This window comes from Colias philodice, chromosome 26 (assembly GCF_061535455.1).
Source record: "Colias philodice isolate Cphi_HAF_F1 chromosome 26, ilColPhil1 Martin Lab GWU primary, whole genome shotgun sequence".
NCBI classification, from domain to species: domain Eukaryota; kingdom Metazoa; phylum Arthropoda; class Insecta; order Lepidoptera; family Pieridae; genus Colias; species Colias philodice.
In genome coordinates, this window is record NC_143111.1 from 4,708,379 (window position 1) to 4,816,619 (window position 108,241).

Consider the following 108,241-nt stretch of genomic DNA (forward strand, 5'->3'; position numbering starts at 1 on the left):
TTATTCATTATAAATTATTATACATAAATATGTTTTCAGGAAGACTCCATACGCTTATTGCTTTTATACATAGGCAAGGAATTAGAGTATCTTATATCTAAACATCCATTCTAACTTACATACATCTGATGAGTCACAGTTCGACTGGTTTAATATCATTTGTTAAAATAATAAAATTTCTTCACATTTGGCATCTATAATGTACACATAATATTGCACGCCTCATAAGCGAAGCGTTGAGGTGGGTACTACTGTCACTTCGCGCAAAACATCTGATTTTTCAAACTTAAAATGTCTTTATGTATCATACATTGCACTTGTAAGATAATACATACACACACATATTAAGAGCGAGCGCCCACGAGCAACTTAGTTGCCCGGCAACTATTTTGTCTCTGTCGCTGTCTCCTCGCAAAGTTTTGAACGATGCGCTCACGAAAGCGACAGCAACGCAACTTTTTCTTTAAAATTTTCTTCATTTATCAACATGGTTTTCGAAGAGACGGTTGTGGTCTGTGCTCTTGTCCCGCATAGTTCCCATTCCCGTGAGATTTCCGGGATAAAACCTATCCTATGTGTTAATCCAAGTTACTCTCTATATGTGTGCTAAATTTCATTGTAATCGGTTCAGTAGTTTATGCGTGAAAACTGAAAACCATACATACCTACAAACCTTTCCTCTTTATAATATTAGTATAGATATGTAATCGTAATTGTAAAAAGTAAATTAGTTTTTATTTAATACTTTTTAGTGTATTTTTCAACACGAATCAAACGAGCCCAAACTCGATAAAGTTGAGTCAATATATTACTAAGTTCCTATGACCACCTTCCGACTCCATCATCAAATCAGCTCTATGTCATAATAATGTTTCATCGTTATCCAATTTACATGCGTATACAAAATTTCAGCTCAATCGGTTACCTGGAAATGAATCAAAGTTACTTGCTACATTTCAATTAAGTCATCGAGACCAGACAAAAATGCTCATAAAATAAAAACTACTGGGCTTATCCGAATAAAATTTATGGGACCAATTCCACACCATTCCGCATCAAAAAAAAAAGAGTCACGTAAACCGGTTCAGAAACCTCGGAGTAATCGGTGTCCATACATAAAAAAATATACCGGCCGAATTGATAACCTCCTCCTTTTTTTTAAGTCGGTTAAAACTACAGTGTACGAGAATAAATACGTTGACATAAATAGGTATTATCGCTACGCCGGTTACGCGGCAACTGGCCGGCGGCCGTCGCCTGGCAACATTTTTGTCGCCGTGCGCGCACTTGCATTGAAACCAATAGACAGGGCGACAGTTGCGTCGCGGGCTTGTCTCCGAACCCGCGGACATAAGAGCGAGCGCCCACGAGCAACTTTGTCTCCGCAACAATTTTGTCTCCGCAACTATTTTGTCTCTCCAGCCATGGGCTAGTATGAAAGTGCGCGCACGTAGCGACGCAACTCCCGGGAGACTTTTTTGTCCGCGGGTTCGGAGACAAGCCCGCGACGCAACTGTCGCCCTATCTATTGGTTTCAATGCAAGTGCGCGCACGGCGACAAAAATGTTGCCAGGCGACGGCCGCCGGCCAGTTGCCGCGTAACCGGCGTAGCGATAATACCTATTTATGTCAACGTATTTATTCTCGTACACTGTAGTTTTAACCGACTTAAAAAAAAGGAGGAGGTTATCAATTCGGCCGGTATATTTTTTTATGTATGGACACCGATTACTCCGAGGTTTCTGAACCGGTTTACGTGATTCTTTTTTTTTTTGATGCGGAATGGTGTGGAATTGGTCCCATAAATTTTATTCGGATAAGCCCAGTAGTTTTTATTTTATGAGCATTTTCGTCTGGTCTCGATGACTTAATTGAAATGTAGCAAGTAACTTTGATTCATTTCCAGGTAACCGATTGAGCTGAAATTTTGTATACGTATGTAAATTTGATAGCGATGAAACATTATTATGACATAGCGCTGATTTGATGATGGAAGCGGAAGGTGGCCATAGGAACTTAGTAATATATTGACTCAACTTTATCGAGTTTGGGCTCGTTTGATTCGTGTTGAAAAATAAACTAAAAAGTATTAAATAAAAATAACTTCGTTAAAAACAACCTACTTCAAAAACGGAAAAGTAAAAAATAAAAAAGGTTTGATATTATTCATTACTACATATTATTTAGATGTGTTATTTACTATTTAGAAGTGTTATTTGATGTCGGTGCACGGGCTTAATACTAAGTGCTTAGTGCTTGGCACCAACTTCAAACCTATTTAATAAATAGCACATCTAAATAATATTGTTTTTAATGAAGTTATTTTTATTATTAGTAGTTTTTCTGTCTATAGTAGAGCCATTTTAATAGGCATCATAGACAGTTCAACAAAATTCAGCAACATAATCTAGTAACGACGCCATAGAAAAATATGTTATTTCGTTTTACTTAACTTTTTTCAATTACGATTACATATCTATACTAATATTATATAAAGAGGAAATGTATGTATGGTTTTCAGTTTTCACGCATAAACTACTGAACCGATTACAATGAAATTTAGCATACATATAGAGGGTAACTTGGATTAACACATAGGATAGGTTTTATCCCGGAAATCCCACGGGAATGGGAACTATGTGGGACAAGAGCACAGACCACAACCGTCTCTTCGAAATCCATGTTGATAAATGCAGAAAATTTTAAAGAAAAAGTTGCGTCGCTGTCGCTTTCGTGTGCGCATCGTTCAAAACTTTGCGAGGAGACAGCGACAGAGACAAAATAGTTGCCGGGCAACTAAGTTTCTCGTGGGCGCTCGCTCTAAGAAAAAACACTATTTTTAACATTCATGATATTTTTGATGTCATTTTTGTTATTTAAACTAGTTAAAAAACAGTTTAAAAAAGTTCTGTCTTGGACGTCCGTGTGTCTGTATGTGCGGATCCTTTTTCTTGTTAACACGATAGCGACCGAAATACTTTAATAATCGAGTCTTTTTTTTTCTCTTACGCTTGAGTATGCTCAGGAATAGAACCCTTTCATTTTTCAGGGTCTGATTCGATGTGGTTTAATTGTTATTAAATAAACAAAAATAATAATTAATAAATAATTATTAAAAAAAAATTATGAGGCGTGCACTTTTGGATTTTCCAAATTATTATTTAATATCGTGGCATCTCTAATTTAAAAGTAATGTTATCCTGCGAGTAGGTATTATTATTGAAAATGATAATCTTTGGTAACAGAAAATGCGTATTATGATGTATATATTCCATTTTTTAATATCCAATTATATAAATAAAAAAATAAAAAATTATCCCGTGAAAATATTGTGCTATATAAAATATTACATTAAAATGTAATGTAAAGCATTTCTATACTTTTTTTTATATAGTTGTAATGATTACAACTTCCTGAAAGCGTTTGTAATTAGGCTTCTAAATAAATAAATCAGTCAGTTATCATCCTGACTTCTACATATATGTTGCTGACTTGCTAAATGCGATTACACTTTTCTAGATTTAGTGTAGTGTAATAAGCGCTTAAAATTTTTTGCACATGGATTACAACGAAAACGATTTTTTTAAATAAACAGCAAGAATGTTTATTTACCTTTTTTCAATAGATTTTTGTATCATGTTATAATATGATCTAGATCAAGATAACAAAAACCAAAAACATATTGCCTAAATTTCAAAACGTTTGTAAATGACCTCTAAATGACAAAAATGACATTAACAAGTGTCAACGCAATGTTGACCGTCACTTCATGTCATTAACGAGCAGCGATACTGGGGTTGGTTTTTAAATATCTTGATTTTTAAACAAAATTTAACGAAAGTGATCCTTTACTGGATCACTTAATAAATCTGGGCTTCATAGAAACCATAATAGAAAAAATGAGTAAGCTAATTCCCTCCGCTGCAAAGCTTATAACTGGCTCTACGGTAACGGTAGGTTAAAAAATTGCCCAAAAATTTGTTTGGTTCCATATGTTTGTTAAATTTGTAAAATCATATTACTTTTAACTTTTTAGAAAACAGCCGCCCCAGCTTTTGTTGCTTCAAAACAAAATTATAGTACGAAATCGGAATCTACATTCGAAATCAAGGTACCGGATTTATTTCGTTAATATTTTAGGTTTATATTAGTGCAAAGGGATGATTGTGTGGAAGTTTTTGTTATAAAAATCCAAATGCAACTGTATGCTTTAATATTTAATTGAATTGGTTGCTATATTAAATTATGTAACATAACCTTCAAAATGTCAAGTTTGTCATGTTTTCCTTTAAACTTGTTTTGATAAAATTCTTAGCCTACAAGATTTTCAATATGTTGTTAAGGTATGTATTTCAAATACTTAGTTGTATTAGAAAATTATCCAGAGATATATATATCTCTCTCTAATACTATAGGAATCATTACTTGAATCTTGCTTTTGACTCGGGATAGTATATTTTAGCTCATGATGATGATATGTATTGTATGTATTTATTTTACTTATGGTATGTATATATAATTATAGGTATATACGTATGTATATATATGATATCTATTATTATATCTATGTATTATTTATAGTATATTTATTAGTATTTTTTTTCTATTAGTATTATATTACATAATTATTGCGTATTCTTTTTACCTACCTCCTTTTTTCTATTATGTTATCCCATCTTCAGTTGGTTGCCTGGAAGAAATCACTTATAAGTGATAAGGCCGCCATCTGTGCTGTGTCTTCTTTTAGTATAAGTTTTCTTTTTGTAATTTCTTTTTGTTGGCAGTACAATAAAGTATTTAAATAAAATAAATAAATATAGTATTGATTGTGGAATTATAAGCTTTTTTATGCCATTTTTCCAGCCTTATAAACTCCATAAATTGGATAAAGGCCCTGCAACATCAGCCACACTCACAGCGGAAGATGCACTTAAATTGTATGAGAAATTGGCCGTCCTCCGCAGGATCGAAACTGCTTCCGGCAATCTGTACAAGGAGAAGATCATCCGTGGATTCTGTCACTTATACTCAGGTATTTTATAATTTGTTTTCCCTTTTAATTAACTTTTTATATTACTTCATTTATTTAACTTATTATTATTGGATGCACTTGATTAGTGATATTAAATAATATATCAAATTGATCTATTTCTAATTATGAATACAGAAGCATAAACAAAGTGAAAGATAATAATAATCCTTTAAATTAAATTTCTCAAAGTAATGAATTACTTAATAAAAAAACTTTTTGTTAATCATCTACAATTTTTTAGCCTTTTTTTACATACTTTGATTTACCTTACACAGTGAGTTATTGTTGGTAATCAAAAATATCTTATTTACAATGTTATGATATGTGCTGATAAGCCAGATTTTAAAAGACTTGGAAAAGATAAGATATCTCATATGAAGACAAATTAATAAGATTAAAATTTTTACTTATGGGTGAAAATAAATCATGATGAAATTTTATAAATTACTTATTTATTTGAAGTAAATCTTCTTTAGGTGCGTTAAGAGTAAAATTTCAAAGTCGCGTCATTGCAATAGCGTCACATTATAGAGTAAAGTGACGATTCTGGTATCTTTGCACTTTAAAAATGTCTCTCTCAACCACAAGCATCATACCGCAATACTTTTCCTTACTTTATTTATTTATATTTAATACTTAACAATCGAATTATTGCCTGGCGCTATTATAATATTATGTTTGAAGAACATTATAATTTATAGATTTATTAATAGATAAATAGATTAGTTGGCTATTTTTTCAGACCTACCCAACAAGCACACAGTGTCACTAGAAATAGTCCAGTCGTTAGTAGTAACTATCATTGTGACACGAAACTAACAAATCTATAGTTTTAAGCGCGTCACACACGGTGAAGATACTATAATATTTTACCCACAAAATTTCGGGTCATTTGTAACAGGATTCAAATCAAATCAAATTTATTTATTATTAAACATACATACATACAATTACAATGTATTACAATATACAATTAATATTCATGTATCAGTCATGTAAAATTATATAAATAAAAAGGCTACCAAAACAATTTATACAAGCCAATGTTTCCCTAGCTAGGTTACTGGGCAACCTGTGTTTAGGAGAAACAGCTTGCCTTTAAAATAAATTCACAAAAAGCCTCTTAGCAAGTATTTAATTATGAATCAAAATTGGTTACAATAGAGAGTAGAGAAAAAAAATATGTATAAATTTAAGATGTGAGAGAGGATGGCGGTTCTACAGGGGTCTTAGTACGCAATGACAAAAAGAAAAATAATGGTTAGAACGCTGATACCGGATACCTTAAGATACTGTAAAGTGTAATATAAAATATTACAGTATCTTAAGATAAAATATTATATGTAGTATCTTCACCGTGTGTGACGCACTTTAATCAATCGCTTTCAGGACAAGAAGCGGTAGCAGTAGGCATGCGAGCGGCGATGCGAGAGGTGGACACAGTGATAACAGCCTACCGTTGCCACGGTTGGACGCACTTGATGGGCGTGAGCGTGCTCGGCGTGCTGTCCGAGCTGACGGGGCGAAGGACCGGGTGCTCCAGGGGCAAGGGCGGTTCCATGCATCTGTACGGGAGGAACTTCTTTGGTGGCAACGGAATTGTTGGTGCGCAGGTGTGTGGATGTTTGTTTAAGTATATTTTGATAAAGAAATGAATCAATTAGTTAGTGTCGAAGTTGCAAGTGTATATTTTGTGTTGACCAACTTCAATTAATAGCTTAGCCTCTTTATTAAGCAACACAAATGATATACATCGATATTTATAATACAGCAAATGTATGCAAAAAATCATTTAAACTAGTGAACGAAATGTTGAAATTACAGTAGTGAATTGACAGTTGTTTTTGAATTATTTATCCAATACAAATACAACAAGCGTAACATTTATTTATAGATTCCCATCTATTCATTTAATTTCATTTTAACTTTAAATTAGGAAAATCTCATCCTTTTTGATTCATTATGTATTGTCTCTTTTCTCACATTTTTTCTATAATCTATGTTTACAATCTATTTGACACTTCATTTTTTCTATAATCTGTATTTACAATCTGATATTGACATTTACTTTTGACATTGACATTTACTATTTATTATCTGTGCGCATCTGACATTGACATTGACATTTACTATATATATTTTATATTTATTATATATATTACATTTATTATTATTTATGACATTTATTATATATATTATCTGTGGGCAGGTGCCGCTCGGCGCGGGTCTAGCGTTCGCGCACAAGTACCGCGGCGACGGCGGTGTTGCGTTCGCATTATATGGAGACGGCGCGGCCAATCAGGGACAGCTATTTGAAGCCTACAATATGGCGAAACTGTGGGACTTGCCTTGCGTGTTTGTGTGCGAGAATAATGGATACGGTTAGTGTGTGATTGAGATTTTTACTTTTGCATTAATTATTGAAGTAAAAACTTCTTTAGCGGCGTTGAGCACATTGTCTGTAATGGGTATAAAATCTTAAACTCGCGTCAGGACACGTGACCTGATCGAAAAAGCGTAAGACGGATGGATATCAAACATGCTCGACGTTAATAATCAAGTTTTCACTTCTGCCAGCACTCCCGGAGTGCAACCCGTCTTTTTTTAGCTTCTCTTAAGGGTCCTTGGGTACATTTTTTTGTAGTTGTTCTAATCTAGATGACAAATTAGATGGTTTATGATATTGGTTATTTTAATGATGATTTGTAACAAAGCAGATCTTGCTAATTACTTTTTTATAGGAGGTAGTATCATAATAAGACAACAATATTTGATCCATTATAGTGCATTTATTATAATAACCTAATGAAATAGCAAAGCAATAAGCATGACGAAAGATTTTGAAAACCTCTTCCATAGTGTGAGTATACATTTATTAAACAAGAAAAACCCTATATTTCGCTAATATACTTAAATTTAACGAAGATAAAAGCCATTTTTCAAAAAATATTTATTAACTGTGCCAAAACAGTTCACAGGTGTCATGGCGTAGGCGTGACGTCACTCTTACGTAAATACGTAATTATCTGTATGCATAGCGAAGCAAAATTAAACAAATATTTAATTATTAAGTGTTATAGAATCTAATTTCAAGTGGTGTGCAGTATTGCAATGTGAATCTACATAAAAATAATACCCAAAAAAGTGTTAGTAATTGTTTAAAGCGAGAAAATAATATGAAATGATTGTATAAATTTGACGCAGAGAAACCCGAACCACATATTCGTGAATTCGCAATTATATTTCTGTTTTGAGTCGATAAAGCATACGTGAAAAAATAGAAAATAAATAAAAATGCGTATTCTCGTACATATTCATAACAACAAAATACACCTGACGCGAAGTTGTTTACATAGACGTGACGTCACGCGTGTTTCAGTCAATATGGCCGACTGCAGAATTTCAATGTTTTATTTTATTGATAATCTCATTAATCTTAATGTTTTTAATATTTTTAAGTCACTATTTTTAATTTATTTACATTAAAAATAATTAGAAAATATACATTTTCCCTTAAAAACACTAATTCGATCATTTATGGATACTGTCGTCATGCCTATTGGACACATGAAATATATAATTAAAATAGTTAAATACTTGTACATAGAAATACTAAAATATATGTGTATAACAATTTCAACCAAAACATATTATAATTTATACATATACATATTTCTGAGTATACTCCCTATCCTAAAGTGAAACATTTTTCCTTGATACTTTGATCCTGTCGGTCGTAGCGTGATGTTATAATATAGCCTAAATTAAGTCTTTCTCACAAAGAAGATTTCAACAAAGAATACATTTGCTTTTCAATTATTTTTCAATTCTATAAGTGAAGTCCCGTGTCCCCTAGTGGGGTAAGGGGCAGATGCATTATACATCTGTTTCACTGATCGATTTTCTTTAGGGACAAGTAGGTGATCAGCATTCTGTGTCCTGCCAGACCGAGACATTTTTTTTTCTTCGTCTCCACCGGGAATCGAACCCAGGACCCCTCGGTGTTACGCTCACGCGTCAACCACTGTACCAAGGAGGCGGTCAATTCAATTTTATTTCTAAGACATCACATTTATTCACAACTAGATTTCCGCCCGCGGCTTCGCCCGCGTTTTCAAAGGAAAACCCGCATAGTTCCCGTTCCCGTGGGATTTCCGGGATAAAACCTATCCTATGTGTTAATCCAAGTTACCCTCTATATGTGTGCTAAATTTCATTGTAATCGGTTCAGTAGTTTTTACGTGAAAGAGTAACAAACATCCATACATCCATACATCCATACTTACAAACTTTCGCCTTTATAATAGTAGTAGGATAATACCTATTCATATTAGAGCGGATAAAACCAAAAATACATAATAGAATAAATTCGATTGCTCTGGCGGGATCACAGGTGGATGAGTTGGCGTCGGCCCCGGATTGGCGTGAAAGGATGCGGCTTCGAATCCCGCCTTGTGATTGATTTTTTTCTATTCTTTATAAATGTATATACAGCTAATAAAATATTTCTGCAGGTATGGGCACAAGCGTGGACCGTTCGTCAGCGAGTACTGAGTACTATTCGCGAGGTGACTACATTCCCGGTATCTGGGTGGACGGTATGGATGTGATCGCTACACGGGAAGCTACTAGATACGCTATCGACTATTGTACTAGCGGGAAAGGTTGGTTTCTTTGTTTATTGAAGTTTTTTTTTTAAAGTGAAACTTTTATTACATCGTCTCAAACTTTTTGGTCTGTGTAGCGCATGTCGCGTGTATCGCGGCTGCCGAGTAGGTATACCTACTCGGCAGCCGACCGTCACGCGACATGCGCTACACAAAGCAGTGTTCGGAACCGTTCGAACAGTTTCACTTTTACCGTGGTTTCATAAAACCACACAACATTTTTTTTTACCTAAAATAATGAACCTAATTGATTCATTATTGAAAATTACGATCTAGCCTTTTCTTTGTTTATTGAAGTGAAAACTTCTTTAGCCGCGTTGGGTATAAAATCTTAAACTCGCGTCAGGACACGTGACCTGATCGAAAAAGCGTAAGACGGATGGATATCAAACATGTTCAACGTTAATAATCAAGTTTTCACTTCTGCCGGCACTCCCGGAGTGCAACCCGTCTTTTTTGTAATTATTGCTTATTTTCAAAAAGGTTTATCAAGAGATTTTGTTGAATGTACATAAATGTAAATTTCATACTTCAAGTATTATATGTTTTAATTTACTTACATTTGAGTTACCTGGTAGAGATCACTCTTATTGTTATTGGCAGTCATGCCTTCTCGGGCATGATCATAAATTTAAAATATGTATTAGTATGTAATTTTACATTGTTATGCTTTTAAAGAGCATCTAAGGAGTTCCTTGCCAGTTCTTCTCTACTGTTTCCGAACTGGTGGTAAATTATTATTTTTCTGTATTTTGACAATTCAAAAGCGCTTCTAAACAAAGTCTAGATAAAAAAAAATGTGTGCGTGTACTAGAGTACACACGTAAGAAGTGAAACTTCTTTATGTCCTTATTTTTCAAAAAATAATTTACTATATACAATATTAAAGAAATACGTTAGTCACACGCTCGTCGCTACCTACTTAAATATTTACACCGGCCGCTGCTGCAACTCGCTCGCTTCGCTCGCTCGGCTCGTGCGGTAGTTCAAAAGTTAACCTAAGATGCTCGTCGCTTCGCTCCTCGCTACCTATTTACATATTTACACCGGCTGCTGCTGCAACTCGCTCGCTTCGCTCGCTCGGCTCGTGCGGTAGTTCAAAAGTTAACCTAAGATGCTCGTCGCTTCGCTCCTCGCTACCTATTTACATATTTACACCGGCTGCTGCTGCAACTCGCTCGCTTCGCTCGCTCGGCTCGTGCGGTAGTTCAAAAGTTAACCTAAGATGCTCGTCGCTTCGCTCCTCGCTACCTATTTACATATTTACACCGGCTGCTGCTGCAACTCGCTCGCTTCGCTCGCTCGGCTCGTGCGGTAGTTCAATAGTTAACCTCAGATGCTCGTCGCTTCGCTCCTCGCTACCTGTTTGAATATTTACGCCGGCCACTGCCGTTTTCAGCTTATAAAGGATTTCGACTTAGGCGGATTTTGATTGGACAGAGAGTTTGAGGTTTATTCTTATAAATTTTGAATTCATAAAATTATAATTGAACACCTGACACCAATCAAGCAAACACGTGTTTACGTGAGTCATAGATTTATTATCGTATACTCCTAAAATGTTTTCTAAGAAACAATAGTGTACTTACATTGTCGGCACGTTCTTAAAGTCGGTAACTTATTTTTGTTCGAACAATAGAGGTAATAAATTCCTAATGATCAAGTTGTAAAGGTTGTAAAATAAAAAATATTCTATATTAAAACGTATATATAATATGTGCGTCATTAATTTCTGACTGTTTCGAAATTTGGTGCAAAATAAAATAGTGTGTACTTAAATAAAATTTGTAAAAAATCAATAAAATAAAACAATTGAGTAAAGATCTATAGGCATATTATGTATGTATTTATACAAGATATGTATATATATTTATACAGGGAACTTCTTAACGTGTTATCTATGAAATTATACTTTTACTCATTTGTTTAATTTTATTTACACACTGTTTTATTTTGCATCAAATCTCGAAACAGTCAGAAATTAATGACGCACATAGTACATAATATATACATATTAAGACAGAGGTTAAGCTTAAATAACTTGAAAAATAAATAACATGATCACGCCCACGTGTTGGTGTTTTAAAAAATTCAATCATAAACTGAGAATAACTGTAAATATTTTAGAATTAGAAAAATAAATATGTACCACAATAACATTCAAGTATTAGAAAAAATTTATACATAATTCCACCCACGTGCTAGTGTATCTATACATATTATCTATACATATTATAATAAAATTGAAAAAATTGAAAAATACAATCAAAAAGTGAGGTTAATTTTAAATAACTTAGAAAAATAAATACCATAATTACACCTAAGTATTAGAAAAAGATATGTAATTACTTACTTTTTTTTTAAATTCACTGGAATTAGAATAATTAAAATAAACACTTTGATTGTGCTGATCACTTTAATATAATATTATCACGTCACCATAGAGCGTTGGAAATAAATACGAGTGCAATAGAAAAACGGTCAAGTAAAGTGGTAGGACGTACGTTAAAACGATACGATATCCCTACTCCGCTGGAGAAAGTATACGTCGAATCACGCGTGGTAGGGATAAGAAAAAAAATGTCACGAGTACGGCGTAACGCAAAAATGTAACGCGCGCGGCGTAACGCAAAAAATGTAACGCGCGCGGCGTAACGCAAAAAATGTCTCACAAAATTTTTGTCCACCCCCGATAAAGAAGTTTCACTTCAATAAATGTTTGCATTTGAGTATTGTTTATATGTAGCTACATTTTTAAATCGTGTCCAATCGTATGCAATAAAGAATTTTTGAAGTGAAACTTCTTTATCGGGGTTGGACAAAAATTTAGTGTAACATTTTTGCGTTACGCCGTACGCGTGACATTTTTGCGTTACGCCGTACACGTGACATTTTTGCGTTACGCCATACTCGTGACATTTTTAAGGTCATAAAGAAGTTTCACTTCTTACGTGTGTACTCTAGTACACGCATACATTTTTTTTCATTCAATACTTTTCCACACAACCAGGACCGCTAGTAATGGAGATGGAAACATACCGTTACTCGGGTCACTCTATGTCCGACCCGGGAACGTCGTACAGAACCCGCGACGAAGTGCAAGAGGTGCGACAGACGAGGGATCCCATCACTTCGTTTAAGGAGAAAATTGTGTCTAACGAACTGGTCACCCCGGATCAACTTAAGGTTAGTAATATGATAGGGAACATATCTTGGTCTAGATTAAGGGGGTATAGATAAATCTCGGTCTAGATTAATTTGGGTATAGGTGTGTATGGTGATAAGGGTGATCTTGGTATAAGTAACTATGCATGGTCAGAAAGTGGTCTAAATTGAAGTTTATTTGGAAAAGGTGGAATAACTAAAGTCTAAACTCAGCGGGTTCTCATCATTGCCAATGAGCTTGTTACTTTAGACCGATTTAAATTCCATCTAATAACCTAGTCAGGTGGTTGATTCGTTTTTAAAGTATTAAGAAATCACATCACTATAATATACTTTTATTGATATCATGAAAGTTTTGTCAATCTTCTTATATATAAAAATGAATCGCAAAATGTGTTGGTAAGCGCATAACTCAAGAACGGCTGAACCGATTTCGATAACTCTTTTTTTATTATATTCCTTGAAGTACGAGGATGGTTCTTATGTAGAGAAAACGTAAACATGTACCACGGGCGAAGCCGGGGCGGACCGCTAGTTTACTATAAAATCTATTTCGTTCACAGGAAATCGACGCGAAAGTACGCAAAGAGGTAGACGACGCCACGAAACAGGCGAAAACCGAAGCTGAAGTCGGCAACGAGGAGCTTTCCGGCGATATTTACTATAATAACTTGGAACATGTCATCAGAGGCATCCACCCTGCCGCTCCTTTACAACACGTTGAAGTTGTGCCACGGAATTAAGTGAAAACTTAGAGCGGAGACAAACTCGATAGTAACTCGCAAGAAACTCGACTCGATTGAAACTCGATTGGGAAAATGGTTATGGCGAAGCGAGTGTATAACTTTAAGGCCTATTCTCCTGTTATTTTCGTCTTTTCCACCAGTAAAGTTAGTGATCGTTTTTATAAAGATTTTTAATGTGTAAAACGTGATGATATTAATTTCTGTTTTTGAATGTCGTTTGACAAAGAATTGTTAAATTCTACGTGATTTTACTCCACTGTGAAATTTGTTAATTCGTATAGTAAATATATCGATTGGACATATTTTGTACCGTAGCGGCGTAAGGATAAACAGTTTCTTATTTTAAAAATAAGAAAACTTTATCTATGTTTAAGTGATGGAATCTTATTGGTTGTTTCTCCGCTCCGCTCTTATACATACCGACTGATTGAATACGTACTTTCTTGTTAGGTTAATGACATTGAAAAATTCATGCAATTGAAAAAAAAATCTTTATTTGTTCGATATTAATTGATGTGTTCGCAAAATTGTATTAATTTGAGTTGATAATTATAAAGTAATTTAAACAGACGTAATTCTTTTTGTAAAAAGTGTCCATTTTTATTTTTATGTCTGGCTTTGAACGTATTTTTCTGATTTATTCTATCATCTATGATATGCTATATTATGTTGTTTGAATGTAATGTTATGAATCAACCACGATTTTCCGTTACGTTTTAATTAAATGGCCACTTTTTATAAAGAATAACTGCTAAATCCAACTTGAACAATGAATTTATTATTTTCTGAAAAGTTGCAATTGGACAATACCAGAAAATATACATTTTTAAATTTGAGACGGAATAAAACTACCATAAATATAATATTGAAATGGTTGTAGTTTTCAATTTCTGTTTGCCTTGCACTGTTCTTTTACTTTTTTTGTTGAGGGTAATATTGTATTAAAATTAAAATGATAAGTATTAGCGGGAATATAGTGTCTTTTAAATTGTAAAAAAACTGCTGAATTGGAAATATTTATCATGTTACCATTATCAATACATATTTTAGTGAAATGTTACTTTTACACTCCCTAAATAAGATATACATTTTATTTGAGATTATCTTTTTTTTATTCTTTTTGTTTTTGTAGTTATATGTACATTTATTTTGTTATATGTTCATGTGTACTGCCAACATTTTAAATATTGTATCGTTTCGCACATTTTAGTTGTATGTAATAGGTAATTATTTATTTAAAATAAAAATATAGAATTAATATTTTGTTTTATTTCTAAACCCTGTCATGGATGATTTGGAAGGTATTCATGTACAGCTTTAAAATCACAAAATCAGGAAGACTTGATTCTGTATCTATATTATAATATGTCTAATATTAAAACACATTCCATTCTATCTTCATCAATTTCTTACAAAACTTTAGAAAATGCAAAATATAAAATACTTAGCAAACTTCATGAAATCTACATGTCATAGTAAGTTTTGTTTAAGTATAACACTTTTTTTATATAAAAAAACAAGGTTTGGTCGATGGCTGCCCCAAAAATAAAAAGAAGCCACTTGCATTTCCAATACTAAGGGCGTGCTAAGGTTGATTTTTCACCAGTGCTATGCTATGATACGGATGCATAATGTTGTCATTTGATATCCACTACAGATATCCACCGATCATATATTTTATCCATGCAGCTCTCTACGCGCAGCTTGTTTGCGGCGACGCATTGTCCTAGTACATCCTCGCACCGCTACATAGCATAGCATCAGTATAATATACGGTCACATACTTTCTAAATTTTCGTAGCATAGCTGCATAATGGTGCTTTTCCACCAGAGATGTGCTACGAAAATGTCACAGAAAAATATATAGCTAGTTATGCTATCAAACTTTGTTAACGTTTCTACCAATGCAAATGCTATGTAGCGGTACGAGTAAGATGCTCCGCTGGAAAGCAGCTGTGCGAGTAATATGCGTAACTCAAGCTGTATCGATACATTGTCCTTTGCTTGCGAGGGGGGATCGAGGCTAGCCGCTAGGCTCTCTGTAATAGTATATAACTATATAGTCTACTAGCTTTCCGCCCGCGGCTTCACCCGCGCAGTCAAAGAAAAACCCGCATAGTTCCCGTTCCCGTGGGATTTCCGGGATAAAACCTATCCTTTGTCCCTGGGTAAAAAGTAGCCTATGTCCTTTCTCAGGTATCAAAATATATCAATACCAAATTTCATGCAAATTGGTCCAGTAGTAAAGGCGTGATTGAGTAACAGACAGACAGACAGAGTTACTTTCGCAATTTATAATATTAGTATGGATGGGCTAGGGCCTAGGCGTTGCCCTGGTATGGCAAAAGACGCGGGACGACGCCTGCCACGTGATCGAATTTTCTTTCCTTTAAAAATTTCTCATCATTCTTTACAGAATTTCTCTAGTTTGATGGATTTGTAGGTAGGTTCAGAGAATAAAATAAAACAACAGTTGATACTTAGGATTTTAATATATTTATCTACAAATAACTATTAAACTAATCAAAAACAGATTATTTACGTATAATATAAAAATATTCTTTACAAATACTGTTATTGAGCACGATTTTAAACATTTTCCTAACACTAGAAATGCTAATTACACGCATATTACTTTTAAAGCGAATGTGGACAAATTTTTTACTAATCTATTTAGGCATTTAAGACACATGATTAAATGAAAGGCACGATATGATTAAAGCATTCGCTACAAACTTTAAATTACATATTTTTTATAAAATATTATTCGAAATACAAAAGTATATAGCCTATATTTAATTATTTGGTAAGCTTGAGCCTTGATATTTAATTAGGTTTCTGAAATCCTGAAAAACTTGCAGTTTTGGCTTCGGCGTATTGAAATGTAGGTAAAAGTTAACTACCTAATAGGTACTTAAATTTATTCTAATGTTGCGACTTGCGAACTGTGGTTGCGAATTTTTAATGTAGATTTTGTATTTCCATTTTATGCTTTTATTACCTCTTATTTTTACACGCTTTATATTAGCTTCACCTGTATGTTTGTAACCGACTTCTTTGGGCGCGATTTTGACCCACTTTAAACGGCCAGATTTCGTTCAAATTTTGTAGATTTATTGAGGACCGATGACAATACACTAATTTGATAAAAATTTTCTATTTTTTAGTTCGGTTTTCTATAAAAAGCGTGTTTTTTAGTTTTTTTTAAACTATTATTATTTAACTTACATTCAGGTAACTCAGGACTAAACGATCAAAAACATTCTTCTAGTCTGAGTATAAATTATTTTAAAAGAAACTCTACTTAGTTCGTTTGTTATCATAGTATAGTGGGTATTAATATTTAATGTAGCTGAAGTTAAAAGTTTATGCAATAAAAGGCAGTAAAATATTGTCTCATTATGAAATTTTACAGTGTTTGTGAATAGAAAACGTATAGTTGATATTGTTAATAAGTTCTTTATTATCTTTAATATTATATAAAATAATTTGACTAGACAATAATATTATATTACAATATCATACAAAGAATGCTGTAATGAAACAAATACAATTTCGCAAGTTTTATTTCGAGTAGAGACGCGACAAGAAAAATGTTAATATTATTTCCGCAATGTATCCTTTTTTCCTAATACTGATTTTGTTATACAGTTATATTCTTACCTAGTATTAAATGTATGCATTGGGAAAATTACAGATAATTGGGACAATTAAAATATATCAAGACAGTCAAATCCAAATCTTTACCAAGGAAACACAACTGAGCATAGTTTCTGACAAGTTTGGGTTTTTCCCAAGTTTGAAATTATCCTGAAAAATTAATTTTTAGTGTATAATTGTCATATTATTTAAAAATTTATTCAAGCTTAGTAACAACACGTCATTTTGATGCAACAACTTGGGTATTACCCAAACTTTAAACTCCAATACGCAAATATTGTTAACTTAATTTTAATCATCATCGAAAATACAAACTTATTAACTAATCATTTTTAAAATATTCAATTTTGACGCGTCATTCGGTTAAAGGATTATAGGAGTAAGTCAAGCATTCAGTTTTCTGCCTCAGTTCTCGGCTTCTTCGCGTAGATTTTCTTCACTTTCTTCAACAAAACCACATGTTATAAATTTGCCGGGAGAATATATGGCGAAATTATGGAGGATGTTCAGTTTTCAGCTTCCTCGCGTAGATTTTCTTCACTTTCTTCAACAAAACCACACTGTAATTCATATAATCGTGCGTAAATCCTCTTCAGGGCCATAAGCTCTTGATGCGTTCCCATCTCACTGACCACACCTCTATCGATCACACAGATGATATCTGCGTTTTGTATGGTCGCTAGACGATGGGCTATTATGAGACAAGTGCGCCCTTCACTAGCGCGGTCTAAAGCTTCTTGTACTACCTGTGGGTGGAAGGGGTTGATTAGATATAGTTGTAATATTGCGATTTTTTTGGTATTATGATTTTAATAGTTGACAAAGTGTTGTATGTTTTTAATTTTTTGTTATGGTCTACATTTTTACTTTTTTTAAAAGTGTTCTTAAAAATATTATTGAAATATTTTAATTATGTACAACCAATTCCTCTGTGTACGTGAGTTTGTATATGTATTTAATGATTATGTATAAAAAATAAACATGTTTAAGTGAAAATGCGCGTGCGCATGATGCATGTGTGCGCACCTTATTGATTTTGACAAGTCTGCTGATGTAAAAGTAACACTTTGCTGTGGATATGACTGTGTACATAATATTGTATCTGTGTGTATATCTGTGTATCTGTTTGTATGTTTAACTGTGTCATGTGTGTGTATTTGAATTTTAAAACTTTTTTTTATATGAAATCATGTATGACTGTTATGTTCTTATACAAATAAAATAAAATAAAATCTGTCTGTTTGTGTGTATATCTATCTGTGTCACCTTCTCGCTATGCGTGTCGAGTGCAGATGTCGCCTCATCAAGCAGCAGCACGCGCGGGTTCCGCACGAGAGCACGCGCGATGGCGATGCGCTGCTTCTGCCCGCCAGAGAGTTGGGATGCGCGGGCGCCGATACGTGTGTCGTAACCCTGTGTGTAAATGATTTACAATAACGTTTAAACACCGTATAGGATAAAGTTAAATATTTATAAAAATGCACAGAAGGCCGCCTTATATACGATCTCTACCAGGCAACTCAACTGACAGACTTTTTTGCATACAACGAGTAATTAAAAAAAAATTCATGCATTGAATGAAGGTATGAATGTTGTTTTTTATTTTATCTTATCAAAATCTATTTTATAACATAAAAGAAAAGAAACAATGATAATGTAGTACAATTGGCGGCCTTATCACTAAACAGTGCTTTCTGCCAGGCAAACTTTTACATTTAGGGCCGATTTTTCAATGCTTGGTCAAAACTTATCCGTCCAATAAAGTATTACACGATAACATTGAAATGTCACGTAAACTGTCAAATACGGGCAATTAGAATACGTTTTTAAAATGGTAGTTTTATACATTATTCGACGAATAAGTTTTATCCAAGGATTGAAAAATCAGCCCTTAGAACAGCAACAATACTCACAGACGGCAGCGCAGCAATGAACGTGTGCACATTAGCCGCCATGGCCGCTTTGACCACCTCCTCTATAGGCACATCCCGGGAATTATCCCCGTACGCGATGTTCTCCGCTATAGTGCGGTCGAACAGAACTGGCTCTTGGGAGACGATGCCGAGGTTCGCGCGTAGTGTTGATAGACGCATGTCGCCCACTATGCTGTGCTCGTCCAGGTACTGCAAGTGGAAGGAAAGTATATGTTTTAGTAACTTAGTAGTTAGTTTGCGTAGAATGCGTCACTTACCTTGAGATGAAACTGCGTTTTTTCATATGCGAGTTGATAGGTTCCGCATGTTTGCGAATTTTTGATTCTTGATAGTGCAGTTTACCTAACGATGTATTTCTTATTGCAGCAGTTGTGTTTTTACTTTACCCGGATCGCACAGCCGCTGCAGCGCTGCACGCACTCACCACGGCGCCGTCGTCCGGGTCGTACAGCCGCTGCAGCAGCTGCAGCAGCGTGGACTTGCCGCAGCCGCTGGGCCCCACGAGCGCCACCCGCTTGCCGCGCGGGATCACCGCTGCAGCGCTGCACGCACTCACCACGGCGCCGTCGTCCGGGTCGTACAGCCGCTGCAGCAGCTGCAGCAGCGTGGACTTGCCGCAGCCGCTGGGCCCCACGAGCGCCACCCGCTTGCCGCGCGGGATCACCAGCGACAGTCCCCGCAGCACCTCCACCTCGCGCCGCGTCGGGTAGCGGAACTTTATGTGCTTGTACTGGATCTTGCCCTCGGCTACCTGGTGCCGGATACGTCATAATTAGTATTATTAGTAGTTTTTATATAATTAAGTTTCGAAGAAACGCATACGTTCGCACGCAAATACGTACGTAAACGGTAAACACGAACATATATACGCAAGTTCACGCACGAATATATGCATGCACATACATCACCGACAGACCAAATTAAAAAAAAAATACTTCAAAACCAACAAGGCAACCGTTTTCGCACGTTTGTGCCTTCATGTTTGTGTCTTATGAAATTATTGTATTCTGTTATTCTCTATTTGGTATACATGTACAATAAAGTATATATTTAGGAATAAATAAATAAAGTATACATCATACTCACAAAGTTCTCCGGCACGGACGGCGCATGCGTGGTCTCCACTAGCGGCCTGCGCGCGAGCAGCGTCATCACCCGCCCCGCGGCGAGCACGGCCGCGCCGAAGTTGGGCGCGAACGCGAGCGCCTGGCCCATCATCCACGCGCCGAACACTAGCGCTTCCGACACCCTGGTGGTATGTACGACGTTATAACAGTTTATGGAGAAAAGTTTTACTTAAGTGAAAAATGTAATTTGTAAAAGATTGAATAGATTTGGATGACACTTGGAAGCTTATTTCGAAGATACTAGTTTCTCGCGCGCGGCTTCGTGCGCTTTATCTCAAACTTAACAAATTATTTTTTATTTTGTATAAGAACATAACTATCATACATGCTTTCATATAAAAAAGTTTTAAAATTCATCATCACTATGCCTATGTCAATTCATACACACAGAGCCGCGCGTTGCTGCGTTTGCACTAGCGCCAGCTGCTTGCCAGCTGCAACTTTACTTACCATCTACACCATATAAATTTATTCTACAACTCGTGAGTGAATTCACGAGTGGCTTAATTGGTTAGGCATCCGCCCCGGAATGGCGCAAAGGATGCGGGTTCGAGTCCTGCCTCGTGATCGAATTCTTTCTATTCTTTATAAATTTATATTTATAAAGCCTGCCCGAACGAGAACACGTTTGTGCTGGCGCCAGCTGCTTGGTAGCTACACCACATTAGTTACTCACTTGATCACGTCCTTGTAGGGCACCTCCTTGTTGGCGACCTGAATGCCGCCGTACCACAGCGACAGCGCGTAGCCGGCGACGGGCGCGGTCTGCCCGAACGAGAACACGGCGCCGCGCCAGCGCATCGAGCCGCGCGCTGCTGCGTTTGCGCTGGCGCCAGCTGCTTGGTAGCGGGCTAGCACGCCTTCTTCTCCACCTGACATTGTATACATATATTAGCGGTCCGCCCCGGCTTCGGCCGTGGTACCTACATCTTTAAACTATCCTATCTCTCAAGTTGGATCGAACTGCACATGGTGTGCCAATTTTATTATAATCGGTTAAGTGGTTTAGGAGTCCATTGAGGACAAACATTGTGACACGAGATTTATATATATTAAGATTATGTCGAAGTCATCTATTTGAATCTGTGATTTGATTGGCTGGCGCGTTCATTAAATGACGGCGACATAATATACGTATATGCCCCAGCCAATTGCTTTTAGCGGACGTTATAGTAATTGCCTAGGTTCTATATTAAACAGCGGAATAAAAATAACTGACTGAATGATGAATAGTCATGAAATATAGACAATTAAGGAAATAAGGTGAATGATTTGAAACTCAAACATTTAACTACTTGCCTAGGCAAATCATTAACATTTAGATCTACCTTGAACCGGTGAAATCGTCACAAATTGAGTGGCTAAAATTATGGCTACAATATTACTGGTATTTCTCATAAATAACTTATTGTTGCCTAATAGAAAAAAAATGTTGTGTGGTTTTATGAAACCACGGTAAAAGTGAAACTGTTCGAACGGTTCCGAACACTGCTTTATACCTACTCGGCAGCCGACCGTCACGCGACATGCGCTACACAGACCAAAAAGTTTAAGACGATGTAATAAAAGTTGCACTTTAATAATTTAAGAATTAGTAGTATGTAATTAAGATAGCTTAAAAAAATTGCAAACTTACAAAAAATACTAAAAACCAAAACTCACAGAACGCCGACACAGTCCGTATGTTCGTAATCGCCTCAGTCGCAATCGTGTTCGCGCGATTGCTCGCCTCACGCACAGTAGCTATTCCCTCAGCAAGTACTCTACTCTCAAGCACTACAGCCGCTATCACCATCGGCACCGACACTAATGATACAAGTGTCATCTTCCACGTATAGTAGAGTGAGAGGGAGATGCCGATGAAAATGGTCGCTGTGGCTTGCATTAGAGCGCCGATGCGGGTGCCGGTCGCCTGTGTGTAATATATGCAGCAAGTTGTTTGAAATTTTTTTATAGAAGATATAAAAAAAAAAACATGAGGCGGGATTGTGTAATTGTTCGCCTGTATGTGTATTAAAACAAGACACTATTTCTTGTTTCTGACATATGAGTGACAAAAGTATCATCATCCAAGGAAATGCCGTTGAATTTATTATGTATGAATATACCACCATACTTAAACTTTGTAACTAAATAAACCGTATTTTAAAGCACTTTGCTCACTTCTAAGTAATGCAGAGCCGAATCTCACTAACAATGATAAGAAAAGTGTCACTAAAAGTTATTGTCAAATATTGTTCCAATAAGAAAAAATACAACAACAAAAGAAACTTACAACAACCGGCTGTGTTTAAAATCATGTAAAAAATGCTAAAACACGCTATAGTATGTTCCTAGGGTAGGCGGAAATTCGTACAATGACCTAACAGGGGTAACCAACCTGTTGGTAACCTGAGAACATTATTAAAGGGTGAAAGTGAAAGTGAAAATCTTTATTTCAGTAACCTACATTACATAACACTTTGACTTTGACTTGATTATATCTAACTTACTTTGCAGTAAGCTGTAGGTATGACACAATTTACAACAAAAAAAAAATGTTAGACCACTTCTGCTCTTAGGTTCTAACTTCTAAGTGTTTTATAATAAAAATAATAATAAATATTTTAGTAACATCCTATGAAATTAGTGAATTATTTACTTTTAGTGAATTATTTACTTTTAGTAAATAATTCACAGTTAAAACAAGTAGTCAAAACAAGTTTGTTATCTCTGAACGACCGCGTCGCTCACCTCACCCTGTACCATGAAAAGCGGTACGCTGCGTAAACGATAAAGTAGTGTATGAAGAGCGATAGGTTGTGTAGGTATCGTTTTATTTTGATGATAACATAATACTTCGTGTCATTGTACGAATTTCCGCCTGCCCTAGGAATATACTATAGTTACATTAAACATAGGTACAATACAACACAAAATGCTTACCCCCTGTACAGCAGCAGCATCAGCAGCCAATCTCCCGCAGAGCGCACCAACACCATTAACCGAGTCGTCGAACCAGCCCATCTCTTGCTTCAACATCGCACGGAACGCGCCCACCCTTGTACATGCGAATGTGACATTTATTGTTATTGATATAGAGGTGGAATTCGAACTAAAGAAGATCATTTTTGTATGCATGTAGATTTTATGTGATTGGGAATTGTGAGGAGAAATAAATAAATGATTTGATTTGATTTGATTACACCAGAACTTACGTAATGTTAATTGCAGTAAAGGGCCACGACATTATGAACGTTAGAAAAATATTCTAATACCTATAATTAATATAATACCAAGATAAAGGATGGAGTCGTTGGACATGATCCTTCTAACAAAATATTTATTTAGCTAGTAAAAATGCTTATTGCTAAAAAGCAGATTGATATATTGCCGAAATAAATATAGAAACAGTAGAAAGAACGGGACAGAGATGGGGAAAATAATACGAGAAAGGATATCGGTGAAAAAATCAGTTTAACATGGTTGTCACAAATATAAAATACTAGAGGTCCGCCTCGGCTTCGCTCGTGGTACATATTTCGCAATAAAAGGTAGCCTATGTCCTTTCTCGGGTATCAAAATATCTCCATACCAAATTTCATGCAAATTGGTTCAGTAGTTTAGGCGTGATTGAGTAACAGACAGACAGACAGAGTTACTTTCGCATTTATAATATAAGTATGGATTACCTGAGTCGTGCAGTAAGTCTAACGCCTGTCAAATTGAATATGAATATCTGGAAGAAGATACCAAAGCCCGTGTACACGCCGACGAGGAGGAAAAGCACCGCTATAACATTGGTTCCTGAACGAACGTAGTCCTCGTCTTTACTTTCTAGAAGCTGGAAAAATATATTGAATTTCTGATTTGAATTTGTACTATTATGTTTAAGGATAAAATTATAATTAATACCAACTGAAAATTGTAGGTTTCAAGTCGAAAAATGTCACTTAAATAATATATAAAAACAACATAAGCGGTGCATATTTTTCATTTACAACATCCTCAATCTTAATACATACCTATATATAAATCTCATGTTTGTCCTCAATGGACTCCTAAGCCACTTAACCGATTATAATAAAATTCGCAAATCATGTGCAGTTCGATTCAACTTGAAAGATAGGATAGTTTAAACATGTAGGTACCACGGGCGAAGCCGGGGCGGACCGCTAGTTTTATATATGATGCGTTACAAAACAAAACGTCAAGGCAGATTAAATGGCACTTACACCATAAGTTTCACCGAACAGTACAGCGAAGCACGGAAACGACGAGCCCACAGCAACGGCCGCTAACACACCGATAAGCATCAACCACTTCTCAGGCTCACATAACTTCAATATCTGCCAAGTTGTTGGTTCGAAGTCCTTTTGCGGTGCTTCATCAACAACAACACTGTCTTCCGAACCAGAATCGTCAGCTGACGAACTCTTGATGGAATCAACGGACTCCAACTTCTGAAGTTTCGCTCTACGAAACTTCGTATCTGCGGTTGGATCAAAGTTAGCTGCAAGTTATAGAGAGTTAGTTCTACTGTTGGGTGCGAGAAAGCCACAAATGTGCCATCGGGTTGAGGTTCACTTTTCCCTTGTGTGTTCTGGACTCTGGTAGTAGAAGGATTGAGGACGGGAAAGGAAATTTCACGGTATCTTGGTTCTTCTTGATTTCATGCGCATTTGTTCTTCTGGCTTTCTTTCCAAAAGAATATATTGTATACGCTCTAATAATTGTAACTACAAACTAACGCGCAATACCTACTTCAAATTCAAAAATATTATTAATCTTAGTCAAGATACGATTGACGGTTTTTAACATTTTCAGCTTTACAAATCTGCATTGTATATAATTATAAAACAAAGCAAACTAACTCAGTCTACAGTTTTTGCAACTAACAATGAACTCTCTGTACATAGAGTTGGTCAATTGCTAAATTTAAAGTACCTATAATACTGTGACTCAAATATTTAGTATCGTACTACATTAAACAATCAAATCATACATACAAAAAGACATTACTTTGGGAAAGTAACTAACGATAAGGTAGTGTATTAGTTAGGAGGTAAGGAGATGGCGTTTCAATGTATACTTCACTCACGTTTCTTTTGTTCTTCAGGCGCGTTTGGATTGGGTGCAATGCTCGGTTCGTTTTGCAATACAAGCTGGTAGTAGCGCCCTCTTAGGTCTAGTAGTTCTTCGTGAGTCCCTTCTTCTACTACTTCACCCTTTTCGATAAATACTATACGATTTGCATTTAAAACGGTTGCTAACCTAAAATTTAAAATGATATTCATTGATTTTTATGTGACATAACTACAAAATATGTTCGTGTTTATAACTTACGGTGAGTCTGAACAGGTGCCTAAATATCAATCCTATGCATGATGAATTTATGTTGTAAAAAATTGATTTTAACTCGGACGAAAATAAAAATTTAAAATTTAATTTTTTTTTTAAATTTTCAATATTAAACTCATGCATTGTTGTGTTTGCTAACTTAGCAGAGCACATCATACAATATATTCACCGATGTCTGACCACATAGTATACCCATAGTATACCTATGGCTGACCATAATAGTAGTCCGACCATGCGACGCAGCATTGAAGCCTTCTGCACTTTAAACTTCATATGCGAATCAAGCGCAGAAGTCGCTTCATCGAGGATTACCTGATAACTATCTATAGTACTTATACCTTATACATTACCTATGGCTGACCATAATAGTAGTCCGTCCATGTGAAGCAGCATCCAAAGCCCTCTGCACTTTAGCCTCACTGTGCGAATCAAGCGCAGAAGTCGCTTCATCGAGTATAAGTATCTTTGGTCTGCGAACGAGAGCACGTGCGATAGCGATGCGCTGTTTCTGTCCGCCAGAGAGTTGGGCACCACGCTCGCCTATCATTGTTTCGTAGCCCTGTATAGTCATTGTCAGAATTAGAATAATCATCATCATCGTTGTCTGAACTATACATTCTTAAAACAATAGTATTATAACAATAGTATATATTAGTACACACGTAAGAAGTGAAACTTCTTTATGGCCTTATTTATCAAAAAATAATTTACTATATGCAACTTTACAGAAATACATCGAATCACACATGGTAGGGATAAGAAAAAGAACGGAAAAATGTCACGCGTAACGAAAAAATGTTACACTAAATTTTTTTCCAACCCCGATAAAGAAGTTTCACTTCAAAATATTAATAAATCGTATTTAGTCAGTTAGAATTGAAAGTATTAATGCAGAGTGCTGCTTCTGCACGCCGAAGAGCTAAAAGTCCTTAGAATATCATTGTTCATTATAATCATAATCAAAATAATCACTTATAATACCACAAGAGCTTCAAAATTATCGGGTATTTTCCGATAGGTTCGTTGCAAACAAATGGAGTCAAGTTTTTTGTCAAGGTTAAAAAATGATTTTTCCTGAAAAACTTGACGACTTTATTTGTTTGCAGGGAACCTTGAGGGAAATGCCAGATAATTTTGAAGCTCGTGTGGTATTCGGGGGATTATTTTTCCGTCCCAAATGTCGGCCAATAATTTCACAATTGAATTCAACCTGTCAGTTTGACGTCAACTACCAGAGAAAATTTTCAAAAAATTATCAATATAATACCATGTAGGTTGTACCACGTGACGTCGAATGGTGCAATTCTATTGGTCGATATTTGGGTCGGAAAAATAATCATCATTATCGTCGTTTTTCTATTTAAATTACACATTACATTTACACAGATAAAATTCTCGGCACAAAGTTACTTACATTGGGTAAATTCTTGATGAAGCTATGACAGTATGCTTGCTTCGCTGCTACTATTATTTCTTCATCAGTGCAAGACGGGTTACTCATGCTGAAAAAAAATCACATAATAAATCCTTCATTAAACCATGCAAATGCTCACCTATAATACTTTCATGAGAAATAATAATATGTTCTTCACGTTAGCTAAATACTTTTTCTTTCTTGTTTGCAGTTGGGAACTTCTTCAAACACGTTAATCACTTTTTGAAAGGAGAGTTTTTAAGTTCGCGTCACCGAGATACTCATATTATAAAATTTTAAACTAAAATCCTAGTCATATACTTTCATCAGCAGTCCTTACACTTACATCTTAATAATAATAAAACGTGTGTTATTGTGCCTCACCGTATATTCTCCTTAATACTGCCCGCAAAGAGCACCGGCTCCTGCCCCACGACCGCGATGTGCCCCCGGTAGTGCCTCACGTTCACGGTGCGCAGGTCGTGCCCCGACGCGGTCACTGACCCCGCGTCCGGGTCGTACATGCGCTGGAGCAGCTGCAGTACTGTGGACTTGCCGCTGCCGCTAGAGCCTACGAGGGCGACTGTTTCGTTGCGGTTTATCTTGAGGGATAGGCCGTTTAGCACCTGGAATTGTGTAATTTGGGGTTTCATTGTGTATAAGAATGATTGAAAATAGATATATACAACAGGCTTTATGTATAATCCGCAAAAATAACTTATAAGTTAGCACTAGAAGTTGTATTCCTTACTGGTCACGTGCTTGCCCGACAGAATTGCTATCATCATAAGGCCATATGCCGCTATATTAAAAAAGGTAACCTAACAATGTTTGAAAGAATTAAATACCAATCTTCTATCTAATTTTTTTTCGATATCTACAAAATTACCTGAACATCCGGTCTCGCTGGATACTTGAAGTACACGTCTTTAAGCTCTAAATCACCATTAAGTTCAGGTCTAGTGCCTTCAGTAGAAAGGCTATCTATTCGAGGCTTTCGATCTAGTACAGCAAAGATGGACGCAGCAGAGGCTCTTGCACAGGCCATTGCTTCTAAGTGTGGAGCTGTTAACCCAACGTTTTGAGCACCTTGTAGGACGCTGAAGAATATCTGTGAATATATTGATAGTTTAGATTGTTATTGAAATTGCGGACTAAATATGGTAACAAAATATGTAGTATAATTTAAAATATGAAGTAAAAACTTCATGGTATTTGCAACTAGATTTTTAAATCGGCAGCAGTGCGAGTAAATTAATGATCGAAGACTAGTTAAAATAAAAAAACATTTATTCAGTAACAATGTTTACAGCTTCTCCAGTCATTGAGACATAATGCGCGTTCTTGGAATCTTATTTTAAAATTGAATTTGCTAATTTTTCCTTCCTGCACCTTAACAATAATTGAGATTCCACAAAACAAAACAACTTTTTTAACACAGATAATAAAAATACAGTAGATTTTTAATACATACGATCATCAGAACAGCTGGTGTATATACAGGCTGTTCCTCTTGCCGACTCTCCAAAATTAACCCGACTCCGTACCAAAAGGAGAGTGCGTATGTCGCATAGATAATGAACCACATCACACCACTTCCTATCCCGGAGAAGACGCCTTTTCGAACACCCATAGATTGAGCTGGGTGCAGCCGTTTTGAATATCTAATGTAATTGAAAGTAATTTAATTAATTTGTAAAAAATTGCTGTTGTAATTGGAAGTAATTTAATTAATTTGTAAATTTTCATTCTTAACTTTTGCAAAAACAGTTTGCCTCAAAATTGTTTGATAAATACTCCTATGCTACCAAATAAATACTTTCACAGTAAATAGTGCGTTTCTCCATAGCGCAACAGCTAATTAACGGAAAAGTTACAACCAATCTAGTTTTTCACAGGCTTAGATATGTTTAGAAATTAGAACTAAATTGTTTCATGCAAAATATCAAGAAATAGTTATATCTTTTTCACAAGAACATACCTTTCAATTTCTTTCTCTTCTCCACCAAACGCGACCACAGTTCTTATGGATGATAATACTTCTTCTGCGATGACTCCGGCTACGCTGTATGCCTTTAGCTCTTGTGTTGTTAGAGACGATTGAATCTGGTGAATAAAAATATATATAAATATTAGGTACTGTTAATTATTTAGATTTTATTTATACAGACCGACAATTGCCGGTACCAAAAATGTTTATATGGTATATTTAATGACGAGCGTCAGTTCCCAGCCGTATGGGATGCATGACGGCCGTCACGAATGACATCACGAGATACATAGCATTGGCATTTTCTCGCCTATAGCCCGGGGTATTTCTCACATATTTATACAATAAAAGTTATTTTGTAGAGAAAAACAATATATAGCAACTACTAGCGGTCCGCCCCGGCTTCGCCCGTGGTACCTACATGTTTAAACTATCCTATCTCTCAAGTTGGATCGAACTGCACATCGTGTGCGAATTTTATTATAATCGGTTAAGTGGTTTAGGAGTCCATTGAGGACAAACATTGTGACACGAGATTTATATATATTAAGATTTACCTTAGCAACAACAGCAGTAGTGGCTATAATGACGGGCGCGCATGACAGAATGACGAGCGTCAGTTCCCAGCCGTACGCGAACGATATTATGACGGCCGTCACGAATGACATCACGAGATACACCAGCATTGGCACTTTTTCGCTAATACCCTCGCGGTATTTCTCTACGTCACTGGGGGGATTTAAATAATGGGTTAAGATTTTTATAAGTTTTAAGTGATTGTTTAGTACATCTTTAAATATGACACATAAATTACTTAACTAAGGTACAAAAAGAAGAATCTTAAAATTTATTAATTATTATTTTTTTATGAACGACCTATTCGAAAATAAAGTTTTACTTTATATGTACCTCCAATCGAGAAGGTACACATATTATGCTTAATTTTCATAGAGTAAGAGATTTTTTTTAATTTACGTTAAATAAATAGAATAATACAAAATGCATACAAATAAATTAAAGTGTTACTTACTCAGATACTTTTGTTGCAAAATTCATGGAAGTGTTCAGGTCGTACCATGTGATGTCTTGTCTTATTACAGCTTGCAAGAACTTCTCCTTTAGCCTATTGATCTAATTTAAATTACAATAAAAGAATTAAGAAAAGAAGTATAAGTTTTAAAAAGGCATTAACAGAAGATATTTGATAAATATAAGTAAAAAAAATATCATAGGCTATTCTTTGTTTATGGTGATGATCTAATTTCGACCACGGAGCGACCTCTAGTAATGATTAAATACAGGATAGAAACAGCAACTTTTTATCTAGAATATACAAACTGAATCCTCCCTTTCAAAAATATAATACTGAATACAATAATATCCGATTTAACAAAAAATTCAAAATAGCTATAATATTATTATATAGATTGTTACCTGTTTCAGCGCGACATAATTAAACAGATCGACGCTGATAGCCCCAACAATGAACTGGATGACAGAGAAGGTGAAGCAGCCGAGGCCGAAAGCTGCGGAATCCTCAATCAACGCTAATCTGTTCTCTTCGGCGCTTGCGTTCGTTCTAGAGATTCAATTATTATTATAAATATTTGGGCAATCTTTGTGGTAGTGAGAGTTTAAGACTATTTGATAAGATAATGCTGCACGGTGATATGCATTTTTAAACTATGCTACTTTATAATACTTCATATTAAACTCTACTTCTACTCTAACTATGAATTAATCTGTAATACCACTTCTCACATTACTAATAGTATCTCTACGCATAAAATTCTACTACTACTCTAATAAATTACACAAAAAATTCTACTCTACTTCATAGTACCCCAAAGTCTACTACCACCCTAATATTTCAAACTTATTCTTTACCGACTATCACTAAATCTATCAACTTATACTTACAACTGCTTTCCACCTCCGAACCACGATATAAGCAGCACGGGGGTAGAAGTCCCAGTCATCACAGTCCGGTCTATCAGTAGCGATGTGAACTCGCCGTAAACGATCACGCCGACCGGCACCATCAGGCCATTGAGAGACGCAAAGATCAAGCCGAACAGGAGTATTAAGAGCTCCCATGGTTTCGCGAATCGAAACTGTTATAGAAAATACTAAATAGTGTAGACGTTTATTTTAAGTGGAGACGTTTATTTTAAGTGGAGACGTTTATTTTACTGGGTCAAAGCGAACCTTTTTAATAACAGTCAAGATATATAGGGCATGGTACATTATTAGGCGCGATTTCCAAGCACTTATCATAGTGAGGGAACTTGCTACACAATCACATCGACCGGCACGATCAGGCCATTGAGAGACGCAAAGATCAAGCCGAACAGGAGTATTAATAGCTCCCATGGTTTCACGAAACGACACTGTCGTAGAAAGCGGATGATAAGTTCTTCTTTATTGAAGATAAAGGGTTAATTCGGAATATTTTAATGACAAGGACAGAAGGGTTGATTTTAAGGTGCGATTTCAAAGCACTTTTTGCAGTGATGTGAATTCTTTGTACACAAAGATGCCGACCGGCACCATCAGGCCGTTGAGAGACGCAAAGATCAGGCCGAACAGGAGTATTAGTAGCTCCCATGGTTTTGCGAATCGAAACTGTCGTAGAAAGCGGGTGATAAGTTCTTTTTATTGGGCAAAAGCGAACTATTTTAAGAACAGTCAGAATATTATAATATGGAATGGTAGATTTTTGGTGCTACTGGCAAGCACTTTTAGCAGTTACGTGAATTTTCCGTACACAAAAATGATCATCGGCACCAACCGGCCGTTCATAGATAAACGATAAACGACATCGAAATTAAAGCGGATAGAAAATGGTGTAATAGATTTTTAATAGGATGTAGAGTTTTAAAGCGAAAATTTTACAGGAATAGTTATGTTAATTATAGAAAATTAAAACCCGGTTGTTGTGTTGAGGAAGAAATTATTTATTTATTTTGGATCTTAAATTGACCTTCAATTTTTACCTCTCTTATTTCGAGAAATATGAGCAGAAAAAACTCTCACAATACAAATAGAAAAAAGGTTGCAACATTAAATTTTTCTTTGATGATTAATATTCTATATAAGTCTTTATATCTCTTTTACTACTAATAATTGTTCATGTGAATAAGTTTTATATTTTTTCATTTCACAAGCATATTCTGTAAGACAATCAAACGAATACTCACAAGTCTAAACCAAGAAGTAGACGGTGCTTGTTGATTGGGATCCCCGCTGAAAACGATCATGAGACAATAAAAACATTATAACGCTACCAAATAATGATGTAACGCAAATGAATGTTCATTACATGAGGCATGGTTGCAAGCTAAGCTGGTCGCGGTGCGTACCGTTTGGTAGCCTTTCCCATGGCTATAAGGTATCCTTGAGCAGCTAAACAAATATGTTTGTTTTATTATTTCCTAATACTTGTGTTTAAAATAGCTTTTAAGTAAAAGGATGTAGGAAAAGCTTATTTACTTCTTATACTTTCGCGTGAGTAGATAGATAATATCAGAAGCTCCTTAGAATTTGATAATATCGGATATTTTTATAAACACATTAAATTTGATAGAAAAACTATTCATAATCCCATGCTTTTATTTACACTCCTTATAAATGTATAATAAAATTATAAACATATTTTAATAATAATTGACCTTAGCACAAATTATTGCAGTTATTCTTAATTAATTTCGAAAGAATACGTACCTAAGTATAACTGTAATGGCATGTGATGTTTTTTAAATAAAAAAAAAAAAAAAAATAAAAACTTTTTTTTCACATTCAAAACTAGGTAGGTACTATATTAACTAACTTAAACCATTTGATAAATAATAATGCCTACATAAATAAATATTATTTTACTCACGCTTCTGTTTGCCGCGCCTTTTCAGCTAAATAAGCCGCTTGCTGCGCGAGTGTGCTGATAGTCAACGAATTTTGTCGGAGGCCGAGCGTCAACGCCGGCCGTTGCTCGCTGCGGCGGGCCGACGAAAACCTTGTTATGCTCTTTATAGATTCATCGCGTCTCATTCTCGACTCAACAGTTCTGAAATAATATTTTAATATAATTTGCTTTTTTCTTTAGTTTGGCATTTCAAGCCGCTACATTAATTGAAAATAAATTAAAATTACTCGTTGGCTCTTTCAATCTTCTTCTATTAGTAAGTTATTTTACAAATCAAAAATATATTGTTCATGAATTATCACAGTACACTTTCCGGAATACGCTTTAAATGTATATGAAACTCTTTTATTTCTAATCTGCTTATATTATTTAAATTTATTATCAAATATCAATACATTTCAAAGAAAACACAAAAAAATATTAAAACTAAAAATATTCCTCTGTTCAATTATTTTTTTAATCCAAAGATTTCCCAATTCCCGCGAAAAAAATACAAGTTTCTCATTGGTCAATGCAGGCAAACCGCGACCAATCAACGCTTTTGGCGGGAATATTCTGATTGGCCAACATCATAATATTTAACACAGATAATAAATGATTATCAGGAATCATAAAAATAGTAAAAATAACTAGTACAAATAAAACAATAATAAATATGCAAAAGTGCAAAGTACATAATTTTATTTTAGCGCAATTTTGAAAAGTGAAGTTAACAATGATAAATATATCAAGGCATCGTTGCCATGAGTCAAGTGGTCAGTGGAGTAATTGTAAAGCTTTTAAAGATTCATGATTTTTGAAGAAGTTTTACTATTATACAAAATTTCAAAACCTGCTTCAACAACCCGGAAATTATATAGATCACCTAATTTTTATACCAAATGTAATAGGTAGTTATTATTCTGTTTTGCAACCAATGTTCTCAACTCTTCACTATAAAAAAGATTGGATTGTATTCGATAAGCAAAAAAGCTGCTCAATGAAAACGATTTTCCCTAATGACTTACAATGAAATTGCTTCGAAAAACTGCTTTTATGTATTTACCTTATTCAGTTTACATAATAAATAATTGATTGTTGTGTAGCTGTTCACATTCACTTCGAAATTTCATTTCTCTACATAATATTATATTTTAATTTCTCTCATTTTATCGCCCAAAAGCCGTCAATGCCAGAAAATATAAATAAAGAAGAGGCAGTGTTGTGAACAGTGACACATAGTGTTAATTTTGACATATTTTCTTATCTATAGTTTTAATTATTATTAGCGAAAATAAAGTTGTGATAATAAGTATTCTCTATATCCACATCTATATCTGCTGTGGCTCTCTTCTATAAGATCGTGAGCTTTGTTTACAAGGGTAACATGGGTAAAACATCCTTGATCCTTTAGAACTCTGCTCAAAGGAAGTAAGGGAAAAATGCAATTTAAAATAAGAGTTGATATTATAATATGTATGCTGTAAATCGTCAAATTAGTACACTTCTAATTTGACGATTTTCTTGTATATGTATTTCTAATAAAAATCAAATTATATGTACCTTGATAATGTGACACAATAATACAGTATTATTGAAGTGGCTCTTACAATATAGGAAGTTCTATGACGCCTACAATTTCCAGATATAATATAGCCATAGCGGCATAGCCTATGTACAAAAATATCACTCGAACATTAGACCGAGGCTTTATTGTTTCATGGTAAATTATGTCTAAACTTTTTTTATGAAAAATTATTAAATACTTAACTTAAGTGAATCATTAAATGATATTTAGGAGATTTTAAATAGACTGTTAATTTCTAAAACTTAAGAAATGAACTTGAAATGTTTACTTATGAACTATTGATATATTTATCGTTATAATATTTCGTATATCAATAAAAACTTCGAAGGATGTAATAAAATAGAAGAAAATAGATAACTCTACCTCAACGTACGTGAAATGTCCAGACAATTCTTTAAATATAGCGATATTGTTAGAAGTTATTGGTAAGTTTAATCAACATTATTAAATTAATAAAGTACGTGATTTTTATAACTATGTTTTAAGAATCGATTGTCGTGACTCCATCTGTTTCAGTCGTAGCTGCAATGCGGTACCAAGCCTAGTAAGATACATTAATAAACTTCACCTATTCTTACTATAGTATTATTATAATATTATCTATGGTATAACCATTAACCACAGAAAATATGCACTAAATAATATACTAGCTTGCATTGAAACAGTATTGTAATTAATTATTATTTAGGAGGTTGTTCATGACACAAATACGATAAAAGTAAACATTAGGGCAATTATTGAGTAGTATGATTCGCAGTAAATATTCTAAATCTAGTAGAGTTTGTTTGTTCGTTTGAACCCACTAATGTCAGGAACTACTGGACCGATTTCAAAAATTATTTCGACATTGGTTATGTAGGTTATCCCTTAGTGCTTTATTAGTTCGAAGTCGGGGAGGACCCCACGAAATAAAAATCCATACTAATATTATAAATGCGAAAGTAACTCTGTCTGTCTGTCTGTTACTCAATCACGCCTTAACTACTGAACCAATTTGCATGAAATTTGGTATAGAGATATTTTGATACCCGAGAAAGGACATAGGATAGGTTTTATCCCGGAAATCCTACGGGAACGCGTTTTTCTTTGAAAACGCGGGCGCAGCCGCGGGCGGAAAGCTAGTTATAAATATTTTACCCAGCTTTATGTTTTTATACGATTTATGATTTCATTCAATAAGACATATCATTCCAATCACAACGTCCCAATGGGCGATGGTAGATGTATTGTTTTAATCAGTGTAAATATTAGATAAAATTACGACCGACACTTGTTAACATTATTATCGGTCAAATCGTATTAGAAAACAATGTCAAGTACGTTATATTCCATTGATACGATAGTATAGAATTACTTAGCATTTTTGCCGCCTTAAATCTCTTCCATCGAAAATGAATTGAAAAATTACAATATCTTCAATCCCAAGGAAATGTAAATATTTCTTTCTTTTCTGAAGAAACTATAACGCAAATAAACGAAATTGTCTTCTTGTATCCCACAGATTGTATCCACTCTGACTACGGAAGTGCGAGTTACTACATGTCATATTTTACGTAGAGTTAGTGCTACGAAATTCTCCAGTCGGCTCTTGGACTATTCCAAATTGAAATTGATTCAAGGTCATATTTTACTAAACTATATGCTTATTTATATTATGTGAATATCTGTGAGAAAATCTCTGTGTGAAAATATCTGTGTGAAAATCTCTGTGTGAAAATATCTGTGTGAAAATCTGTGTGTGAAAATCTCTGTGTGAAAATATCTGTGTGAAAATCTATGTGTGAAAATCTCTGTGTGAAAATCTCTGTGTGAAAATCTCTGTGTGAAAATCTCTGTGTGAAAATCTCTGTGTGAAAATCTCTGTGTGAAAATCTCTGTGTGAAAATCTCTGTGTGAAAATCTCTGTGTGAAAATCTCTGTGTGAAAATCTGTGCCTGTCGCGAGCGCAGTCGCGAGCGTTTGTTTTGTGAGCGTATCGCGTTTATTTTTTGGTTGTTTTGCAAAAAGTATGATAGAGTATTTTGAAGAGTGTGGGAGAAGTGAGAACCATCGCCAAATATTACCAACGAAACGAAGAGGGTTGTAAATATATTATAAAGTTTCGAAAACAGTTAACACATCACATGAGGGACGAGACCTTACCTTTTATTTGGTTCATAAATCAACTAAAAATATAATACATAGTTATATTTTAGAAACTTAATTTATAAACGTTCATTGTTGAGATGATTGGCGTACATAATGTAGGAAGTACCTACCATAGGACACCTACTATACCTTTATTGAGATAAAAATGAAGATAAATCTTTACTGACTTTACATAACAGGGCAGGTCAATGAAATAGTCTCAAAGGTATATCGTATATACTTCATCAAGCACGAAGACAGCTCGCAATGCTATACCAAACAACGAGACAGTAGACGTATTATTTTAGTTAACTTTGAATTAGCTCAAGGGCCTGCCAATTCGGAGTGTCTCGATATAATAGGACACTGTCACAAGCCAAATAGATGCCAGTGCATTATCTATTATTATAATTAATTTGCCGTACAATAATGTTCTCTATTACAAAGGGTTGGTCTGCAAAGATGTAGACAGGTGTTGGTTGTGCAACGTCCGCTGACGCGACTGTTATATAAGATTTTGTTTTTGTTGTGACGTCAGCATTGCGCAGGGTGGCTTTGGACCGGAAGCGCGTCTTGTGTCTCTATAAACAGTCGCGTCATACAATTTGTATAAACTCGCTGACCGAAGTTGGACTGAAGAATTTTTTATGATTCAGAAGAAGTATGAAAGGTATTTTAAGCACGGCGCCTAAAAGTAAAACTACCTACTACAAAATATTCTTTGATAAGTACCTAGTTACTTGATTTTTATTGCGATATTTTTGGAATCCGTTTTATTATGAACCATTAATTAATACCAAATTGTACAGTTTAATCTACTTTACGCACTAACTTATATACAATTTTTATTTTTTTTGAATCCGTCAGTTTTTATTTATAGCTCTGAATTATAACTTAAATTACAGTCAAACACAACAAAAATAATCTAATAACCGCTGATATTATCACTAAGCGTACCGTGAATAAATCATGTAGATTTGACTTTTAAAATGAAATCGTTATAAACCCTTTAAGATGATGCATGAGCTCATGCATTTTAATAAAGTGAAGTTAAAATGCTAACCTGTTGGAATTTAAATAAAACCTTATTCAGGTTATAACTCGATTAAGTAATATTTTATTTTAAGCCATTATACATATAGAATGTGGATTTTTTATGGACATATTTGATTTCCTCATAACTATTAACTAGTAAGTTATGTTTATCATAGAATAATAACATAAGGTAGATGTGATGCGACTTACGAGCGAAGCGAACTACCCTATCCCCACTCCATCCCCTTCATTCCGCGAACTTCTGGTGCGTTCTGCGAGAGATCCCGGAGTCCCCGCTATCATGCTTTGGGTTTGGCCGTCGAGGAGGTTTTAGTGGGTAAGAATCCCACATGCTCTCTTTTTCCCCCAAAAGGGAGTATCTTTTGAAGATTTCCTCCCCGTAACCAAAAAAAAAAAGACCTCCCTACGTATCATTCGACTGAATAGTTAAACTAAGTAAAAATAGTTTATAAGTAGATGATGACTTAACTGTGTTTGAACCATTAGAATAGACCGTGGAATTTCTAATTTAATTGCATGAAAAGTGCACATGTGCGTGTGAAAAGTATCTAACACTTTGGTATCTGTTTCTATAAATTTCAAGCATTCTGGTTGGATCTATTTTCTGAAGCTTTATAGCTGGAGCTAATGTAAGAATAATTACTGTAATTATATCGCAAATAACTACCTAGGACCTCTTAGGACATTCCTTGTAATGGCCTATCAAAAGAGAGTTAAAACCTCACAAATTGGAGATATGAATATATGACATTATTAGCAATACAATGAATATTCCGTGTTCACACTTAGGGCGTTTGTCCACTACAAGGAATTTTACGGTCCGGCATTCCGATTTTTTACGGTCCGGTATGGCACCCCATTAATCTATATATACTAGCTTGTGCACTATACGTAATTTTACTGTCCGACATTTTACTTTTCCCTATTCCGGATGGTTTTTTGTGTCTACGAGTCGCTGTAGGTATAAGGGCGTTTGTCCACTACAAGGAATTTTACGGTCCGGCATTCCGATTTTTTACGGTCCGGTATGGCACGCAATTAATCTAAATACTAGCTTGTGCACTATACGTAATTTTACTGTCCGACATTTTACTTTTCCCTATTCCGGATGGTTTTTTGAGTTTACGAGTCGCTGTAGGTATAATTGTTTTCGAGTGCCCACTTGCTTGGATTTTACTCTTTTTATTGCATATATGCCAATTGAAAGCAAGCTCTTGTTTTACTTTCTTTTAGCTGGCAATGAGATTTGAGAAGTCGGTATTGTTATTTTATATACATTGACCAAGCATTGACCTATAATTATTATCTAAGTAAGTGTTGGTAAGTTAAAGTTCAAGTGGGAATAGATTTAGCTCCTCGTCACCGATTAAAATAAATAAGTGAAACACGCATTTTAAATCTCTTACGGAACTTTTTATTATAACGAAGTAATATAATATTTCACCTTCTATATTTTTACTCGTTTCTTGTAAAATGCGAAAACAATCAGCATTATACCGCCATACTTCCTTGAACTGTACCGCACTGATCCGAGTAAAGACGGACAGGTGCACAAGCAATTCATCGGTTTTTTCATGCCACACCGGACCGTAAAAAATCGGAATGCCGGACAGTAAAATTCCTTGTAGTGCACAAGCGCCCTAATTGTTTTCGAATGCCCACTTGCTTGGATTTTTAACCGACTTCAAAAAAAGGAGGAGGTTATCAATTCGGCCGGTATGTTTTTTTTTTTATGTATGTACACCGATTACTCCGTGGTTTCTGAACCGATTTACGTGATTCTTTTTTTGTTCGATGCGGGATGGTGTCGAATTGGTCCCATAAAAATTTTATTCGGATAGGCCCAGTAGTTTTTATTTTATGAGCATTTTTGTCTGTATTTGTAAATGTTGCAAGTGCAAGTTTGAAGTCGGTTGTTTTTAACGCAGTTATTGACTTGTACTGTTTTTACTGCATATGCCAATTGAAAGCAAGCTCTTGTTTTACTTTCTTTTAGTTGGCAATGAGATTTGAGAAGTCGGTATTGTTATTTTATATACATTGACCAAGCATTGACCTATAATTATTATCTAAGTAAGTGTTGGTAAGTTAAAGTTCAAGTGGGAATAGCTTTAGCTCCTCGTCACCGATTAAAATAAATAAGTGAAACACGCATTTTAAATCTCTTACGGAACTTTACTTTTTATTATAACGAAATAATATAATATTTCACCTTCTATATTTTTTACTCGTTTCTTGTAAAATGCAAAAACAATCATTTATGATAGCATTATACCGCCAAACTTCCTTGAACTGTACCGCACTGATCCGAGTAAAGACGGACAGGTGCACAAGCAATTCATCGGTTTTTTCATGCCACACCGGACCGTAAAAAATCGGAATGCCGGACAGTAAAATTCCTTGTAGTGCACAAGCGCCCTTAGTATAAAGTACACTGATCAATATGACATAATATTCGGTCGTAAACAGGGCGCCAGGCGACACGACGCGACGCCAGACTGTAGTCAAGCAGAGTAGGTTCACCCCGAATGCAAATTTTATTAACTTTATGGTGCAAAAAGTGATAAGTTGAACTGCTGTTGGTAAACGATTGAAGTAGTTATAAAGTAAAATATTTAAGTAGTTAAAATAGCAAATATGTTACTGGTAAGTTTTCTATTTGGGAATCATGCGAACGGAGTCGTGATTGAAATGTGTAGGTACATAAAATTATACAAATTAAAGATTTATTACCTACTGTTGAACTAAAATGAAGGATGTTTATGATACGTATGTGTATAGAAATTTACAAGACCTGATTTTTTGCTACACATTTTTAAATCCAATTATAGGTAACTAAGTAAAATCCGCATAAATAAAAAATATAAATAAATATATTAAGGCAGGAAAATATAAATATAGATATAGAGGTACCTATTCAAAATACACATACAAAATAAGTTCAAATAGTTCAATGAACTTTCAGTGGTGGAAGTGCAGTTCAATTCATGTTTTTCATGAATGGGAAGTTTCTCCCTATTGACTGATTTAATTTGCAGTGCATAAATATTACCTAGGTACTTTGGATATAAATTAAAAGTTTTATTTTCCATATCAGTTTCACACACTAAAATTAGTACGATATTTCAGGAAGTTAATGCAATCTCGAAAAGGTACAGTAAATAATTAAATCAAATAAACACAAATAACTGAAATCTATGTGTTTAATCCCTTTGGTAGTTTGGTGTGACATAATCACGAGTTTTAATTACTGCAGATGCATTTTCCGAGACGCTATTTTCATTTTTCACTCATCGCGTAGCTTTTCACCGTTTACGTGATTGTTAAGTTTGGAGGTTCTTGGATCATACTATTTTTAAATTAGTATTTTTAAGACACATTTGAGCGCAATCCACACTATAATATTATAAATGCGAAAGTAACTCTGTCTGTCCGTCTGTTACGCAATCACGCCTAAACTACTGAACCAATTTTTATGAAATTTGGTATGGAGATATTTCGATACCCAAGAAAGGACATAGGCTACTTTTTATCCCGGGTAAATGACGCAATCCCGGAAATCCTACGGGAACGGGAACTATGAGGGTTGTTCTTTGAACAATATTTTAACAAGCATTTGTTCGAACTTGTATTGTATTGGTTTGTTTTGTATTAAATTTTATAAAAAAAATTATAAAAATAAAACAGAGGAACTGTTCCTCCTCCTATAACATTGAAATGACCTAAGTTACTAAACTTTACGTTGTGTTTAGTTGCAAACTGTTTAGTTAGGAATTTACCAATTATAAAAGGATAACAAAACAAACGGGCAGTTTTAAAAGAAAGACAAGAACTTTTGATTGAGACCACAGTCTAAGATAATTTGTGCTTTGTGTATTATTCTCTACATAAATCGATGCTTTTCATATATGAGCAATATCTTTCATCCCTTGGATTTGTGCCAATCGTTGAGAATCGTTGACTTTAATGGCTTAAGCGAACCACTTAACTAAAACACCTACATAAAGTGTCCACTAAAAATATTGTTCACTCGAATTTCGTTTAAAAATCAAAACCATTAACAACAAATTAGTAACTTGAATATAATTAAATTCAAAAATTACCTAGTATACTGTAGAAATTATTGTCTCCAAAAAACAAATTTGCAGTATGATGAAAACAGAGTTTCGTAGTTACTTCCTTCATAAGGACCGTTGCTACTATCCGAACGTGGTGCGCGCGAAAATTTTAACTAACGCGGGAAAACGGGGTGAATATGGCGGACGTTTAGGGGACGTCAACCCTGCGCGAAACTTGGCAGCTTACTGCTGGGTAGTTTTTGGCAACCGAGATACTTGTAAGCAATGCGGTATGTGCTAGTACACGATATCTGGGTGATATACTCAAGTTTTCCTATACTTACGACTGACCTACTAACAATGTAAGATGAAAAATATTTTCAGCGGTCTAGAATTAATAAAATTTAGAAAGAGGCTTAAAATTTTTAATCGGTTGTCATGTTGTAACACATGTGTTACACACTGAATGCACGTGAAAATTGAAATGCATGTGGTTTTATTTCTTAGTTTATGATTTTTCAAATAGTAATTTTTTTACATAAATTTAAGTAAGTATTTTTTGCCTTGCATACTTACAACTTGTATAACTTCTGAAATCTGAATTACTTGATATTTTTTTGTGATACCTAGGCTTACGTTTTCGCTTATCGACAAATTAATTTACAGTTTTATTTATAAAATACGTCGACTGCTATCAATAAACTATGATTTTCAGTCATGTATTTCTAAATATGAGGTAAACGTTTGTCCATGTTATATTTCAGTTAATTTAAGTAAGCGTTCACACGTTTATAAACTGGTTAAACCGCTATAAGCAGTTAGAACTGGTTCAGTTGACTATTTCACTGCCAAGGAGAGAAATCTATGAAAAGCCGCGTGATAGATATATGAATTATGAATGTGAGCCAATATATAGGGAGTTATTTGGTTTCTTATTTAGAGCAATTCCGTTCCATGTTCTTAGAAATGCATGCTACGCCTACGCCTATATTCTTACGTAGGTGTCTCATGTCTGGTCCGAAAAGTTCAGTGATGCGCTAAAAATTTGTATGAAGAAATTCTCGTTTAAAAGTCTAAGAGCTTTTTATGGATTAGATCTATTTATATCCTGGTTTCATGAGGTTTAGTAAAAGTATTGAAACTTTTTAACATAGAGGTCTAGTCACATCACTCGTAACTCAAGTACGGCTGTCCAGATTTCGATTATTAAGCTATTGCATAGCTTCTATCGCGGGCCTTGAGCGCGGGGACCGAATCCAGAAATTTAGTAACGAAAAACCTCACGCTCCCCACTCCGACGGGCGCGGAGGTGTGGCTTGAAGGCATAGCATGCAATAGCTTTACCGCGGCAGTCCCCGAGTGCCACACGTCTTTTTTATAACTTTTAAATATGAGAACACTTAATAAAGTCTCTGAACTTATGCGAGGCGCTCAGCAGCTAGTAACATAAAATGTAGACGTAGGTACTTTATCATGCCATTTTAACAAATCTTTCCAAGCTGTATTATATTTTTAATAAATTTAATAGCATCTTTGTATAAGTACGATAAACGGTCCCACGAGATTTGAGTATACATGTAAAAGTGATTTACTGTGTAGTAAATAAGCACACTAACTTAGTAAATTGAAATGAGCTAAAACTATCAAATAATGATAAACTTTAAACTTACAAACGTGAGTTTGTAAGGATGGTACTCCAACAAGCAATTACAGCTGACCAACCTGGTAAATGAAATTTTACATTTTTAACCGACTTAAAAAAGGAGGAGGTTCTCAATTCGGCCGGTATATTTTTGCTGTAGTCTGATTAGTATACAAGTTACTTACATAATAAGAGTAAACCGTGGGACTTCAACTAGTTTGTTTAGCCTTGTCAATAAAAACACACGTGTAATTATAATTAAAATTTATTTCCAGTCAAGTACGACCTGTATTTATATAAAATAATATTACAGACGGCAAAATATTATAGAAATTTCGCAAACTCTCATCACAGCATGTACTTCACACTTTACCTAAAGACTTATATTGTTGGAATCTCAATTTCACACACATTTTGCAGATTACAAAAATGACAAAATAATATAAGAAAAGCTATTCACACTTACATCATCTTTATAGTTTATTATGGAAGAAATAGATTGGAATTTGAAAATATTTTTCATACTAAGTAATAATAATTACAAAACAATATTTGAATTAAAGGTTTAATGTACCTAAAATCTAAATATTTTAATGAAAAATAAAACCGAGCTTTACACAATGTACAAAATAATAGAACAATGTAAGTTTTAGATTCACAAGAAAATCACTTAAAACTAAGCATTAACCACGCGTTCGCGTGAGGAAGTACTAACATCCACATTTTGTGCTAAATCTAGACCTTATGTTACAAAAAGATATATTAAGCACTAAATTATATATTAATTAGAATATATGAGATGGTTACGAAACATTCACTATTAGACTGGTAAAGAAATTTTATTGAAATATAAAATATATATCATCCACTTTTTTATTATTTTTAAACATCGATAGTGTTGAAAAATCTCAAAATTTAAACAACAAATATAGCCTCAGTGGCTTTAACCAATGTAATACATTCTCAAATTATAGTACTTATTTGATATTTAAAAAAAACGTAAGTATTTTTTGGGTTAATGTAAATAAAAATTATATAAATACATACTGAGATGTAGGCGTAGCTTAGGCGTTTCATATGGTACAAGAAAAAATGGTTTATCATTACAAGTTTTATGAACTTACTCTATGTAGTAAAAATAACAAAGTCAAGAATTATAATAGGTAAACCAAATTATATTTATTCAAACCTGACACTATAAAAGAAAAAACAATTCTTGCCTATAAAAATAATGATAAATGATATTTAACCTATTGATACATACTGAATACAAAAAAACCATGTACAAAACAATAAAAAATAAACTAATAAAAACACAATGAACACTAGAAATTTTATTGCACTTAAATCATAAATATTTGGACGTTATTACAATAAAGTAACAAATTTTTGGTGCGCGAAGATGAAACCGCTTCTCCTTATACATTTTATCTTATCTTATAGTTGGGACATTTATAGCTATAAATCAATAAGTTTTGTGCATTTTATGAGATTTTCTTAACGGAATGTTGACTTTTAACTTTTTTTATTGAATTGAAGAAAAAAGTCACTAAATTTGACTTAATTCAAATAATAATACTTGAATATTTAAGTTATTATGCCTAATTATTATTGAGAAATATATATTCAGAATGATGAAACATACACTGAAGCTTTTTTAATTATTTATTTATTATACAATGACCCAACTATAAATCATAGATCTAAAGATCTACAACAATGATATTACAATTTAAAAGTACACAGATTTTACACTCTACATACAACAACGTGATCAAATTGTTTTTTTGGAATCAAGGAATTAAACTAATTAATATTTAACACTAGCCCAGTGGAATATATACAAATAAATCTAAAATAATATTTACATATCTAAATAAATATAATTTTGCCAATTTATCATATTATAATGAAAAAAATAAATTTGGTTGAAATAATCCCAAGATCTAACAAATTATGACACATAGGAATACAAAATATTTAACCAACATAACATATTATATTTTACATCACCTGAGATGTCTATCTTTCATCTCTTTCTCGCATTGTACACGTGACGTGTGAGTGCGAGCGAGACGGATGGTGCGCGTTTGAGTAATTTAGTAGAAGAACAGCAGTCGCTCTTGAGCCGTGCCCGAGAGCAGACGCCAGCCGCGCTTTATGTTCAAGTACTGGATGATCGCGCGCACGCAGATTAGGATCCCTGGAACAAATTAACATTGCAATTTTATATACATACTTACTTAATGTTTTACTTATTATTTTATACTTATTTTGTTATAAGTTTTTTTTTTTTTTTTTCATATTTTCATCAAGTTGTGGCTAAGGCGATACTAATTACTTGCATGGTATAGTTGTTATACTTACACGTATCTAACTAAATAAATGTCTCCTATTATAACACAGGTCATTTCCTAGCATAGAAGACATTGTTCAAATATCTCACTTAATTGTACCTACTTGAGTTGTATGTAAGTAATCCCATAATTGCAAGTACATGTGCGTTTTTTGTTGTCAAATAAAAAATATTTGTTTATTTATTTATACATAATATGCTGTCGTATAACAAATCACGTAAATCTCTAAAGTTAAACCATGACTTTATAGTCTGAGTTTAAACCAGGTCTATTTAAGTTTTTTTAATAAGTCTGTTAATATTTTAATTATTATGGAAATGAAATGAAATGGTAAATGGTCTATTCATTTATACACATAGGTAAGCCGATAAAAACTGTAGAATTGCGTGTACACAATGAACGTCGCATTAAGAATCCGTTATCAATATAACTTTTCTAATTTAAGACCATTTTCAATTAAAAAACATTATCTTGTCAGTCATTACTACGTAATCGGCATGACACACATGATAATATTTTATTATTCATTTCTATGAGGTCATGTTGTTTAATGTTTTGATTGTTAAAAATCGTCATTGGTTTTTTTAGTTGTTTATGTATAGATGTTTTCCTTTAATTTATGCGTTTCTGTTAGATCTTTTATTTTTAATACATTTTATGTTATGTGTCTCTTAAAAATCCATTTGTTACTGTACTACGCCTCGTAAGCTTACTAGCTGCGCCGCATGGTTGCACCTACGAAATATCTGAGGGTAAATTAAGTGTTTCTATACCATATGTCATAATCTACATATTATTCAATAACACTAACATTCGCGTGAAAAAGCCCGGTAACTGAATTAAGAATTGATTTGATTAACGTTTATGTAATAATAATAATAAATAAATATTTCAGGAGAATTTTCACATATGGCACGATCTGATCCCATACTTATAAGCTTTCGTTTGTGTTATAGAAACCAGATGGCTGATAAACAAACATGTATAATTTTAAATAGACACTTATATAGATAATTATTAATTAACACCCAGACACAGAGCAAACATCTATGTTCATCACACAAATATTTGCCCCGGCTGGGAATCGAACCCACGACCTCTGGCTTGGAAGGCAGGGCCACTACCAACTAAGCCAACCGGTCAGTCAGTCGTTGAAAAAGCTTATGTAGATACTAGAAAAGATTTAAACAGCAGCAGCAGCTTTGTGTTTTGAATGAATAAATGAATGAATGAATGAATAAATAAAACTCACCAAAAGCCATAATAAGCCACCACAGCCACGAGTTCTCGTGCGAGGCCAGTTCAGTGGAGTGCTTCACGATGAGCGTCCACTTAGCAAGGGAAAGGCCGAAGCCAGCAAGAGCCCCGTAGCGGCTAGCCACCGTGTGGCAGAAGCACATCAGTAGCAGGAATCCGATCCAGTTGAATAGGAATGCCACTGGAAAGTGGATTTTTTGGTTACTCACATGCTTTTATTAGATAAATTCGTGAGATTATTGTATTGTTCCCTATTTTGAAATTTTGCCGCCAAGAGTTAGATGAACAATATTTTGCTTCTGTGAAATTAGCTCTTTTTACGATCTTCTTTTACGACTTCAGTTTTTACATACGGAGAACAATCATTTTCATCAGTTAATTTCATAATAAATCGATAAATATTGCTATTTAGTAACTTGGTTAGTTTTGTAGGTGATTCGTAGGAGCTACACGTAAAATAAGAGAAAAAAATAAACATACACAAATGGTTTCCATGTTTCCGTTACGTTTATAATAATACTGTTCTTTTATAATATTTATATAGTTATTTGTTGTTGATTCACATTTAATTGGTGTAGACTGAATGTAGACTATTATATTTTTCTGCATTGTCACAGTGGATGATAATATTATGTTGTACAATGTGTGATTCACACCCTATTTCCTCATTCCTGCTATCTGATAAGCTATGTAGAAGATAATAGATTATCTTGTACATCCTTTGTCTTTAGAGTAAGTAATTCGACTTGCTCGAGTATTTGTGTTTATAAAAACATTGTATTTATCAGTCAGATTTGAGCAACTGAAATAAATCGTATCACTATTTTTAAAGTTGCTTTCGAAAATCATTTGTATAGGATAAGTAAGGACGATTTTGAGTATTTATGATTTATCCTTATAGAAATTTGATCAATTCCATACTCAAATTAGTTATCAATTTAATCTTTACAATTTTAATCGAAACGTGTGTTGTGTATCATTTTTTTTGACAAAAGCTCTATAAATAACAAGATTGAATTGAGCGCATTCTAATCAACATGCAAGGCTCTATCGATCGGGCGTACCAGGGATATACGCAAGGGCAAAGGTCAAACGTCATTAAGAGCGTAAACGCACTATGCGGGTAGCCGCATTGCGGGTAGCCGTCCGGCTGACCGCAATCACAATTATGTACGTAATATTCATTTCTATGCGCACTGTGCGGCTACCCGCAATGCGGCTACCCGCATAGTGCGTATACGCTCTTAGTGTAGTGTTATTTAGATTCATTGTTACTTCGTTCTGTTGATCGAAGGCGGGGCTTCGGCCTTGTATGGAAAATGTGATCTAGATACTGCTGGTTACAATAAAATGTTATTGGCAACTAAATCCGGGGTCACTTTGGTTGATGACCCCTATTCGAGATTTCGCACTACGACGTTACAAACATTCCTGTTTTGTCTATTTTTTTTTGTCGTCTAGGTTTTCCCTTAAAGATTAAGTTTTGATTTGAAATAATAACGTGAGCAGTGATGTCACGTGCCCAATTATACCATTTCCTTGTGCCTGTGATTTTTTCCTCAACACGTAAGGCTTCAGTTGGCCAATCATTAAAAAATAAACATTTTATCCTTGTAACTTATAAACGAAAAGATTCATGTAGATATTAACTGTGAATTTTTGAAACAAAACTTCTTTAGGCACATTTAGAGTAAAATTTTAAGTTTGCGTCATGGCAATACCGTCACGTCATGGAATAAGGCGACGATTTTGGTAAAGAAGTTTCACTTCTGACACGTGTGCTCAGCACACACGCTTATTTTACAGGTGTGTCATATCGCACTACAAATACAGAGGGAAAAAAAGTACTAGGAACGAACGGAAAGAGGTCGACATTATAATTAACTGGAGGCGGCGCTAAGAATAAATCTGGATCAATAGATTTCAGTTATATTTATTTTGCCCGGTTTCACAGCTATTGATATATATGTTCTGTTTAGCTATGTTTTTATACAGCAATTATTTTCTATTGTTGTATGAAAATATACGTTAAAATGTGGGAAAATGGAAATAGGCTATTGGGGACACTTCATAGTAAAAGGTTCGATCTCTAGGACAATCCTTTTTAAAGCATTCCCTCTTGTAGCTATTTTTAAATTTTCAAAACATAAGGTATCGAAATACACCCATTGCGTGGTCTATAGGTACGTTTTTTTGGAAGAACGTTCTATAGCTATAAAATAAAAATTTCACGTAAGTTTTTTTTCTTATATTTTTTTGTATCATTTTCGTGAACATTTTTCCCGCATCTTTTTTAATAATGTTATAGTACCTATATCTATACCTAGGGTATTTTTAAGAAATATAACTACGTTAATATGTTATAGCAGAAAAACTATCCTCAATGATTATAATATCTTCAATTTTGAGTGATTTGAACGATTTTATTAAATAATAGAAAATATCGATGACGAAGCAGAATTCGAACCCGCGTCTTTTTGCCATACCGGGGCTACGTCTAGCCACCAGTGAATCTACCTCAGCAATCGAATTTCTTCTACTGTGAGTATTATGTGTCTTTTAAAAAAAATCTCATCAAGTAGCATTTTTTGTTATTCTCATAAATCCTAATATCTCCTGACTCCTAAACCACTTAACCGATTATAATAAAATTCGCACACCATGTGCAGTTCGATCCAACTTGAGAGATAGGATAGTTTAAACATGTAGGTACCACGGGCGAAGCCGGGGCGGACCACTAGTTAGCATCTAATACATACCAAAGAAAGACGTCAAGAACATGATATCAGTGCCGAGCAGGTTGTTCTCAGGGTCCAACTGTTCAGCGCCGCCCTCCCGCGGCTCCACTGTGACGAACGCCGCGATCGTCGGGTGAGACGTCGGTAGCTGTGCACAAACATACATGTTAAAAATGTATGAAAAAGTTTGCTAAATTGGTTGAACTGAGATAAATATAAAAATGAATCATATAAATATCTTTATTTCAAAAAAATAATGTTTATGAAATATCAGGTTTATGTTATTTAGGATTAGATGGTGATGATGTTTACAACATCGGTTCAGTTTTTCAGTTTGTCTATTATCAAACTTATACTACTATATTACTTCCTCCTCCCAATAATAGTTTGCATGATATCTTTTCAAATAATATTTAAATTTAAGTTCCAAAAGACTGACATTATAACTTTATTATATGAAAAGATGCCCCACTCTATATGAATAACTTATCTTAATATACTTGCCTAAAAATCTGAACAAAATTATATTTTAATTATTATGTTATTGTAATAATTTCCCTAAAACTTTTAAAAATTTATGCTGTAAGGATAAAAAACTTACTTGAGGTCCCTCTCCTTCCATTTGTTTCTCACGTTGGACCTCTTCATAAGTCGGCAGCTTAGAATTAGCCGCCACATCATAGGGAGGGGGCGCCGAGAAGTCTGGCTGAGGTGGGGGGATATCCAGGTTATCTAGAAAGATATGTGCTTTGTAAAAAAAATGTATGCGTGTACTAGAGTACACACGTAAGAAGTGAAACTTCTTTATGACCTTAAAAATGTCACGAGTATGGCGTAACGCAAAAATGTCACGCGTACGGCGTAACGCAATAATGTCACGCGTACGGCGTAACACAAAAATGTTACACAACCCCGATAAAGAAGTTTCACTTCAAAAATCGATCTATTATAATATGTAGCTAGTAAGTATTGAGTATTGACTATTTTCTACTACCTTCAAAAAAGAAGGAGGATCTCAATTCTACACACATTTGTTTCACACACATTTACCATTATGTACTTACAAATGAAGTCTAAGTAAATGTTAATTAATTGTTTTGAACTTCGTTGTACATAATATTATATCAAGTACCTATGTTGTTTAGAAGTTTTTTTAGGCCATAATAAGATGAGCACATGATTATTTGCCTTATCATTCATATTCCAACTTATCTCTCATTTTACAACCAATTCACATTAGATATATTTTATACTGTATCTACCATATAAATAAATGCACGCAAAATGACATGTTTATAAGATTTAAAGAAAAAATACAAGATCATCGCTAAAGTTATTTTTAAGTAGGTACCTACATACTTATTTGCATCTATGTGTGGTATATTTTTTCAAGACACTAACTGAACTGGCTTGGTTTATATTTTCAACCAAGTAATATATAGATTGAGAAACATAGTTTGATTAATAATTTTTAATGCCTTAACTAACTATATTTGCAACAACAGCTACACTGTTAACATTTGTAAATACTAAGCTAAAATATGAATATTCCATATTATTTAAATACTTGTTATCATGAATTCACTTTATTCAGATTTTCCTTACATAACTGGAACATGTGATTCATAAATATTTTAATCTCAAACATGTTACAATAGAAAATGTATAGGTATTTTATTGCTTTCAAAACAACAATGGTTACATAAATTCAATATAACATTGATGTGTGTTAATAAAATAAACATGACCTTATAGATATAGGAAGTATGACAGTGAATATTATACGTCGTATTTATATAGAAAATAAATTAGAAGGAAGTACAGCATGTATGAAATTTATCATTCAAGTCTCCAAATGTGGCATGGCCAATAACATTAGAGTGTTAAATGAATAATTCACAAAGTATGATAAGTATTAGCAAGTACATACTGATATCGATGTAAGTTGGAGGCATATTTGATTCCAATGATGTAGGCAACATCACCCGAAGGTGCGTCGGGGGACACATATTCTCCATACGAGGTTGACTCTGTAACAATAGTTTAACACTTTCACACATGAAATAACTCACTAAACGCAAACATACTCAACAAACAAACGTTTACGTAAATCTCACAATGCCACATACCATTTTCACGAAGTTCAAAATAATACAACACTTTTCTTCAATAATATGTTCGAAGATAAGCTGAGCAACCACAGCGCATTATACGAATTTCTAAATTTTCACGGAGCAATGAGCACTATTATTTATTACAAGTTCAACAAATCCAAATACGACTAATTTGCAAAAATTATTGATTTATTCCACAGAATATACCAGACGGGATAAGCCTTGACATTTACTGATTTGACATTATTGACATTTTCATTTCTGAACTGAAACAAATTTAAGAAGTTGTAATATTTAAGAATACCACTAATTAACAAAAACTTATGCATTTGTCTATAAATTATGTGATAAATTACCTTAAAAAATTATTAAACATATTATTAGCTATTCATTAAAGGAGCCTATACAGAGGGCATTTCAATAGTAAGGGAACATCGAGCATTCTCCAGTGATTCTCCATTTTAAAATAATAAAAAAAAACCAAAGAGTTTACGTATTTCGCTAACATTATGCAAGGTACAAACCCTACAATGAAATGGTATGACCCTGTGGTATGACCGTATGAAGTCGGTTAGAAAGTTCACACATTCGCTGAGCACATCGTACATTCGTAGGTACGTTAGGGTGGCCGTACACGGACCGCTACTATGGACATTCATTCACTGCCGTACACGGACTGCTCGAGCCGTCACGACCGCTTCAAGCCGTCAACTGTGCGAGCAGTCAACGATCGACCGCTCGAGCAGTCCGTGTACGTGGCTCATCCACAGTATTACAATATTATTTCCTACAGTAAGGCAACGCCTTTGATGTCGCGTGATGCCGCCGCCAGTGTAGGTAAGTACTTACGCTGCCACACGAAAATATGGAACATAAATGGGAAATAAAACAATTGTGATTATTACTATTATGATGTAATCATTTATGTATATTATGTACATTCAAAATAAGTTCGATTATTAAATCTGATGTAATTATTTGGCTTTTATATACAGGGTGTCCCACTATTGGTATACTAAGCGCGAAGGAACTTGTAGTTTTGCATACACTGATCACGTAAAAAATACATAAACAACAAAATAACGTTAAAAAAATTTTGATAATTTTTTCCTGAAAATCCATGTTTTCTTCTCTAGCTTCGCGCAGCCGTTATATACCGCTTCTCTAATGTGAGCATTTTGTCTATGAAAACATAATCTTAAACGATAGCTCACGTGCTAGTGGCAAAAATGGGCGGGTTGCTTGCTATGGGTGTACACATAGAGTTTTAAGATTTCATCTATTTGAAAAAAAAATGCGTCTGGAATTTTTTAAGTATTTTTTACGTACGCAGCGTATGCAAAACTATAACCTCCTTTGAGCTTAGTATACCAACAGTGGGACACCCTGTATAATTACTTATATTGCACTGCTAAATATTTACCTGACACTTTATTTTTGGATGTTCTTAATTGTCTATTATTAAATTTAACTAAGTAAATAATGCAATTTGCATTGGGATGAACAATCTGATAAGAAAATAATGAGGACATCTTAAACATAGCTTTGATTTAAATTCTACAGATACAAATACAATCTTTCTAAAATATTTTTTCCTTCTGGGATTTCGATGTAGATTTACATCCATACACGGAACAGTTTGTGCACGCCATTATAGAATATGTAAGTATATTGTATAATAAAATTATTGCACAAAAAATATGACTGCGTCGTCCTTTCACGCTAGGTAATGCAAACTAAGCGTGTTTGCTCTGAGGTGTTTGCGGTACGCGGCCCGCGTCGCCCGACCCCCCGCTAGTTCCCCTCCGTTTGCACAAGTACATTCGTCGCCGTACTGTATCTAGATATTGTAATACTGTGGCTCAGCCGTTAACTGCTCGAGCCGCCCGTGTACGGCCACTCTTACACGAGCACACATGCATGCTCGAGAAAATGCTCTAGTGTAATGCAGCAAAAAAGGGTTTTTCATTGTGTCACTTGTCAGAGTCAGTTGTCACTTGTCATGGTCACTTGTCAAATTGGATTTTGGATCGGGAGCACCACCGCAAGAAAGTTCATCGATTATCATAATTACAAACAATTTTAAAGATTTTTCTTCTCAAGGAATGATAGCAGAATTACTATAAAAGGCTAACACGATGAAGTCCGCTTTGATGGTGGCTGAAAAGCCATCGTTAGCACAAAGTCTTGCTAACATACTTAGCAATGGCAAATGCACGACCAATAAAGGTTTTATTTAATACAATACAATAATATGTAATGTTTATTTTATTTTGCACAAGTGCAGGTATTATATTTCTAATTATTTCAGGTTCTAACTCGGCTTGTTCCGTTCACGAATGGACGGGAACATTCAAAAATGAGCCGGTGAAATATAAGATGACGTCTGTTTGCGGGCATGTTATGAGCTTAGACTTTACTGGAAAATACAACAATTGGGACAAAGTGGATCCTATAGAGTTGTTCAGTTGTCCAACTGAGAAGAAGGAGGCAATGCCGCGTTTACGCATACCGGCGTTTCTGGCTCAGGAAGCAAGGGGATGTGATTATTTGATTCTATGGCTGGATTGTGATAAAGAAGGAGAAAATATTTGTTTTGAGGTTTGTTTTATTTAATTATTATTCTGTACAGTAATTTACACTAAACAGTTTACATTATACACTGTAAACTATTGTTGAACTTGAACATTTTGTCTGGTTGCTCTTAACATTGGAGATGATTAGATTTAGTTAGAGATGGCTCTGGCTGCTAGCTATACAGTGTGGCAATTTTCAATGGGCCCTGGAGGGAAAGTACTATAAATACTGAAGATAGTTAATTTTGCTGATAGGAAACATTCCTTAATTTTTAAAAGGAAATAGAACTGCATTTATATTTACTGCATTTGTATTTCAAGTACTTTCCCTCCAGGGCCCATCAATAATTTCCACACTGTATATATGCCTGATTAAACAAGTTGACTGTGGCACATACAATGCTAGATCAGTGTTGCCAACTTTTTTTTTTCGAACCCACATATTGGAGCCTCGTGGCCCACCAGAAATCCACTAAAGTAATCGGTCTTTAAAACCACCAGAAAAAACACTAAAAAATATCCAGAGACATGTAAATATTGAATGCCCGTTGGCGAATTTTTTGCGAGTTATTTGTAAATAACATCTATTTTGAACTAAGTAATTTTTATTTTTGTTACAATATATGTATTTAAAGATCATCTTCAGAAGAATCTGCTTCTTCTAGAGTTTCAGTATGTGAAGAATAAATTTCTGTGAAAGAAATTTTTGTGTGGTTTCGGCATATTTAATGTAAAACCCTTTTAAGGTAAAACCATATTACTTCACAAAATTAATTAAAATACGACAAGCTAGAGGCTACCGCGCGGCATTACCAATACCGACTGATTGTTTATACAGATTTTTTTTGTACACAAATACAGAATGTACAATGTACATATAACCTTTTGAATCTTGAATCAAATCATACTTAAGATCAATAGTAGATAATAAAGTCCATAATCAAAAATATTCAAGCAATAGACAAACAACTTTCGGGGAATTCCCGAATGTTCGTTCTGTTACCAACATGACACAAAATCATACCCTTGTTTCACATTGTTCAAGTCGTTCTTTTTGAGTATTTATGTAAATCTTTCTAGTGGTTGAAAGTCGTACCTTACCACTAATTGAACTCATCTAAACCACTAGGAAAATCCACCAGCCACTAAAACCAATATTTGTCCGCTAAATGGGGGAGCTAAACCACCAGATGTAGTGGAAATTCCACTGAGTGGGCAACACTGTGCTAGATTATTCAACAAAAATAGTTTTATGTCACATTACTTTTATCTGTAATGTTATTTGCAGGTAATGACATGTGTGGGACCCTATATGAAAGCCGATGTGTACTCCCCATTAGTGACCTACAGGGCCCGCTTCTCTGCTATCACAGAGAAGGATATTAAAGCTGCAATGCTGAATTTAGTACGGCCGAACGAGAATGAATCTCGCAGTGTGGACGCCAGGCAGGAACTGGATCTAAGAATTGGATGCGCTTTTACTAGATATCAGACAAAGTATTTTCAAGGTTAGATATATTTTTCATTTGGTTTGGTTATTGAAGCAATAGGACTTTTATAATGTGAACCATAGCTCAGCGAATGTATAGAAAATCAAATTCTTACAAATATTACAATCTATACTAATATTATTAAGCTGAATAGTTTGTTTGTTTGAACGCGCTAATCTCAAGAACTACTGGTCCGATTTGAAAAATACTTTTGGTGTTTGATAGCCCATTTATCAATGAAGGCCATAGGCTTTATATCATCACGCTAAGATCAACAGGAGCTGAGCAATGCGGGTGAAACCGCGGGGAACAGCTAGTATGTAATAAGAATGAAACATTCTAATAATATATCATGTCTCCGTGTTTGTATGTATCTTGTGGTTAAACTTTTATAGGACTGGGTCAATTTTAATTACTCTTTCACTTGCTGGTAAGCAATATTTTAACAAGCAACAGGAAATTTAATAAAGCAAGTTACGAGTATTTAAATGTTATGACATACTCAGACATGTAAACTTGCATGACAAAGTTTCTATTGCATGAGCAATAAATACAAATCACAAGTAGTTTTCACTTATAGTGCGAAAAATATTATACAATTTTAATTTTAATAATGCTTAGCATTTATTCAAATTTTAAAAACATCTCCATATATTCTTAAAAAAAATACTAGCGGTCCGCCCCGGCTTCGCCCGTGGTACCTACATGTTTAAACTATCCTATCTCTCAAGTTGGATCGAACTGCACATGGTGTGCGAATTTTATTATAATCGGTTAAGTGGATTAGGAGTCCATTGAGGACAAACATTGTGACACGAGATTTATATATACTATTAAGATTGTAAAACTTTTTTGACCATTTTTTTATTCGTAGGACGATATGGGGACCTCGATTCGTCACTCATATCATACGGGCCGTGTCAAACACCAACTCTAGGATTTTGTGTCCAACGTCATGACGACATTCAGACCTTCAAACCGGAGACTTACTGGGTGTTAAGAGTCACTGCGTCGACAAGTGAAGGCAGAGAACTGCCGCTTGAGTGGAAGAGAGTGCGCGTGTTCGAAAAAGACATTGCTAATATGTTCCTTGCTGGTATCAAGGAGATAAAAGAGGCTGTGTATGTATTTGATTATCTATACTAATATTATAAAGCTGAAGAGTTTGTTTGTTTGAATGTGCTAATCTCAGGAACTTTTGGTCCGATTTGAAAAATTATTTCGGTGTTAGATAGCCCATTTATTGTGGAAGGCTATAGGATATATTATATCATCACGCATAGACCAACAGGAGCGGATCAACGCGGGCGAAACCGCGGGGCGCAGCTAGTTTCTCATATGTTGGTTAATTTGTGTGCTTTTTGCTGAATAATACTAAGTTATTTATCCAATCTGAAGTTTATATAGAAATGTCATGTGTGTGTATATTATGTGTTAGTTGATAAATGATTATAATTTTATTTTACACATAAGAAAATTCACATGTAACGGCTGAAGCTAATGACTTCAAAAAAATCTTTTCTAAAAAGTTCTATTTAAAATCCGTGTTGAATGGATGAAAACTGATTCAATTTCATAAAGTTAGTTATATGGTAGTGGGTTCTGCATTTTAGTTTTTAATTTAGGTCAAGACAATATATTCCATAATAAAAATAATTAAAAAATTGGTTGTCTGTAAGTCGGTTTACTGACGATAGTACAACGTGACAACGTCCGATTGTGCTTCTTTGTCGCTCGTTCCGCGCTCTCGCTTGCACTTCAAGCCTTACATGGAACGCCTCAGAGCGAGGTAACGCCGCATGAGTCATGTTTTTTCGTGCGTGCAGCCGGCTCTATCGAATTATAAGACGTTATCACGTCAAAAATATATTCCTTAAGCACGGAGAGTACATTAAACAATCATTATAAAATATCTTAACTCATTTTCTTAACTATTTTATTTTACAGCGTTACTAACATTCAGGCTAAAGAAAAAGTGAAAGCTCGTCCAGTTGCTCTAAACACAGTGGAGTTGATGAGAGTGGCCAGTGCAGGCTTGGGTATTGGACCTCATAGTGCAATGCAGGTATGTGTGACTAGTTGTGGCACGCGGATTTACTTGTGTCTGCATGTGGTTAAGACTAATCCTGACATGATTTTTGAAAAAAAAAATGTAGTAAAATTGTAAAAAAACTTCGATAAATGTGTGTAAATGTTAATTGTAATAAACATGCAGCCCATTGGTAAAATTAGCCTTTTAATTAATAACTTACCTAAAACTTATAAATAATGATGCTGTTAAAAATATTTACAGATTGCAGAACGTCTTTATACCCAAGGTTACATTTCGTATCCTCGTACCGAAACAACCAGTTATCCTGAAAATTATGATTTAATGTAAGTACAGAAGGCAATTTTTTTATTTGCCAAAAAACAGATATTTTCGTGATTTTTACATTTATACTAGTCCAGTTTGTGAGTTATATACATTCAATCTTTGTTATAAATGTTAGTTATCTACTAAAAGTTTTATTTTAGAATTAACCAATTAATTTTTATTTTAATACATGTGATAATTATTTTAGGGGAACTCTTCGTCAGCAACAGAACTCAAATAAATGGGGCACGGAAGTTAAAGCCCTCATAGCGAATGGTATTAATAAGCCAAAGAAAGGCAAGGATGTAGGCGACCATCCACCAATCACACCTATGAAGCCAGCAAGTAAGTATATATTTTCTTTATTTTTCTTTGTCTAGATTAACAATATAATTTACAATCTTTTTTTCGTCTTTTTAGTTTATTTTGTGTCGTTATTTATGTCTTGAGTCCGACCTAAGTTCTAACAAAATTACTATACAATATATTTGTGTTTCCAATTATTATTTATGCTTAATATCATAAAGCTGAAGAGTTTGTTTGTTTGTATGCGCTAATCTCAGGAACTATCCGGTCCGATTTGAAAATTCTTTCGGTTTTAGATTTATCGAGGAAGGCTATAAGCTCAGTTCAGCATCATATATCATCACACTAAGATCAACAGGAGTGGGTATAACCACGGGGCACTGCTAGTAAAATATAAACAATCAGTACTTAGACAAATGACTTTCCTCTATCGTGTCTTCCCATTTCTAAAGATGTTTTATTACATTTTCGTTGTTTTTATGTTAAATTAAGTTATTAACAGCTTATTTATGAACATTACAGCCGAATCAGAACTAGACGGCGACATGTGGCGTATATACGACTATGTGACGAGACATTTTATAGCAACACTGAGTCGAGATTGCAAATATCTATCTACTGTTATCACTTTCCAAGTGGGCACGGAGACGTTTCATTATACTGGCAACACTCTGGTTGATCCTGGTTATACGGAGATTATGCATTGGCAGGTAAGATTTTAGTTGTCACTTATTGCAACACTGAGTTGTGAACTTGTTTTAAAGTGTAAGGTCTAGTTGTGTTAAGTAAAAAAAAATAACAATATTGTAGTAGATTTAATTATCTATCAATAAAATTATGTGGGTATTCAGATAAAGAAGCTGTTTATCTAGCTTCTTTATCTTTCCACATGATTTTATTGATTGGAAAGGAATTGCATATAAAAAGTTAATATGAGTTTTTTAGAAATTAAAATTTATTTATGATACAAACATTTTCCTATGGTAATATAAATAACATCTCATTATTTTGCAGGCATTCGGTAAAGACGAGTTCGTACCAATTCTCAATATAGGTGAAGAACTGCGTGCTCATGATCACAGACTGGTTGAATGTCAAACATCACCACCTGATTATCTGACTGAAGCTGAGGTACATATTATATTTAACTAGCTGTGCTCTGCGGTTTTACCCGCAGTGCTCCGCTCCTGTTGGTCTTAGCGTGATGATATAATATAGCCTATAGCCTTCCTCGATAAATGGGCTATCTAACACCGAAAGAATTGTTCAAATCGCACCCGTAGTTCCCGTGATTAGCGCGTTCAAACAAACAAACAAACTCTTCAGCTTTATAATATTATAGTATATATGTCACGGCTAAAGGTAGGTGAGAACATAAACTTAAGATTAGCCGGCTAAACTTAGGTTTATTTTCGACGAGGTGTTAATGTTAGTTTGTTCTATCTTTAGCCGGCTAAACTTAAGTGTAACCGCAGGCCCGTGGCTAAAAATGTCGGGGTGGGTAGATTTGGTTAGCGCCGGGCCGGTGGAGGGCTTGAGGGGCCCGCACAGTGCCAGAAAACACTCGCCCTGTTCCTTACATGTATTATAGTAACCAAATCTACCCACCCCGACTCAGGGCAGAAAGCTGGTGGCTAGGTTAGGTTAGGTTAGAACTCTTAAGACCCGCACGAGCCGAGCGAGCGCAGCGAGCGTGCTGCGGCAGCAGCCGGCGAAGTGCCAGAAAACACTCGCCCTGTTCCTTACATGTATTATAGTAACCAAATCTACCCACCCCGACATTTTTAGCCACGGGCCTGCGGTTACACTTAAGTTTAGCCGGCTAAAGATAGAACAAACTAACATTAACACCTCGTCGAAAATAAACCTAAGTTTAGCCGGCTAATCTTAAGTTTATGTTCTCACCTACCTTTAGCCGTAACATATAGATCTATTTATATTATACTAGAGGTCCGCTCCGGCTTCGCCCGTGGTACATATTTCGCAATAAAAGGTAGCCTATGTCCTTTCTCGGGCATCCAAATATCTCCATACCAAATTTCATGCAAATTGGTTGAGTAGTTTAGGCGTGATTGAGTACCAGACAGACAGACAGAGTTACTTTCGCATTTATAATATTAGTATGGATTGTTTAATTTATTTATAATGATAAACAAAGCTCAAACACACTCTGTTCCAATCTATTAAGGATACTATGCATTGATGGTAACTTAATGCACCCCTTATAAATAATCTGTATACCATATACATAAAGAATTAATTACTAAATTAACTAAATAAACTAAATACTCACTGTATACCAAATACAAAATTCATTTCAGTTGATAACACTAATGGAGAAGCACGGTATAGGCACAGATGCGTCTATACCAGTACATATAAACAACATCTGCCAACGAAATTATGTGAATGTTGGCAGCGGCAGGCGGTTGGTGCCAACCAGCTTGGGAGTGGTTCTTGTACATGGGTATCAGAAGGTAAGTTGTATGAATTATTATTTGCTCTGTTACATTCTTGTTGAAGTGAAAACTTCTTTAGCGGCGTTGGGTATAAAATCTTAAACTCGCGTCAGGACACGTGGCCTGATCGAAAAAGCGTAAGACGGATGTTTTTTTTTTAGCCCTTATATTCCATGCGTAAGACGGATACCATTCCAAAATATTAAACATGCTGAACGTTAATAATCAAGTTTTCACTTCTGCCGGCACTCCCGGAGTGCAACCCGTCTTTTTTATTTTCATTGAGCCTGTTGCGTAATATATTTTACATTTGTTGTGTAATAGAAATAAAACAAAACGTAAAAAAATCATATAAAAATCAAATTCAAATTCAACTAAAAAATCATTTTCTATTTACTGGTTACTTTCAAATTAAATTATGTAAGTATATATGTTGTTCATGTCATTAATAATCATGTTACTATTACATGTATAGATCATAATTACATATAAATGTTTGGTTTGAGAAATAAGGTTTATAATAAAAGTACTGTATTAAATAAAATATCTGTTTATTTGAAAAATTCTTCAGCTCTTTTATTGACAGAGTAATTAATATTAAAAATTCATACAAAAAGTTTGAAATATTTTTCAGATTGACCCCGAACTAGTATTACCAACGATGCGTTCAGCTGTTGAAGAACAATTGAACCTTATCGCCATTGGTCGAGCAGATTTCCACGCAGTATTATCGCACACGACAGAAATATTCCGTAGAAAGTTCCAATACTTTGTAAGGAGTATGGAGGCAATGGATCAGCTGTTTGAAGTTAGCTTCTCGTCGCTTAAAACTAGCGGAAAAGCGCTTTCCAGGTGTGGAAAGTGTCGACGGTATATGAGATACATTCAGGTAATTGGAATTTCGCGTCTTGTTGAAGTGAAAACTTCTTTTTTTCTGTAATGGGGGTATAAAATCTTAAACTCGCGTCAGGACACACACGTGACCCGATCGAAAAAGCGTAAGACGGATACTATTCCAAAATATCAAACATGCTCAACGTTAATAATCAAGTTTTCACTTCTGCCGGCACTCCCGGAGTGCAACCCGTCTTTTTTGTTATATTTATTTAGGGTATAGAGATTAACTTTTACATAATTATAAGTAGAAAAATAAGAAATGACATTTTATACAGTGTGTGTCGGTTTATACAACTTGTCAAAAGATTATATCTTGATTACAATATGCTTGGACGCTCAAGTACTAAGTGGGAGCGGGTCAGTTATAATATTTCTTTCAAATACAAGCACACTAGCCTAGAGGTAATTGGAAAACGAAGACGAAAGAAAAAAAATGTATTTATAAATAAGTAGGGTCGTCGTGCCAGACATGGCAAGAGCGCGTGATCCTAGAAATGCAAAAACTTAAACTTCTCAACGTTATAGCTTTGGAAATACTGCATGTATTAAAGCGACATAAAAACTATTGTAAGACATTGCATTTTTTAAAGGTAATTTAGGAATACCGTTATTATAGAAAAAAATCGTAAATAGGACGCAAGCTGCGGATTAGATTTTTCTTAATTTTATAAAAAACTAGCGGTCCACCCCGGCGTCGCCCGTGGTACATATTTAGCAATAAAAGGTAGCCTATGTTTTTTCTCAGGATCTAAAGATTATCTGTGCCAAATTTCATCAAAATCGGTCCAGTAGTTTATGCGTGAATACCATAAATACATACAAACCTTTCCTCTTTATAATATTAGTATAGATGGCGTAGACCGGGAACCCTAGTTGAGGGATGCCGTTCGATCTCATCTCCCCATCCTCACACGCTGGTACTAGATAATCCACTACTACAACCCTGTAAATGTATTTTTTTGCGTGTACAATATTCGAATATTCATTAATTCATCACTACATAGTATAAAACAAAGTTGCTTTCTCTGTCCCTATGTCCCTTTGTATGCTTAAATCTTTAAAACTACGCAACGGATTTTGATTCGGTTTCTTTTAATAGATAGAGTGATTCATGAAGGTTTTAGTATATAATTTATTAGGTTTTAGACAAAGCGGGCGAAGCCGCGGGCGGTAAGCTAGTTAATGAATATATTGTATACTCACACATACTCACACTTTCACACACTATGTCCATCGGCCCAAATCATAATTATACTTTTATTTTTTAATCTTTTAATTTGTATTCTTTCATCATTAGTCACTAAAATTTATTTTGTTAACTTGCCAAATATAATGTAATATGGAAGTTGTAAGGGAAGGCACTGCCTTCTGAGATACAGGTATTTACCTAGTTCAGAAGGCAGAGCAATATTGTAATGTTATATTTGAAGTTGCTAATAAATTTTATTTTTTTTTGTTTCCAGGCGAAGCCCGCGCGCCTGCACTGCTCGCACTGCGACGACACGTACACGCTGCCGCAGCAAGGCACAGTGCGCATCTACCGCGAGCTCAAGTGTCCACTCGACGACTTCGAGCTGCTCTCCTGGTCCACCGGCTCCAAGGGCAAGAGCTTCCCGCTCTGCCCCTACTGCTACAACCACCCGCCGTTCAGGTGATGCCCCTACAGGTGCCGTCTGCCCCTAATCCTATAATCACGCGCCCTTTAGATAATACTACTTTCCACCCGCGGCTTCGCCCACGTTTTCCAAGAAAAACCCGCATAGTTCCCGTTCCCGTGGGATTTCCGGGATAAAACCTATCCTATGTGTTATTCTGATGTATAATCTATATTGTGGTAAAGTTTCATTCAAATCCATTCAGTAGTTTTTACGTGAAAGAGTAACAAACATCCATACTTACAAACTTTCGCCTTTATAATAGTAGTAGGATGTGCCTAGAGATACTACTGTCTGCCCCTACTGCTACAACCACCCGCCGTTCAGGTAATGCCCCTATAGCTGTATAGTCTACCCTATTGCTATAATCACGCGCCCTTTAGATAATATGTGCCTAGAGATACTACTGTCTGCCCCTACTGCTACAACCACCCGCCGTTCAGGTAATGCCCCTACAGGTGCCGTCTGCCCCTAATGCTATAAACGGTACAGGCACATTTTATGTGAAAAGCGTGTTGCCCTGTAGATAATAATATGTGCCTGAAGATAGTCTTTCACTTCTACTACACAACTAATGGTTGCTCAGGCCCTTACTGCTAGGGTCTGGGTGCCCGTACAGCAGCAAATATTTTTTTTTATATCACTATTTGATAGCAAATGTCAAATCAAATCAAAGATTGTGTTTTGAGTGCTTGCAGCTTATACTTTCCATAACATATTAAAGCGTGATGGAATGTGTAAAAAAGTATTTAATTAATAAAAAAAATGTGTGCATATACAAGTGTACACACGTAAGAAGTGAAACTTCTTTATGACCTTATTTAAAAAAAAATTACTATATGCTACTACTATTAACTTTACAGAAATACGTCGAATCACGCGTGGTAGGGATGAGAAAAAGATGGCGCGTATCGGAAAAATGTCACGCGTAACGAAAAAATGTTACACTAAATTTTTTTCCAACCCCGATAAAGAAGTTTCACTTCAAAAACATTATTTTCCTCCAGGGACATGAAAAAAGGCTTCGGTTGCAACTCGTGTACGCACCCGACGTGCCCGTACGGTGTGAACTCGACAGGTGTGTCTGGTTGTTTGGACTGTGACGGAGTGTTGGTTCTCGACCCGTCCGCTCCTAAGTGGAAATTGGCCTGTAATAGGTATGTATGCGATTGCTGATTGTGTTTTAATTTATGTTCAGTTCAGTTACGTATCTTATTAGATTTCTTGAAAGATCGATGCTTTCCCCGCAACAGTTAATGTTAATAATAAATTTCTTGTTGTATTAAAGTCCATTTAATACTTCAACTATCAAAAATTTTAGTAAAGCAAATTTTTAAATAGTTTGTCGATTTAAATTTTAAATCATTGTAGAATCCGGTTCGAAGGACCAACATGCTACAAGCAAAAAATTCGTCACGACTTCATCTCATTTCACCAGCGCATTTTAACCATCTTAACACAATTTTTCAGCTGTTTTATGTTCAGATACCATTTGGTTCGAAGGACCAATATATAAAAAATAAAATACTTGAGAGGTGTCAAGAGACTAACGGATGGAACGCAGTTACTAAAATAACTGGCTTGCTTTCTGTGAGACAGTGAAACACGTGCACGCCTAACAAAAAAACAAAAAGTGTCGTTACAACTTTTCGTCTTAGTTATCTCCCTCTAGCCCCTTTTCGCAACTTCGTTCCAAAAAATAACTGCAACATTTAGATTATGAAGTATTAAATAAACTGGCAACAACATTGATCTCCAGTTGCGACATATTTTGGATTCCTATTACCTACATTACCTATGCGATGCGGTTCGAAGGACCATTATTTTATATGCAAAAAAAACGATTGTGAAACTTAAGTGTAGTTAACACTTAAGTTATTTGTCCCTTTCACACCTAACTTGGCAAGTTGGTGTGAAAGGGATGAAGGAACAACCAGGCGTCATTCAAGGTAGGTATCCCGTGACAAGTAAACGTTCATAGTGAAATCTCCAGTGTATTAGATATAAGCTTCTTGGCCACGACATATATACGGTAATATAACAACACACAACAGTAACAGTTTCTTGGTTTAATAATTGTATGATGATGTTGTGTCTCTTCATATGATTTGTATATAAATACATAAAAGGTATATTTTTATCGATAATCGCGACGTCACCACTTTGTCAAGCACTAGCCTGACAAATTGTTTTCTTTTTCATCCTAAATTAACACAAAGGACGAGGTTCTATGCTCCTCTAAAATAATTATATTAATTTATTTTTGCATATTTGCTTTTACGAATTTGGTTTAACTTTTCGTATTAAATATAATTTAGTTTACATAATATAAATTTTATTGTAAATACTGGTCAAAAATAATTATTGAATATAAGTACAAATATTGAGCTAAAACAATTGGCACATTAAATAGCGTTCTGCGTCCATTACTAGCAGGTATTTAGTAAAACAAGGAAAACAAGGATAAAATCGTAGGTACATTATTTCATTTCATTTCATTTAAACCTGGGTATATATTCGAAATATTTCTTCTTGTAAATTAATATCTTCGATACAAAAAAGGACACCATTATTGTATCTTTACGGGTTTCAATCTCGAAATTACCACAAAATGCAACTTTGAAAAAAAAACAAACAAAATATACCGGCCGAATTGACAACCTTTATTTTGAAGTCAGTTAAATATCAAAAAGGTAACAGCCCTATAGCTTTGACAGTGCTTACGTTATAATTTCATCACAGGGGCTTAGTTTCCTAACTGTATTTGTCAACTGTGTTTTACCCGTCTATTACAACACGACGTGATCATTATCGTGGTTGAATCCTTTTTATCATCAATATTCGGCTCAAAGGACCAATATTCAAACGTTTAAAAAGCACACTAAACCGTATAATTTGATCGATTTGCAGATGCGACCTGATGATGAACCATTATTGTTCTTTTGATTCATATTCATATTCATTCCCGGACGAGCCCCCAAATGATGTGACCACATTTTCTCTACCATCCGGCTCGAAGGACCAATATTTAAACGTTTCACAAGCACACTAAACCGTATAATCTGATCGATTTTCAGATGCGACGTGATAATAAACGTGTTCGAGGACGCATCTCGTGTGACGGTTAGCGAGCAGGCGTGCGGTGACTGCGGCGCGCAACTAGTGAGCGTGGAGTATCGGGCCGAGCGCACGCGCCTGCCCGCCGCGCTCACCGACATGACCGCGTGCCTGTACTGCGAGCCGGCGTTCACCGCGCTGGTACTGTGCCCTCACTAGCTCGTCACGTGGAGTATCGGGCCGAGCGCACGCGCCTGCCCGCCGCGCTCACCGACATGACCGCGTGCCTGTACTGCGAGCCGGCGTTCACCGCGCTGGTACTGTGCCCTCACTAGCTCGTCACGTGGAGTATCGGGCCGAGCGCACGCGCCTGCCCGCCGCGCTCACCGACATGACCGCGTGCCTGTACTGCGAGCCGGCGTTCACCGCGCTGGTACTGTGCCCTCACTAGCTCGTCACGTGGAGTATCGGGCCGAGCGCACGCGCCTGCCCGCCGCGCTCACCGACATGACCGCGTGCCTGTACTGCGAGCCGGCGTTCACCGCGCTGGTACTGTGCCCTCACTAGCTCGTCACGTGGAGTATCGGGCCGAGCGCACGCGCCTGCCCGCCGCGCTCACCGACATGACCGCGTGCCTGTACTGCGAGCCGGCGTTCACCGCGCTGGTACTGTGCCCTCACTAGCTCGTCACGTGGAGTATCGGGCCGAGCGCACGCGCCTGCCCGCCGCGCTCACCGACATGACCGCGTGCCTGTACTGCGAGCCGGCGTTCACCGCGCTGGTACTGTGCCCTCACTAGCTCGTCACGTGGAGTATCGGGCCGAGCGCACGCGCCTGCCCGCCGCGCTCACCGACATGACCGCGTGCCTGTACTGCGAGCCGGCGTTCACCGCGCTGGTACTGTGCCCTCACTAGCTCGTCACGTGGAGTACCGGGCCGAGCGCACCGCCTGTTTGCCTTTATAAAAATAGCAATACCTTGCAAATAGCACAACCTAGACAGATTTCAATCGATAAAAATTAATGCATTTGATAATAACCCCTTTTCCCGCAGGGAGATGACTGTATAACTCTACGAAAATATATCACAAACACATTTAACTGAACAAAAATGAACTCTATGTTCATAAAAATAAGCCTCGCTTTCCTCTATGCACTTGTAACTATTCTAAGAATCACCGCAAAGTGAAAATGAACTCTATCACCATAGCAATAAGGCACATTTCCCCTTACAGGTGGAGAAGCACCGTGCGGTGACGTCACGCGGTGGGGGGGCGCGTGGGCGGGGAGGGAGGGCGCGAAACAACAAACACCGCAACAAGCAGCCCAAGGACAAGATGGCGCAACTCGCTGCGTACTTCGTGTGAATGTTATATGCGTATATTCAACACGTGTTGAAAGAAAATACGTTTATATACACACAACCATACAATAAAAATTTTATTAGTGTGAATGTTATGTGCTTACATATAACGCTCGTTTTTAACGTACTTTCTGTGAGACTGTGCGTATGTAATATATATATAACTCACAAGATGTTCATGTCCCCTTAATTTATTACAGAAATAAATAAAAATTAATTTTAAAAAGCTGTATCTTCATCCTAAATGCTTTCTTGCAGATATTATTTTTAACCAGTGTCCATTAAATTTCTATAACCAAACGTTAAAATAGTAAAAAAATATTAAGTTATGTAAAACAAGAATAGGTGGATCATTTCTAATTATATTTATTACTAACATCATCTCACTTGGTTTTACTTTGATTGTAGAACTATGTATGTCGTGTCTATGTGCATTTTTGTCAGTAATATTTAAGCTAAGTAATGCATTTCGTTGTAAGTAATATTTATACTAAAATAAAATAAACTTTTAACATTTAACTAAGAATATCTTTGTTTTATTTTATATTTTCCTTTACTTTTTATAAGTCAAATTAAAACAGTATTTGTCTTCAAGAAATTGAGATAGATTAGGATTTGAAATAATTTTCATTTATGGCAACATTTTTATAAATATATTTCGTGTAATGCTTATGAGCAGAGTGTTATCATTAGCATCGAAATAAAAATTAACAAAAACGTTTGCAGAGACACCTAGTTTCGTTATAAAAAAATGGTAGTACATATAACTTGACTGCAGTGGCTGTACCGCTGTATAGGCATGTGCGCGGCGAGGCGGGGAGAGTACTGACCGTTCCGTTTCTTTCTAACTCATAACTCGTGCTCTTTCTTACACTAAAAATTCAACACATTACTGCGTAATAATGTCATAAGTTTCTTCATCGTGAAGTAGGTTTCTGTAGTTGGACTAATATGTAAGCTTCCAAACACCAGTATGGTACCTTATTTCTAGAAACACTTAGAGCTAGTAAGGTATGTATGACTAAATAAAACTTCAAGTTCATTATTTGAGTCTTCATTTTATTGTGAATGTTGTCACCTAATGTATAGATACAGTATAATAAGCTTACAATTTATTACTGTATATTTGTTGAACGAATTTCGTTTCGTAAAAGATCGATTCTATGTATTTATTGAAACCTAATTTGCTATCTGTTAACATCGTGAGGAAAATTTTTAATCATTATAAATTTATTATTTTAAATTGTGCAATAACATGGATTAATGTTTCAAAATAAACTAATAAAATATCACAATGTTATTTTCGATTTCGTTATAATAATTTTAGCGTCTATGATAGTAAATGAAGAGCTAGGTACTATGTATTTCTAAAATCCATTTATCTATGTGTAAGAAAATTATTTCAGTATATGTTGCCAGTTTATAGTGATATTATATAAAAGTAGTAATTTATCTTTATTTTTTATGTTTAAGAAATATTCTGAAACCCTTTGTTTTGATCGGTATTTCTACAATATAACTATAAAATGGCAACATTTACATTCTGCTGGATAAAACAAAGTAGGTATTTGAGTAATCGCGGTATTGTGCCAATATTATAACAATATTTTTATCACAGACAAGCCAATGATCAGCAACTGCATGTTATTACGTACTGCATAAACTATATTTACAAATGTGTAGCGATACGAAAAAATAAATTTATGGATACTCTTACCCTTTTCCAAAACGTTTAATCACTAATAGGAATAATCTATTTTCTTATTAAGTAAGGCTGATATTGGTCTAGTGTAGACAAAGTTTTATTTTGAGAATAATTTAAGTATAATATTTATATTTTTATAATTTGTATCTTAATCTGTCATTAATGAATAAGATCTTAGATTTTTGTTTACAATTAATTACATTTTTAATGGAAAAGAGTATACCATAGAATATACCATAGATAAAATATACTTCAATAGATAATAACAGAAAATATATAGCGATTTGGTCACATGGAGAAAAGGATATTAATTACCTAATTATTTCTACGTGCCTTCAACTAAAATTTAAATTGTAATTACAAAGCATCACCCTGTATGAATCATTTAAATGAATATTTTAATGATCGAAAAGAAACTCGCAAAGGAAAGTCGATTTGATATGCGTTGATAAAACATTGTACTTAGGTACCTAATATTAGGTATGTGATTTTGTTAATCGATTACTGTTTATAGCATAAATTGCATGCTTAATTTCTTATTAGATTGTTCTACATTACGCTCTATAGTCAAATATATATTATTATAGATTATAAATAATGCATTTTTCTTATGAATGCAGTCTCGTAAATTTCGATCCAAATTTCCTTAGCCAACTTTGCTATTTTAGATATGACCGATTAATTATTTTTCTCCATTCACAAGAAATATGCACATATTAATAAAAAATGTTAATATTGTCTGAAAAGAATATGAAAGTAATTATTTGTATCAAAATATTATTTTGTAATGTCGTTAGGTGACGACTGAGAATTATTGGACATTTATAATTATATTGTGCATAAACTTTGTCCTATTCACTATAGTATTGTATTTATTTTCTAAAATTACTCTAGTGTAAGTAGACACAGCTGTACATTTAATATTTACGCCTTGAGATTCTTTCATTGTATTTTTACCTTAGCCCAATCGTAATATAATGCTTTGTCAAATAGTTAATTATAATCAAGTCAAGCAATGAAATAACAAGTTGAGTAACGAAGAAAAGGTAAAGGGTACTCAAAATGTATATCGGATGATCAAATTAAATTATGTTGATCATAGAAATATTTGTGAATTGACATAGGTATTCCATTTATTAAATTGTTCTTTCTGTAAAAGATTAAAGGTACAGCATAATTATTTATCTATACTATGTTAATGATAATCTCACTGATTCTGATAATATAATTACTCTAATAGCTTCATGTACTTATAGCGATTATTTACATTATCAACAAATGTTCAGGCAATATTATAGTCTAATGCGAAGCGACTGCCATTTTATTTTTTGGTTATATCGAATGTCTATGTAACGTGTTTAGATATTTATAATGAATTAATTACAAATAAACTTATCTAATTATTAATAATTAAAATAAAATATATAATTCGTTTTGTCTTATTCAATTATTTGGAAACAAATAAGAAAATTGTCTAAGTAAATATTTGTATCAAAACGAATGTTATTCTTTTAACAGCGCAAAGTACACTTAAAAGTAGGTACATATTGAGTATTTTGTACTTTCAAGTATTTTATAAGGTAAAGATAATTTGCAATAACGATTTGTAGAGCAGTTATAAATAATTCAAATGAAAATATTAAGTTATTGTAAAGGTAATTTTTTCCTATACGTTAAAGTTTAAACTATTAATTATTGTATAATAATATACAATTAAGTCGACACGAAAGCGTTTAAAAGGAAAATAAAAAATTAACTGCTCTATTAATCGAAATTATAATGACAGCTATAAATAAGTAAGCTATATATAAGAGTGCTTGGTGTATTTTGTAGATTGTAGAACATGGCTATAATAAGAATATATAAGACGTGTCGTATCGTGAGAAATTATTTTGTTTTTACTCAAATTGTTAATAGTTATATAAATTATAAGTATATAATAAAACATCGCAAAATCTTCATCACGAGTAGAATTTAAAATGGTAGAACCATTTCAATAGAAAAGTCTTTTGTAATAATAATTATTATAGGCTACTAGCAAACCGGGCGAACTCCGTTTCGCCACCAGGGTCACCTTTTCTTTGCTATAAACATCACGGAGCCCGAGACCTTTCCAACGAATGCAAAACCGTGGAAATCGGTTCGTGCGTGAGTTATAGCGTCAAGAAGGAAAACCCGACTTATTTTTATATAGTAGATTGGGAACATATTATATAAGTTGATGTAATATAATCACTGGATAACATGTGCTTAAGATTTTGCCCACACGATCGCTTAATATTCTTATTATAATCAAATTCAAATAGATATCAGCACAAAATATTACGTATTTCCAAACAGCTGTACATCATCATCATTCATCATTTCCAGCCTTTCAGGACGTCCACTGCAGGACATAGGCCTCCCCCAAAGATTTCCAAAACGACCGATCACCAGCGGCCTGAATCCAGCGGCTCCCCGCCACTTTGATCAGGTCGTCTGTCCATCGCGTTGTAGGCCGTCCCACACTGCGACGTCCTGTACGTGGTCGCCACTCAAGAACCTTTTTGCCCCAACGGCCATCGGTTCTGCGGGCTATATGCCCAGCCCAGCGCCACTTCAACTTACTTAATAACAGCTGTACATGCAATCTAAAATTTACATTGTTCAGATTAATTACAACAACAAAGTAAGGTACGATACGCAGATAACATACTTTTTACAAAACTTCAACAGCGAGGCCAGCTCTTTGGTATTATAATACTGAAAATAATTTACATTTTATTTAAATACGATTAAAATTTTAAATGTTTATACCATTGTTCAAAACTTAAAATAAAAATTCCACAAGTAATTCGTTCGGATATTATGTTACACAATATTAAATATTTTAAGCAATGAAATCGTGTTATTGTCATAGAATACCTAAGCACAGTTGAATGGACCTTAACAGTTTCGTGTTGAATAACGGTATAAACGTAATTAGATGTCTACGAAATATTACAGCAGGTATACATGTTCGGTAGATTACAATAAATAAGCTATGAGTAGCTTATATTATTTGAGCCTCTGAAGTATATAGTATATTATAATTAATATTTTCACTATTTAAAGCTCTTAGTTTTCTTTTTATGCGAGTTCTATAATCGCATAGAACACCGAAGGCCCTTCTTTAAACAGGGGTGTTATCCTCCGTAGTGGGCGAGTAAATACGATTACATAGAGATAACAATTATTATAGTATAGTGACTAGAATATTTTTAAAAACAAAAGCTTCGCTTTGGCATTTGCGTAGTTTTACACACGGTAAAGATCCGAATATCCCGAACGGTCCTCGTCACTCGATAAGCGTTCATAAGAAAGGTCACTTGGAAATATTCATCACTAAAGTGTCTAACGTCGCAATGGTTACTTTGGAATGTTGATCATCGAAAATAAATGACGTTCGTAAGACACACCACACTTAAATAGTCCACACTTGAACTTTTTCAGCTATAACGCACCAACTCGCTTGATCGTAGTACGACGATACCACGTGAAGGCTCTCCACGTATTTCTCGATTAACTGATCGAGCTCTCCCTTCTTGAATACGTGGTAGTATCGATGGTAGGTCACCGCTCCTCCTTCCGAGGGCAGGCTGTCCGACCCGTCGCTGAGCGAAGGCAGCAGCGGCGCGTGGGGGAGCCGGGGCGGCGCGACCGGCATGGTTGCAGTGTCTTCTGACGAAGATCGCGTTTCCAGGAATTTTCTGTCTTTAGAACATTCACTGCACGAAGGCAACGATGCCAAACTCGCACACCCCAGAGACGCAGTACTTCCCGTTTTGTCTCTTCGACTCCAGTCGCTTCCGGCAGACGTGTCACTGGATTCTATTGAAAACCCTGATTTTAATGGCGCCGTGCTCGTGCTGGAACGGGAAGTCATGGATTCCGGACTTATCTCCATTTTCTCCAAATCGCTTGAGTCGGTAGATTGTCCTACTTTTAATGATGATCGTTTATCCGTGCTTGTACAAAGTGAGTCTACGCTTATTTCTGACTCTAAGGAATATCCAGTTTCGAGGGATTGACTTGTGTCATATGCGCCCGAATCGATCGTTATTTCTGGATTTCCGTTACTCGATGATATTGCACTGTCTTCATCCGGGTTTTTAATATCTGTCAATTCGGGCGTCTTATCATCTGTGATTGTCTTTACGTTATATTGTATATTGGCACAATTATTTAAGAAAATATCTTCTTCGCTAGTTACTTTCATAGTTTTCTTGAGTTCCCTGTATTTGTTAATAATCGGATCGACGTCCTTTGATCTTTTCTTGGTCTTTGTTTTAGTGCTGCACTTAGGAAATAATTTATTTATATCCATTTCTTGAGAGTCTTGTAAGCACGTTACGTATTTTGTTTTGTCGCTAAATTTACCAAAATTATTTCCATCATTTCCGCCTTTAGATAAATATGGGTCCTCAAGGTGTTGCAAACTATCAGATAGTTCATCCAATATTTTTTGTGTATTTCTGTCCTCTTCTTCTCGCTTCAATCGCAGTGAAATACTTTTTTCACTACTACTGCTACTTGGAAGATCGAAATCTTCTTCGTTTATTCGTTTGGAATATTGGTCTATTTCTTGCAGTAACTTTTCGCTCAATTTTTCAGCAAACTCTGTGAGATGTTGACCACGATTTTGATCAACCCATTCTTCGTCCTTTGCAATCATATCTGATTTACACGTTACCAGGGGTTCATTCGCTTGGATTCTGTTAAAACTTTCAGATTTTGAAATTGATTTCTCCGAGTCTGTACTTGATATTGAGATAGAATCATACGGTAAGCGTGTCGGACTACGATGATTTTTGGTATAGTTTTCATCTAATGAACGTCCTTCTGGTCGGTTCGGTGACAACCTATTTAAGCTCCATGTTGAATTGCTGGTACTTCCTTGTTTCGGGGACCTATCCTTAGATCGTCGTCCAGGGGACAGACGTTCTAAGCTCGAAGAACTTCCACTTGAACTTGTATGAGATTGAGACCTTGATTTATCTTCCAATATTCTTAAATCACCAGGCGAAAGCTTATTAAGGCTCCAGTTACTGCTGCTACTGCTACTAGAAGCTCCTTGTACAATTGCCATGGCCTCTGTGCTTTCAATTTTATCTAAATTTTTCCTTTTGGATCTTGGACTTGACTGTATAACAGTTTCACATGTTTCATCAAGTGTTTGTGCAACTTCCGCAACTGCTTCTATGAGGTTTTGCGGAGTATTTAGTATCAAAGGCGTTTTTTCTTCAGTGGTAGTTTCCTCCTTCTTGGTTTGCAATTCGGATGCTGACAAATCTGAAATAAAAATATCACATGAATACAAATGAAGAAATAATTTATTTTTATCGGTCAAACACCATACTATTAGAAATGGTTTTTTTTAAATATACAAAATTAAATTCAGTCACTTGTTTATTTTAATTATAAAAAAACCTTTTAAAATTACCTTTTTCAACTGCAGTCTTGCGTAATTCCTCTGGTACTACGCTTATTACGCTATCGACTGAATCAGGTGAAGAAACTCCACTAGAGTCACTATCCATATCGTCTATAGCTGGGTTGAATAGTTCCAATGACATGAGCTTTGGATGGCTTTTAGCAATGGGTTCAGATTTGCCGGTTGTACGAACAATGGGAAACGGTGGTCGACGACTTGTGTTTATTGAAGGAATTCCTTTATTCAACATTTCTTTTATTTGTCGTATTCTTTCTTTTCGTCTTTTGTCTGCCAATCTAGAATCTAAATTATCCGAGACAGGGGATTTGTTGCTTTCTTTAGGCTTGAATTGAGGTATTTCTGGTAGTTCAGCCACAGTTTGAAGTGTTATTTTTGGATACGGCTTCGTGTCTTGAAGTATTCGAGGTTCTAAATCATTAGTTTCTAATGTGAGCTTATGAATTTCTTCAATGTCTTTGTTTATTTCTGCAATAAGCTCATTTGTAACGTCCGTTGATGTTTCTTCTTCTTCTTGTATAGGTGATATTGTGTCAATTTCTTCCAATATTTCAGGAACAGGAATGGGTTTAGTTTTGTTTATAATAGGCAGGTTTTCAATTGGAGGTATTATCATTTTCTCTTGTTCTTCAGGTTTTGGTGGAGAATTAGGTTGACTCTTTGATTGAGGTTTTAAAGGTACAACAGGGACGTTATTTGTTGTGGAATAGTTTTTAAGACTGTATTGTGCGACGAGTATTTTGTTAAAATTCGCAGCAGCTTGTACTGCATTGGGTGAAGATGGTGGTCGAATCAATGGAAATGCTTGCTTTATTCTTGGAGATGGTAATCCTGGTGAGCTTTTCATACGTGGTGAAGTAGGTACCGATGATACTTTTAATCGAGGGGAAGTAGGACCTGGTGATAATGGAGTCGGTGATAAAGGATCGCCACTGCCGTCCGCTTTTGGTACATATATTACTGAAGCGAAACTGTCTTCTGAATCGACACTAGTATCACTTTGTAAACTACTATCTTTAGATGAATCGGAACCATCTTCTCTAGAATGTCGTCGCTCAGGACAGCTTTTTTCATTAGTTGTATTATTGTCACTTGGTGTAGGAACTTCCGGTACAGGACCATGATTTTTCCAACCTTGCAGCATTCGTACAAATACCGTAACCTTATCTATATTCGTTGTGGAAGTTTTGAACTTATTTGTGAGGCCGTTTTTTAGGGACTGAAATTTTTTAGCAGTTGTAGCCGATGTCGAGAAAATCGAGTCACGTATTGAATCGAGAGTTCCTGGTCGTCTATATAAATACTCTTCATTGAGGGACGCTTGTTTTTGTATATTTTTTCTTAATCGCTCCTTTTCTCTTAGCCTTTCTGCTGACATGAGTTCCTCGTTTAATGAAGTTTGTTTAAATACCCCAGGCTTTCTTGATTGCATTTTATATGTATGAACCTTAAAATTGGGCATTTCTTCGACTAGACTTTTCATGTCAGTAGGTTTATCGAGATCTTCTTCCGCGTCATCTTCGTTAATAGATTTCTTTTGTTTAACTAATTTGGGTTTCTTACGTTCCGTAGTTTCAACGGGTGGAGGTTCGGAAGGCGGTGGTTCGCGTTCTTCAGCACCAAGACTGGGTAAACTGGACCTCGATCGCACCATCGCGTGACGTTCTATGTCAGCAATGTCCGTGAGACTTCTTGATTTTAAAGTGGTTGAGTCAGATGGTTGTGCAATTAATCTAGGAGGTAGAACTTCGTCTAATCTTCGTAATTCGATTGGAAGATCTGCTGCTGGTGGTTCTGGTTGACCGCGAGGACACGGTCTAGTGTTAACCCTAGTCCCTAGGTTCCACGAAGGCAGGAAGGATCGCCGGCCAGCTAACCGCTGTAACGCTCGCCTCACAAATGAATAGCACGTTTCATTTGGTGAAGACAAGGACGACGAACCTGGTGAGCCATCCCGGCTTTTCCATGGTTCCGCTGTCCTGTAAAAACATTTCATATTAGACTACAAAACAATTTAATATAGTGCTTTTATTATATGTGCTAATATTTTAACGTTTTATGGTGTAAATTAATTTTCGTTATAAAATTAGATACTTACTGCTCATTTTCAACAGACAGGAATCGCGGACCAGGCGGAGGCGGACAGAGCGTCACTGGTCTGTGCCATGGAATCAGGACGTCCTGAAAAAAATATTCAAAATGAGGATGTATTTTAGAGTATCTAATTAAAAATTGAATTATCTAAACGTATGAATTTACTTTTAAATAACTTAGTACTATTTTAATTATACTAAAATCTCCTATATAGGCTCCTTTGCAAATGTTCATGGGCGGCTATGACCCCCATTAGGCGAACTACCAACCACCGCTCTTAACTAAAAAAATAATGCAAAACAAAAAAAAAAAAAAGACGGGTTGCACTCCGGGAGTACCGGCAGAAGTGAAAACTTGATTATTAACGTTGAGCATGTTTGATATTTTGGAATCATATCCGTCTTACGCTTTTTCGATCAGGGTCATGTGTCCTGACGCGAGTTTAAGATTTTATACCCATTACAGAAAAAGTGCTCAACGCCGCTAAAGAAGTTTTCACTTCAATAGTACCTGTGAATGAAAGTTCCGTCCTTCATGTTCCATGGCCCACACGGTGAGCAGCAGCCGGCCGCCGATCCGCGTGATCCGCGCGAGCTCCCGCAGCGCCATCGCGCGGCGCTCCACCGTCGCGAAGTGATGCACCACCGCGATAGAGAGCACTGCGTCGAACGACTCGTCGCGGAACGGTAGGCTGAGGTTGTCGCATACGACCACCTGGATAAAAAAAATGGTTTTCAGTGGTAAATAAATAAATAAATAAATATTATAGGACATTATTACACAAATCGACCTAGTCCCACAGTAAGCTCAATTAAGGCTTGTGTTGTGGGTACTATGCGACGATAAATATAATATTTAATAAATACATATATAGATAATAACACCCAGACCCAAGAACAAATAATTGAGTTTATCACACAAATGAACCCGGGTCGAACCCGGGACCGTCGGCTCAGTAGGCAGATACTTTACCACTGCGCCAACCGCGTCGTCAAGTGGTAGATGTGTAACTGTTGCATTCCACAATTCGATGACATACATACAGAGGCTAGATGTGTAGTAGTAGCTGATAATAGATGATGATAGACAGAGTAGATAGTATTTTTAAGGAACCTAGTCATTTCGGAGAACTATGAATATGTTCAGTCCCAGAAAATATGATTTATAAACTTAAGGTTAAATCTATACTATCTATACTAATATTATAAAGCTGAAGCGTTTGTTCGTTTGAACGCGCTAATATTGGGACCCACTGGTCCGATTTGAAAAATTCTTTCAGTGTTAGATAGTCCATTCATCGAGGAAGCGCTAAGACCAACAGGAGCGGAGCCACGCGGGTGAAACCACGGAGCGCAGCTAGTGTCATTATACGTAGAACCTATAAGTGGGTTTTTAATTACTTAATTATAATTATTATGATTGAGTATTATTGACCTCATTATTGTTCTGGTGGGCTTGCGCTGATAGTCTCGAGCACCTGTCGCCGCCGACCGCGAACACGGAAGGATTCACACTCAAGTATTTTCCATTTCCGCACCCTGGAATATTATATTTAAATGTAAAAAACGACTATATAGTCTCGTAATAATTTACATATAAATTATTAATATTTTGGAAGAAATAAATTAACAAAATATTAAATATTCTATAGAATCCCCTGGAAAAATCTAATAATTGACGACCAAGAACTGAATAAAGAAATAGAATAATAGTTAAGACATGTAAAAAAACAGATGCAAATAAATTATGTGAGACATCTGGATGAGGTACTATTTGTATACGTAGTATATTATTATTAGTCTGTGGTACTATCTATTATTTCCCGTATAGAGCAACGAATAAATCATATAAAAACAAACTTGTTAAAATAATAAACAAACAACAAATATAATTGGAACCAATCAATTAATTTTTATCACGTTCATCATTCAATCGTAACTACTTAACAATCCTAATTATAGCATGAAAATACATTTTTATTCATTCACGAGGTCACTCCCACGTTTTGACATTTGCCTGTACTGCTGAAATGCTAATGTGGTAATTATTACATATTTACCAAACTGAGTGGGAAGATGATATTAACGCGCCCACTTATTCACAATACCTACGAGAATTAGACATTAATGGCCAAGACAAGTGAGATTAGCGACTTAAGACTATGTAGAGCATCGTTTAATATATACTGTTAATTCGCTCGGTTATGGGGAAAATAGATTGTAGATGGAAACTTAATTAAAAATTTAAATTCGTACATGGATGAATTAGGTTGCGTCCAATGTATCATATCCTGCTTATCCACAATACGGTTTCATAATATATCCACTTTACGGTTTGAAAATTATTCAGTACATGTGTCCTAGCGCTTATAATAATTTTGTGTTCGACTCTAAATTGTTTTCGTTTAAAATATATTTAGAATTGAATTAAATATAGGGGTTTGAAGCGAATTCCTTAGAAACGATGTAGCGCGTTCTTTTTGTTTAATTTTCTTATCATCAAAATGTTTTAAAAATAAAATCTTGCGCTTATTGAAATTATTACAATGTGAGTTAGATTTTTGATGGCGATATGACACTGTGAGTTAGTGGATGGGGAAATTTCGAAAACATGATGTAGCCGTGAACTTAAACCTAAAATTGGTTGTCGTGTGTCGGTTTACTGACGATAGTTGAACGTGACAACGTTTTAAGCTTCTTTATCGCTCGTTCCGCGCTCTCGCTTGCACGGAACGCCTCAGAGCGAGGTACTTAACGCCGCATGAGTCGTATTTTTTCGTGCGTGCAGCCGGCTCTATCGAATTATAAGACGTTGTCACGTCAAAAAAAGAAACAGGGAGACGTACCGACGTCGCACACAAGGCTGCCCGGGTCCAGGTCGGAGAGGAAGGCGCGCACAGCGGGCGCCGGCGCGCTGGGCGCGTCGTCCTCGCCCGCCTGCTCGTACACGTCGTGCACGTAGGCGCGCTCGAGCGCCGCGCCGCGCGCCGCGCACTCGCCTGCGCCCGCCACCGCGCCCGCGCCATCTGCCATCACCGCACCGCCATTGCTACGCGCTGCAAAGTTTGTTACAGTTAATTGTCAGAAAATAGATAAATATACTAGATGTGCTCCGCGGTTTTGCTCCGCTCCTGTTGATCTTAGCGAGATGATATATTATAGCCTTCCTCGATAAATGAATTATCTAACACCAAAAGAGTTTTTCAAATCAGACCAGTAGTAGAGATTTGCGCGTTCAAACAAACAAACAAACTCTTCACCTTTATAATATTAGTATTGATTAATTAAATTGTAATCAGCATTGTTCTTTACTTATTCATTTAATAAGAGATGATAATTATCCTATTAAATAGTTACATTCGGACAATTTGTAACAAATAAAATATATAGTATTTAGGTATACCTTTATACTAAAAGCTATGTTTGACACATAATAATTATTTATCACTTTACTATGCCAGTTAATAATACAAATTACTTAAAACTAAAACTTATAGCTAAACTAGCACAGAGGGCGGCCTTATCACTAAAGAGTGATCTCTTCCAGGCAATTAATTAATTTTCACCAATTAAAACAATGTGAAAATAAACAAAAATGGATATAACATTATTTCATGAACGTTTCCTGTTTTTATTAACCAACTTCATTATTTTAACTATTGTTTATAAACAAAAAATGTATTTTAGTTATAAATAGGTGATGACAAAGCTAGGAACTTTGTTTACGAAAAGTCCACATAGTTATAATATCTACAATCTAAATGTAAGGCAGTTTTATTTAGTTCTATTGCATTAGCATAGGCTATAGATAAACAGTTCCCATTGCAATTGGTAGAATTTAGTTAGAACCGCAACAGTAAAGTATGGACAATTGGCCACCTAAATAGCACTTGCATTGGAAACATGCGCTTTTGTGACCAGTCTCAAATTATAGCCAGTTCTATTTTAAGCTACAGTTACATGGATTCGCATTGATTTTGTAAAACCAATAAGAACACAAAGCTTGCAATGTTTGATGAAAATAATGAAAATCGCCTATAATTTCACGTATGGTTTGATTTTACACTGCTTTGGTAAATAGCATATTAAGAACGTTTAAGGTTATTTAAAATGCTATTATTGCCACAAAGATAACAGTTTGAAAAAAATCTTAAGATTGAGCAGTTGTTTATAGAATTTTCAAAATCAGTAAAGTAGTACAATACATTTTCGGTCCTTACAAACAATGTAATATTATAAGTACAGATTAACATTTCCCATTTGAAATACACTATTTTATATTTTATTCCGTTAAAGCTATATTGATTTACAAGGACGAAGCCGCAGTCACAAATAGAATCGATTCTATATTGAAATGGAAAACTGCATTATTCAACGCAGTAACGGTGTTCCGTCGAAGGTGACTGAAAATAGTGATCGCTATGCAACTTTCTGGTTTCATGAGATATAGCTACGTTTAGATTTAGCATAGAATTGATCAATTCCTTAGTTATATTATGAATGCCTCTTTTTCCTTTTTAAATGCGAAAGTGTGTTTGTTTGTTTGTTTTTCTTTATGCGTCGTAACGGATCAATTTTATGATAATATTATTTATGGATTGTATATTTTGTTGATTATTTTAAATAGAAAATATATGTATAGTAATGAAAATAAATAAAAGAACAGAATTTTTAATTTATTTGTGTTTTCTTAGAATGGTATATCCTTGTAGACCACACACGTCACTTTTAGATACGCGACTATTGTAGGGTTAAGGAGGCAAGATAATAACTTATTGTCGCGGTTAAATACATCATTCAGGAAGTTCCTTTGACTACGCGGGCCAAGCCGTGGGCAGATAGGTACTAAATGCTTCGATTATACTAATAAGTAATTAGTTAATAATATGAATCTGACGAATTTGTTTGTTTGACCACGGTCATCTCAGGAACTACTGGAAATATTTCAAGCAATCTTTCATCACTACGGACATGTACGTGTTCCCTAAGTGCAAAAGGTTATTTATGTACCACGGGTGAATCCGGGGTAAACCGCTAGTTAAATTATAAGGTAAAAGTACCGTTTTGTGCGAGCGCGATCACGTCCGTGGATTTATGACTCCACTGTATCTCACTTGGTGACCTGGTTTACGGGAATTCCCGGAACTCAAAGTGATCACAGATTATATCTAATGTATTGGAAAATTGATTTCGTTGAAGATTTTAGGTATTATATTAGGTATTATATTTTTGTGTTATTTTATTTTATTTTTCATTATATTAAACTAAACAATACTGTTTTTGATTTATAAGCTTAAGATGTTTCATTTTTATATTTTTGGTAATAAGGCCGCCATAAAATAAAAATATTATGCACTAAAATTATTTTGACTTTTTAAACATAAAATTCGTAATTCGGAACACGATTTTTTTTTTATTTATTTATTTCACCTTACCACCACCAATATAATATTACAATGTAACAATTTTAGTCTTTGAAATCATCAACATAGATTCGTAGGTATAAAAGGCACGAGATAAACTTTGTGACATACAAAATATGCTTGTTCTTAGAGTATAAATACTGAAATTACATACGAAAAAATGCCATAAATTAATTAAATGCTTAACTCATACATAAATTAACTAAGTACACTCTACTATAAAATTCTAAAAACTATCCACAACAATTATTTATTTAGTATATTTATATTTATATATTTACCTCCAGACAATTTACATCAAACATCAATTAATCTATTTCAGTAAGACATAGTAATTATTACAAAGAAACATAAATTACTTCCCTCCGTGCTAGTCGCTGACGCCACTGTGTTACAGTAGGGAAGTTTATTTTTATTTTATTTTTATTTATTTATTTTTTGCAAAGTTTACACTACGGCTTAAAGAAATAAAACTTCTGAGGATAAACAATAATTAGGTAACTTTAAGTAATAGGTACTAAAAGGCACTAGCCACAAACAGTTTTTCTGTCTCGTTGTAGTCGATTTTAAATTTACAGGAAATGTAAATGATTTCAAATGATAAGTTGTAAAATTAGGTTAAGCTGTAGTATTGTGCTTTTTAAAGATATTTTAAGGTTTATAACAATCTCTTATGTATATTGTAAAGTCAGTTAAAATTAATTATAAAATCATTATAAGCGCTGTAATAATCTATCACATTCTTATATAATCTCAACCAAATTAATGTACTTCTTTATAGTAATATTATATCTGCAAAAAAAACAAACAAAAATATAGCATTATCCACGAACAAAATCGAAATAAAACAAACTAGGGTATAGCTGCAGAAATCCATCACAATGAGAGAATCAAATACACGTCCTATTTAAAAGATTGAAATAATGTAGGCAATTTCAGAAGCCATTCATATCATCTTTTGTGTTTCAACAATAACGTAGGTAAAATTTTATTATGCGAGAAACGCTGATGCAAACAGCTCGAGTCGTGGACAGGATTGTTGGCCAGCTGCTGCTTTTATAGATTTACTTTATTTATGTTTTATACGCCCTCGAGGACAGGACTAAAATAAGAATTAAGTTTTATTTCTCCAGCCATGCGTATTCGAATTGTGAAGTTGCGTGAATGGTGAACTTTGTAAAGCAGTAACTCAAAATTGGATCAGTACCTAGTTCCTTTATTTCTATAAACAACATACAAAAAGACGGAAAATGTGATAGAAAGTTTACTTTTTTTGTTTATTTTGTTTATGTAAACAAATTCTTTAGAGATTCAACTCTATAAAATATCGTGTTTAAATTTTATGTTGCTATGAAAATGGGTGTATTTTGCGTGCAGGAATAATTCTTTTTATAGCACAGATTTGTATAATGTTGCAAGAATTCAATGCTATTTTTGGATGGCTATAAATATGGTTACAAGAAGAGAATTCAGTAATGGCAATATTTCCTTAATTTCGTGTGCATATAATTATATCTATATTAATCTCTTGTTTAGTTATTGTTAATCTTTTATTAATACATAAATAAATGATGACCTATATCTTCCTATGGGTACCTATCTACATCAGGAAAATACTCTACATACATGCTACATACACGTTTTTCCCTGTGGAAATAGTAATTGCGGTCATTCCACTATTGGCCTACTTATGAATAGTATACTATTTATTAACGATATAAAACCTACCAAAATACTCTCCTACGAACATGTATACAATTTTATTTATGTAATAGTTTAAAAAACACGTTTTGAATCTTATGCTGTATGTATGTATGGTTCCCATTTTGATATCAGAGTAGTCTAATGGACCTTATTTACAATGGGCAGCGTTGAGCGATTAGACGCAATCACGATAGTGTAGACTTGTAGATAAATGTCCATAATCGACTATCATTGTTTATTCATAATCACCATAATGGCGGCAAACATCCACCATTTGTTGGGCCAACGCTGCCCATCGTGAAGAGGGCCCATAATACGTTTAAAGGGGAGGGGTGTTGTCGCGGCAACGCATCTAGGACGAATTCAGGTCGGAACCTTCACCTCTTAACGGTGGCTGATGTATGCGCTGATAACGTTAGCTGATACCTTGCATAGTGGAAGTTATCTAGTTAATGTGTCGTGTTAATATTAATATAATAGGGCTTTACTTTAAGTTTTGTAGCATTAAAATACATTTAATTTATTATGGTTCGGATTTATAAACAAGTGCTTATTATTTCAATTTAAATGTGACAGAAATTTATTTACAAGGAATTTAATTAGGCACCAATGTTACTTAATAAGTCTAATAATAAAAACAACAGTTTAGTTAAATCCTTGTTAAACATTAAAAAAGTACAACAAAAACCGTCATGCCTCCGCTTGATAAATATTCGATAGAATCCGCGACATTTTATGCAAGTCAATGAATCAATCCACAATTTGCTTGACGTTTATATCGATGCTATTAAACTGAGATTACTCCAAAAAGCATCGAGTTCAAATCAAAACGATGAATAATCGATCAACCCGTATTTAAATAGCGTTCGGCTGCAGTGATCGGGTGTGTAAAAATAAACTGCGTTTTCATAGACCTAGTTTTTGTTATTTTATATGGTGCATAATAGTTATTCAATTGATTGCGGTTGTTAGATAGTTTGTGATTTATCTGAATAATAAAAAATGAAGGATCATATTTTCATGCAATGAGATATCAGTAGTTAGTTCAGAATTCAGTTAGAATCATAATATTATAGAACTACAAACATTTGTACCTAATAAGTTATCAATTTCTCAAGTTCATATGAAATCTCACATAAAAGTCTCCGTACGCATTCAGTGTTAATTGTAACGTGTTATTCATACTTTGTCAACAAATTATCTGCTACTGATAGTCAGAGTGACTATAATGGTCAAAATATATAAATACTAGCCGCCCGCGGCTTCGCCCGCGTTTTCAAAGAAAAACCCGCATAGTTCCCGTTTCCGTGAGTTTTCCGGGATAAAACTTACCCTATGTGTTAATCCAAGTTACCCTCTATATGTGTGCTAAATTTCATTGTAATCGGTTCAGTATTAAAGAGTAACAAACACACACACACACACTTTCGCATTTATAATATTAGGAGGATAGGATAAATAAACGTAAACCTTATAGAAGAAAGCGTAAAAGTTTAACCTTTAAGCATTAAGAAGCTACTACATATTATTTCTAATATATAAACAATGTTGTTGTACAGCCTATGAAATAGGTCCCCCACAATTATTAACATGCATAGATAAGATATGATCAAATCCAAATAAGTTGCAACGGTCGATTGTAGCTAAAAATAGGTACCTTATGTAAACGAAGGCTTTACATCGTCATTGCTACGGTGGTCTACGGAACTGCATATGTAATATTTAATAACTGCATATGTAATATTTATTATCTATATAGGTATTTATTTAAAAATTGTATATGTATGTTTATCAGCCATTTGGCATAACACAAGCGAAAGCTTAGTATGGGATCAGTTCGTGCCGTGTGTGAAAAATGTCCTGAAATATTTATTTATATAAATACCTTGTTTCTTGTTAAGGATGTAAATAAGCTGATAATATAAGCACATAAAAGAATATTTCTGGATCTTTCACACAATGCTATTCTAGGAATATCTATATTCATAAACAATGCTAAGCTTGAACTTTGATAACTATCCATTCTTAACCATATTTTATAAATACACAACACCCACACGATAAACACAAAGTTCGTCGTACAATATTTTTCAGAAAAAGAAAGTTCCTTCTTTGTTCAAAATGGGATATAAATACACGATATAAATATATATACACGGGGAAGTAAACATAAAACTAATGTGTCCTTTTCGAGGCTAAAATTATATCGACTCTATTATTATGAAGCTACGTTGATTCAATACAAACTCGGATAATTAGGGAAATACAAAGTGATTTATGATACACGTGCAATAAAAATAACATAATAGTATAGTGTAACTGGAACTCCACGTGTTTGTTACATTAGAGCTTTGCCGATAATTGATATGGGATTTACAATGTTGGTGTTTATGTGATCTATTTACTTTTATTTTATAAATTAAATGTCATGTTACTAGCGAACATATGGAACTTCTCATTTTCCCTCAAAAGAATGGTTTTACTCTAAAAAAAGAACCATATTTTCCACCTTCTTCAATAAACACAAAAATAATTTTTGAGTAGTTATTTTGCAGTATGTAAAACAGTGTAGAGGTGAAAATTCGTAGGTAGGTACCTAATGCTACAATTTTCACGATTATTGTTCTTATCAATTTCTTATTATATCTATTAGAAACTTAGCTTTCTAGTTATATTCGTTACTAGCGGTCCGCCCCGGCTTCGCCCGTGGTACATATTTCGCAATAAAAGGTAGCCTATGTTCTTTCTCAGGGTCTAAAGATTATCTGTGCCAAATTTCATCAAAATCGTTCCAGTAGTTTATGCGTGAAAACCATACATACATAATTACAAACTTTTCTTCTTTATAATATTAGTGTAGATTTATACATAAAACTATTTATTTTTATAAATTTTCAATCACAATACATAATATATTACTTATATACAAACTAGCTACTATGTCACATTATTTATTCCCTAGTAACCATATTCTATCCTTTAACAGTCTTTAAGCCAATGATGCATAGTGCAATTTCCCGTTTTAATCCGTCTGGAAAATGAAGGGAATTGAATAAAGACTGAGTCCCTCAGGTCGGATATACAATCGAATCGAATTATGGCTTCAAGGGATTATGAGTCATTGAACCTGCGTTCTAGTTAGGTATCTGTATTTGATGCTTTAATGAATCGATACTGTGTGTTTGAAGTGTGTACTGCAATAAGGTAATACAGGGGGTTAGTTCAATTTGAATTTCCGGGTTAATTCATACTGCAAGTTTTATTTTCATATGATTTAAAATTCTCCACATTAATAAAACGAAGATTTAAGCTTCCTCGGAAATAAGGGTGATGAAATGCATAAATTTTATTATGTTAAAGACATAATCAGTAGATAAGAAACACTAAATAGGACTATTGATTTGTTTCTTACAATTTATAACAATTTTTCGCTATAAGTCTATGTGATTGAATATTAGAACTTACTGAAACTATTTTATCAAATGAAAAGCTTCTTTATAAAAATTCAAAATTCATCTTCAAAGTTATTTTTGTTTTTCATAGAGTTTGCATTCAAGGATTCCATACTTTCCCGAGCATAAAGTTATGTAAGGAGGTGAGAGGTGTTTTCAGTGTAAAGAATTTAAAAACATCCTGCAGTGATGCGACTAGCGGGTCAATGACCCCGTGGTGACAGTGCACGCGCAATGCGATGACATTTTTTGAGTTTTAAATCTATCTTATATATAAAATTCTCGTGTCACAATGTTAGTCTGCATACTCCTCCGAAACGGGCTGACCGATTCTCATGAAATTTTCTGTGTATATCGGGTAAGTCTGAGAATCGGCCAACATCTATTTTTCATATGTACCACGGGCGAAGCCGGGGCGGACCGCTAGTATTAATATAATATAGTTGAAAAGTTTGTTTGGTTGGTTGAACGCGGTAATCTCAGGAACCATGGGTCCGATTTTTTTTAATATTTCTCTGTTGGATAACCCATTGATCGAGGAAGGCTACAAATATATTATCATCACGCTAAGACCAATAGCAGCGGAACAATGCAAGTAAAACCGCGTAGCACAGCTGGTATTATAATAGAGAATGTAAACCTAGTATAATATTATATTATCTATGGTATTAACATTATATTATATAGAGGAGTAGAAATTGGAATGTTGTATGAAACGGAAAAAATAATGAAATTGTTATTTCATGCATTGAGTATTTGATCAAAACATTGAAGAAAAATCTACTCATTTTGGTATGGTATGAGGGCTTTATGAGCATGTTCTATTTATGTTATATTAAACAACTAGCTTCCGCCCGCGACTCCGTCCGCGCGGAAAAATTAAGAAAAAATAAGATTTATTTTTTTTCTACGTATTTTTCCGGGATAAAAAGTATCCTATTTTATGCCCAGGATAATAAGGTATAATTGTACCAAGTTTCATCGAAATCGAACCGTTAGTTTTCACGTGATGCCTTCACATACAGAGTACAGACAGACAGACAGACAGACAGACAAAAATTTTTTTAATCACATATTTGGGTTTGGTATCGATCCAGTAACACCCCCTGCTATTTATTTTTTCAATATTTTCAATGTACAGAATTGACCCTTCTACAGATTTATTATATGTATAGATGTTGATTTGATTTAAAAGAACATAGCTTGATATTGTTTAAAAAACTCTACTTTAAAACATGTGTGTAACATCAATTGAGAAAACACTATCTAGCTACGGAAAAAACGTAGACTGGCGCTACGGCGTAGCCATAAACGAGTTGAATTTAACGTTATAAATAAATATCTTAACGTAATTTTATTAAAAATAAATAAATTAACGGTAGTACGTTTATTTGTTTCTTTTCGAGTGTTCATTTATTTTCCAACTTTCAAGTTATATATTTTCTACATTGTGTGTGTCTCTGTACATCTATACTAATATTATAAAGAGGAAAGGTTTGTATGTATGTATGTATGTATGTATGGTTTTCACGCATAAACTACTGGACCGATTTTGATGAAATTTGGCACAGATAATCTTTAGACCCTGAGAAAGAACATAGGCTACCTTTTATTGCGAAATATGTACCACGGGGGAAGCCGGGGGGGACCGCTAGTTAGGTATAAAAACAAAATTATCACGAACTAGCGTTCCGCCCCAGGTTCACCCGTGGTACATATTTACGTTTTCTCTGCATAAGAACCATCCTCGTACTTCAAGGAATATAATTATAAAAAAAGAATTATCGAAATCGGTCCACCCGTTCACGCATGATTCCGTGACCAAGGAAAATGGGTTTAATTTTTATACCTCTACGTATATTATATAGATGACTCTGAATAGGCAATCAACATAATTTTAATATAATTATTTGTTTGTCATTAAAGAACTATGGTGCAAGTTGTTAATAACCTGCACCTTTTGTTATGAAATTTTCATTATTCAGAACAAAAGTTTTCGGTGTAAAACCGACAAAAAATATTATCTTTGGCCACGTGTGACTGGGAGGCAGTGCCAACATTAATTAAAAGTTACAAAGTTCTTAAAATAAGGCTTGGCTTCGGAATACGGTGTAAGTTTGGCAACGGATATTATTGAATCAGTATTATTAAATATTATGTTATTATAATTTAATAGTTTTTTTAGTTATTAAGAATTGTATATTTTTATTGTTTTATTGTTTCTACAAATAATATTTGATTAAATAGCGTATCCTCTATAACAAAACTGATCATGCGTATATTCAATTTAAATACTACAAAAAATTTCCCAATTAGTAAAAAAATACGATTACTTCCATAATTTTATTGAAACCATACAATTGTGTTAAGTTTATTAATTGCGCAGTTATGAATTCGAAGTAAATACAAACATTATTCCGTAAAACTCGTATTCTCAGAAATTTATTTGGAGCATTGAATGAAAAATGTTGTTATATATTTTCTTGAAAATCAACGGGTCGAAACTGCGTGTAAGAGATTGTTCTCATTAAATGATACGAGTGTACAATTGATATTCTATGTCTTTTTAAGAATAAAAAAATAACTTTAGTTTTAGTACAGACCAAAAATTCAAACGTGTAGTGAATTCTTCATTTCACTCAAAATAAATTTTTGAAATCATCTTCTACATCAGGATAAGAGCGGTAATATGTCTTTAAAGTTATGCATCGCCCACACGCATCCATAATAACAAATTATTGCGCTTTTAAAAGAATTGAAGGATAGAGTGAGATAGGAGGAATGAGTGAGAGGGACAATGTACTAACAGCTTTTCTCTACCAAGTACCTTAATGGACAGCCGGAGTAGCTCATAGCATATTTTGTTACAACGATTCGTAGTTTACCAGTTCAAGAAATAGTATAGAATTAGTAAAACGTCTGAATATATAAATGGGATACGACACACATATTACAAATACTATATTTAAATACATACACTGTGTCTAAATACATACACTCATAAGCTGAGAGCCAGCTCTTCACATTTGATCGAGCGTATCGATTCCACCCCGCGCTAACTAAAACCAAGGGGGTAATCACATTGTTGTGGTAACACTGTTAAGGCAATATGTACCTGAATGGACCATAAATGATAATATTTCGTACACGTGCATTGATGCGGTGCACTGATGCAGATGGGTTGAACGAACCGAGCCAGGCACGCGCAATGCGGTGACCTCATTGAGTCTACTGATCTACATTCAGTTCTTGTTTTTATTGATTGTTTAATGCTTAGCACAGGTCAGAGTGGTATCCTGGGGGTATGATGCAGCTTTGTTGCGTGTGGCTTCACCTTTAGAAGCATACAGTATGCGGCCAAGTCAATTGGGTTTAGAATTGTTCTTCTTTTTATTGATTGTTTAACGCTTAGCGGGACAGTAACGATACTCTGGGGGTAAAGTGCACCTTTGGAGGTGGTGGTCTTCAGCCAGGCGTAGCTAAGTCTTAAGTTAAGGAGGCAGAAGATGGATTCTTCTGTGCTCTGGACGAGATTCTGGTAACCAAGAATTGATCTGAGTTGTAACGCTAATGAAGATAGAAAAAGAAGATTAAGAGAGAAAGATTAGCAAAGATGTTGTTTTATAAATTTGTTCTCCTCCTGACACAGGTTTTTGTAAACTTACTAGGAGGACTCATCAACTTTCTGTATTTGAAAATTGTGTGTATGAAATAAATTTATTTTTCATTCATTTTCATTTTTTCATAAATTAAGATTAAAAGCATAATGTAAATGACGATTGTATGATACAAACAAGACAGGTGCATCGTTCTAAATAACCGTTCTTATTTTAATCGTTTGAAAATTTATTAAAATATTCTGTATACGTATATTATTTCTGAATATTATATTACTTTTTTGCAATATTTCTTTTATTTAGAACACTGTCGGGTCAAAACGAAACGAAGGGTATGTAAAACAACTTGCATTAGTATAATTTGAAGAGTATAAAATACCATAAAGTTTCTACATAAATATTATAAAGGATGATTTATTAAAATTTAAAAAATCCAAACGCACTATTTAATGGTCAAAGTTCGCTAGTACATCCGCTTCACGAACGTCGCTGTATTATCATTTACTAGTTATTTTACAATATGTAGATTAGTTTTGTGTTTGGAAACCTTCCAGAAATCTGAATAAAGTTTGTGCAGATCGTACTTTACCATATTTAGGTCATTTTGAATTATTTGTGACTTATTGTTGTTTATGGTTCAAGTTACTTGCATAATATTAATCGTTGTATTGCAGATGTTTATACACTCGTGTATAAGTTGAAAGTTTTTAATATAAATTAAACTCAATTTGCTAGGTTTAGATAAATAAGCTATTTTTGAATAGATTTATCAATTCGTAATTTAATGCTAGACACAATAAATTTCATGTCATTATGATTGTGTTTCGAAAAACGCCGCTGAAAAAACTAAACTACCTATCACAAAAATGTTGAATTTATAGCCAAAATTTACATTTTTTTTAGATAAACTGCACTGATATCTGTTTCTGTCCTCATCTTTATAGGTGGAGAATTAATGACATGGAAACTATAATTATGCATCCTAAAACCTTTAGACCGGGAGATACTGACACAAAATTTCGAGTCATTTGTAACAGGATGGCGGTTCTACAGGGTTCTTAGTACGCAATGACAAAAAGAAAAATGATGGTGTGAACGCTGGTACCGGCGGCTTAGTCGCGTGGGCGTTAGTCGAACTCGTCGGAAAATAGCGAAAGTCAAACGATTTGTAACAGTATGGCACTTATTTTTCCTGTAAGTTTGAGGATCAACGAATATAAATACAAAATTTCAAAGATCTAGGTGTTGGAAATCTTCACTTATATAAATTAATAATAAATTTATTTTTCAAGTATGACAGCACTTTTTCCCCCTACTAGAAGTATGGCAAATATAATAATGGTCACATTTTATCAAATACTCTCCAAAAAGCCAAATGCAATACTGGTACAAAAAGATAGGCGAAATAAAAAAAATTTGCAGATTTTCGGTGGTATGGCGACCATTTGGAATCGTCCGAAAAGTATGGCATGGCGATTTTCGTAAATGGCTGCACGACGATGGTTACCTGTGCAAAAGTTAGCTTGGTACAAATGGTTGAATAATTGTTTTTTTTAAATCAACACATTCGCGTCGGTATGGCGGGCTGTAAGTCATACCGGAAAAGTATGGCATGACACTACCGCCTACTTCTTTTTTATGGGCTATCGGTAAATTCTAAAATTTTTGTGTTACAAATCGTTTGACTTTCGCTATTTTTCCGACGAGTTCGACTAACGCCCACGCGACTAACCCACCGGTACCAGCGTTCATACCATCATTTTTCTTTTTGTCATTGCGTACTAAGACCCCTGTAGAACCGCCATCCTGTTACAAATGACTCGAAATTTTGTGTCAGTATCTCCCGGTCTACTTCACCATTGAAATAACTAGAAATATGTTTTGACATACACTTGCGTGATCTGTAATGCTACACGTGTAACAAAAAAATAATTATCATTCATAAAACTTGTTCATATTTACTGGTAACGTAGAAATTGGCTGCGACTAAACATTGTATACTTTTTCCTATGTACCATTAGTACCTATAATTTCTTTTATTGAAAATAATTAAAATAATTATGGAAAATGACATCTCATATCATGTTTGCAGAGTCCTTGATTTACCTCTTTTCAAGTTTTTACTACCAAATTCATCGAGAATAAATAAATTAAGCTCTCTACGGTTATTTTTGCGCCTATATTAAGCTATAGGCGCAAGCGCAAGCTATAGGCGCAAAAATAGATAGTTTAAAAGAGTGACTTAAAAAAAGTACTATACTATACGTATTATTAGAACGAAGACTTCGTTAAATATCAATCTCGGTTATTTCCTGCCCGTGCCGTGATATGAACAAAGAAAAAAAAACTATCTTATCAGAAATAATAAAATAAAGTAGATTTCTGCTGGTAAAAGAATTTGGTTAAATAGTTTTCGATTTTCTTCCTTACACACATACGAACCTTTCCTCTAGATACGGTATACTTAGGATTGTAAGCTTTTAACCGTAACTAGATCATGGCTTTCCTAGTTCTTAATTGAATATCCCTACTAATATTATAAATGCGAAAGTAACTCTGTCTGTCTGTCTGTTACGCTTTCCCGCTTAAACCTCTCAACCGATTTTGATGAAATTTGGCACAGACAATCTTTAGACCCTGAGAAAGAACATAGGCTACCTTTCAAAATACCACGCGGGCGAAGCCGCGGGCGGAAGCTAGTAATATAATTTGGATACGGAACATGTTCATAGCATCTGTTGTATCATGTTTTTGTTACTAAAGCCATCAAACGATATTATTGTAGGAATTTAAATAGCTATTTAGTTAATTAGTTAAAATATAGTTGATACTCCAGTAAATTGTATACCATATACTATTAAGAACACGCCCGTTCTTTAACCTTTGAAAAATCCATTCATGCTTGCATAGTATCGACTTTGAGTATCATCGGTCACCTTATCAATGAAGGTGTGTTATGACGTCATCCCAGAGTAAAGTAAGTTACGATATTAGTATTGAGTTACATTAAATTGGTCGACATAAGGTATTGGAAATGTTACACCGTTAAAAAGTTGACTTGAAGTGAATATAGAAATAGAAACTTCTAGTACAGGCGATGACGGACGAAGGTGTTTATATTAATTTAATGCAAACCTACTACATTGAATGATTCTAATTAAATGCTTATTTTTTACGAAATAGTTAGATCACCATACATTCAAAGCATTTAGAGTAATAGTAACATTTGGACAATTTGGTTTGGACGCCAAAGTATAAGCTGTTAAAAACCTCATAGTTTTTGTTCATCTTCAAACGCCTTTCTTAAAAAATAAAAAAGAAATATACTTAATCACTTCTAGATTTGAAAACCTAACCTATAAACGTAGACATGGTGGTAGATGAAAATGTCCAACCACGAATTACAACTCAGACACTGGTAAAGTTCGCTTTGTGACTGTCAGTTTTAGCGAAGCTTTTACATTACATAAAAAAGCTTGGAGGCCGAGCCAAGGTTGTCTTTATACTGTAGGCTTTATACTCTTTACGTTTACCGTATTTGGGAAATGAGCTACTCGGCATTGGGTAAATGATTTCAATTTTGATACGATTGAGGTCGTGCTATCAATTATGTGAAGGTTTTGTTGAAGAATTTTTGTAGGTGGCTGTAAATTGGAAAGATCGGATGATATAGCATCAATTAGTTTTTTTTTTATTGAGAATATGGAAGCACTTGAGCACAATCTCGCCTGATGTTAAGTTGAGATGTGGTCTAAGATGGTACGCACTTCCTACAAGGTACCTGTTCACTCTACGCTTGGTCTTGAATAATTGTTAAATAAGTTAACATTAGGTGTATATACTTCTACTAGTTTTCCGCTTTTGTCTAAAACCTAATGAATTATATACTAAAACCTTCCTCTGAATCACTCTATCTTATATCTATCAAATAAACGCAAAAACGCAACGATTATAAAAGAAATATTATAAAACGAAGATAAAAGATTTCAACATACATATGCATTAACAACTGTATATAATAATATACCATCTAGGTCACTATAATTATACGTTGCTATAATATTATGACACTTTAGAAATAATTGGTAAAGTTTGGACACGCTCCAATAGCTATAGGTGCATTTCGTAGTTAAATGTTATCTTTTGCGAATGACAACTTAAAATTGTATTTTTATTTATTTATATATTTATTTATCATGACAATGTGTGATGATAGAGATTATTTATTACTAGCGGTCCGCCCCGGCTTCGCCCGTGGTACATATTTACGTTTTCTCTACATAAGAACCATCCTCGTACTTCAAGGATTATAATAAAAAAAGAATTATCGAAATCGGTTCAGCCGTTCTCGAGTTATGCGCTTACCAACACATTTTGCGATTCATTTTTATATATAAGATTTATCAGGACAATGTGTGAGATTTTAATTTTTTAGTGTATTTTTGCAAATTCTCTGTAGGTATATTACCATCTTTAATGTTTTAGAGATGCATCTGCCCTTTACCCCACTTGGGGACACGGGACTTCACTAATGTTTTAGAGAATAGCGTGTATATTTGTCGTTACAAGAAAGATTTATTAAGAAATTACTCTCCTTGTTCCGCGTTCCCGCGCCCACCCGGGTGAGCGCCCGTCCGATTAGGGCCCTTCTGGCCTCCTCCACTCAAGCGACAGCTCAAGCCGAGGTTCGCGGTCCCCGCCAAGGGGGGACGCCCTTGTGCATGTCGCTACCAGGGTGAACCTTCAGTTCACCCCCGCGTCCGCGTTAAAATGTAGAAGCCCTTCTGGCTAACATTGAGAGACACCACACAAAAAAAAAAAAAAAAAAAAATAAGAAATTACTCATTTCATTATAACTGCTTATTGGGTAATCTATTCATATATTAAGTTTTTTTTGTATTTTTGTATTTTTTGTTAGCAGTAGACAATAAAGTATTTAAATAAATAACAAATCAATCAAAAGGCATATAGTCCTTATCTGTATCTTCTAGAAAGAAGTTTCCATAAAGTTCCATTGTTATTCACTAGCAAATAAAACTTCCACCTTATATCAATGTTTGTTATCGAGCTCAATTAAACCAATAAAATAGGCGTCCATATCAATTAAATGCCGAGTTGATAAAATATGTAGACACGGTTATTTGTAGTCAATATTTCGTACTATATCGAATTTAATTATGAACTTTATTTTAGAATAGTTGGTAATTTGTATTAGTCCTACGTGTACCTACTATTGTTGAATGAATTGTTTTCAATGAATCTGGTAGCGTTCAATGAGGGAACATATTTTTTCGTTTACTAGAATTTTCATGGTTTAAAATGTCTGATTGTCTTTGGTTTATCTTATATATCTATATATATCAGAGGTCGTGGGTTCGATTCCCACTCGGGGCAAATATTTGTGTGATGAACATAGATGTTTGCTCTGTGTCTAGGTGTTAATTATCTATATAAGTATTTATTTAAAACATTATATTATGTATGTTTATCAGCCATCTGGTTTCCATAACACAAGCGAAAGCTTAGTATGGGGTCAGATTGTGCCGTGTGTGAAAAATTATTTATTTATTTATATCTATGGTTGAAGTGTGTGAATGAGTAATGGAAATACATACATAATTTGCATGCAATACTTAATATGTAGGTAGTTATATAAAACGTGTGATGGTCATTATGTTGAGAGTTATCGATTATTCGCAACCCTGTTTATATCAACGTATTAATTCTTATATAAAATAGCTCAGGTATTTACATGCTTCATCCTATCCTACTATTTGTATTTGTTATATTATAAAAGCGAAAGTTTGTGAGAATGTATGTATGTTTGTTATTTTTTCACGCGAAAACCAGCAAACGATTTTTTATTATACTTGTTCGTGAAGTAGTTTATATACCAGAATAACACATACCTACGTAAAGAAATACTAGCTTTTCCGTGTGTGAAACCGCGCGGCATAACTTATATACATTATAAATTCCATATTCTAAGTATCCTATAAAGTCAAGTTACCGCAAAATCTCGCAGAATATATTACAATTTCCAAGAAAAAGTTTGCATTACAGTTTGGTAAATATTTTATGAAAACTGTATGCAACGATGCGTTCGCAACAGAAGTGGCCCGCATCTTATGTGAGAGGTTCCCTAATAGGCTGTTTATTTTTTACACTAGTTTCAAAGAAAAACACTTTTAGGTGTGAAAATGTATGATAACTCGTTATTAAAGGTAATATTATCAAAATGAACGTAATTTATTTAAAATGTATTCTTAAATTAAAGAAAAAGATCTTAAGTTTACAACTTCGTATTTTGTAGAGGGTAATACTTGGAGGCACTGATCTGATCATGAAAATTTCACAAACAAAAAGCAGACTATACAGTCACTTATCACTCTTGAAACCATGTAGAGCTATTTTTCTTATCCCGGGTTGAGCGAATTTATGCATTTTTCGGAATTCTTAATAGTTATGCTATAAATAATAGCGAAGAATGCCAACAAACTATGAAACACATGATCCTTAAAACTTATATGTTGTAACATTAATTCATTAAAAATCGTTAACCTCAACTGATTACTCACTAGTAAAAAAGGAATCCAGATCGTTTTGTTTTCTTTTTTTTAATAATTCGAAATTTGAATATCAAACGTGCCAGAACATTCCAAAAGAAAAAAATTCCAGCCAGTTTGTGAAAGTTACAAGTATTGTAAGAAACGAAATTTGGCGGTTTCGCCTGCCTCTGACAGGGTTGGCTGAGCGCCCGGTCCACGACCTAGATGTTTGGCATATGCTACACTATAATATAACTGCCTTGTTTCTTGGAGCTTATCCATTAAGTAAATAATTAATTTACGGTACATATTTTCGTGACACGTTATGGACTATGCAGTGTGTTTGGATATAATAAAGCTTGTTTAAAGCTTCTTAAGTCAAGTAGAATTTTTCATTCTCTATTGATATCCTTATATTTTTGTTTTAAATTTAAATGTCACATCCCTACAACGTTTTATTTAATATTCAAAAAGCTGCTCAAACTCTTCCTATAAACAAAGTAAAAACTTTGAAAGCGAACATGTAGTATTCTTAACTTATTCGCAGAATATTGTACGCTAAAAGTACCTGTAACCTAAAAATACCGGAATTAAATAGTCCACAGACCACGACAATATTTTAAATATTTTATGAAATTAATATGTAAATAAACATAAACATACCTTTATCATATTCTGAGGTCGTGATGTTGTAACGAGCGTGTCATAGTGTGCACCAGGCACGATGGTGCTTGACCAGGCGCATTTGTTATCGTCAACTGAATTTAAACCCTATCTACTTATGCATTAGGGTTTACATTTCAAACGTGGCTCGCTTGATTATTCAGGGAAGATCTGTGGATCTGGAAGAGAGGGTTTTTATTAGTGTTTATAACATTTTAGTACGAGGAAAACTATACTAAATGCATGCATGCATACTTTTTTGGGGTAGGTAGATATGCTTTATTCATTTAGTAAATCAAAAAAGAGCGTGTGTGCCGAGCACAAGTGTCAGAAGTATGTCAACTTCTTTAGCAAGATTCCCAAAATCATCGCATTACTACATGACGTGACGGAATTGCCATGACGCGACTTTGAAATATTACTCATATCGCGGCTAAAGAAGTTATATATTAGTAATAAATAAACATAAACATGTTGAGGATCCATTCCTATAATAAGTTATAAGTTATTATTGGAATGCATCCATTCTATTATAATGTAAATAAGAATGTAATATATCTATAGAATTTCGAACAGAGTTAGATAGAGCTCACTAGAAGGGGTAAGATATATTTATATAAAATGCTTTATAGTGGATCAAACCCTGCTTTTTATACTACATTCGTTTTATTTTCAAGCCAAAAGACTAGCGTATGAAAACTCACATAGTTTTAATTTCACACATTCACTTATTTTAAACCGAAACCGTGGTATAAACGTCATACATAAAATTTAATTCCGTTTATAGCAATAAGGGATAGATTAAATGAGATTTAGAGGCTTCAAATAGATTACTCTGTATAAATGCGGATTCACAGTACTGCATTCTATGTACTACATTATTGTAATACCTATGTTAGAGCTTTTAAAAGTAGTAAACTTATATTTGGTGAAGTTTCGTTGCGTTCCCCGAGTTAAAATTAGTTTGATTAGATTTTTTTTTTAATATGACTGCTGCTGCTGACCCGTAACTCAAGTATTTTATACTTATCGCGGGCACCAGTCTCTCACAAATGTTAGTGTTAAGATATTATATAGATTAACAATGTATATATATTATGCATTTGTGATGAGAGAAATAAATAAATTTAATTTAAATAAATAAATTAATTTAAAATTTAATTTAATTTAATTTAATATTCGTTATAATGACCTTCATAACAATATACGATATCTGGAGGTATAAGGGTTGTAGTAATTTATGATCTTTTACAAAGCTGTAAACTTAACAGATTATTACTTGGTTTTGGTGTTTGAATATATTAAACCTAAAATTTAAAATTCGTTAAACGAGTGTCTCTATGATATTTAGAAAAATGAAGTGTATTCCAACGTAGTATAACAAGGCATTAGATAGAGCCCGTATTTTAGAAAGTAATTCTACTATATTGTAAGTAATGCTTCCCAAGCAGTGCATACACAAGCAATAAATACATTAACAAGGGATCAACATATATAGATACAACATATGAGAATACTCGCTCAGCCTCGCGGTTTCACCCGCGAATAGAAACATGGACAGCAAGTGACCTTTGACCCTTTCTTCAAATATTTTTGTTAAACATCCGAATTGATGCTGTTGAACGTCATGGCATAAAAGACAGACTTTTGTCAAGTCAACTTTTGTCTTTATAAGTTTAGGGGAGTTTAATAGAGTTGAGAAACATACATATTATATGCAATTATTATTACATATTTCGCAAAAAAAAATCTATTGCACAATTAATAGTAAATGTACTTATTATAACAATATAATTTTTAAATATCCTTTATGGGACTATCTAATAATTATTAAACAAAATCTTCCAGCTATCAATATAAAACAGATTGGATTCTCCTAGTTTTTATTACGAGTCCCTTAAATAAAGTTCCCCGTATCCGTTTCAATTTAACAAACGTTTATGGCCACGGATTTAAAGGGACAGAAATAAATCGCGTGTTAAAATCGTCATAAATGCAAACAGACTATCTGAATACAAGGCTGCAATATTGATTGTAAGTTACTACTTGGTGTGACATTGTGTTCGTAAATGTTGCTTCAAGCGGATTTGCATATACATGGAATAGAAAAATATTGGATTTTATAAAAAGCCGTGTATACTAGGATTTATTTATAAAAAAAATGATAAAAAACTATGAGAATTTCATCGCTTTGGAATTGGCTAACTGTAACTTAACATTTCAAATTAATTTAAGAATGTAGTGAATGGTTAACCTGATTGATTGAATAGTTAAAATTAGAATAGAAAGTATGTTTCATATTGTGTATATATAAACAATTTGTTTCGATCCCAACGTGCCCCAAAACACGCAAATACACAATCACACAGAGTCTTCTACATAAGGACGGTACAATTAAATAACTACCTATAGACTATACTTATGTATCCCAAAATAATAACGCGGCTCGCCACAGAAGCTTAATCTATTTTTAAAGACTTCACAGAATTTCCATTAAGTCATCATTTACATAGAGACAGGGATAGTGAGCAGTATTAAAGCGATATAAGAAGGCGAAATTGATCTAATAATAGTTCAGAAGGCTAGAGTGTCCGATAACCGTGCAGTTATCAAACATACATTAGCCGCCCGCACGTCATTTCCATTCATTCAATTCGATCGCACGCACACTCGCGCACCGCACGCTTCGCCACGCCCGCTGCCTCGCCTGACCACCACCTTACACCGAAAACCCAAAAAAATCCCAACAACCACTACACTGGTCTACGACGGTCATAAAACTCGACGGCGACGCCACCTCCGCGATCGCGCATAGCCGTCCACCATCTTAAATTCATTCACAAAAATCGCTACAGCACAGAACCTATTTGTTTACCGTTTTCCGCCTCCCTGGTCGCTCCTGCGAGCTAATTTGAACACGATCGACTTCTGTTCCGTCTCCTCTTGCTTTTAACACAAATTTTGCTGTACAATTTTCTGTTTAAAAAACACTTTTTGTTGGTGAAACGGTTGGTGGAAAACGCGTGAAACCGATACGTTCTCTCGCGAAGGAGGTCGGTATGCAACTAAAGAATGGTGGCAGGACTGCGGACGGCCGCGGATCACGCATGCGAACTGACTACCCGCCAAAATACACCTACGCGCATGTATGTACGGACATAAGCTGAGCCTTCCGTTCAAAACTTCCATACATTTTGCCATTACCTGATAAACCATGACCTGCCGTATTACGTCATTTGGGCTAATTATTGAGAATTAAAAAAATCCACATGTTAAATAAATTAAAACAATCAAATGTGGTGACTAAATTAGCGGAGGTTAGCTTGGATGACATCAATTATCTATTTTTAACTATCGTAGCGTGCTACGGGAGCTACGACGTAGCCTTACTAAAAATATTTGCCCTTACGAAGAAAGGCATTATTGACACATAAAGGTTTATTTGTAAAACTGGAGTGGAGGTTTTTGTAAACTATTTTCGTGCTTTATCATAAGCAAGTTTTTATTATAAGGTATATGAAGGTATTTTTAGCCGATAATAATATTAGTGATTGTATTTATTCAGTCTACGCAGGAGCTGAATACAGGTACATAGAGTTTATAATATTAATAATTATGACGTGATTTATTTTATGATCATTTTACTAATGTTATCATGTCATTATTTATTATCAAATTTTGTTTTTAATTTGATTCATGTATGTGTGATTTTTAATATTACCCTTATTATATTTACGTTTTGATATTGATTTGGTATTGATACTCGATATTCATGTAAATCTAAAAACAGGTTTATATCAATAACAATTCTTGAATATTATTGGATTATGTGTGTTTGTTTTTCTTAAGATTAGCTTTGAATAAGTACATTATGCAATATTTACGTCATGCGCGTGAATCATGTTAAGTTGCACAATACTTAATCCTTACTTAACTCTTGTTTTTGCTTTACAATAATATTTTTACATATATCTGTGCATTTAAGTAGGTACAGTCTACAAATCAATATAACTATTTAAAATATACCTGAAAGGAGGAGTGCTTTTTAAAGCTTCCTTCCTATGCTTTGAAAACAAACAATCGAGAACATAATTATTTCAAAATTCAAATTTCATAACATCTAGTAGGTACATGAAAAACCTGCGTGTAAATTCACTGATTTTATAAGGAACTTGAATTTTATCTTTTTTCGTGTTTTTTTTTCTACTAGTTTTTCATTAAGGAATTGCAGCAAAGGTACCACACACATACACACATACCAACATCATACACATGTCAATACTTTCGTCAATAAGTCGCAATGTCACAGATAAGCCAGGAATAGACGCTCTGGCGCCGGTCTGGCTAGACCGAGGTTAGACGCAACTTGCTGGAGCCAAAAAATAACTCGCACTTACAGGGCTGCTACAACTAGAATTCAACCGGAATACATATAATAGAATACATAGAATACATAGTAATAGATACAACCACAACTTACAGCTAGAATACATCTGGAATACATTTAAGTGTAAATAATAGTTCCTACAGTTAGAATACAACTGAAATACTTTTAATAGAATACATAGAATACATAGTAATAGATACAACTGGAAGACATATAATAGAATACATAGTACCTAATAGATACAACCACAACTTACAGCTAGAATACATCTGGAATACATTTAAGTGTAAATAATAGTTCCTACAGCTAGAATACAACTGGTATGAATTTAATTTGGAATCGTAGAGCAAATTATACGTATAAAATTAAAAGAAGAACAGCTGATAATGAACTGACCATTTGTAACTCATAATATAGAAATATTAATGCTTCAGTTTTTTCTTAAAAACGATTGCTCATTTGCTTTGATTTTACGTATGACTAAAAAGTATCGCTCTTCATATGCATTATATTAGTAGCGAAGTGTTCGATAAGTCTATTTATAATAACCTACACTTTTTTGTTTCATTATGCTATTGGTTGCTTAATATTTAAATATCAAGTCCTACTCATAGATGCTTCACTAGATTTTTATTAAGTTGACTTATGAAGTATCGGCCAAATATCAAAAGTTAACGCCTACTACGTTCATTCAATCGGATAAGTCGGTGAATAAAGGTTAAAATTATAATTTATATTAAAACTAGCTTAACATTATTTAAACAATGTAAAGACAAATGTAGGAATAAACCTACGTAAGTTAGTAGTCGTTGCATTGTAGTAAAAATTGTGATCGACTAATATATCAAGTATACAATGATACTCTTTACTGTATTATATATGCCATAAATTATGAAATTATAGATTGTCTAATCTAAAAATGAACGCCCCTCCACTGTGTTTACGCTCACATTCAAAGTACGTGTATAGACGCAATACACACAAATTGGTCTGCCTCATTGGCCGTTCAGTCCTCCAGTCCCGTCCATGCCCGAACGACAGGACCAGTTGGCCAACTAGTGCATAAATGACGCGATGCACGATAGAACGGACGTGTCATTCCGTACATAGCGCGCTCTCCCCGCCATACAATGCTAGGCACCTGAACTGATCGCCCGATTAGTTGACAAATCAGTGCGCGAGTGTCAAAGTTTGCAGTAGAATCGACGCGCGCACACATATAAAGTGGTTCAATAATTATTTGTCCTCACACATTGAAACAATTAAGTTTAGTGGAGGGGCGTTCATTTTTAGATTAGACAATCTCTACCATAGTATTTAAAACCATAGATTAGGCTTAAAATTGGAATGTGGCAGCCCTAACATTAAGATCATTTATCTTTCTTTTAACCAAATAGTAGGGCCAAGTTGGATGCCAAGTGCGAAGAGTTCGACAATGGGACATCAAGGTCAGATATGGTGCACACATACAAACGGCTAGAAATCATATTTTATCAATTTTATTTAGTACTAGCCCCAGCAGGCGTTGTCCTGCCCTTTTGCCTGTTTTTCGTAATTTTCTCATAGAACTTTCCGTGTGCCCTAAGAAGGCATTAAAAAATAGCCAAATTCATTTGTATTATATTTAGACAAGCTATCGTCTACAGTTCCGCCCGCTATGTCAAAGAAATTTAACAGTTACCATACGCGTCACATTTTTAATGTAGCGCCACCTATCGAAGTTAAGGTATAAATTCTGGAGCTACTAAAATGCTCATCATAATGGATCTTCCTATGGGAATGAGATCTCTAAGCTCCTAGCTATCTCTAAACATAAAAATCATATCAATAAAAGATTTGTCAATCTTTTAGGAAAGCAAATCCATAATCTTTACATAAAATAGAGATTCAGACAATGAAAGTTTAATAAAATTTATTACACACATTAATACACTATAATACACTTTTATAAACATATATTGTATTCCTCTGATTTCTCCTGCAATGTGAAACTCTCATTATGAAGAGTACTCGAAACTCTTGCACACTTTAGGTACCGTATACTATAATATTACCCTACTAAAATCATTCAGCAGTACATTTTCTAACAAGAAGTAAGTATTTATGTATATACAAAGCTATTATAGTTTTTTACTAAATCGATATCTTAATTGATGACCTCATATAGACGTACGTCGATTATCTGTTTTTCGTAGAAATGTGACTAAATTTATGACTCCACGGGCCGTTCGCCTTACCACTTTGATTTGATTAACAATATAACATTGATAATTTGTTTGCAAATAGTTAACGGACCATGGTAAAGGTAATTTAATGAAAAAGTAATTTAAAATGACAAAATAGCAGTTGTTACACCTAAAGCAGGTAGGTATTGCAACAAAATAACAGCAATTTTTACACGCTTTATATTAGCTTCACCTGTATGTTTGTATGTTTGTAACCGACTTCTTTGGGCGCGATTTTGACCCACTTTAAACGGCCAGATTTCGTTCAAACTTTGTAGATTTATTGAGGACCGATGACAATACACTAATTTGATAAAATTTTCTATTTTTTAGTTCGGTTTTCTATAAAAAGCGTGTTTTTTAGTTTTTTTAAACTACATGTTATTTATTAAGTATATAACACAGTGTATAAGTTCTTATGTTTATGTTCTTAATTGGCAGTATTTAAATTAAACTTGATCAAGTGAAAATCTAGTAAATTGTTTCACAATGTTCTTACTTCTTATTTTAAACACAACACCCTTGTTTTTCTTACCACGTCTTGTCAATGAAAATACCTAAGGAAAATACTTAAGGGCTTGGTCTAGTAGTGCAAACAAATGCATCCTGTCATCCTATATGTAAATAATACAAATGTACTAAAGGAAAGTTGCTCCACTTAATTTTTAAAAATTAAATCATTCGTATGCATAATTTAATATTCATAATAAGTACCAAAAATGACAATTTGAAACAATTTTCGTGAAAATTACACCGGGTGATTTTTTTTTATCAGTACACAAAATTTGCGAATACTTTCTATTGATATCTTCAACTTCATGTTTATATAACTGATCAACTTTTACAAAGAAATTTTGGACGAAATATAAAAAAAAAATAAGCTTTCCATACAAAATGCATAACTCTATACATTTTTTTCGACCTAAGTTTCTTAGTGAAAGTTGTTCAGTTTAACTAATAAAACGGATAAACAAATTTTGTATATAATAAAAAAAATGTAATGTTTGTGTTAAAAAATTGTTAAATAGAAAAATACGCAAATGAAAACAAAAGATATTTATTTCTGACTAGCTTCCGCCCGCGACTCCGTCCGCGCGGATGTCAGTCTTCGCGTCTTCTACAGATTTATTATATTATGTATAATATATAGATTTATATTGATAAACCTAATAAATCTTTTGCTAGCATTCTGATGCTTTATCGGTTGCACTGGATTTATCTCTTTTTTTTCAATCGCTTGAATGATATAGGATGGGTCCTTGATGGACATCGAATGCTGAAGTCTCGAATCAATCAATTGTGACAGTAGGCAATTTATGTAAAATCTTGATAATGGTCCATCATTTTATTTTGCCTAAACGTTACATACTTTTTTATATATTCTATTTTTAACGAATGATTCACTCCAGTCCAAACAACAAATAAGCAGACTTCTGCTTCTGCAACGTTTAGTTGTCCCTGAATTCGGAAAAAATAGTCATGATTCTTATCTATGACAAAAGTGTTATTTTTTGCATTGTATTTCAAATATTATTTTTTTTTAACTGCATCTTCCGCATTCATGTCTTTTGCCGGAATTAGACATTTAACTTCTACTAGTCCCATTTTCCCTTTTTGATATGGGAGTGTATAAAGTAATTTTTTTAGATATTTCTCGTTATACTTTTAAAAAGTTATTATTGTCATTTTGCTCATTAGGTAAAGTAATTTCGATATCAGTTTTAAGTTTTTTGATACCTGCAATAATAACGTCATAATCGCCTGCACATACTTATCGATTACACCCTGTATACAATCCACCATCCACATTCATAATGTTTTCCTGTCCTCCTCTCCTTTACGCTGTTCACCGATACATTTTAAATGAGTAAATCTGCTACCACTGAAGGATGTTTCATTGTGATCAGCAAATTTTCACCACTGTTGTCGATTATTTGTTTTTCATTTTTAATCAGCAATTGGGAATCATCAGTTTTGTTTTTTGCAGATTGGTGATGTACCCTAACAATACGTCGAAAAGGGAAAGCATCAACGAATTATCGTTTTCGTCCTCTTTTTTTATTCTTCGCGTCTCTGTTACTTCTGTTTGTTTAGTTCTCAACACCCACTGAATTTTCTATGTTATTGTGATCTTCCATTACATCTGAGTTTTGATGATGTGATGATAATCCATTCGTTTTAATATTGGTACTTAGAGTTGGTAGACTAAACTAGAAATGGCGGACTAAATTTGTCAGCGCGTCTGTAAGATCAGAATATAAAAGCAACATCCTGTATTTAAGTTACAAAATTAATAATCAAACAAAATGCCGCTACGTTGAAAATGACTAGAAGAAAAAATTAAAACACCTCGGATCAATTTTGGAGTAAACAAATCATTTTCCCCGTATGGGGATTTCCCCGGATGAACTCGGGAAGTTCAAGTTCTCAATACAAGTTTATATTATATTTCGTATTTCTCAAACGAAAAATAAACATTTTTGGAACTTCAAAAAAATTATATTATAAGAAAATTTATGAGCTTACTTTTTAAAGAAATATACATCCCTTTACTGACACCCCGTAAAATAAAGAAATTGTTGCCAATCACCTTTGCAATCTATTTGGTTTCATTAACTTTATGTTCGAAGATAATTTTTTTTCTAGTAGTTACACGCGTATTTTTTTCGTTTATTTTCCATATCGAAATCAAATGTTTAAAAATACGAATATTTGCACAAAACTAAGATAAAAATAATCAATTAACAAAAATATTAAATTTAATGAAGTAGAGCAACTTTCACTTCAGTATGAAGGAAAATCGAGCGTAGAGCACACGTCAGAACGCTCCGGCCCAAGGAGCGCGACTAAAGAAATTCGCTAGGATTTTTCCTAATTATTTTA

At 34.5% G+C, this 108,241-nt stretch overlaps 5 protein-coding genes across 8 annotated transcripts; 2 read left to right on the forward strand and 3 right to left on the reverse strand.

Moving 5' to 3' along the window:
* The first annotated feature begins 3,754 nt into the window (after positions 1-3,754).
* Positions 3,755-14,868, forward strand: LOC149476892 (putative pyruvate dehydrogenase E1 component subunit alpha, mitochondrial). The gene is made up of 8 exons (XM_089711499.1): positions 3,755-3,953; positions 4,037-4,111; positions 4,864-5,032; positions 6,422-6,645; positions 7,242-7,413; positions 9,547-9,696; positions 12,710-12,885; positions 13,428-14,868. Exons 1-8 carry the CDS (start codon positions 3,900-3,902, stop codon positions 13,605-13,607), a joined length of 1,200 nt encoding a protein of 399 aa, XP_089567625.1. The 5' UTR covers positions 3,755-3,899; the 3' UTR covers positions 13,608-14,868.
* On the reverse strand, positions 13,252-52,144 carry Ndfip (Nedd4 family interacting protein). 2 transcript variants are annotated; one of them, XR_016317771.1, is made up of 7 exons: positions 51,929-52,144; positions 51,730-51,829; positions 50,401-50,531; positions 49,821-49,947; positions 47,057-47,242; positions 44,447-45,650; positions 13,252-13,412 (listed from the first exon to the last, which is right to left on the reverse strand). XR_016317771.1 is itself a non-coding variant. In XM_089711500.1 (6 exons), the coding sequence occupies exons 1-6, from the start codon at positions 51,929-51,931 to the stop codon at positions 45,547-45,549; spliced, it is 651 nt and encodes a 216-aa protein (XP_089567626.1). In that variant the 5' UTR covers positions 51,932-52,144; the 3' UTR covers positions 43,697-45,546. The 2 variants fall into 2 exon arrangements, 1 of the variants encoding a protein (XP_089567626.1); XM_089711500.1 differs by lacking the exon at positions 13,252-13,412 and having other exon boundaries at positions 43,697-45,650.
* On the reverse strand, positions 16,088-33,128 carry Mdr49 (Multi drug resistance 49). The gene is made up of 23 exons (XM_089711101.1): positions 32,959-33,128; positions 32,276-32,321; positions 30,996-31,189; positions 30,510-30,654; positions 30,106-30,206; positions 29,633-29,804; positions 29,067-29,191; positions 28,560-28,749; positions 27,975-28,196; positions 27,470-27,711; positions 27,086-27,173; positions 26,022-26,230; positions 25,412-25,584; positions 24,546-24,823; positions 24,003-24,154; positions 23,257-23,371; positions 21,994-22,243; positions 21,008-21,203; positions 20,291-20,453; positions 19,629-19,955; positions 19,184-19,393; positions 18,537-18,683; positions 16,088-18,016 (listed from the first exon to the last, which is right to left on the reverse strand). Exons 1-23 carry the CDS (start codon positions 33,120-33,122, stop codon positions 17,777-17,779), a joined length of 4,149 nt encoding a protein of 1,382 aa, XP_089567227.1. The 5' UTR covers positions 33,123-33,128; the 3' UTR covers positions 16,088-17,776.
* Positions 52,145-53,904: 1,760 nt separating the features above from the next.
* On the forward strand, positions 53,905-68,579 carry Top3beta (DNA topoisomerase 3-beta). Of its 3 annotated transcripts, XM_089711572.1 has the most exons (15): positions 53,905-54,142; positions 54,225-54,514; positions 55,778-55,997; positions 56,854-57,100; positions 57,927-58,044; positions 58,273-58,355; positions 58,544-58,680; positions 59,164-59,351; positions 59,656-59,772; positions 60,963-61,118; positions 61,735-61,989; positions 63,461-63,648; positions 64,660-64,809; positions 66,730-66,910; positions 67,944-68,579. In XM_089711572.1, exons 1-15 carry the CDS (start codon positions 54,052-54,054, stop codon positions 68,073-68,075), a joined length of 2,553 nt encoding a protein of 850 aa, XP_089567698.1. In that variant the 5' UTR covers positions 53,905-54,051; the 3' UTR covers positions 68,076-68,579. The 3 variants fall into 3 exon arrangements, with proteins under 3 accessions (XP_089567698.1, XP_089567696.1, XP_089567697.1); XM_089711570.1 differs by lacking the exon at positions 67,944-68,579 and having other exon boundaries at positions 66,730-67,904; XM_089711571.1 differs by lacking the exons at positions 64,660-64,809; positions 66,730-66,910; positions 67,944-68,579 and adding an exon at positions 64,096-64,116.
* Positions 68,580-72,894: 4,315 nt separating this feature from the next.
* Positions 72,895-80,372, reverse strand: fid (class I SAM-dependent methyltransferase fire dancer). The gene is made up of 6 exons (XM_089711603.1): positions 80,186-80,372; positions 78,775-78,878; positions 77,851-78,054; positions 77,345-77,427; positions 75,238-77,225; positions 72,895-75,086 (listed from the first exon to the last, which is right to left on the reverse strand). Exons 1-6 carry the CDS (start codon positions 80,370-80,372, stop codon positions 73,219-73,221), a joined length of 4,434 nt encoding a protein of 1,477 aa, XP_089567729.1. The 3' UTR covers positions 72,895-73,218.
* Positions 80,373-108,241: the final 27,869 nt, after the last annotated feature.

What these genes read in the sequence shown, in the direction of transcription:
- fid (XM_089711603.1), bottom strand. Translation starts at nt 80,372, where the DNA reads ATGGCAGATGGCGCGGGCGCGGTGGCGGGCGCAGGCGAGTGCGCGGCG. An exon ending in GACGGAACTTTCATTCACAG is followed by an intron (nt 77,428 to 77,850) that starts GTACTATTGAAG and finishes TATTTTTTTCAG; the next exon opens with GACGTCCTGATTCCATGGCA. An exon ending in CTGTCTGTTGAAAATGAGCA is followed by an intron (nt 77,226 to 77,344) that starts GTAAGTATCTAA and finishes ATGTTTTTACAG; the next exon opens with GACAGCGGAACCATGGAAAA.
- LOC149476892 (XM_089711499.1), top strand. Translation starts at nt 3,900, where the DNA reads ATGAGTAAGCTAATTCCCTCCGCTGCAAAGCTTATAACTGGCTCTACG. An exon ending in GTGCGAGAATAATGGATACG is followed by an intron (nt 7,414 to 9,546) that starts GTTAGTGTGTGA and finishes ATATTTCTGCAG; the next exon opens with GTATGGGCACAAGCGTGGAC. An exon ending in TCACCCCGGATCAACTTAAG is followed by an intron (nt 12,886 to 13,427) that starts GTTAGTAATATG and finishes TTTCGTTCACAG; the next exon opens with GAAATCGACGCGAAAGTACG.
- Mdr49 (XM_089711101.1), bottom strand. Translation starts at nt 33,122, where the DNA reads ATGAGACGCGATGAATCTATAAAGAGCATAACAAGGTTTTCGTCGGCC. An exon ending in AAGGCGCGGCAAACAGAAGC is followed by an intron (nt 32,322 to 32,958) that starts GTGAGTAAAATA and finishes GATCGTTTTCAG; the next exon opens with CGGGGATCCCAATCAACAAG. An exon ending in TCGACACGCATAGCGAGAAG is followed by an intron (nt 18,017 to 18,536) that starts GTGACACAGATA and finishes TTCCACCCACAG; the next exon opens with GTAGTACAAGAAGCTTTAGA.
- Ndfip (XM_089711500.1), bottom strand. An exon ending in GTTCTTGACGTCTTTCTTTG is followed by an intron (nt 47,243 to 49,820) that starts GTATGTATTAGA and finishes TCCACTTTCCAG; the next exon opens with TGGCATTCCTATTCAACTGG. An exon ending in GTGGCTTATTATGGCTTTTG is followed by an intron (nt 45,651 to 47,056) that starts GTGAGTTTTATT and finishes AATTTGTTCCAG; the next exon opens with GGATCCTAATCTGCGTGCGC.
- Top3beta (XM_089711572.1), top strand. Translation starts at nt 54,052, where the DNA reads ATGAAGTCCGCTTTGATGGTGGCTGAAAAGCCATCGTTAGCACAAAGT. An exon ending in TCAGACAAAGTATTTTCAAG is followed by an intron (nt 55,998 to 56,853) that starts GTTAGATATATT and finishes TTTTATTCGTAG; the next exon opens with GACGATATGGGGACCTCGAT. An exon ending in TACAACCACCCGCCGTTCAG is followed by an intron (nt 63,649 to 64,659) that starts GTGATGCCCCTA and finishes ATTTTCCTCCAG; the next exon opens with GGACATGAAAAAAGGCTTCG.